Source organism: Ranitomeya imitator, chromosome 1 (assembly GCF_032444005.1).
Source record: "Ranitomeya imitator isolate aRanImi1 chromosome 1, aRanImi1.pri, whole genome shotgun sequence".
Lineage (NCBI taxonomy): Eukaryota > Metazoa > Chordata > Amphibia > Anura > Dendrobatidae > Ranitomeya > Ranitomeya imitator.
Genome location: NC_091282.1, coordinates 457,716,663 through 457,860,841, shown reverse-complemented (window position 1 = coordinate 457,860,841; position 144,179 = coordinate 457,716,663).

Genomic DNA, 144,179 nt, shown 5'->3' with positions numbered 1-144,179 from the left:
ACCCCTACATTTGGCTACTTCAAAACTCTGCTTCCTGCAATGTCTCTTCCTTACCTCCTACTACATGACCTGGGTGAATGTGTTCTTTACTGCTATAGGCCACAGAATTTTGGGCAAGGGGGGCTGTTATGGCAACAGAACATTTTTAGAAAAGGTACCCACATTGGTAAAACTACATCCTTGTTGGCAAAGACTTCATACATTTGTGTACCTTAAAGAGCTCACTTGAAAAGCTTCTTTTTGTGTTGCCTGGTTGCTCAAATTGGACACAATACATTTCATATAAAATTGATAAAGCAATACTGTTAGTTTGGTCAGTAGTTCATTACAAATATTTCTTTGTCCACTATATCAGTTTCTGTCCTTGAGAGCCTTAACTTCAGACAATTACATAGCTGCATTTATTTTAAAACATTTACAGATGTGACAGACAATGCTCATAGTGACACAAGCTCGAGAAATGTTTGTTTGTTTATTCACTTCACAAACAGTTCTAAGCATCTCTGTGTTTGCTGTTTGTCATTGTAAAACATTATGGTTTACTGAAACACTGCCTGTGGTGGTTTGATCTAAATCCTTGTGTCTTTTATATTCTAGGGGTTTATGGCCCCTTGTATGATGACTCCATGATATCTCAGTTTCATACAACCTTGAAAGCTGCCCACCACTTGAAGGTCTGGGTGAATCTAGAGTTACTACATAGTGTAAATCACTATATAAGACCAGAGAAACATGACTAAGACAGATGCAAAAACTGGGGTACCTGTACATGTACAGAGTGCTGATACATGCATAATTGGAGATGCTCATGCAGTGTAGCTAATCTCCAAGGGGTTCTCTGTCTTAGTGTTGCTTCTCTGATATTCCAGATGAATGATGTTTAAAAGCCTCTTGGTGATGATGTAAGTATACTGTATGTAATTAATCTTTATACAGTATATGCTTAATCATTATATGTATTTAATCCATATATGTACTTAACCTTTGTATGTTAACATATACAAAAGTGTACGCACTCATACTATTCAATCATACATTCCTTGAATTATGAACTTTGCAATAAAATTGCGTTGTATTGCAAGTATTAGCCTTCTTTGAAGCCGTATCTGAACCTTAGTGTTACAAACCTGGCAAATAAAATTGCCAAATTCTCCTGTAAGTAATTCTGCAAAGAGGGAACCATCATACCATTATGTAAACAAACAAAGTTTTGTAAATAAAAGGAGTACGGGAGCACAAAATGCATATTGTTAAGTGGATTTTCATGGGCCCATACAGTATGTGGGTTCAAAGGCATAATGGGGTGCATATGATTATGCAGCAGGGCTGGCTTTGATGCCAATGGGTAAAACAAAGGAGTATGGGGTAGAAAATGCATATTGTGAAGTGGATTTTCATAGGCCCATCCAGTATTTGGGTTTCAAGGCATAATGGGGTGAATATTACTGACTTTGCAGCAGGGCTGGCCTTGCTTCCAATGTGTAAAACAAAGGAGTACGGAGTACAAAATGCATATTGTGAAGTAAATTTTCATGGGCCCAAGGATGTACCATAACATATTTCCCTGTAAAATCCGTTTTGGTTTCGTTTTAGTGTGTTTTTTGTTGCACTGGGAAAAATGGCATGAATTTCAGAAAAAAATGTTTACACCTGTGAACTAGGAGTCAGTAATGCATCCAGGGGTGATCCCCATGATGTCCCTGTGTCAGTTGGGCAGTGTTTCCATCATTTTCAGACGTTTTTAGACCTTAAAAGGACCCCTGGGGGGGATCGTGGTAAAAATACTCGGGTCTCCCATAGACTTACATGTCCAATCTGCTTGAGCGGAGCAACAAGCACCCAATCATTTTAGTGCAACTGGTAAATTTCATACTTCTACATTTTTAAAAAAAAGTTGATGTAAACAGTTATCTATCCTTTAACAGTGGCCTCCTCCCGACATGGATCACTAACATTCCATACGGCCAATGCTGGCGCATCAGAAAAAACTGCACAAATGAAACCGATTTTTTGAAGGAATCAAAGATTTTAAAAGACCATTTCCAAGAGAAGGGCTATCCAAAGAAACTTACTCATGATGCCTTTAATAAAGTTAAATCCCTCTCCCAGAAAAATTGCATCAATAAGTTTAAAGAATGACAACAGTAAAGAATTCATTAAGTGGAGTTTCATTACCCCTTACAACTATTCTCATAGTTAATTCATAAACTACTGAGAAAATACTGGTTTATTTTGAGGGGTGACCCCATACTCTCGAGACAGCTTGCTGCTAAACCAAGAATGATTTTCTGAAGGAATCACACCTTTCGCAATTTGATTGCCCATAGTTACACTTTATTGAATATTTGTTCCGCAATTTTCAACATGACGCTGAATCCAGGCTACTTCACTTGTAAGACCCCAAAATGTCTCTGTTGCATTTCCATTGTACATGGTATAAAACAATGCACATTGAATACCACGGGTTCCAATTTCAACATTAACTATCAAGTGAATCGTCAATCCACCTATGTGATTTATCTGATTCAATGTACCTGTGGTCTTCAGTATGTAGGACGTACCATTCAGACCATGCACACCCGTTTGAACCTGCACAGGCAAAATATCCGTAACAGATTTTTGTTGCACAGCTTATCCAAACACTTTTCTCTTATAGACCAGAAGGACCCAAAGAATTTGAATCTTTTCATCATTGATCATATACCGAACAATGTTTCTGGTCGATACAAGAGCCTAATTAATAGGGAGAGTTATTGGATTTTTAAATTGGGCACATTGTCCTCTGAGGGACTAAATCTTACTATAGAAAATTTGACGGTAGTTTTATCCATACATAATTTTAATTGTTATTCTCTTAATCCATATATTGTATCATTTTTTAATGTATATATTGTTATTGATTATGCACATTTTTAATTTTATGTTGTACTTTCACGTTCTCCCCTTTTATTATTTAGTTTTAATATTAATTGCTAATACAGTTTACTTGTTTTTAGATTTTGCCTAATTTTATGATCCCCATTTTTCATTTTGATTGATTTGTCATTTTCATTGGTCTCCTTTCATTTAACTACCCTCCCCCACCATTCTTTGTCAATTGCCAACTGAAGAAGACGGCTACCTGCCATCGAAATGCATTGTGAATAAAGCTTTCATCTTTTAACAGTGCTACCCCAGTGGCCTCTGTCTTCAGTGCTCCCATCAGACTTTGTGAATTCTCCAGTTACCAGTGCTTATCCCTCCGTTGATGGTATGCATCAGGAGCTGTAGCAGACAAGCCACTTTACTTCCTCCGCCCCAGGACCTTACACCACATGATCGGCAGGTCCTACAATCACATGGGGTCTCACCGCTTGGTGTCCCAGACACACTGAGACTGCCCTGGACACTACCAGCTCTCATCTGATCCTTGCTCCGGACAGGTTGTTTCCATGTCCCTGGATCACCTCCTACCACATCCACCAGATAATCCTTCCGGCTCACCTCCATGCTTTGCAACAAAGTTATGCTTGGTTAGCATAACCTCCATTGGTGAGTATGTCCTTGACTGCCTTAATTGTTCAATTCCCGTGGGAACCATTTATGTGCACTTCCCTCTCCTTTTGTTCTTCTGCTTACTTGACCTTTGGTAGAAAGGTGCTGGAAGCAGTAATCCCTCCCTACAGTGTTTTCATTTATTCAGAAATAACTCAGGTGCTCTGTCATGGGTGAAGGGAAAACACTAGTGATTAGTGAACATGCTCTCCACTAATCGCTACTCACCTGAGTATCACTGTGCTCGGTGTACTCGGCGAGCACCGAGCATTTCTGGGATTACTCGGCGGGAGCTCGTGTCTCCTCCTTTTAATTTTGGCACTTTTTAAAGCACCAATCAACATGCAGGGATTGTCTGCCATGCACTGTAACACTGCAGCTATTTTTGTTGTGGTATTACAGTGATTGGCTGGCCGCACAGTATCATCAGGTCTATAAGAGACCTAGCACTGCCCTGCTTGCTGCATTCTGCTCTGGACTCAGATAAGGAGAGCTGCTGCTGAGATAGTGTCAGATTCTTACTTTTATTAGTAAAGGCCCCTTCACATTAAGCGACGCTGCAGCGATACCGACAACGATCCGGATCGCTGCAGCGTCGCTGTTTGGTCGCTGGAGAGCTGTCACACAGACCGCTCTCCAGCGACCAACGATGCCGGTAACCAGGGTAAACATCGGGTAACTAAGCGCAGGGCCGCGCTTAGCAACCCGATGTTTACCCTGGTTACCATCCTAAAAGTAAAAAAAACAAACACTACATACTTACCTACCGCTGTCTGTCCCCGGCGCTCTGCTCTGCACTCCTCCTGTACTGTCTGTGTGAGCACAGCGGCCGGAAAGCAGAGCGGTGACATCACCGCTCTGCTTTCCGGCTGACCGACGCTCACAGCCAGAGCAGGAGGAGTGCAGAGCACAGCGCTGGAGGACAGACAGCGGTAGGTAAGTATGTAGTGTTTGTTTTTTTTACTTTTAGGATGGTAACCAGGGTAAACATCAGGTTACTAAGCGCGGCCCTTATAATATAATTATATTGGTAGCTACCTCCGGGCAGGCCATATAGCCACTTGAATCTATATATTGTCCCAGTAAACGTTACTGATGAAGGTCCAGTTGTGGGACCGAAACGTTTTCTGATTTGGGATAATAAATCTTTCGTTTCTTCACACCACAAAGTTGAGTGCCGGGTTTTGTATTATTTGCTGATTACGGTTTGGGAACCTACCCGTGCACCTCATACGGTTGTGCACACGTGTTTCTAACTACGTTATAACCCACTTACTGACATGATTTTGGTGGGCCAAAAAATCTAGGCCACATTTTGATTAGTCTGTTATCTCCGTCCGATGCCTGGTCTATCTCTGGAGTCGAAATACTTGCTTTTCAGGCATACATTCCAGTTTTTTGTCTGCTACCCTTGGACTAAACCGTTTTTTGTTGTTAAAAAAGTTTAAACAAATACAGGCCACATATTGAAACAGTCTGTGATCTCAGTCAGATGCCTGGTCTATCTGTGGTGTCCAAATCCTTGCTTTTCAGGCATACATTCCAGCTTTTGTCTGCTACCCTTGGTCTATGAAGTATTTCGGGGTTCAAAAAGTGTAAAAAATATCCAGGCCACATATTGAAACAGTCTGTTAGGTGTCAAGTTCCCACCACCGAACAAGGGGAATCTCGAACAATGTCTGCTGCGGTCTCCTATTCTCCTCCAGCTGCAGTGGAACCTGCTCAGCAGAGATGTCGGTCCCAGCGTCTAGCTCAGGCTGATACAGGACGACTGGTTACTACTGCCCTTCCAGGCTCTGTCATTGTAGCCAGCAATGTTCAGCAGTGAGCAGATCTTTCTGGAACTAAATCCCGCTTTTCCCATACTGAGCATGCCCACTGGACGACCTCCCATTGGAGGTCTGGGGTCACAGGCTCAGGTCCTGTAGCAGCTCCTATTGGACCACCATCAAGGTCCTTGTCTGTTAATCAGCGGCTCTCCCGCGCCCTGCTGCCGGGAGCGCCGCTGATTAACTTGATTTGCAAGACCCCACAACAGGGCAGCCTTTGCGTTTTCACATGCACAGCAACTTGGCAACCAAGTGTATGCCTTTACTTCCAAGGATATTTATCCTCTCCTCTGTGCACATTTAAGCGATTGTATGATTAAGGCTCTGGTAGGGCCGAAACGTCATAATAATTACCTCTGGTCGCTTTTCATGTCACATAGTTATTTTGTTGATAAATTCTTCACCAAAACACATACAGAGTGTGCGGTGTACTATATTCTCTTTGGATTCAGGTCTTGGCTGAAATAAACCCCTAGAATACAGGCACCTCTGGTGAGGAGGCCACATATTGAAACAGTCTGTTATCTCATTCAGAAGCCCAATGTATCTGTGGTGTCCAAATCTTTGCTTTTCAGGCATACATTCCAGTTTTTTTGTCTGCTACCCTTGGTCTATACAGTATTTTGTTGTTAAAAAATAAAAAAAATACAGCCACATATTGAAACAGTCTGTTATCTCAGTCAGATGCCCCATCTATTTGTGGTCCCCAAATACTTGTTCTTCAGGCATACATTCCACTTTGCTGGCTTTTGAACTGGTTTTGGTGTGTCTTATCCTAGTTATTAATAAAAGTTGTTATAAACACAATAAAAAATTACCAACATTCCATTGAATTAAAAGTGTGTTTTTTGGCACACTGATCACATATAAGTTTCTCAAAATTAATCCATGTGTATTGAACTTTTAAAGTATTTCAGTAGTCCACTTAAAATGGGCAAGTCAAGGGGCAAGGGACAGGGAAGTGGACGTGATGTTGATGGTGCATGCAGAAGATGAGGCTTTGCCCAAGCTGAAAGTGGATCACAACAAAAACCCACATCTTCTCACTCGACCAGCCTGTCCCAGTTTCTAGGAGTCCGCAGCACACCACTATTGCAGTCAAAGCAGTGTGAAACGGTTGCTGGTTGGATAGTGGATAATGCTTCCAGTCACTTAGTGATCACCCCCATCACATCTTCCACTCGGTCAAGTCTGAGTAGTCGTTAGTCTGGAGGCATATTACTCACCCTGATCCTCCTTCTTCCCACCATGCCGAGTGCCCTGAGACAACTGATCCCACACTTGGACACTCCAAAGAGCTGTTCACTTTTCCCTTTAAAGATTCCGGACTCTCAGCTGGTCAACTTGAAGTTGGGCAAGATGAGATCGCATGTAGCGATACACAAAGATTTGAGCAGCCATGATCACATGAGGGCGATGGTGGGAAAGTGTCACAAAAGGTGGACGATGATAAGACACAATTGCCAGAAAGTCAGGAGGAGGAGCAGGGTGCAGATGTGGAAGGCGAGGTGGTGGATGACATAGTAACTTACCCAACCTGGCAGGAGAACATGCAGAGCAAGGACAGCAGTCCACATGAGGAGGATGTATAGCACCCCAACATGCAGGAAGAAGCAGTGTCGTTGCCACAGACAGAAGTCGTGCATCCGTTCACTGTAACACCAACATGACGGAAGTTACCATTCCAACTGTCAGATCTTCCCGAGTCTTATTATTTTTTAAAGACTCTGGTGATAACCCCAAAAAAGCCATTTGCAGCACATGCCATGCCCGCATCAGCAGGGGTAGCAAAACTACCAGCCTGACCACCACCAGCATGATCAGGCACATGGCAACAAAGCACACAACTTTGTGGGCCAAACCCCAGGCTCCAGGAACACTTTCTGCAGGTGAAACCACTGCTTCTTCCACTGTTTTGCATAGAAGCCAATCCCCAGTCCACGGTGCATGTGAAGGTGCCTCGTTCCCTCCACCTATTGTTGCCCACAGTCAACTAGCACCATTATCAAGCCCATTCACTTACTTGTCCCAGCGCAGTCTTTGGAACGCAAGCAGAAATACGCAGCCAAAGCCCCACAGGCCACAGTCCTAAATTCTTACATTTCTCATCTGCTTACGCTTCCGCAACCTGAGGGCGGTATCCGTCCCAAGGTACTCGGTCCCCAGTCACCACTATTTCTCCCAGTGTGCAGCACCGGCATTACACCAGCATGTGTCCCACATTACCCTTGCCCTCAGCAATGCTGTTACTGGTAAAGTTCACGGACCCGTGAACAAGTGCTTGTGGGCAGGGATGGTACAGCTCACTGATGGCACACTGGGTTAACATAGTGGAAGTCAGGACCCAGTCAGATCTTGGGATGGAACACATCCCCCCTGACACCGAGGATTGTGGGCCCTATATCAATCAGGATTTCCCCACAGTCTACAGCTCATGCACCTCCTCCTGCTACTCCTCCTCTTCAGCCTCAATCTCTGAAATGAGCACATCAGTCAGAAGCTGGAAGCACTGCAGCACTGCCTCAGCCAAGCGGCAACAGGTTGTGTTGAAGCTAATCTGCATAGGTGACAAACTGCACAATTCTGAAGAGTTGTGGACAGAGTTGAAGAGCAGTCAGATTTTTGTCTGACACCGCTGAGCCTACAGCCAGGCATGGTCATGTATGACAATGGGTGGAACCTGTTGGCGACACTGAGGCAAGGTGAGCTCACACACGTACCTTGCCTGACCTATGTTCTTAAAGGGCCGCTGCCACCTTGTGAGAATGCAGCATTACTGCTGCACAAGGTGGCTCTTTTAGTTTATAACGGCTGGAGGGGGTGGCAGTGGCCCTTTAACCTCGTCGTTCAACATTTGCTCAAAATCTACCCAGAGCTGCCAGATCTATTAGTGAAAGTACGTCACCTGTCTGCCCATTTTAGAAAGTCAGCTACAGCTTCAGCCACCCTTGCGGTACTTCAGCAGCATTTGTATCTTCCAGCTCACCAACTGGTTTGTGATGTCACCACGCATTGGAACTCTACACTACATATGTTGGAAAGGATTTTTTGAGCAGAAGTGGGCAGTTGTTGACTACCAGCATCAATAACGCTGTCGATATTCAGTTCAGACTCCACACATAAGACCTAAGGAGTGGACATGGATGTCAGACATATGTAACATCATCAAGAACTTTGAGGACTGCACCAAGATGGTGAGCTGAGATGATGCCATAATTAGCATCATCCCACTTCTCTGCATTCTGAAAACCTCTCTGCTCACAATTAAAGAGCATGCATTGCAGGCGGAGCATGAGGACATGGAGCAAGGAACCATATAGGGCGATTAGACTCAGCCAAACCTCATGTTGTCCCAATGTGGATTGGTAGACAAAGAGGAAGAGGAGGAAGAACAGGAGCTATTTTCGTGTACTATAGACTGTACTACAAACACAGCTGTCATACTGCATGTTCAGCATGGATGGCCTGATGAAAGAGAGGAGGAGGACAGCATGGTCAGTCGTCCTGTTGGTGAGGACACGGAAGTCTTGCCTGTTTTCAGTCTGGCACACATGGCTGACTTTATGTTGTCACACTCATTACTGGTTGGTGACACTTCTAGATCCACGCTACAAGAAGAACTTTCAATCTCTTCCAGAGGCAGACAGGTGTACTAAAATGGTGCAGTATCAGAGGGCCCTTGTAGCAGAATTACTAAAAAAATCCCATCTGAGAACGCTGGCAGAAGACGTCAGAGTTTGTTGTACAACCAAGAAGTACAATCCAGCTCAGGCAGGGGAACATTGGCAAAATTCAGGGACAGTTTTCTCAGACTCTCCAATCTCGCCGGCACAGAGGCAAGGGGTGCTGTCACAAGAAGTGCAATATTTGGGAAGATGCTGAGGGAGTACCTTGCTGATCCTACAAAAGTCCTCCGGGATTCCTCTGTGCCTTTTAATTATTGGGTATCCAAGGTGGACATGTGGGCAAGACTTCTGTACACCACCGAATGAAAACAGCAAAACATAACCTCAAATACATTGTCTTTTTTGTGGCGGTGTATTCTCATGCATCTCTTCACAACCATACATGGGTATACGCTTCCTGATTTGGTCTATTTGGTGTTATCCTCCTCCTTATCCTCATCCTCATCATCCACAACCTCTAGAACACCATCATGAATGTATTCCATGATGCAAAAGTCACAAAATTTTTGTGCAAGCGTGTTTTTATGATGCCCGTTACAAATTTGAATAAAAATTAATTTTTACTCCCCTGGGGGAAATATTTGTCAGCCTATACTCTTAGTGTATGGGAATTATGAGTCTAGGAGACCCGCTCCTTTAAATTGTACATCACTGCTCTAGAGGAGATCTGCATGGAGGAATGGGCCAACATACCAACAACAGTGTGTGGCAACCTTGTGAAGACTTACAGAAAACGTTTGACCTCTGTCATTGCCAACAAAGGATATATTACAAAGTATTGAGATGAAATTTTGTTTCTGACCAAATACTTATTTTCCACCATAATATGCAAATAAATTGTTAAAAAAACAGACAATGTGATTTTCTGGATTTTTTTTCTCAGTTTGTCTCCCATAGTTGAGGTCTACCTATGATGTAAATTACAGACGCCTCTCATCTTTTTAAGTGGTGGAACTTGAACTATTGCTGACTGACTAAATACTTTTTTGCCCCACTGTACATAGCTCAGCTGCATGTACATTTAGATATTTACAGCTCTGTTACATGCCTGCATAGACATACACATTTAGACAGACACTTCTGATACATTCACATCGATATACAGAGATCTGCTACATACATACATATGCCCATATAGACATGCACAGCCCTTCTATATGCATATATGGACATACACACATTCACACACATACACACTATACATTAGCACATCCTGCAGTTGCTGATCAAGACCTGAACAGAGGCTGCAGCACAGGATCATTTGTAGGACCTTCCACCTGATTAAGTCAAGCATCTTTCAAGTCACATGACATGAAAACTCCTGGAATTACTGGTGCAGAAGAACCTGCCCCTGCTGAGCTCCTACAGCATCCATTCAGGTCCTGGTAACTTTCTCTTCTGTTCTGAACTGCCCACATTGATCAGTGTCAGACAGGAGGAGAGACAGCAGCTCTCTTTGATCAAGAAGAACCCAGTGTCCGTGTTCTCCTCCATTATAGGAAACTGCTCTGAACTATAATATGCTCACACTTTTTAACAAGAATTTTTCTTGTTAAAAAATGCATCTTATTCAGAAAAGTATGGTAATCGTAAACCATCTTAAAATAAATCCAGTAACAGCACATGAAAAGTACAAATTCTCTCAGACCAAGCTGAATCGTGGATTCTTTGTTGACTCATTCTGCAGTCCTCAAAAGTCAACACAATACAACACAGAGGCTAAAGGTACCTTCACATTAAGCGACGCTGCAGCGATACCGACAACGATCCGGATCGCTGCAGCGTCGCTGTTTGGTTGCTGGAGAGCTGTCACACAGACAGCTCTCCAGCGACCAACGATGCCGGTAACCAGGGTAAACATCGGGTAACTAAGCGCAGGGCCGCGCTTAGTAACCCGATGTTTACCCTGGTTACCATCCTAAAAGTAAAAAAAAACAAACGCTACATACTTACCTACAGCCGTCTGTCCCCGGCGCTGTGCTCTGCACTCCTCCTGCACTGACTGTGAGCACAGCGGCCGGAAAGCAGAGCGGTGACGTCACCGCTCTGCTTTCCGGCTGACCGACGCTCACAGCCAGTACAGGAGGAGTGCAGAGCACAGTGCTGGAGGACAGACGGCTGTAGGTAAGTATGTACTGTTTGTTTTTTTATACTTTTAGGATGGTAACCAGGGTAAACATCGGGTTACTAAGCGCGGCCCTGCGCTTAGTTACCCGATGTTTACCCTGGTTACCAATGAAGACATCGCTGGATCGGTGTCACACACGCCGATCCAGCGATGTCAGCAGGAGTCCAGCGACGAAATAAAGTTCTGGACTTTATTCAGCGACCAACGATCTCCCAGCAGGGGCCTGATCGTTGGTCGCTGTCACACATAACGATTTCATTAACGATATCGTTGCTACGTCACAAAAAGCAACGATATCGTTAACAATATCGTTATGTGTGAAGGTACCTTAAGAAGGCAAGTAACACAGAATGTTAAATGAAATCAAAATTGAAAAATCATCTTTAAGCCAAAATGCATTTAGATTAAGAAAAAAAATACATTCTCAGATTTCTCAATGCAACTGTGAGGGTTGTTGTACAGGACACACTCAATGTCCCGTGATGTTAAATGTAATTGAAAAAGATCTAAACTGCCCAACAATCACTATGGGAGCAATTGCTATTGAATTTCTTAAATGATTATATGAACAAACAATGAAAGAATATATTATACAGTTCACATAAGATATTCATTTCATAATTTACATTATCCTGACATTTTCAGCAATTTTTTAAAGTATAATAAAATGTTAGTTATTGATATTGTAATGATTATAATTAGAATTAGTTTTTTTCCTCAAAATTAGGCAAAAAAGTGTTCACATTTTCTACTTCATTTCAGAACCTCTCACATTAGCATGGGCTTTATCAGATATTGTATCTTGAGGTAGTTCTATTCCTTGATATACCTGAGATAGAAGTGCTTAGTCTGCTAATTCTTGTGTGATTTAATAGCCTGGCCAGTCGTCAACAGTAATGCAATCCAGATATTCAAAGTAATTTTATACTGCCTTCTATCATGCACAGTAAATTAAAATGTTCCATTAACTAAACAAATTCCACTTGCAATAAATCACGCTGTTCTAAGTAAATCACAGTTAGTGAAAACAAAATTATAATTCCATCACATTGATTAAGTGGAGGCAAAAAATTGTTAAATATATCATATTTAATGAAAACAGTGTGATTATTAAATACTGGTAACTTTTGTGCTAAAGTTACTATGATACTCTATTGCCATTTATTTTCACTGTAAAAAAGTTTTAAGAGGTCTAACTCTATTTGCATCTTAATTGAGTATCTGCATGAGTCTGCATGTCCTACATCTAATCAATTTCTTGGGTATGTGGTATATACTATAACACGGTGCCGTTGGTAAAACATTAAGAAAATCTGCTGATGTTCTTCACCACAATTTTCATACTTAGGGGAAAACTTTCACTTGCTGTATTTCAAAAGTAGAAATAGTAAATTAATAAAAAAAAATCATGTTTGACATATTACATTGTTCAAGCACAAGTTTTAATGCTATAAAGCTGGCTTATTTACCGTTGTGCTCAAAAATTTGCATACCCTGGCATAATTTTTGCTTTCTTGGTCTTTTTTCAGAGAATACGAATGATAACACCAAAACTTTTTCTCCACTCATGGTTAGTGTTTGGGTGGAGCCAATTACTAACTACTGTGTTTCTCTTTTTAAATCATAGTGACAACCCAAAACATCTAAATGACCCTGATCAACATTTCACATACCCTGGTAATTTTGGCCTGATAGCTAGAGATAAACGAATGTGTTTGGAAAATGATCACCAAGCATAAATTTGGTACTAGTGTTGAGCGTACACTCGTTACTCGGGTTTCCCCGAGCATGCTCGGATGATCTCTGAGTATTTTGGCATGCTTGGAGATTTAGTTTTTGACAGAATACATGTGGTAATTCCCTAACAAACAGGCTACCCCCACATGTATTCAGGCTGTCTTGCAGTCGCAAATCATGCAGCTGCAGTGATGAAAACTAAATCTCCGAGCATGCCAAAATAATCGGAGACCACCCGAGCTTGCTCGGGGAAACCCGAGTAACGAGTATACTCACTCATCACTATTCAGCACGAATATGGTTCAGATTCGTGATCAGTAACACAAGCATTTTTCTGAAAATCGGAAAAAGTTGGTAACATTAGGTAAAAGATAGAATAAAAGCTAGCAATTCATGTGCTGCGATCAGTAAAATCACAGAGTGACAGGTTAGAATAGAATAGAAAGAATATATATCTTTATATACACATAGAATACATATATATATAGAGAGAGAGAGAGCGAGAGAGATGTCAGTGACACACACACATACAGTGCCTTGCGAAAGTATTCGGCTCCCTGGAACATTTCAACCTTTTCACACATATCATTCTTCAAACATAAAGATCCTAAATGTAAATTTTTGGTGAAGAATCAACAACAAGTGGAACACAATTGTGAAGTTGAACAAAATTTATTGGTTATTTAAAATGTTTTTTGGAAATTCAAAAACTGAAAAGTTTAAGAGACCACTGTAAAATGTTCAGCTTCTCTGATTTTTCTCTTTATAGGAATATTTTTGAGTAAATTGTTCTTTTATTCTATAAACTTCTGACAACATGTCTCCAAATTTCTAAGCAATCAATGAAAAATGGTCAAAATTAACTAAAGCTTTCAAACCTCAAATAAGGCAAAGAAAAAAAGTTCATAAACATTTAGAAACAACAATACCAATTATTTAACTCAGGAATATTTCAGAAATCAATATTTTGTGGAATAACCATGATTTTTAATCACAGCTTTCATGCGTCTTGGCATGCTTTCCACCAGTCTTTCACACTGCTTCTGGCAAAAAAATGTAAGCATTTCTTCTTTGTTTGATGGCTTGTGATTATCCATCATCCTCTTGATTACATTCCAGAGGTTTTCAATGGGGTTCAGTTCTGGAGATTGGTCTGCCCATGACAGGGTTTTGATGTGGTAATCTCTTAATTTTTTCTAGAGCTGTACATGTGTATATCACTGACTGTCAGGATTCTGGATTACCTGCTTAATCTGTGGTGCTGTAATTACCTTTTCCTAGATCGTGTTTGTTGCCTCGCTTTTGCTCAAGTGATCTGCCTTCCCTGTCTTTATAAACCTGGTTTGCCTTCCAGTTCTCACCTGTGTATTCTGCTAGAATTCCTGGCTTTGTGTTGCAAGAGATTTTCCCTCTGCAGTGGAGCTTCTGTAACAAGCTGTGTTACTCTGCATCTGCTACAGCCTGCCTGCTAGGACACGTAAGCTCAACCGATACAGCTAATCTCGTTGGTATTCAGTGTCAGTATATTTGACTGTTTTGGACTCGTAGCTCTGCACTGTTTCCGGACTCTTAATTAGAGACTGCCAGCCCGGGTATTAACTGAGTCTTCTGATCTTCATTTCCCAGTGAGGGCTTTGCCTATGAGACTTTGCCTGCAGCAGAGCTGCAAATGAACAACTTCTAAGATCACCCTGTTTGCTGTGTTTACCTGAACTGTTGCTCACGTGCTGCAACCACGTTTATTCATAGAGATACGGACTCTGCCTGCAGCAGAGCTGCAAATGAACTACTCCTAATACAACCCTGTTTGCTGTGATTACCTTGAACTGTTGCTCACACGTTGCACCTATGTGTTAGGTGTTGAGTTCCCGCCGCTGCACAGGGGGAATCTGGAACCATGTCTACTGTGGTCTCCTATTCTCCTCCTATTCTCCTCCAGCCACATTGGAACCTCCTTAGCAGACACTTAGATCCCAGCGTCTGGCTCAAGCTGATACTGTGTGCTTGGTTACTGCTGCTTTTCCAGGTGTTGCCTTTGTGGCCAGCACTCAGCAGCAGCGAGCAGGCATTTCTGAGACTAAGTCCAGCTTTTCCCATACTGAGCATGCCCACGGGATGACCTCCCACTGGAGGTCAGGGGTCACATGCTCAGGTCCTGTTGCGGCTCCTATTGGACCATCTGGAAGGTCCTTGAGTGCTACTCCTATAAAAGGTTCGCATGGCCGCTCGGCCATGTGCTAGTATAAACCTGTTATTGTGTGTGGTTGTATGCCTGTTCTCGTGATTGCTCCTTAATCATTCCCATTCCTAGTGATGTTGAATGCTCGCGAATGTTGGAGTTAACTAGCGCCTGACAGGGCTAATCCTCACACAAGACAACCATCTGTACTGCATCTAAACAGCAGTGACCGCCAGTGCCAGTGCCAGTGCCAGTGACCGATTGTCAATTAATCCTGACAATCAGTCAGTGCAGGGTGGGAACTCCCACTTGATCCCAGCATCTGACTCAGGGTGTCCTCAGGCTTGGGCTCAAATGCCACCGAGGGTCAGAGTGGGATCAATCACCAGCATAGAGGGGGTGAATTGCAGGGATCCCACTAGTATTCATTTGCTGCACCCTGTGACTACTAACAGGGCACAGCATTTCCTTGATTCCCTGTGACTCTGTGAAGCAACAGAGTTTGCTCCTATACAGACCGGGTGACAGAACTCATGTATATTCTGGCTTTGTACCGCCATGTAGGGCTGCCATTAACTAGCAGCAGTTTCCATTCCTGCACGGTGGACCCCGGTTGCGAACGCACCTTTACTATCGCTATATTTACTCGGTGATTTCCGCCAGCCATAACACCTATGTTTGTTTGAACAATACAGACTTGACACCGTACTCTGGTATAGCTACCTTATTTGTCTCAAGCCAAGAGGTTCCTGAGTGTTCTACTATAATTCTTACACTGACATCTATATATCTATGCATTCTATATATACCGTATATACAGTATCTATTCTATCTATTCTTTTCTAATATGTCAGTGTGATTTTACTGAATGCGGCACATGAATTGCTGGCTTTTCAAAGGACACCGGTGCTTAAAAAATCGGACAGCACTCGAATGGTCCGAGTGCTGTGCTACTTTTTTCTCGCACCCACAGTCCTTCATTGGCTAGTTTCATCTGAGTCTCGGTGACAATTGCAACAAGCTGCGATTTTACAAGCATGTTGAATGAATGCGCCCGAGAAAATAAACGGTGATGTGAGCTGCCCCATAGATTAACACTGGTCTAAATGCTATGCTATGTTTTCTTGCATTGCAAAACAATGGGGAGACAAAGAGCGCAATAGGGTCTTATCCACGTTACACAGAGGAGAATATACACCAAATTTGCTCACCTGGTTAGGATGAGATTAGAGCATATAGATAGCGGCTGCTACAGATCCACAGGTCTTCACCGACCAGAGAAAATAATGTCTTCAAAGGGAGATTTGTAGTTAAAGTTCTGCGCTGCCGCTAAGATGAATTTCAGGAGAGTATAGTTGATTCACAGTGGTTTTATTCAACGCATTTCAGGGGTCTCATGCCCCCTTCATCAGGAAATACCACACCGTGTGGTATTTCCTGATGAAGGGGGCATGAGACCCCAGAAACCCGCTGAATAAAACCACTGTGAATCAACTATACTCTCCTGAAATTCATCTTAGCGGCAGCACAGAACTTTAAGTACAAATCTCCCTTTGAAGACAATGTTTTCTTGCATTAGCACTTACCTGTATTTTATGGTATTGTGATGCCGGCTTTACATCCATCATCTGACACCTACTGCCGCTAATAACAGTAACAGCCGTCGCAGCAGATGGGGGTACTCATCAGTCGCCGCCTGTGCTATAAATAAATAAATGGTTTGAGTTCCTCTGTATTTTTGATAACCAGCCAGGCAAAACTCACAGCTTGGGGCTGCAACCCTCAGCCATCAGCTTCAGCAAGGTTAGTTATCAAGAATAGAGGGGTCTTCACGCTGTTTTTTTAAATTATTTAAATAAATAATGAAAAAAACCTCATGAAGTCTCCCCTATTTTTGACAACCAGCCTTGCTAAAGCTCACAACTGGGGGCTGGTATTTTCAGGCAGGTAAGGGGCCACGGATATTGATGCCCAGCCTAAAAATAGCAGTCAGCAGCTGCCCAGAAAAGGCACATCTATTAGGTGCTCCATTTCTGGTGCTTTGTCCTACTCTTCCCAATTGCCCTGCAGCGGTGGCAAGTGGAGTTCAAATTTGTGGAGTTGATGTCACCTTTGAATTGTCAGGTGACATCAAGCCCACAGATTACTAATGGAGATGCCTCTATAAAACACTTATCCATTCCAAATCCAATAGTTGATTTGTAAATAAACACACAGCCAGAACAGTATTTTATTAGAAATAAGACTAAACACAGTTTTCCATTTTAATTAAAAATAGCAAGCACAGTTATACTCACTTAGCACCTAATTCCACCAAAGCCCTCCATCTTCTGTAATAAAACTAAAATACAATAACAGCAATATATCATACATGTCGATTGTTCTGTCCCATGCCTTAATCCATGTCTAAGAGATTTATAGTTTTAACCTGGACGATGCCAAGATGTGACCATCCAGGCTGAGAACCAATGGTGAATGAGCTGCTGCGAGCGGAAAGTCAGTGACTGGAGGTAATCTCGATGACGTCACCATGGTGTGTGACAGCATGAGAAACACCGGCTTTTGTTCTGTGTGTATTTGGCTATTTTCGGCGATTAAATCGGTGAATATTACAAATTTGACAATCGTGAGCTGAACCGAATATTGAAATATTCACTCATCTCTAATTATTATAGCGTCTTAATATTTGCATAATCAGAATCAATAACACTACTGGAATAACAAACCAGAACCATCATCAGAACATAGATACAATACCAGAACTATCATGAGTACATTATTACTGCACCAGAACATCATCAGTGCATGCATACAGCACCAGAACCATGATCAGTGCATGAATACAGCATTATGACAATCATCAGCACATGGATGCAGTAACAGAACCATTATCAGTGCCCAAAATAGGGCCTCAATTTTGTCCTTTTTATCTTACATTGCATTCACACTGTGCTCTCCAAAAAAATGTATTGTCTCTACTCTTTCTCTCTTTATGAACTAAAATCACCAGACCAACTACAGTCATGGCTAAAAGTATTGACACCCCTGCAATTCTGTTAGATAATACTCATTTTCTTCCTGAAAATGATTGCAAACACAAATTATTTGGTATTATTATCCTCATTTAATTTGTCTTAAATGAAAAAACACAAAAGAGAATGAAGCAAAAAGCAAAACATTGATCGTTTCACACAAAACTCCAAAAATGAGCCAGACAAAAATATTGGCACCCTCAGCCTAATAATTGGTTGCACAACCTTTAGCCAAAATAACTGCGACCAACCGCTTCCGGTAACCATCAATGAGTTTCTTACAATGCTCTGCTGGAATTTTAGACCATTCTTCTTTGGCAAACTGCTCCAGGTCCCTAATATTTGAAGGGTGCCTTCTCCAAACTGCCATTTGTAGATCTCTCCACAGGTGTTCTATGGGATTCAGGTCTGGACTCATTGCTGGCCACCTTAGAAGTCTCCAGTGCTTTCTCTCAAACCATTTTCTAGTGCTTTTTGAAGTGTGTTTTGGGTCATTGTCCTGATGGAAGACCCATGACCTCTGAGGGAGACCCAGCTTTCTCACACTGGGCCCTATATTACGCTGCAAAATTAGTTGGTAGTCTTCAGACTTCATAATGCCAAGCACATGGTCAAGCAGTCCAGTGCCAGAGGCAGCAAAGCAACCCCAAAACATTAGGGAACCTCCGCCATGTTTGACTGTAGGGACCATGTTCTTTTCTTTGAATGCCTGTTTTTTTCTCCTGTAAACTCTTTGTTGATGCCTTTGCCCAAAAAGCTTTACTTTTGTCTCATCTGACCAGAGAACATTCTTCCAAAACGTTTTAGGCTTTTTCAGGTAAGTTTTGGCAAACTCCAGCCTGGCTTTTTTATGTCTCGAGGTAAGAAGTGGGGTCTTCCTGGGTCTCCTACCATACAGTCCCTGTTGATTCAGACGCCGACGGATGATACGGGTTGACACTGCTGTACCCTTGGACTGCAGGGCAGCTTGAACTTGTTTGGATGTTAGTCGAGGTTCTTTATCCAACATCTGCACAATCTTGCGTTGAAATCTCTTGCCAATTTTTCTTTTCCGTCCACATCTACGGAGGTTAGCCACAGTGCCATGGGCTTTAAACTTCTTGATAACACTGCGCACGGTAGACACAGGAACATTCAGGTCTTTGGAGATGGACTTGTAGCCTTGAGATTGCTCATGCTTCCTCACAATTTGGTTTCTCAAGTCCTCAGACAGTTCTTTGGTCTTCTTTCTTTTCTCCATGCTCAATGTGGTAAACACAAGGACACAGGACAGAGGTTGAGTCAACTTTAATCCATGTTAACTGGCTGCAAGTGTGATTTAGTTATTGCCAACAGCTGTTAGGTGCCACAGGTAAGTTACAGGTGCTGTTCATTACACAAATTAGAGAAGCATCACATGATTTTTCGAACAGTGCCAATACTTTTGTCCACCCCCTTTTTTATGTTTGGTGTGGAATTATATCCATCTTGGCTTTAGGACAATTCTTTTTGTGTTTTTTCATTTAAGACAAATTAAATGAAGATAATAATACCAAATAATTTGTGATTGCAATCATTTTCAGGAAGAAAATGAGTATTATCTGGCAGAATTGCAGTGGTGTCAATACTTTTGGCCATGACTGTATAACTGCAACACTGTACTACTTTATAAACTATGACCTGCACACGTATTCACTTCATGCTCTCCCTACCCTACCTGCACACTGCCCCCTTACATAGACCCTTCTTCATAATGTACCCTAACAATGTTTTCCCCATGCCAATATATTTTCTTATTATCAACCCACACTGTATTCAACCCACATTGCCATTTGTCCATATTGTCTGTCTCCCCACACTGTCCCCCCCACAAAACTCCTTCTCCATACTGTGCCCCTACTTTATGTTGACCCCTCTACATACTGTGCTCTCTCTACATTCTGTCTTCCCTCATGTTGTTCCAATCTCAGCACTGTACACCCATGCTGCTCTATTTCTATACTGTATTTCCTTCTTAATCCATATTAAGGATCCTCTTCACATTGCCCCCTCTGTATACCGTCCTCTACCACATTGTTTCCTCTTAATACTGTAACTCACTTCTCCCCCCGTAACCTATAATAAAACACCCCATATCTTGGCTTCATTGAGTACTTACATTCTTCCTGTCTTTGCTTCCTCTTCGGCACAGTAATAATGTCAATCAAATGGTATTCCCACGATTGGACGGAATCATTAAAATGATTGTATCGTAATATAACCTCCAAGCCAATCCTACGTATACCCCCGTTCTACGCGAACTTAAACAAAATCATATAGAGACTGAAGCGTATTGCGAACCACATATAACAAACTTTATTAGAATAAAAACAAACATTGTTTAAAAATATTACCCACAGGTGAAATGAGCCAAAAAAATCTCTAAATGGCACCACTACTGAGCAACAGGTAACACCCAATGTATCACATTAGTATATAGCCATAGGAAATAGACGGGTTCCCAGCTAAAGTAAACAATACACCTCACAGGCTGTCTTACTGCTACAATGGCAATCAGATTTTATTATAACCCAGATCTAATCATCCGCAGGAAAAACACACACGTCAATCTTTAGGCATAGTATCAATAGGTAACAAGGACTTACCGAAGCTCAGGAGATGGTGCCACTGCCCCTACGCGCGTTTCGGCGCTGTGCCTTCGTCAGGGGGAGTGGCATCATACTCCAAACAAACTCCTTTTAAACTATGAGCGGCCAATGGAAACCTCTCCCTGCCAGATGGACAGGAAATGCACTCATCAACAAATGCATGCCGGTATGTGTAGTCCCGACATGAAACACATACACGCCTGTATCCTATCAGGTGGAAGGTACGCCAGTACGTCACCAGAAATGGGCGGTGCGCAAGGCACAGGTCGCCAGCCGTGCGGCCGTACACAGGAGGAGGCCCGGCCAAGCAGCCCGCCCACCTAGTGACGCGCGCAGCGACAAAACCACGCCCATCAATACTCTACACCAGCATATAGAGGGGACAGGTGCATGTCGGTATGTGTAGTCCCATCATGTAGTACACATCAGCCGGGATCCAAACGAGTGGAAAATACGTCCACACGTCATCATGGATGGGCGGTGCGCAAGGCATCAATCACCGACCTCACAAAGTACGGAAGGAGACCCAGCCAAGCAGCCCACCCACCCAATGACGCGCGCAACGATAAACCACACCTACCAGACCTAACGAGCGCAAACACATCGGCAGGGAAAGAGGAGAGAGGATCAGTACAGTTCCAAAACCTCGGCTGTAAGTCTACCAAGAGGCGCACAGCACAATACAACATCAATATAAATAAATAATAACAATCATTAAAAGAATGCATTGGAGCGCCAGAGGGGAATATTATAAATAGTGTATAACCTGGATTGCAAAAAGTGCATTAAATATGCAGAAATAGACCTGCAATATATGTGATCCATAACCAAAATAAAAAAATATAAAAAGATAATAAGTGATGATCAAATGATCAAAGCATCCATTAAAGAAAAACAACCCAACCTTAACACAAAAAAGCTATAATAAAGTGTACAATGTTACAGATATGGGCGATGTACAAGTCCAACGCCCAAAAAGGAATTAGACATTGAGCAAGGCCCTAAATCAATGCCCAATAGTGTAAACACTACACAGTGTGTGTTACGTGAAAAAAACTTCTTAGTTTTTTGATAAAGACCGTTCTCAATGGTATATATACAGAGCCTAAAAAATAAAAAAATATATAAAACTAAAAAATAAAAATCACAGTGAAAACGTGAAGTGAAGATTCCCTTATAGAGCCTCAATACATACCTCACAATGAAAACACATTAAAGATTAAGTCACATTGTACAACCAATGTAAGGAATGGTTAGATAAACTAACCCTATCATATCTCCATATAGAACCAACAAATAAAAAACACATAGTTAATACATGGACCAAAGTCTATACATCGTGGGTATAAATGTCATCCCATCAATAGAGTCCAAATCTCAGTCCTTTTAGCATCCTTTGGTATACACGGAGGAAATCTTTTTTTCTCTTTATTTCAGATGTCCTTGAATCTTCATGCTGTGGCCCACAAGTTGACCAGGATAGATGGCCCCAACTGGACCCAGATCAAGCCGCCAGATGTAAACCGAATATACCTCTTCTCCCCTGGTATCCCACTAAAGAGCATGAAAGGGTAACAGATGTTAGTATCAACACTTAAAAACAACCATAAAAACATGTGAATACCAAATATACTGATACCACAAAGAAACAAAAATAAAACTTTGCACGGAGTGGGAGTTTAAATAAAAGGAGCAAAACTTAAGGTTTCGTTTAGACCATCTGGCTGTACCGTTTTCAGAGTCCAAATCCACTTGGCCTCTTTTTGGGCCAAACTACGGCCCAAATTGCCACCCCTAGAGTTGGTCCTAATGTGATCGATCCCCCTTACTTTTAATCCTGATGGATCGCATGAGTGATATTCTTTAAAGTGCCTTGGGATCGTTTTCAACTGCTCCAAGTCACTTTCATTGGCAGCCGCCATGATCCCACGGACATGTTCTCTCACTCTTACTTTTAAGGCCCGTGTTGTAAGTCCCACATACACCAGTGGGCAGGGGCACTTTGCATAGTAAATTACTGTCTGGGTAGAACAGTTAATGGCATGGGTAATGATAAATTTCTTACCGTCAGATGAAAAAAATTCTTTCGCCTCCTCTATGTTTGGGCACGCAATACACTTCCCACATGGCTTGCACCCCCAGGTTTTAATTACTTTTTTACCTTTGAAAATCTATGGTTGGTTGGTGGGCGTGTAGAAACTTCTCACCAGATGATCTCGTAGATTGTCACATCGTCTTGCTGTAATAGCGGGTGCAGGGGGTATGTATTGCCTCAAAGTCTTGTCTGCCATTAGGATCGGCCAATGCTTTTTCATGACTTCATACATTCTTGACCACTGCGAGTGGTACTGAGTTACCATCCTTGTGGAGTCCATTTTGGGTTTGTCCGTTTTAGAGTATAGTAAGTTATGGCGGTTTGTGTTTCTGGCTCTATTGTATGCATGTTTGATGGAGCGTTTACTATACCCTCGCTCATAAAATCGTTTTTTCATTTCAATTGATTGCTTTTCGAAGTCATCATCTGTAGAACAGATGCGTCGAATCCTCAAGAATTGGCTGACGGGAATTGATCTCACTACATGTGTTGGATGAGAGGAGGTAGCATGGAGAATCGCATTTACGGCTGTATCCTTTCGGAAAATGTCCGTCTGCAAGAAACCAGAAATATCCTTCTTGATCATCACATCAAGGAACTCAATCTGACTAGTATGGTATTTATATGTCAGTCTTATATTCTGATCATTCTTATTGAGATCCTTGAAAAAGTTTTCCAACGTTTCTGGTGTTCCCCGCCAGATCAGAAAAACGTCGTCGATGTACCGGGTCCACAGGATGACCCGGTCCATCGACGAACATTGATCTGCGGAGAATAGGTCCCTCTCCCACAGCCCCAGGAACAGATTAGCATATGATGGTGCACATGCCGCTCCCATCGCTGTTCCCTGGAGCTGTAGGAAGAGGGACCCGTTGAAAGTAAAAAAATTGTGAGTGAGCAAAAATTCTAAAAGCTGTAACAAAAATTGAATTTCATTTGATGTCAAAGTGGTCACGGAAAGATAATGTCTAGTGGCCTGAAGTCCATCACAATGTCGGATACTCGTGTAGAGGGACTCCACATCACATGTGACAAGCAACATGTCCTCGTCAATGTGTATGGAGTCCACCCTACACAATAAATCCGAAGTATCCTTTAAAAAAGAAGGAATTGTCTCCACTAATGGTTTAAAAAATGAATCAATGTATTTACCTATTTTCTCTGTTAGGCCTCCAATCCCAGAGATGATTAGCCTTCCTGGTGGATTTTTGGTGTCTTTGTGCAGTTTAGGTAATATATACATTGTAGGAATTACTGGATCTTTGGTCCATAGGATATCACGTATCTCTTGAGTGATGATCTCCTTATCTAGTGCACTCTGTAGGATCTTTCCCAGGCTATCCCTATAAGATGACATAGGATTGAAGGTAAGTTTTTGGTAACATTCTGGTACCCTAAGTAGCCGATAGACTTCAGCTTCATACATCTTGTTTGGCCACACTACAATATTGCCCCCTTTATCGGCAGGTTTAAATGTTACGTTGTCCAATTTTTTGAGACGTTTAAGACCCATCCGTTCAGTTTTTGTCATGTTGTCCCTAGATATCCTCCCAGATATTCCTTCAAAATCTTTTGCTACAAGTTGCACAAAGATTTCAACATTGGGGCATAGAGACAACGGGGGAAATTTTTTAGATTTTTGCTTAATGGTTAGTGGTACAATACCTAGAGTTGGTGTGTTGTGTTCTCTACTTAATTCCTCTAGGATTTGTAGTGCTTCTTGTTCTTCTGGCATGGGGAAGGTCCGTCTCATCTCCTCATTGTGGAACCATTTCTTAACCCCTTTACCCCCAAGGGTGGTTTGCACGTTAATGACCAGGCCAATTTTTACAATTCTGACCACTGTCCCTTTATGAGGTTATAACTCCGAAACGCTTCAACGGATCCTGGTGATTCTGACATTGTTTTCTCGTGACATATTGTACTTCATGATAGTGGTAAAATTTCTTTGATAGTACCTGCGTTTATTTGTGAAAAAAACGGAAATTTGGCGAAAATTTTGAAAATTTCGCAATTTTCAAACTTTGAATTTTTATGCAATTAAATCACAGAGATATGTCACACAAAATACTTAATAAGTAACATTTCCCACATGTCTCCTTTACATCAGCATAATTTTGGAACCAATTTTTTTTTTTGTTAGGGAGTTATAAGGGTTAAAATTTGACCAGCAATTTCTCATTTTTACAACACCATTTTTTTTTAGGGACCACGTCTCATTTGAAGTCATTTTGAGGGGTCTATATGATAGAAAATGCCCAAGTGTGACACCATTCTAAAAACTGCACCCCTCAAGGTGCTCAAAACCACATTCAAGAAGTTTATTAACCCTTCAGGTGTTTAATAGGAATTTTTGGAATGTTTAAATAAAAATGAACATTTAACTTTTTTACACAAAAAATTTACTTCAGCTCCAATTTGTTTTATTTTACCAAGGGTAACAGGAGAAATTGGACCCAAAAAGTTGTTGTCCAATTTGTCCTGAGTACGCCGATACCCCATATGTGGCAGTAAACCACTGTTTGGGCGCATGGGAGAGCTCGGAAGGGAAGGAGCGCTATTTGACTTTTCAATGCAAAATTGACAGGAATTGAGATGGGACGCCATGTTGCGTTTGGAGAGCCACTGATGTGCCTAAACATTGAAACCCCCCACAAGTGACACCATTTTGGAAAGTAGACCCCCTAAGGAACTTATCTGGATGTGTGGTGAGCACTTTGACCCACCAAGTGCTTCACAGAAGTTTATAATGCAGAACCGTAAAAATAAAAAATCATATTTTTTCACAAAAATTATATTTTTGCCCCCAATTTTTTATTTTTCCAAGGGTAAGAGAAGAAATTGGACCTCAAAAGTTGTTGTCCAATTTGTCCCGAGTACGCTGATACCCCATATGTGGCAGTAAACCACTGTTTGGGCGCATGGGAGAGCTCGGAAGGGAAGGAGCGCAGTTTGACTTTTCAATGCAAAATTGACAGAAATTGAGATGGGACGCCATGTTGCGTTTGGAGAGCCACTGATGTGCCTAAACATTGAAACCCCCCACAAGTGACACCATTTTGGAAAGTAGACCCCCTAAGGAACTTATCTAGAGGTGTGGTGAGCACTTTGACCCACCAAGTGCTTCACAGAAGTTTATAATGCAGAACCGTAAAAATAAAAAATCATATTTTTTCACAAAAATTATATTTTTGCCCCCAATTTTTTATTTTTCCAAGGGTAAGAGAAGAAATTGGACCTCAAAAGTTGTTGTCCAATTTGTCCCGAGTACGCTGATACCCCATATGTGGCAGTAAACCACTGTTTGGGCGCATGGGAGAGCTCGGAAGGGAAGGAGCGCCGTTTGACTTTTCAATGCAAAATTGACAGGAATTGAGATGGGACGCCATGTTGCGTTTGGAGAGCCACTGATGTGCCTAAACATTGAAACCCCCCACAAGTGACACCATTTTGGAAAGTAGACCCCCTAAGGAACTTATCTGGATGTGTGGTGAGCACTTTGACCCACCAAGAGCTTCACAGAAGTTTATAATGCAGAGCCATAAAAATAAAACAAAATTTTTTTCCCACAAAAATTATTTTTTAGCCCCCAGTTTTGTATTTTCCCTAGGGTAACAGGAGAAATTGGACCACAAAAGTTGTTGTCCAATTTGTCCTGAGTACGCTGATACCCCATATGTGGGGGGGAACCACCGTTTGGGCGCATGGGAGGGTTCGGAAGGGAAGGAGCGCCATTTGGAATGCAGACTTAGATGGAATGGTCTGCAGGCGTCACATTGCGTTTGCAGAGCCCCTAATGTACCTAAACAGTAGAAACCCCCCACAAGTGACACCATTTTGGAAAGTAGACCCCCTAAGGAACTCATCTTGATGTGTTGTGAGAGCTTTGAACCCCCAAGTATTTCACTACAGTTTATAACGCAGAGCCATGCAAATAAAAAATATTTTTTTTTCCACAAAAATTATATTTTAGCCCCCAGTTTTGTATTTTTCCAAGGTTAGCAGGAGAAATTGGACCCTAAATGTTGTTGTCCAATTTGTCGTGAGTACGCTGATACCCGATATGTGGGGGGAACCACCGTTTGGGCGCATGGGAGGGCTCGGAAGGGAAGGAGCATCATTTGGAATGCAGACTTAGATGGATTGGTCTGCAGGCGTCACATTGCGTTTGCAGAGCCCCTAATGTACCTAAACAGTAGAAACCCCCCACAAGTGACCCCATATTGGAAACTAGACCCCTCAATGAACTTATCTAGATGTGTTGTGAGAACTTTGAACCCCCAAGTGTTTCACTACAGTTTATAACGCAGAGCCGTGAAAATAAAAAATCTTTTTGTTTTCCCACAAAAATTATTTTTTAGCCCCCAGTTTTGTATTTTCCCAAGGGTAACAGGAGAAATTGGTCCACAAAAGTTGTTGTCCAATTTGTCCTGAGTACGCTGATACCCCATATGTTGGGGTAAACCCCTGTTTGGGCACACAGGAGAGCTCGGAAGGGAAGGAGCACTGTTTTACTTTTTCAACGCAGAATTGGCTGGAATTGAGATCGGACGCCATGTCGTGTTTGGAGAGCCCCTGATGTGCCGAAACAGTGGAAACCCCCCAATTATAACTGAAACCCTAATCTAAACACACCCCTAACCCTAATTCCAACGGTAACCCTAACCACACCTCTAACCCTGACACACCCCTAACCCTAATCCCAACCCTATTCCCAACTGTAAATGTAATCTAAACCCTAACCCTAACTTTAGCCCCAACCCTAACTGTAGCCCCAACCCTAACCCTAGCCCTAACCCTAACCCTAACCCTAGCCCTAACCCTAGCCCTAACCCTAGCCCTAACCCTAGCCCTAACCCTAGCCCTAGCCCTAACCCTAGCCCTAACCCTAGCCCTAACCCTAGCCCTAACCCTAGCCCTAGCCCTAACCCTAGCCCTAACCCTAGCCCTAACCCTAACCATAACCCTAACCCTAGCCCTAACCCTAGCCCTAACCCTAGCCCTAACCCTAGCCCTAACCCTAGCCCTAACCCTAACCCTAGCCCTAACCCTAGCCCTAATGGGAAAATGGAAATAAATACATTTTTTTTTATTTTTCCCTAACTAAGGGGGTGATGAAGGGGGGTTTGATTTACTTTTATAGCGAGTTTTTTAGCGGATTTTTATGATTGGCAGCCGTCACACACTGAAAGACCCTTTTTATTGCAAAAAATATTTTTTGCAATACCACATTTTGAGAGCTATAATTTTTCCATATTTTGGTCCACAGAGTCATGTGAGGTCTTGTTTTTTGCGGGACGAGTTGACGTTTTTATTGAAAACATTTTTGGGCACGTGACTTTTTTTATCGCTTTTTATTCCGATTTTTGTGAGGAAGAATGACCAAAAGCCAGCTATTCATGAATTTCTATTGGGGGAGGCGTTTATACCGTTCCGCGTTTGGTAAAATTGATAAATCAGTTTTATTCTTCGGGTCAGTACGATTACAGCGATACCTCATTTATATCATTTTTTTATGGTTTGGTGCTTTTATACGATAAAAACTATTTTACAGAAAAAATAATTATTTTTGCATCGCTTTATTCTCAGGACTATAACTTTTTTATTTTTTGCTGATGATGCTGTATGGCGGCTCTTTTTTTGCGGGACAATATGCCGCTTTCAGCGGTACCATGGTTATTTATATCTGTCCTTTTGATCGCGTGTTATTCCACTTTTTGTTCGGCGGTATGATAATAAAGCGTTGTTTTTTGCCTCGTTTTTTTTTTTTTTTTCTTACGGTGTTTACTGAAGGGGTTAACTAGTGGGACAGTTTTATAGGTCGGGTCGTTACGGACGCGGCGATACTAAATATGTGTACTTTTATTGGTTTTTTTTTTTTATTTAGATGAAGAAATGTATTTATGGGAATAATATTTTTTTTTTTTTTCATTATTTTGAAATATTTTTTTTTTTTTTTTTTTACACATTTGGAAAATTTTTTTTTTACTTTTTTACTTTGTCCCAGGGGGGGACATCACAGATCAGTGATCTGACAGTTTGCACAGCACTCTGTCAGATCACTGATCTGATATGAGTGCAGGCTGCTTCACAGTGCCTGCTCTGAGCAGGCTCTGTGAAGCCACCTCCCTCCCTGCAGGACCCGGATCCGCGGCCATCTTGGATCCGGGGCTCGAGCAGGGAGGGAGGTGAGGAGACCCTCGCAGCAACGCGATCACATCGCGTTGCTGCGGGGGGCTCAGGGAAGCCCGCAGGGAGCCCCCTCCCTGCGCGGTGCTTCCCTGCACCGCCGGCACATCGCGATCATCTTTGATCGCGGTGTGCCAGGGGTTAATGTGCCGGGGGCGGTCCGTGACCGCTCCTGGCACATAGTGCCGGATGTCAGCTGCGATAAGCAGCTGACACCCGGCCGCGATCGGCCGCGCTCCCCCCGTGAGCGCGGCCGATCGGCTATGACGTACTATCCCGTCCAGGGTCAGATAAGCCCAGGGCACCTCGACGGGATAGTACGTCTAAGGTCACAGAGGGGTTAAAAACCAAAGACCGCGCAAAAACATGGAGGTCCTTGACAGCCGTAAATACATCAAACCTATTACTGGGAGAAAAGGTTAGGCCTTTAGATAACAAATCAAGTTCAACATCAGAGAAGACATGTTCGGAAAGGTTGATCACCTTCGGTGTATTCCTAGTGGGTTCATGTACTCCTCTTTTTGTATTAGGAAGTGTATGGTTGCCCTTCCGTTTATTGCTATCAAAACGAGTTTTCATTGGTCTATAAGAGTATTGTGAGTTGTCCGAAGACTCACCCACAGAGGATATTGATGATATGGAGGAAGATCTATATTGTCGTGTCTTTCCACCTTGTCTCCGCCATCTATATACTTGGTTTTTTTGGAAGTCCATAGTATCTCTGGTCAACTTTCTCCCTTGTGCAAGTTTTATTTGCTCCTCCCACTCCTCCGATTTTTTCGTCATAGTCACGTTAAATGCAGTCATTATTTCTGGAGTGCCATCTCTCTTCAGTATGGTGTATAACTCATCTATTTCTTTTTCAATTGTAATTAAAGATTTTTTATTGAGTTCGATTAATAGTTCCATAAATTGATATGATCCTTTGCTGCATATCTCCTCCCATCTAGTGATAAAATTTTCATTTTCAACTGGAAAAGAAGGGAAGATCTGGATTCTAAGGCCACGGGGAATGAACTTCTTTTTAATATAATTCTCAAGGAACGCTCTGTTCCACCAGATTTTGGTCCTCTTGTGCATAAGTCGCTGGATCTTCAATTGTAATGTGCTCAAATCATTATTCTCTCCCAACCCCGTGCAATTTGACTCACCAAACACCTGGGCTACTTGTGCCAGCCAGACGCTATCCCTGGCTTTAAAATCCATGGGTACTAGGGATACTAGATTCTGTGAAAAATACACAGCAAATAATTGAAAATCAAATGGTATCCCCACGATTGGACGGAATCATTAAAATGATTGTATCGTAATATAACCTCCAAGCCAATCCTACGTATACCCCCGTTCTACGCGAACTTAAACAAAATCATATAGAGACTGAAGCGTATTGCGAACCACATATAACAAACTTTATTAGAATAAAAACAAACATTGTTTAAAAATATTACCCACAGGTGAAATGAGCCAAACAAATCTCTAAATGGCACCACTACTGAGCAACAGGTAACACCCAATGTATCACATTAGTATATAGCCATAGGAAATAGACGGGTTCCCAGCTAAAGTAAACAATACACCTCACAGGCTGTCTTATATGAAAAACACATTAAAGATTAAGTCACATTGTACAACCAATGTAAGGAATGGTTAGATAAACTAACCCTATCATATCTCCATATAGAACCAACAAATAAAAAACACATAGTTAATACATGGACCAAAGTCTATACATCGTGGGTATAAATATCATCCCATCAATAGAGTCCAAATCTCAGTCCTTTTAGCATCCTTTGGTATACACAGGGGAAATCTTTTTTTCTCTTTATTTCAGATGTCCTTGAATCTTCATGCTGTGGCCCACAAGTTGACCAGGATAGATGGCCCCATCTGGACCCAGATCAAGCCGCCAGATGTAAACCGAATATACTTCTTCTCCCCTGGTATCCCACTAAAGAGCATGAAAGGGACATGTCGGGACTACACATACCGGCATGCATTTGTTGATGAGTGCATTTCCTGTCCATCTGGCAGGGAGAGGTTTTTCCTTGGCCGCTCATAGTTTAAAAGGAGTTTGTTTGGAGTATGATGCCACTCCCCCTGACGAAGGCACAGCGCCGAAACGCGCGTAGGGGCAGTGGCACCATCTCCTGAGCTTCGGTAAGTCCTTGTTACCTATTGATACTATGCCTAAAGATTGACGTGTGTGTTTTTCCTGCGGATGATTAGATCTGGGTTATAATAAAATCTGATTGCCATTGTAGCGGTAAGACAGCCTGTGAGGTGTATTGTTTACTTTAGCTGCGAACCCGTCTATTTCCTATGGCTATATACTAATGTGATACATTGGGTGTTACCTGTCGCTCAGTAGTGGTGCCATTTAGAGATTTTTTTGGCTCATTTCACCTGTGGGTAATATTTTTAAACAATGTTTGTTTTCATTCTAATAAAGTTTGTTATATGTGGTTCGCAATACGCTTCAGTCTCTATATGATTTTGTTTAAGTTCGCGTAGAACGGGGGTATACGTAGGATTGGCTTGCAGGTTATATTACGATACAATCATTTTAATGATTCCGTCCAATCGTGGGAATACCATTTGATTTTCATTTATTTGCTGTGTATTTTTCACAGAATCTAGTATCCCTAGTACCCATGGATTTTAAAGCCAGGGATAGCGTCTGGCTGGCATAAGTAGCCCAGGTGTTTGGTGAGTCAAATTGCACGTGGATGGGAGAGAATAATGATTTGAGCACATTACAATTGAAGATCCAGCGACTTATGCACAAGAGGACCAAAATCTGGTGGAACAGAACGCTCCTTGAGAATTATATTAAAAAGAAGTTCATTCCCCGTGGCCTTAGAATCCAGATCTTCCCTTCTTTTCCAGTTGAAGATGAAAATTTTATCACTAGATGGGAGGAGATATGCAGCAAAGGATAATCGAACTCAATAAAAAATCTTTAATTACAATTGAAAAAGAAATAGATGAGTTATACACCATACTGAAGAGAGATGGCACTCCAGAAATAATGACTGCATTTAACGTGACTATGACGAAAAAATCGGAGGAGTGGGAGGAGCAAATAAAACTTGCACAAGGGAGAAAGTTGACCAGAGATACTATGGACTTCCAACAAAACCAAGTATATAGATGGCGGAGACAAGGTGGAAAGACACGACAATATAGATCTTCCTCCATATCATCAATATCCTCTGTGGGTGAGTCTTCAGACAACTCACAATACTCTTATAGACCAATGAAAACTCGTTTTGGTAGCAATAAACGGAAGGGCAACCATACACTTCCTAATACAAAAAGAGGAGTACATGAACCCACTAGGAATACACGGAAGGTGATCAACCTTTCCGAACATGTCTTCTCTGATGTTGGACTTGATTTGTTATCTAAAGGCCTAACCTTTTCTCCCAGTAATAGGTTTGATGTATTTACGGCTGTCAAGGACCTCCATGTTTTTGCGCGGCCTTTGGTTTTTAAGAAATGGTTCCACAATGAGGAGATGAGACGGACCTTCCCCATGCCAGAAGAACAAAAAAGCACTACAAATCCTAGAGGAATTAAGTAGAGAACACAACACACCAACTTTATGTAATGTACCACTAACCATTAAGCAAAAATCTAAAAAATTTCCCCCGTTGTCTCTATGCCCCAATGTTGAAATCTTTGTGCAACTTGTAGCAAAAGATTTCGAAGGAATATCTGGGAGGATATCTAGGGACAACATGACAAAAACTGAACGGATGGGTCTTAAACGTCTCAAAAAATTGGACAACGTAACATTTAAACCCACCGATAAAGGGGGCAATATTGTAGTGTGGCCAAACAAGATGTATGAGGCTGAAGTCTATCGGCTACTTAGGGTACCAGAATGTTACCAAAAACTTACCTTCAATCCTATGTCATCTTATAGGGATAGCCTGGGAAAGATCCTACAGAGTGCACTAGATAAGGAGATCATCACTCAAGAGATACGTGATATCCTATGGACCAAAGATCCAGTAATTCCTACAATGTATATATTACCTAAACTGCACAAAGACACCAAAAATCCACCAGGAAGGCCAATCATCTCTGGGATTGGAGGCCTAACAGAGAAAATAGGTAAATACATTGATTCATTTTTGAAACCGTTAGTGGAGACAATTCCTTCTTTTTTAAAGGATACTTCGGATTTCTTGTGTAGGGTGGACTCCATACACATTGACGAGGACATGTTGCTTGTCACATGTGATGTGGAGTCCCTCTACACGAGTATCTGACATTGTGATGGACTTCAGGCCACTAGACATTATCTTTCCGTGACCACTTTGACATCAAATGAAATTCAATTTTGTTACAGCTTTTAGAATTTTTGCTCACTCACAATTTTTTTACTTTCAACGGGTCCCTCTTCCTACAGCTCCAGGGAACAGCGATGGGAGCGGCATGTGCACCATCATATGCTAATCTGTTCCTGGGGCTGTGGGAGAGGGACCTATTCTCCGCAGATCAATGTTCGTCGATGGACCGGGTCATCCTGTGGACCCGGTACATCGCCGACGTTTTTCTGATCTGGCGGGGAACACCAGAAACGTTGGAAAACTTTTTCAAGGATCTCAATAATAATGATCAGAATATAAGACTGACATATAAATACCATACTAGTCAGATTGAGTTCCTTGATGTGATGATCAAGAAGGATATTTCTGGTTTCTTGCAGACGGATATTTTCCGAAAGGATACAGCCGTAAATGCGATTCTCCATGCTACCTCCTCTCATCCAACACATGTAGTGAGATCAATTCGTGTCAGCCAATTCTTGAGGATTCGACGCATCTGTTCTACAGATGATGACTTCGAAAAGCAATCAATTGAAATGAAAAAACGATTTTATGAGCGAGGGTATAGTAAACGCTCCATCAAACATGCATACAATAGAGCCAGAAACACAAACCGCCATAACTTACTGTACTCTAAAACGGACAAACCCAAAATGGACTCCACAAGGATGGTAACTCAGTACCACTCGCAGTGGTCAAGAATGTATGAAGTCATGAAAAAGCACTGGCCGATCCTAATGGCAGACAAGACTTTGAGGCAATACATACCCCCTGCACCCACTATTACAGCAAGACGATGTGACAATCTACGAGATCATCTGGTGAGAAGTTTCTACACGCCCACCAACCAACCACAGATTTTCAAAGGTAAAAAAGTAATTAAAACCTGGGGGTGCAAGCCATGTGGGAAGTGTATTGCGTGCCCAAACATAGAGGAGGCGAAAGAATTTTTTTCATCTGACGGTAAGAAATTTATCATTACCCATGCCATTAACTGTTCTACCCAGACAGTAATTTACTATGCAAAGTGCCCCTGCCCACTGGTGTATGTGGGACTTACAACACGGGCCTTAAAAGTAAGAGTGAGAGAACATGTCCGTGGGATCATGGCGGCTGCCAATGAAAGTGACTTGGAGCAGTTGAAAACGATCCCAAGGCACTTTAAAGAATATCACTCATGCGATCCATCAGGATTAAAAGTAAGGGGGATCGATCACATTAGGACCAACTCTAGGGGTGGCAATTTGGGCCGTAGTTTGGCCCAAAAAGAGGCCAAGTGGATTTGGACTCTGAAAACGGTACAGCCAGATGGTCTAAACGAAACCTTAAGTTTTGCTCCTTTTATTTAAACTCCCACTCCGTGCAAAGTTTTATTTTTGTTTCTTTGTGGTATCAGTATATTTGGTATTCACATGTTTTTATGGTTGTTTTTAAGTGTTGATACTAACACGTGTTACCCTTTCATGCTCTTTAGTGGGATACCAGGGGAGAAGAGGTATATTCGGTTTACATCTGGCGGCTTGATCTGGGTCCAGTTGGGGCCATCTATCCTGGTCAACTTGTGGGCCACAGCATGAAGATTCAAGGACATCTGAAATAAAGAGAAAAAAAGATTTCCTCCGTGTATACCAAAGGATGCTAAAAGGACTGAGATTTGGACTCTATTGATGGGATGATATTTATACCCACGATGTATAGACTTTGGTCCATGTATTAACTATGTGTTTTTTATTTATTGGTTCTATATGGAGATATGATAGGGTTAGTTTATCTAACCATTCCTTACATTGGTTGTACAATGTGACTTAATCTTTAATGTGTTTTTCATTGTGAGGTATGTATTGAGGCTCTATGAGGGAATCTTCACTTCACGTTTTCACTGTGATTTTTATTTTTTAGTTTTATATATTTTTTTATTTTTTAGGCTCTGTATATATACCATTGAGTACGGTCTTTATCAAAAAACTAAGAAGTTTTTTTCACGTAACACACACTGTGTAGTGTTTACACTATTGGGCATTGATTTAGGGCCTTGCTCAATGTCTAATTCCTTTTTGGGCGTTGGACTTGTACATCGCCCATATCTGTAACATTGTACACTTTATTATAGCTTTTTTGTGTTAAGGTTGGGTTGTTTTTCTTTAATGGATGCTTTGATCATTTGATCATCACTTATTATCTTTTTATATTTTTTTATTTTGGTTATGGATCACATATATTGCAGGTCTATTTCTGCATATTTAATGCACTTTTTGCAATCCAGGTTATACACTATTTATAATATTCCCCTCTGGTGCTCCAATGCATTCTTTTAATGATTGTTATTATTTATTTATATTGATGTTGTATTGTGCTGTGCGCCTCTTGGTAGACTTACAGCCGAGGTTTTGGAACTGTACTGATCCTCTCTCCTCTTTCCCTGCCGATGTGTTTGCGCTCGTTAGGTCTGGTAGGTGTGGTTTGTCGTTGCGTGCGTCATTGGGTGGGTGGGCTGCTTGGCTGGGTCTCCTTCTGTACTTTGTGCGGTCGGTGATTGATGCCTTGCGCACCGCCCATCCATGATGACGTGTGGACGTATTTTCCACTCGTTTGGATCCCGGCTGATGTGTACTACATGATGGGACTACACATACCGACATGCACCTGTCCCCTCTATATGCTGGTGTAGAGTATTGATGGGCATGGTTTTGTCACTGCGCGCGTCACTAGGTGGGCTGCTTGGCCGGGCCTCCTCTTGTGTACGGCCGCACGGCTGGCGACCTGTGCCTTGCGCACCGCCCATTTCTGGTGACGTACTGGCGTACCTTTCACCTGATAGGATACAGGCGTGTATGTGTTTCATGTCGGGACTACACATACCGGCATGCATTTGTTGATGAGTGCATTTCCTGTCCATCTGGCAGGGAGAGGTTTCCATTGGCCGCTCATAGTTTAAAAGGAGTTTGTTTGGAGTATGATGCCACTCCCCCTGACGAAGGCACAGCGCCGAAACGCGCGTAGGGGCAGTGGCACCATCTCCTGAGCTTCGGTAAGTCCTTGTTACCTATTGATACTATGCCTAAAGATTGACGTGTGTGTTTTTCCTGCGGATGATTAGATCTGGGTTATAATAAAATCTGATTGCCATTGTAGCGGTAAGACAGCCTGTGAGGTGTATTGTTTACTTTAGCTGGGAACCCGTCTATTTCCTATGGCTATATACTAATGTGATACATTGGGTGTTACCTGTTGCTCAGTAGTGGTGCCATTTAGAGATTTTTTTGGCTCATTTCACCTGTGGGTAATATTTTTAAACAATGTTTGTTTTTACAGTAATAATGTCAGTTGACCTCATCAAAATGCTTCACGTTGTGGTAGGCAGGTGAGCACTACTCTGCGGCTGAGCACTGAGATGAAAAAGACCTCATATGGCTATGTGGACAGTAAACTTAATCAGCTATTGCTTTGCAGCAATTAAATAAAAAAATTAATGTGTCCTCTAGACCTCAAAACATCTGAGAGAAGGGGTTATTTATTCAAAAAATAATGCTAATGTTTAAATATCACTTTGATGTCATATCCGTTTCTTTTTCACATGCAAAAAAAAAGGAAAATAAAGCATCTAAGGCCTCTTGCTACTGCTTCTCTGACACTAGAAAAAAACATTCAATCAGGAATATATTATAGCTAAGAAAGCAAACTGTAAAGAATATAAACATGAATGTAAGAACATTGATTAAAGACTACAGTAAAGAGGTTACAGTAGGAAATGGCTTAGTACAGTGAAAAATGTTGCTAACTCTAGAACAATATTTGATTACTTGTTCTCCAAACCGAACAAACTTGATGACACTCTTGGGGATAATACCAAAAGCAATATGACTCTCACTTCAGAATTCAGTATACAATAGGAATTTTAAGTATGTTGCAAAAATACAGCTACGCATAAATATTTGACAACCAAAGCTCAGGATTAAAATGTAACTCATTTTATTTTTTTCTTTTATAAATCAATAGTACACATGAAAATGAGCAACTTTTCTAATATAAACCTGCTTCTTTCTCCACCTGGACTGATCGATCACTATCAAAATTCTCAATTGTGGGGCAAAATCTGCATTCAGTGAAGACAGACTTTCCCATTACTGAAATAGGAGATGACAGCTGATACTAGTTCTTTCTTCCCCTCACTTCCTCCACTCCGCATACAATCTTATCAGCACCAACAGCTATTTCATATCTTAGTAATGTTAAAATTTGTCTTCACTGAAAACATATTTTACTTGACAATTGAGAATATTGAAAATGGATGTTCAGTCCTGGTGGAGAAAAAAAGCAGATTTCTCGGTTAAGACATATTACAAAGTTGGTTATTTTCATGTGTAATATTTGTTTCTGAAATAAATTTTTTTTAAAAAGCTACACTTTAAACCTGAGCCAGCATTGTCAAATATTTATGCATTACTGTATTTTTGCAACATATTTAAAGAGTTAATTTTTAGTCAGAAAGCTGACTCTGGATAAATTAGCATTTAGAAGAAATTGCACAAAAAAATGGCCTAAATAAGTACAATCTACTGTATATCAATACTTGTTTTATTTTTTTGTACACTTAACTAGAACATATAGTATGCAAAAATGTCAACTTAACTAGAACATATAGTATGCAAAAATGTCATGAAAAGATATGACTGAATCTGCAGAATTTAAATTTGGTAGATTCACTTGAATTTGGTCAGGAAATTCTAAACATAATAAATGGAAGAAGGGGTAAGAAAACAATAAAACCTCATACTCAGCTCTCACCTGTCCCTACCACTACAGCTCACTTCTGGTCCTATTCTGGCTTCTTAATGCACTCACTCCTGCATCAGACACCTCTTCTATCAAACATGTTATGACATCATGAGATGCACAGCCTCAGGTGACTGCTTGAGGCAATGCACATTATGATGCCATAGTGGCAGAATGTACAATGAAGCCTAGCTGGTACCAAAGTGTTGATAAAGAGTGAAGAAGAGAACAGCATCGGAGCTGCTGGGACTGTGACAGGTGAAAGGCAAGGTGACTATAATATTTTATTGCCTTTTCTATATGCCTATATGAATACAGCAAGTTGACAGATGGATGGCTGCTATTTTGTTAGATTCATTAGGATAAAATTTCCAATAAATTGAAATCACTAGAATCCTCGAATTTGGCAAATTAAAAAAGCAATTCATTTGTTTATATTTGTTTTCACATTCTTATTCATTAGTGATGGGCGAGCAGTAAAATGCTCGGGTGCTCGTTGCTCGGGTCGAGCACATTGGAATACTCGGTTACTCGGCCAGAACAACGAGCCCATAAGTCTATGGGAGACCCAAGTATTTTTACCGTGATCCCCCGGGGTCCTTTTAAGGTCTAAAAACGTCTGAAAATGATGGAAACACTGCTCAAATGACTCAAGGACCTCATGGGGATCGCCCCTGGAAGTATTCCTGACTCCTAGTTCACAGCCTTAATCAGTTTTTTTCCGAGATTCATGCCATTTTTCCCAGTGCCACAAAAAACACATGAAACCAAAACGGGTTTTGCTTGGAAATATGTCAAGGTACATCCTTTGCAGGTTAATGACTTGCCTGTAAGGCCAAATATTTCACCCCAGACTGAGAATTTCCTCTCCCACTTAGGCTTAGTTCAGACGCTGCGTTTTTGAAGTGTTTTTCAACTTTTTACATTGCTTTCAACCACTACAAATGTATTCAATGTGAAATGTCATTGTAACATTTAACATCCCCTAGCTGGCCATGGGGTGCGTGACACATAAAGAGACACATCTTGTTTCATTTATGAAGGAGGGACTCTTAAAGTCACAGAGCCTATTTTTACTGGTGTGGCATTAATCTTCTTAAAGGGCCATTATTAAACAGTGGGTCTACTAAGCTGTTGTAGCCTATGCTGTGAGTGAATGGGCTGCCAACAATTACTACGCACCGCAATACCCCTGTCATAAGATGTCCAGGGGGACTCCTGAAAAAGTGTTGCATTGAATTCAAGACCTGCCCTGCTACCAATTCATATGCACCCCAATTAGCATTTGAACCCACATATGCATACAATATGCATTTTGTGCTCCATACTCCTTTGGTTTATACATTGGCAGCAAGGCCAGCCCTGCTGCATAGTCAGTCATATGCACACCATTAGGTCTTGGAACCGACAAAGTGGATGTGCCCAGGAAAATTCACTCATATTTTGTAATAATATGATGGTTCCCTCTTTGCACAATTATTCACAGGAGAATTTTGCTATTTTATTTGACATGTTTTTAACACAAAGGTTCAGATACGGCTTTAAAAAAGGCAAATACTTGCAATACAAAGGTTAATAACAGTACATATAAGGATTAAATAAATATAGTGATTATACATAGTAACATAGTAACATAGTTAGTAAGGCCGAAAAAAGACATTTGTCCATCCAGTTCAGCCTATATTCCATCATAATAAATACCCAGATCTACGTCCTTCTACAGAACCTAATAATTGTATGATACAATATTGTTCTGCTCCAGGAAGACATCCAGGCCTCTCTTGAACCCCTCGACTGAGTTCGCCATCACCACCTCCTCAGGCAAGCAATTCCAGATTCTCACTGCCCTAACAGTAAAGAATCCTCTTCTATGTTGGTGGAAAAACCTTCTCTCCTCCAGACGCAAAGAATGCCCCCTTGTGCCCGTCACCTTCCTTGGTATAAACAGATCCTCAGCGAGATATTTGTATTGTCCCCTTATATACTTATACATGGTTATTAGATCGCCCCTCAGTCGTCTTTTTTCTAGACTAAATAATCCTAATTTCGCTAATCTATCTGGGTATTGTAGTTCTCCCATCCCCTTTATTAATTTTGTTGCCCTCCTTTGTACTCTCTCTAGTTCCATTATATCCATCCTGAGCACCGGTGCCCAAAACTGGACACAGTACTCCATGTGCGGTCTAACTAGGGATTTGTACAGAGGCAGTATAATGCTCTCATCATGTGTATCCAGACCTCTTTTAATGCACCCCATGATCCTGTTTGCCTTGGCAGCTGCTGCCTGGCACTGGCTGCTCCAGGTAAGTTTATTATTAACTAGGATCCCCAAGTCCTTCTCCCTGTCAGATTTACCCAGTGGTTTCCCGTTCAGTGTGTAATGGTGATATTGATTCCCTCTTCCCATGTGTATAACCTTACATTTATCATTGTTAAACCTCATCTGCCACCTTTCAGCCCAAGTTTCCAACTTATCCAGATCCATCTGTAGCAGAATACTATCTTCTCTTGTATTAACTGCTTTACATAGTTTTGTATCATCTGCAAATATCGATATTTTACTGTGTAAACCTTCTACCAGATCATTAATGAATATGTTGAAGAGAACAGGTCCCAATACTGACCCCTGCGGTACCCCACTGGTCACAGCGACCCAGTTAGAGACTATACCATTTATAACCACCCTCTGCTTTCTATTACTAAGCCAGTTACTAACCCATTTACACACATTTTCCCCCAGACCAAGCATTCTCATTTTGTGTACCAACCTCTTGTGCGGCACGGTATCAAACGCTTTGGAAAAATCGAGATATACCACGTCCAATGACTCACCGTGGTCCAGTCTATAGCTTACCTCTTCATAAAAACTGATTAGATTGGTTTGACAGGAGCGATTTCTCATAAACCCATGCTGATATGGAGTTAAACAGTTATTCTCATTGAGATAATCCAGAATAACATCCCTCAGAAACCCTTCAAATATTTTACCAACAATAGAGGTTAGACTTACTGGCCTATAATTTCCAGGTTCACTTTTAGAGCCCTTTTTGAATATTGGCACCACATTTGCTATGCGCCAGTCCTGCGGAACAGACCCTGTCGCTATAGAGTCCCTAAAAATAAGAAATAATGGTTTATCTATTACATTACTTAGTTCTCTTAGTACTCGTGGGTGTATGCCATCCGGACCCGGAGATTTATCTATTTTAATCTTATTTAGCCGGTTTCGCACCTCTTCTTGGGTTAGATTGGTGACCCTTAATATAGGGTTTTCATTGTTTCTTGGGATTTCACCTAGCATTTCATTTTCCACCGTGAATACCGTGGAGAAGAAGGTGTTTAATATGTTAGCTTTTTCCTCGTCATCTACAACCATTCTTTCCTCACTATTTTTTAAGGGGCCTACATTTTCAGTTTTTATTCTTTTACTATTGATATAGTTGAAGAACAGTTTGGGATTAGTTTTACTCTCCTTAGCAATGTGCTTCTCTGTTTCCTTTTTGGCAGCTTTAATTAGTTTTTTAGATAAAGTATTTTTCTCCCTATAGTTTTTTAGAGCTTCAATGGTGCCATCCTGCTTTAGTAGTGCAAATGCTTTCGTTTTACTGTTAATTGCCTGTCTTACTTCTTTGTTTAGCCACATTGGGTTTTTCCTATTTCTAGTCCTTTTATTCCCACAAGGTATAAACCGCTTACAGTGCCTATTTAGGATGTTCGTAAACATTTTCCATTTATTATCTGTATTCTTATTTCTGAGGATATTGTCCCAGTCTACCAGATTAAGGGCATCTCTAAGCTGTTCAAACTTTGCCTTCCTAAAGTTCAGTGTTTTTGTGACTCCCTGACAAGTCCCCCTAGTGAAAGACAGGTGAAACTGTACAATATTGTGGTCGCTATTTCCTAAATGCCCAACCACCTGCAGATTTGTTATTCTGTCAGGTCTATTAGATAGTATTAGGTCTAAAAGTGCTGCTCCTCTGGTTGGATTCTGCACCAATTGTGAAAGATAATTTTTCTTGGTTATTAGCAGAAACCTGTTGCCTTTATGGGTTTCACAGGTTTCTGTTTCCCAGTTAATATCCGGGTAGTTAAAGTCCCCCATAACCAGGACCTCATTATGGGTTGCAGCTTCATCTATCTGCTTTAGAAGTAGACTTTCCATGCTTTCTGTTATATTTGGGGGTTTGTAACAGACCCCAATGAGAATTTTGTTACCATTTTTCCCTCCATGAATTTCAACCCATATGGACTCGACATCCTCATTTCCTTCGCTAATATCCTCCCTTAAAGTGGACTTTAGACAAGACTTTACATAGAGACAAACCCCTCCTCCTCTCCGATTTTTACGATCCTTTCTAAACAGACTGTAACCCTGTAAGTTAACTGCCCAGTCATAGCTTTCATCTAACCATGTCTCGGTTATTCCCACTATGTCAAAGTTACCTGTAGATATTTCTGCTTCTAGTTCTTCCATCTTGTTTGTCAGGCTTCTGGCGTTTGCGAGCATGCAGTTTAGAGGATTTTGTTTTGTTCCAATCTCCTCACTGTGGATTGTTTTAGAAATGTTCTTACCTCCCTTCTGAGTATGTTTTCCTGGGTTGTCTTTGTTCGAGTCTAATGTTTTTCTTCCCGTCCCCTCTTCTTCTAGTTTAACGCCCTCCTGATGAGTGTAGCGAGTCTTCTGGCGAATGTGTGTTTCCCAGGTTTGTTGAGGTGTAGTCCGTCTCTGGCGAGGAGTCCATCATACCAGTAATTCACACCGTGGTCCAGGAATCCGAATCCTTGTTGTCTGCACCATCGTCTTAGCCAGTTGTTTGCATCAAGGATCCTGTTCCATCTCCTGGTGCCATGCCCGTCTACTGGAAGGATAGAAGAAAAAACTACCTGTGCATCCAGTTCCTTTACTTTCTTCCCCAACTCTTCAAAGTCCTTGCAGATTGTCGGTAGGTCCTTCCTTGCCGTGTCATTGGTGCCAACATGTATCAGAAGAAATGGGTGGACGTCCTTGGAGCTGAAGAGCTTTGGTATCCTATCGGTCACATCCTTGATCATCGCACCTGGAAGGCAGCATACTTCTCTTGCAGTTATGTCCGGTCTACAGATGGCTGCTTCGGTGCCTCTCAGTAGTGAGTCTCCCACCACCACCACTCTTCGTTGCTTCTTGGCTGTACTTTTTGCTGTCACTTGTTGCTGTGTGCCCTTTTCTTTTTTGCTTGCTGGTATTGCTTCATTCTTAGGTGTGCCATCTTCATCCTCTACAAAGATTTGATATCGGTTCTTCAGTTGTGTGGTTGGTGATTTCTCCATGGTCTTCTTGCTTCTTTTGGTCACATGCTTCCACTCATCTGCTTTTGGAGGTTCTCTGACACTTTTTGCACCTTCTGTGACCAGTAGAGATGCTTCTGTTCTGTCTAGAAAGTCTTCATTCTCTTTGATGAGTTTCAAAGTTGCTATTCTTTCTTCCAGACCCCGCACCTTTTCTTCTAAAAGGGCCACTAGTCTACACTTCTGACAGGTGAAATTGGATTCTTCTTCTGGTCGATCTGTGAACATGTAGCACATGCTGCAGCTCACCATGTAGGTTGTCACATCTGCCATGTTGCTCCTAGATCCTGCTGACTTGCTGTGTGTTTTCCTTCTTGTGTAATCTACTCAGCCAAGCTCTCTTGCAATAATGTCCTTACGGCGCGCGGTTTGATGATGCTTTCGAAGCAGCTGGTCCCGGCTGTACCCAACGATCTTCTAGCTTAGGGAGACTTCGCTTCTCCCAGAAGGCACCTGGAATATGCAAATTAGCCTCCTGAAGCTTGAATCCCTGGTTTGGTGATGCTTTCGAAGCAGCTGGTCCCGGCTGTACCCAACGATCTTCTAGCTTAGGGAGACTTCGCTTCTCCCAGAAGGCACCTGGAATATGCAAATTAGCCTCCTGAAGCTTGAATCCCTGGTTAGGATCCCTGAATCCCTGAATATTCACTACATACAGTATACTCGGATTATCATCACAAAGAGGCTTTTAAACATCATCCGTCCGGAATATCCAAGAAACAACACCATGACAGAGAACCCCTGGGAGACTACCTACACTGCATGGGTGTCCCCAATTATGCAGGTATCAGCACACTGTAATGTACAGGTACCCCAGTTTTGGCATCTGTCTTAGTCATATTTCTCTGGTTACATATAGTGAATAAAGATATGTATTAACTTTAGTTTTACCCACACCTTCAAGTGGCCACTTTTCAAAGTTGGATGAAACTGAGATATTATGGAGTCATCAGACGAGGGGCCATAAACCCCTTGAAAATAAAAGCCACAAGGAGTTATATTAAACCTCCACTAGCATAGTTTCAGTCACATCTCTAAATGTTTTACAAGAAATGCAGCTATGTGATTGTCTGAATGCATTCGGTATACAGTATTTCAATCTTGTTTCCAAATCGCCATTTGTATATTCTCCATTTGTACATTTGAGGCAGACAAAGTTAAGGTTCGCAAGGAGAGAAACAGATATGGTGGACAAAATTATATTTTTAATGAACTACTGAGGGAAAGTAACAGCATTGCTTTATCAAATTTATATGAAGTGTATTGTGTCCAATGTGAGCAACCAGGCAACACAAAAAGGAGCGTTTCAAGTGAGCTCTTTAACCCCTTAGTGACCGCCGATACGCCTTTTAACGCTGGCCGCTAAGGGTACTTAAACCACAGCGCCGTTAATTAACGGCGCTGTGGAAAAAGTAAATAGCGCCCCACAGAGTCGGATTTTCTCCGGGGTCTCGGCTGCCGAGGGTAGCCGAGACCCCAGAGAACATGATTCGGGGGGTTTTTAACCCACCCCGCATTTGCGATCGCCGGTAATTAACCGTTTACCGGCGATCGCAAAAAAAAAAAAAAAACGCGATCTCTTTTTAATTTCTCTGTCCTCCGATGTGATAGCACATCGGAGGACAGAGAAAAGGGGTCCCAGGTGGCCCCCCAATACTTACCTATCTCCCCCGATGCTCCTCGTGTCTCCCGGTGGGCGCCGCCATCTTCAAAATGGTGGGCGCATGCGCAGTGCGCCCGCCGGCCGGCCCCGCCAGAATCTTTGGGGTCTCGGCTGCCGGGGGTAGCCGAGACCCCAAAGATCATGATCGGGGTCGGTTTTACCGACCCCTGTTTTGCGATCGCCGGTAATTAACTGTTTACCGGCGACCGCAAAAAAAAAAAAAAGTAAAGTGTAATTCTCTGTCGTCTGATGTGATCGCACATCAGAGGACAGAAAAAATAGGGGGATTCGGGGACCCTAGCATACTCACCTGTGTCCCTGGATCCTCTTGCTGCTCCTCCTGGCCGCCGGCAGAAGAGAATGGTGGGCGCATGCGCAGTGCACCCGCCATCTGTCTCCATCTGCCGGCCGGCAGGAGAACAGCAGTTGGGGCTAAAATTAGGGTTAGGGTTAGGGGTAGGGTTAGGGTTAGGGTTAGGGGTAGGGTTAGGGGTAGGGGTAGGGTTACGGGTAGGGTTAGGGGTAGGGTTAGGGTTAGTGGTAGGGTTAGGGGTAGGGTTAGGGGTAGGGGTAGGGTTACGGGTAGGGTTAGGGGTAGGGTTAGGGTTAGTGGTAGGGTTAGGGGTAGGGTTAGGGTTAGGGGTAGGGTTAGGGGTAGGGTTAGGGGTAGGGCTAGGGTTAGGGGTAGAGTTAGGGTTAGGGGTAGGGATAGGGTTAGGGTTAGGGGTAGGGTTAGGGGTAGGGCTAGGGTTAGGGGTAGGGTTAGGGGTAAGGATAGGGTTAGGGCTAGGGTTAGGGTTAGGGCTAGGGTTAGGGCTAGGGTTGGGGCTAAATTTACGGTTAGGGTTGGGGCTAAATTTAGGGTTAGGGTTGGGGCTAAATTAAGGGTTAGGCTTTTTTCACACTTACGTCGGTACGGGGCCGTCGCAATGCGTCGGCCCGACATACCGACACACGTTGTGAAAATTGTGCACAACGTGGGCAGCAGCTGTAGTTTTTCAACGCATCCGCTGCCCAATCTATGTCCTGGGGAGGAGGGGGCGGAGTTACGGCCACGCATGCGCGGTCAGAAATGGCGGATGCGACGTACAAAAAAACGTTTCATTGAACGTTTTTTTGTGCCGACGGTCCGCCAAAACACAACTGATCCAGTGCACGACAAACGCGACGTGTGGCCATCCGTCACGATCCGTCGGCAATTCAAGTCTATGGGCAAAAAACGCATCCTGCGGGCACATTTGCAGGATCCGTTTCTTGTCCAAAACGACGGATTGCGACGGAATGCCAAACGACGCAAGTGTGAAAGTAGCCTTAGGGCTAGGGTTAGGGTTGGGGCTAAAGTTAGGGCTAGGGTTGGGGCTAAAGTTAGGGTTAGAGTTGGTATTAGGGTTAGGGTTGGCATTAGGGTTATGCTTGGGATTAGGGTTATTTTTGGGATTAGGGTTAAGGTTAGGGTTGTGATTAGGGGTGTATTGGGATTAGGGTTAGGTTTGAGGTTAGGGTTGAGATTAGGATTAGGGGTGTGTTGGATTTAGGGTTTTGATTAGGGTTATGGTTAGGGTTGACATTAGGGTTGTTTTGGAGTAAGGGTTGTGATTATGGTTAGGGTTAGTGATTAGTATCATGGATCAGGTTGGGATTAGGGTTAGGGGTGTGTTGGGGTTAGGGTTGGAGCTAGAATTGGGGGGTTTCCACTGTTTAGGTACATCAGGGGGTCTCCAAACACGACAGCCAATTTTGCGCTCAAAAAGTCAAATGGTGCTCCCTCCCTTCTGAGCTCTGCCGTGCGCCCAAACAGTGGGTTACCCCCACATATGGGGCATCAGCGTACTCGGGATAAATTGGACAACAACGTCTGGGGTCCAATTTCTCTTGTTACCCTTGTGAAAATAAAAACTTGGGGGCTACAAAATCTTTTTTGTGGAAAAAAAAAAAAAATATATATATATATATTTTTTATGACTCTGCATTATAAACTTCTGTGAAGCACTTGGGCATTCAAAGTTCTCACCACACATCTATATAAGTTCCTTGGGGGGTCTAGTTTCCAAAACGGGGTCACTTGTGGGGGGTTACTACTGTTTAGGTACATCTGGGGCTCTGCAAACGCAACATAACGCCCACAGACCATTCTATCTAAGTCTGCATTCCAAAATGGCGCTCCTTCCCTTCCGAGCTCTGCCGTGTGCCCAAACAGTGGTTTACCCCCACATATGGCGCATCAGCGTACTCGGGATAAATTGGACAACAACTATTGCAGTCAAATTTCTCCTGTTACCCTTGTGAAAATAAAAACTTGGGGGCTACAATATCTTTTTTGTGGAAAAAAAAATATTTTTTATTTTCACGACTCTGCATTCTAAACTTCTGTGAAGCACTTGGGCATTCAAAGTTCTCACCACACATCTACATAAGTTCCTTGGGGGGTCTAGTTTCCAAAATGCGGTCACTTTTGGAGGGTTTCTACTGGTTAGGTACATCAGGGGCTCTGCAAACGCAACATAATACCCGCAGACCATTCTATCAAAGTCTGCATTCCAAAACGGCGCTCCTTCATTCCGAGCTCTGCCGTGCACCCAAACACTGGTTTACCCCCACATATGGGGCATCAGCATACTCAGGACAAATTGGACAACAACTTTTGGGGTCCAATTTCTCTTGTTACCCTTGTGAAAATAAAAACTTGGGGGCTAAAAATCTTTTTTGTGGAAAAAAAAAATATTTTTTATTTTCACGACTCTGCATTATAAACTTCTGTGAAGCACTTGGGCATTCAAGGCTCTCACCACACATCTAGATAAGTTCCATGGGGGGTCTAGTTTCCAAAATGGGGTCACTTGTGGGGGATTTCTACTGTTTAGGCACATCAGGGGCTCTCCAAACGCGACATGGCGTCCGATCTCAATTCCAGCCAATTCTACATTGAAAAAGTAAAAAGGCACTCTTTCTCTTCCAAGCTCTGCGGTGTGCCCAAACAGTGGTTTACCCCCACATATTGGGTATCGACGTACTCAGGAGAAATTGCACAACAACTTTAGTGGTCTAATTTCTCCTATTACCCTTGTGAAAATAAGAATTTGTGGGCGAAAACATCATTTTTGTGTAAACAAAAGCAATTTTTTATTTTCACGGCTCTACGCTATAAACTTCTGTGAAGCACATGGGGGTTCAAAGTGCTCGCCACACATCTAGATAAGTTCCTTAAGGTGTCTAGTTTCCAAAATGGTGTCAATTGTGGGGGATTTCCACTGTTTAGGCACATCAGGGGCTCTCCAAACGCGACATGGCGTCCAATCTCAATTCCAGCCAATTCTACATTGAAAAAGTAAAACGGCGCTCCTTCACTTCCAAGCTCTGCCATGCTCCCAAACAGTGGTTTACCCTCACATATGGGGTATCAACGTATTCAGGAGAAATCGCACAACAACGTTTGTGGTCTAATTTCTCCTGTTACCCTTGTGAAAATAAGAATTTGTGGGCGAAAAGATCATTTTTGTGTAAACAAAAGCGATTTTTTATTTTCACGGCTCTACGTTATAAACTTCTGTGAAGCACTTGGGGGTTCAAAGTGCTCACCAAACATCTAGATAAGTTCCTTAAGGGGTCTAGTTTCCAAAATGGTGTCACTTGTGGGGAGTTTCCACTGTTTAGGCACATCAAGGGCTCTCTAAACGTGACATGGCGTCCGATCTCAATTCCAGCCAATTCTGCATTGAAAAAGTCAAACGGCGCTCCTTCACTTCTAAGTTCTGCGGTGCGCCCAAAAAGTGGTTTACCCCCACATATGGGGTATTGGCGTATTCAGGAGAAATTGCATAACAAAATTTATGGTTACATTTCTGTTTTTACACTTGTGAAAATAAAAAAAATGGTTCTGAATTAAGATGTTTGCAAAAAAAAGTTAAATGTTCATTTTTTCCTTCCACATTGTTTCAGTTCCTGTGAAGCACGTAAAGGGTTAATAAACTTCTTGAATGTGGTTTTGAGAACCTTGTGGGGTGTAGTTTTTAGAATGGTGTCACACTTCATTATTTTCTATCATATAGACCCCTCAAAATGACTTCAAATGTGATGTGGTCCCTAAAAAAAAATGGTGTTGTAAAAATGAGAAATTGCTGGTCAACTTTTAACCCTTATAACTCCCTAACAAAAAAAAATGTTGTTTCCAAAATTGTGCTGATGTAAAGTAGACATGTGGGAAATGTTATTTATTAACTATTTTTTGTGACATATCTCTCTGATTTAAGGGCATAAAAATACAAAGTTTGAAAATTGCAAAATTTTAAAAATTTTCGCCATATTTCCATTTTTTTCATAAATAATCGCAGGTAATATCGAAGAAACGTTACCACTAACATGAAGTACAATATGTCACGAAAAAACAATCTCAGAATCAGCGGGATCCGTTGAAGCGTTCCAGAGTTATAACCTCATAAAGTGACAGTGGTCAGAATTGCAAAAATTGGCCTGGTCATTAAGTACCAAATTGGCTCTGTCACTAAGGGGTTAAGGTACACAAATGTTATGATTTTGAAGTGTTTTCCAACTAGGATGTGGTTTCACCTTTTGTAAAACTAGACTAGTGCCATCACTGTTGTGAATTCTGCTCATGGGTTCCCTCCAGTGGTTGTAGGTGGGAATGCAGTTGTCTCTGAGTCGCAGTCCTGGCCAGGTGTATCTGCTGATTGCAGTTCTGACTGGGATATTTAGGTGTGCAGGATTCATTAGTCCTTCCCAGTTGTCAATGTTTCTTGTGAAGTGTTGGATCACTTTCTGGCTTCTCCTGCTTCGCTGCCAATTCAGCAAAGATAAGTGTCTGTTTCTTTTTCTGTGGCACACATGCAGTGTGCTTATATTCTGTGCTATTCATTTGTTTTTCTCTTGTCCAGCTTAGACTGTGTCAGTGTTTTCTCAGTCTTGTTGGATTCTCTGGAGTTGCAGAAATATGCTCCACATCTTTAGTTAGATGGTGGAGTTTTTGTATTTTCTGCTGTGGATGTTTTTGGAAGGATTTTTAATACTGACCGCTTAGTATCCTGTCCTATCCTTTCCTATTTAGCTAGTGTGTGCCTCATTTGCTAAATCCTGTTTCCTGCCTGCGTGTCTTTTCCTCTACTATTCACAGTCAATATTTGTGGGGGGCTGCATATCCTTTGGGGTTCTGCTCTGAGGCAAGGTAGATATTCCTATTTCCATCTGTAGGGGTATTTAGTCCTCCGGCTGTGTCGAGGTGTCTAGGTTTTGTTAGGCACACCCCACGGCTACTTCTAGTTGCAGTGTTAAGATCAGGGTTTGCGGTCAGTATAGTTATCACCTACTCCAGTGAAAGTTTTCATGCTGCTCCAAGGTCACCTGATCATAACACATCACAGCCCCCCATGACCAAACTTCACCAGCCTATAACAGTACAAAGCACGTTCACCCTGGTGATCTAGTGGCAGTTAAACAAGAGACATTGCAGGAGACAGAGTTAAGAAGTAGGCCCAATGGAATGCCATGCCCAATTCCCCAATTTTGGTCCTTTTTGGACTTATTAAAATAGTGCCATCACAGCCCCTAGACCTAAATGCCCCGTACAGACGATGTTCACCCTGGTCATCTAGTGGCAGTTAAAGAACACATTGCAGGAGACAGACTTAAGAAGTAGGCCCAATGTAATGTAGAAGTAGGCCCAATGTAATGTAATGCCCAATTCCCAATGTGGAGTCCTGTTTTTAACAAAATGAAATAGTGCCTTCACAGCCCCCGTGCCCAAAAATCACCACCCTATGACAGTACTGAGTGTTAGGTGTCGAGTTCCCGCCTCTGCACAAGGGGAATCTCGAACCATATCTGCTGCGGTCTCCCATTCTTTTCCAGCCATGGTGGAGTCTGCTCAGCGCAGACGTCGGTCCTAGCATCTTGCTCAGTCTCACTCTGTGCATAGGGTTACTGCTGCTTTTCCAGCTTCTGCCATTGAAGCCAGTGCTGGGCAGCGGCGAGCAGATGCTTCTGGGGCTAAGTCCTACTTTGCACACACTGAGCATGCCCAGGGCAAGATCTCTCAGTGGAGATCTAGGGTCACATGCTCAGGTACTGCAGCGACTTCCATTGGTCCTTCTCACGGAAGGTCCTGCAGGTATTAGGACTAAGTTCTGCTTTGCACACTGAGCATGCCCAGGGCAAGATTTCTCAGTGGAGATCTAGGGTCACATGCTCTGGTACTGCAGCAATTCCATTGGTCCTTCTTTGAAGGGTCCTGTACGTGCTGCAGCTATTTAAGGCTCGCATGGCTGCACGGTCATGCGCTAGTGTACATTTGTAAACGTGTGTGTGTTGTGAGTGAAATTCACTCTTTAAATAACCCTCCCTATTGGATGACCGTTCGCGGAAGGTGTATGTTTGCTATCTAGCGCCCAACTTATCCAACAGCACGCTACACACTAATACAGCATCTAGTTACTGTGTCCGCCAGTGCGGCGCCGTGCGCTTTCACAATGCTTTCCTTACCCAAGCCTGGGTGGTTAGTGGCGTCCGCCAGTGCGGCACCGCACGCACTCTCGTGCATTCCTTTGTTATTGTTTTGGTTATGCTGACACCCCAGTTGCGGTGTCGACCGCAAGTAGTCTTCACAGACTCAGATCCCAAGTCTTTGGACTGAGCTCGGAGACTCCTTGCTTGTGCTCTTGTGTGCGGTACCGCGGCCCTGTGACTTAACAGGGTTTGCTTCCTTCACACAGGGTGAAGTTAACCCGTGTGTATTCACATTGTACCACCATATAGTCCGTCATTACTTGGCAGCAGGTTCCATCTCTGCACGGTGGACCCCGGGCTACGAACGCACCTTATTCTACCTATCTTATTATTTGGTGCGTTCCGCTAGCCCTAACACTGAGTATGTGCACTCAGGTCATCTAGTGGCAGTTAAAGGACAGATTGCAGGAGATAGATTTTAGAAGTAGGCCCAATGTAATGTAATGCCCAATTCCCCAATGTGGGGTCCTGTTTTTACAAAATAACATAGTGCCTTCACAGCCCCCGTGCCCAAAAATCACTGGTCTATAACAGTACTGAGCACGTGCACCCTGGTCATGTCGTCGGAGAAAAGGAAGAGACACTGCAGGAGACAGAGTTAAGAATTAGGGCCAATGTAGTGGTGTGGGTCTCTGAGACTTTTAATGCAGTGCATGATCTGCCAAAAAATTCCCCAATGGGGGTACCTTTTTTAAAAATACTCTACTGCCATCGCATGCCCCTACCCCAAACTTCAACGGCCTATAACATTACTGACCATGTTCACCCTGGTGATCTAGTGGCAGGTACAGGACAGATTGCAGGAGACAGAGTTAACAAGTCAGCCCAATGTAATGTCATGCCCAATTCCCCAATGTGGGGTCCTGTTTTTAACAAAATGAAATAGTGCCTTCACATCCCCCATGCCCAAAAATCACGGGTCTATGACAGTACTGAGCACGTGCACTCAGGTCATCTAGTGGCAGTTAAAGGACACATTGGAGGATATAGATTTAAGAAGTAGGCCCAATGTAATGTAATGCCCAATTCCCCAATGGGGGTCCCTTTTTTAAAAATACACTAGTACCATCGCATGCCCCTCCCCCAAACTTCAGCGGCCTATAACAGTACTGAGCACGTGCACTCAGGTCATCTAGTGGCAGTTAAAGGACACATTGCAGGAGATGGATTTAAGAAGTAGGCCCAATGTAATGTAATGCCCAATTCCCCAATGGGGGTACCTTTTTTAAAAATACACTAGTGCTATCGCATGCCCCTACCCCAAACTTTAACGGCCTATAACAGTACTGACCATCTTCACCCTGGTGATCTAGTGGCAGGAACAGGACAGATTGCAGGAGACAGAGTTAAGAAGTCGGCCCAATGTAATGTCATGCCCAATTCCCCAATGTGGGGTCCTGTTTTTACAAAATAAAATAGTGCCTTCACAGCCCCCGTGCCCAAAAATCACCGGTCTATAACAGTACTGAGCATGTGCACCCTGGTCATGTCGTTGGAGATAAGGAAGAGACATTGCAGGAGACAGAGTTAAGAATTAGGGCCAATGTAGTGGTGTGGGTCTCTGAGACTTTTAATGCAGTGCATGATCTGCCAAACAATTCCCCAATGGGGGTACCTTTTTAAAAAATACACTAGTGCCATCGCATGCCCCTAGCCCAAACTTCAACGGCCTATAACAGTACTGACCATGTTCACCCTGGTGATCTAGTGGCAGGTACAGGACAGATTGCAGGAGACAGGGTTAAGAAGTCAGCCCAATGTAATGTCATGCCCAATTCCCCAATGTGTTGTCCTTTTTAAAAAAGAGTGCCATCACAGGCCCCTTGGCCAACTTGCACCGTACACAGCACGATCACCCTGGTGATCTACTGGCAGGCACAGGACAGATTGCAGGAGACCGACTTAAGAAGTAGGCCCAAATAAATGTCATGCCTAATTCCCCAATGTGTTGTCCTTTTTTAAAAAATAAAAGGGGGCCATCACAGCATTCTTGGCCAAAATGCACCGTACAGACCACGTTCACCCTGATGATATAGTGGTTTTGGATGAGAAGGATGAGGATAAGTAGGAGAATAAAAACCAACAGACCAAATCTGGAAACGTACACCCATGTGTGGTTGTGAAGAGGTGCATGACAATACACCTCCCCAAAAGAGTGAATGTATTTGAGGTTATGTTTCGCTGTTTTCACTTGGTGGTGTACAGAAGTCTTTCCCAATCCAGGCCTTGTTCATTTTGATAAGAGTCAGCCTGTCAGCATTTTCAATTGACAGGAGGATGCGCTTTTCTGTTATAATTCCACCAGCGGCACTAAAAACCCTCTTTGACAGAACGCTAGCAGCAGGGCAGGCCAGGACCTCCAAGGCGTAGAGAGCCAGTTAATGCCACATGCCCAGCTTGGATACCCAATAATTAAAAGGCACAGAGGAATCACGGAGGACGTTTGTACGATCTGCAAGGTACTCCGTCACCATCTTCCCAAACATTGCACTTCTTGTGACAGCACCACTTGCCTCTGTGCCGCCACGATGGGACGGTCTTAGAAAACTGTCACAGAACTTGGCCATTGTTCCCCTGCCTGAGCTGGATTGTACTTCTGGCTCTCTCACTTGGAGTCCTTGGTTGTGCAACAAACTCTGACGTCTGCTGCCAGCATTCTCACATGGGAATTTTTTAACTAATTTCGCTACAAGGGCCCTGTGCTACTGCAACATTTTAGTACACCTCTCTGCCTCAGGCAGAAGAGATTGAAAGTTCTCCTTGTAGCATGGGTTCAGAAGTGTCACCAACCAGTAATTATTGTAACCCAAAATTTTGATAATCCGAGGGTCACGTTAAATGCAGCGCAACATAAAGTCAGCCATGTGTTCCAGACTGCTAACAGGCAAGACTTCTGTGTCCTCACAAACAGGATGACTGACCATGCTGTCCTCCTTTTCCTCATCCTCCTCCTCCCTGGCCTCAGGCCATCTCCACTGAACAGAAGCTAATACTGATGTGTTTGTAGTACCATCTATAGCGCATGAAAGCAGCTCCTGTTCTTACTCCTCCTCCATCTCCTCATTGCCTAACAATCAACGTTGAGAAGACATGAGGCAGGGCTGAGTGCAATCCCCCTGTATGTTTCCTTGCTCCATGTCCTCGTGCTCTGCCTGCAATGCGAGAAGCGGGATGGTGATGCTAATTATGGTGTCATTGCCGCTCACCATCTTGGTTCAGTCCTCAAAGTTTTGGAGGATGTTACATATGTCTGACATCCATGCCCACTCCTGAGGTCTTATGTGTGGAGTATGACCTGAAATTTGATAGCCTTGTTGATGTTGGTAGTCAACAATGGCCCTCTTCTGCTCACAAATCCTTTCCAACATATGCAGCGTAGAGTTCCAGCGTGTGGGGACATCACACAACAGTTGATGAGCTGGAGGCTGAATCCGCTGCTGTAGCACGGCAAGGGCAGCTGAAGCTATAGCTGACTTTCTAAAATGGGCAGACAGATGGCGTACTTTCACTAGAAGATCCGGCAGCTCTGGGTAGCTTTTAAGAAAACGTTGAACCACGAGGTTAAGCACATGGGCCAAGCAAGGTACTTGTGTGAGCTCACCTTGCCTCAGAGCCGCCACCAGGTTACAGCCATTGTCACACACGACCATGCCTGGCTGTAGGTTCAGCGGTGTCATCCAAACATCTGACTGCTCTTTCAGCGCTGTCCACAACTCTTCTGCATTGTGCGGTTTGTCACCTATGCAGATTAGCTTCAGCACAGCCTGTTGCCGCTTGGATGAGGCAGTGCTGCAGTGCTTCCAGCTTCTGACTGATGTGCTCATTTCAGTCATGGAGGATGAAGAGGAGGAGGAGAAGGAGGTGCAGGAGCTGTTGACTGTGGGGGTAACCCTGATTGATGTAGGGCCATCCCAAGGTCTGACTGGGTCCCAGCTTCCACTATGTTAACCCAGTGTGTCGTCATTGAGATGTACCATCCTTGCCCACAAGCACTTATCCACGTGTCCGTGGTTAGGTCGACTTTCCCGGTAACAGCATTGTTGAGTAATGTTGTGGGACACATGCTGGTGTAATGCCAGTACGGCACACCAGGAAAAATAGTGGCGACTGGGGACCAAGTACCTTGGGACGGCCGCCGCCATCAGGTTGCGGAAAGCTTCGGTCTCAACAAGCCTAAAAGGCAGCATTTCTAGCGCAAGCAGAAGAGAAATATTAGAATTGAGGACTGTGGCCTGTGGGGAATTGGCTGGGTATTTCCGCTTGCGTTCCAAAGACTAAATTATTATTGACAACTTAACGCTGTGCTGTGACAAGGATATGAATGCGCTTGCTGATGGTGCTGCTTGACTGTTGACCACAACAGGTGCAGGGCTAGAGGCATCTTCACTTGCACGCAAAACAGTAGAAGAAGCAGTGGTGTGATCAGCAGGCAGTGGTCCAAGAGCCTGGGGTTCGGCATACAAAGTCGGGTGCTTTGCTTGCATGTGCCTGATCATGCTGGAGGTTGTCATGCTAGTTGTTTTGCAACCCCTGCTGATTCGGGCATGGCAGGTGCTGTAAATGGCCTGTTTGGGGTTATCAGCAGAGTATTTAAAAAATAGCCAAACTTGGGAACATCTCACAGGTGGAAAGGCAACTTCACTCATGTTGGTGTGACTGGGAACAGACGCACGCCTTCTGTCTGTGGCCACCACATGGCTTCTTCCTGCCTGTTTTGGGATATGCCTCCTTCCCCATTTGTGCGGCTTTCCTCGCTATGCATGTCCTCCTGCCAGGTTGGGTTAGTTACTATGTCATCCACCACTTCGTCTTCCACATCTGCACCCTGCTCCTCCTACTGACTTTCTGGCAATTGTGACTCATCATCATCCACCTCTTGTGACACTTTCCCACCATTGCCTTTGTGTGACCGGGGCTGGTCAAAGCTTTGGGCAGCTCTACATGCGATCTCATCTTCCCCACTTCAAGTTGACCTGCAGAGATTTCTGAATCTTGAAATGAAAAACTGAGCAGCTCTTCAGAGTGTCCAAGTGTGGGATCAGTGGTCTCAGGCACTCGGCATGGTGGGAGGAAGGAGGATCAGGGTGAGGAATATCTTGGCCACACTCATGGCTACTCAGACTTGACAATGTGGAAGACAAGGTGGTGGTGGTGGCTAAATGACTGGAAGCATTATCCGCTATCCAACCAACAACTGTTTCACACTGCTCTGGCCTGACCCAACAGACTGTATAAAAAATTTTTTTAAAGTTAATTTATGTGAAATAGCGCTGTATAGGATTTGAGTATCTTACAGCCAAAAAATAAGTACACAACGGCCTCCACTGCCAAAACTTGGAGCAGAGATATATGACGGCTGTAACAGAAATACCACACTGGCAAATCTGTGGCATTTCAATTTTTTTTTAGGCTGAATAGCGCTGTATAGAATTTGAGTATCACACAGCCAAAAAATTAGTGCAATGGCCTCCAATGCCAAAACTTGGATAAGAGATATATGACGGCTGTAACAGAAATACCACACTGGCAAATCTGTGGCCTTTCAAATTTTTTTTAGGCTTATTAGCGCTGTATAGAATTTGAGTTTCACGCAGCCCAAAAATAAGTACACCGGCCTCCAATGCCAAAACTTGGAGCAGAGATATATGACGCCTGTAACAGAAATACAACACTGGCAAATCTGTGGCCTTTCAAATTTTTTTTAAGCTGAATAGCACTGTATAGAATGTGAGTATCACCCAGCCAAAAAATGAGTACACCGGCCTCCAATGCCAAAACTTGGAGCAGAGATATATGACGGCTGGAAAAAAAATACCACACTGGCAAATCTGTGGCCTTTCAATTATTTTTTAGTCTAAATAGTGATGTATAGAATGTCAGTATTAGACAACCAAAAAATAAGTACACCTGCCTCCAATGCCAAAATTTGGAGAAGAGATATACAGTATGATAGCTGTAACAGAAATACTACACTGGCAAATCTGTGGCCTTTCAATTTTTTTTAGGCTGTATAGCGCTGCATAGAATGTGGGTATCACACAGCCAAAAAATAAGTACACCGACCTCCAATGCCAAAACTTGGAGCAGAGATATATGACTGCTGTAACAGAAATACCACACTGGCAAATCTGTGGCCTTTCAATTTTTTTTGTCGAAATAGTGCTGTAGCGAATTTCAAAATCAGACAGCCAAAAAACAAATACACCGGCCTCCAAAGACCAAACTTGGAGTACGCAGATATATGAGGCCTTTTTCGGTGAATTTAAAACACCAAAAAAAGAAGGGGGGCACAAGGCTAGCATACACAACTATGCTACGTATGCTGACAAACTATAATTTTTCAACAGGCCTCAATCTGACAGAGCAGACTGTATATTTTTTTTTTTGGGGGGGGATTTTTTGGAAAGAAAAAAGCTATATAGACAGTAAATAAGCAGCAGCAGGGCGTTATGGAGCTTTCGGAAGGATGCAGTGGGACCAGTGGATGCACATACAGTGCCTGCAGGCCTTGCACTGATGTGGATATGCTGTGCCCTGCCTGCCTAGCGCTGCAATATCGGGACCCACAAATTAGCCCTAAAAAGGACTGTTGGTGTCTCAGGAGTTGTGGATGTAAGAGTTGCAAACCTACACTACCTCTACAAACCACGATTCTGACCCTATCTCAGCAGTATCTCTCCCTACTCTCACTGAAACAGGAACAGAATGTGGCGAGCAGGGCAGCGCCTGGTCTCTTATACTCAGGATGATGCTGTGCGCCCCAGCCAATCACTGCACAACCACAACAAAGATGGCTGTAGCGTTTCATGGCCTGGCAGACAATCCCTGCACCGTGATTGGGTCTCTAAAGTCTGCCAATACTGCTGGGTTGAGACTGCAGTTACCACCGAATAATCCCGGAAATGCTCGATGCTCGCTGAGTGCGCCGAGCATAGTGATACTCAGGCGAGTAACGAGTAGTGGCGAGCACGTTCACTCATCACTATTATTCATAGATCAATTGCAATAGCATGTGGGTGGTTTATTTGACAAAGAGTCATACTTAACTTTGGCCAAACATTGGGTGCACTTCAAGAAAACTTATGAGCACATATCTCAATACTGCACCGTTTGTTAAAATCTGGTATTTATTCACCTGGGGAATACAAATTCATCAAAGGTGTATAAGTAGGAGTTCCTCAGCCACATAATTATTGTTTAACTTTTTGGCTTTTTACTAGTGATAAGCGAGTATACTCGTTGCTATGATTTTCCCGAGCATGCTCGAGTGGTCTCTGATTATTTTGGTGTGCTCAGAGGTTTAGTTTTCATTGCCTCAGCTGCATGATTTACGACTGCTGGACAGGCTGAATATATGTGGGAATTCCCTAACAAACAGGCAAACCCTCACATGTATTCATGTTTATAAAATGTTCTTTTATTTTGTTTGCATTTTAGGAGGTTTAAAAATGTAGCAGCAATTTTTAATTTTTTAAAGGAAATTTTCAAAATTTATTTTTTTAGGGACCTATCCAGGTTTGAAGTGACTTTGGGGGTCCTATATATTGGAAAACCCTCAAAAGTGATACCATTTTAAATATAGCACCTCTGACATATTGAAAACTGCTGTCAGGTAGTTTATTAACCCTTCAGGTGATTTTCTGGAATTAATTTAAAGTGGTGTGGCCGAAATGAAAAAAGTGTATTTTTACCACCTAAATGTGGCTAACTTATGAACAGGTCAGTGTAGCCGGCAGACTCTAAGGCCACTAGTTTGTCATGAATTGCCATGGCAAACATCATGACCACACAATCATGATCTCAGGGTGCCGATTGGGAAAAAGAGGAAGCTCCCACACTCTGTTAACCATTTATAAGATGTACTCACTATTGACAGCAGCATCTAAGCGATTAAACAGATATGGTCAGTGCCAACACTGATCATGGCTGATGCAGCAAATTGTCAGCTATATTGATCATTGCCGACAGCTGCTGGATTGTCGGCTGTATGGGGATGCTAGTCTCTTATATTGAAGGTCAGTAAAAAGACATTAAGGGGAAATGTGTAAATGTTTTTGAGTGGCCTAGTCCAAGCCCAAATATTAATTCAATTGAGAATCTGTGGTCAGACTTGATGATTGCTGTTGACCAGAGGAAACCATCTAACACCTATCCTCAAAAAGCCCTCTCTTGACCCATCCTCTGTATCTAGATATCGCCCTATATCACTTCTCCCTTATGCCTCCAACCTACTGGAACAACACGTCTAACTTGAACTGTCCTCCCATCTCTCTTCTTGCTCCCTCTTTGACCGCTTACAATCTGGCTTCCGGTCACACCATTCCACTGAAACTGCCCTAACTAAGGTCACCAATGACCTGTTAACCGCCAAGAGCAAGCGACACTACTCTGTCCTCCTCCTCCTTGACCTGTCAGCTGCCTTTGACACAGTGGACCATTCCCTATTATTACAGACCTTAGCATCCCTTAGCATCACAGACTTGGCCCTATCCTGGATCTCATCATACCTAACAGACCGGACATTCAGCGTCTCCCACTCACATACCACCTTCTCACCTCACCCCCTATCTGTCGGAGTTAAACAAGGTTCAGTCCTTGGGCCCCTGCTCTTCTCCATTTACACCTTTGGCCTGGGAGAGCTCATAGAATCTCATGGCTTTCAGTATCACCTCTATGCTGATGACACACAGATCTACATCTCTGGACCAGACATCACCTCCCTACTAACCATAATCCCTCAATGTCTAGCACATAGTACAATGAAGTGTCTCTGGCGGTGGTGGCACGCACCCAACGTCAGGCACACCATTGTAACATGAGGGGCCCTGGGCCTGTACCGCCGGCCGCAAGAGAGTGTCCCCCCAGCTCAAACAGTGCTCTACCACTTGCGAAATTATCTCTCACAGCTCCACCAATGTTTAGTCTATGCGCTGAAATCCTTCAATGCCTGGCACTGACAATACTAATTTGTTGACATGTATGATGCTAGTTAAAATAGACCGGGGCCGTGTCCTATATGTACACCAGTAAATACTTTGCGCCAAATTACTATGTCTGAAAGTCAGCAGAGGAACCCACCCCTGTACCTAAGTATGCCACCCTTTTTTTTGTTGTTGTTTTGCGAGACATTAACATCTATTTATTTTTTTGGGAGTACTAACTGTGTCAGACACTCCTTCCAATTGTCCTCCGCTGACCACCTCAATGCTGCCTGTGTACCCCTACCACATAATAGAAGCTGCATTGAGCCTAATTTCTTTATTTTAGGCCTACTAAGTCTGTCTGCGGTCCCTCCTTCAAATTGCCCTCCGCTGACCACACCAATGCTGCCTGTGTACCCCTGCCACATAATAGAAGCTGCATAGAGCCTATTTTGTTATTTTAGGCCTACTAAGTCTTTCTGCAGTCCTTCCTTCAAATTGCCCTCCGATGACCACACCAATGCTGCCTGTGTACTCCTGCCACATAATTGAAGCTGCATAGAGCCTATTTTGTTATTTTAGGCCTACTAAGTCTGTCTGCGGTCCCTCCTTCAAATTGCCCTCCACTGACCACACCAATGCTGCCTGTGTACCCCTGCCACATAATCGAAGCTGCATAGAGCATATTTTGTTATTTTAGGCCTACTAAGTCTGTCTGCGGTCCCTCCTTCAAATTGCCCTCCGCTGACCACACCAATGCTGCCTGTGTACCCCTGCCACATAATAGAAGCTGCATAGAGCCTATTTTGTTATTTTAGGCCTACTAAGTCTTTCTGCAGTCCTTCCTTCAAATTGCCCTCCGATGACCACACCAATGCTGCCTGTGTACTCCTGCCACATAATTGAAGCTGCATAGAGCCTATTTTGTTATTTTAGGCCTACTAAGTCTGTCTGCGGTCCCTCCTTCAAATTGCCCTCCACTGACCACACCAATGCTGCCTGTGTACCCCTGCCACATAATCGAAGCTGCATAGAGCATATTTTGTTATTTTAGGCCTACTAAGTCTGTCTGCAGTCCCTCCTTCAAATTGCCCTCCGCTGACCACCCCAATGCTGCCTGTTTACCCCTGCCACATAATAGAAGCTGCATAGAGCCTATTTTGTTATTTTAGGCCTACTAAGTCTGTCTGCGGTCCCTCCTTCAAATTGTCCTCCACTGACCACACCAATGCTGCCTGTGTACCCCTGCCACATAATAGAAGCTGCATAGAGCCTATTTTGTTATTTTAGGCCTACTAAGTCTGTCTGTGGTCCCTCCTTCCAATTGTCCTCCGCTGACCACACCAATGCTGCCCATGTACCCATGTAACCTTTTTTAAACCTGCAGCCAGCCAACTTTGTAGTGTAAGGCCTACTAGCAGTGTCTGTCTGCGCCACTCAATGCAGCTGTCCTCCTCTAAAAGAAAAAAAAAAGCTGTCTGGTTTTCAGCCTGTCGGAATTTTAAAACTGCATTGGGGCCACGAGTTTCGTTGGGGTCTACAAACTGAGTCTTCCGCTCCAAAGTGCTCTCCATGTTGCCTATCCCTAGCTTCTATCTTCAAGCTCTCAATAAGTAGTTGTTGAAACAACACTGCATTTGGCCAACAAGTTGGGTCTGGGTTCTACAAACGGTGTCTTACGCTCCAAGATGTTTTCCAGGTTGCCTCTCCCTAGCTTCTATCTTGAAGCTCTTGTTAAGTAGTTGTTGAAACAACACTGCATTAGGCCTACAAGTTGGGTCTGGGTTGTAGAGACGGTGTCTGCCGCTCCAAGGTGTTCTCCGGGTTGCCTTTCCCTAGCTTCTATCTTCAAGCTCTTGTTAAGTAGTTGTTGGAACAACACTGCATTAGGCCTACAAGTTGGGTCTGGGTTCTAGAGACGGTGTCTGCCGCTCCAAGGTGTACGCAAGGTTGCCTCTCCCTAGCTTCTATCTTGAAGCTCTTGTTAAGTAGTTGTTGAAACAACACTGCATTAGGCCTACAAGTTGGGTCTGGGTTGTAGAGACGTTGTCTGCCGTTCCAAGGTGTTCTCCAGGTTACCTCTCCCTAGCTACTATCTTGAAGCTCTCGTTAAGTAGTTGTTGAAACAACACTGCATTAGGCCTACAAGTTGGGTCTGGGTTCTAGAGACGGTGTCTGCCGCTCCAAGGTGTTCTCAAGGTTGCCTCTCACTAGCTTCTATCTTGAAGCTCTTGTTAAGTAGTTGTTGAAACAACACTGCATTAGGCCTACAAGTTGAGTCTGGGTTGTAGAGATGGTGTCTGCCACTCCAAGGTGTTCTCCAGGTTGCCTCTCCCTAGCTTCTATCTTCAAGCTCTTGTTAAGTAGTTGTTGAAACAACACTGCATTAGGCCTACAAGTTGGGTGTGGGTTGTAGAGACGGTGTCTGCCGCTCCAAGGTGTTCTCCAGTTTGCCTCTCCCTAGCTTCTATCTTCAAGCTCTCGTTAAGTAGTTGTTGAAACACCACTGCATTAGGCCTACAAGTTGGGTCTGCGTTCTACAAACGGTGTCTTCCGCTCCAAGGTGTTCTCCAGGTTGCCTTACCCTAGCTTCTATCTTCAGGCTCTCGTTAAATTGTTTTTAATATAACACTGCATTTGGTCTACTTGTTTTGTTGGCCCTACTAACGGTGTCTGCCGCTCCTTGCTGTTCTCCTCCACTGAACAAACCAGTGTCGCCTGTTTACTTCTGTTACCAATTTTGAACTGCATTTAGCCTACTTACTGATTTGGGCCTACTCACTGTGTCAGCCTCTCATTACAGTTGTACTCCACTGAACAAAGCAATGCCCACTGGTTAGTCCTGTTACCAATTTTGAACTGCATTTAGCCCACTTTATTATTTTCGTCTATATCTGTGTTTCCTCCTCATCCTGCCCATTGCCCAGCCAGTGATAGATGAGTCTGCTGGTATATTGACCAAGAACGCTACATTCCCCGTGCACGCTACACAGCCAGAATGTGACCCTGCTGAAAGTCAGGTTCCCCTTCCCGCATACCATACCACCTTACACGGGGACAAAGATGAAGGTGCAGATGAAAGTGCAGGTTCCTTCATCAGGTGGGGGGGGGAATACTCGTTGGCGACGTCACTGGCACAGGGCCCCTCATAGTACGCAAAAGTGTCGCTGCCGGTGGGAGGCGCTCCCGCCATGCAAACACACCGCCGTACTTTGAGGGGCCCTGTGGCAGTGCCAATGCCAACGAGTGGGCCCCCGCTGCTTGCTCAGGATCACAGCACTTGCAAAGTTGAAATACTTACCTCTCCCTGCTCCACTGCCGTGACATGGTCCACATTTCCTGGGCCCACTAAATACTTGAACCAGCCCTACCCCCCCACAACTTTAGCCAAATGACCCCCAATTTCCAATGCCTAACTATTATTATAAGGTAAATTAAGATTGGCAAGTAACAAGAATGGATGTTTTTGCCATTAAAATGGGCACTGTAGGTGTTTTCCTGGCCCCCACTCACTGCTGACAATGCTTCCCCATTGACTTGCATTGGGTTTCGTGTTTTGGTCGATCCCCGACTTTTCGAGAAAATCAGCCGATTTCACTCGACTCGACTTTTGAGATAGTCGAGTTTTGCAAAACCCAACTCGACCCCCAAAAAAGAAAAGTCGCTCAACCCTAATGTTCACATTTAAACAAAGGCCATGAAAATGGGGGAGGGGTTACACTGACCACTCAGATATGCCTGCTAACACCAGAGCAGTAAAATACATAGTGGATACAGAGTGATGGGAAAGCACAGCATGCCATAGAAAATCAATGCAATTTACAGAGACATTCAGGAACCAGGGAGAGTTGGGGAAAGTCAGTGCATACCATAGAAAATTAATGCAATATACTGTACAGAGACATTCAGAAACCAGGGAGAGTTGGGGAAAGTCAGTGCATACCTGTGGGAAGAGGAGAACAGCTTGATTAGATGGTACAGATGATGATTATGCTAATATTGTAGCAGTGATGAGTGGCCAAATGCATTCTAGAATTCAAGTCTAATTCAAAGCATTGTAATTAGAAATTTGTAATTTGAAAGATGTAATTTGAAAGATACATGGATCAGACTAAAGTCTGGATCAGACTCCTGGGTCTGAATATATCTGGGATTAACACTGCTCAGCTGTGAGAGCATGTAGGTGTGTGTGGCCTGAACATATGTTCACATTTAAACAAAGGCCATAAAAATGGGGGAGGGGTTACACTGACCTCTCAGATATGCCTGCTAACACCGGAGCAGTAAAATACATAGTGGATACAGAGTGATGGGAAAGCACAGCATGCCATAGAAAATCAATGCAATATACTGTACAGAGACATTCAGGAACCAGGGAGAATTGGGAAAAGTCAGTGCATACCTGTGGGAAGAGGAGAACAGCTTGATTAGATGGTACAGATGATGATTATGCTAATATTGTAGCAGTGATGAGTGGCAAAATGCATTCTAGAATTCAAGTCTAATTCAAAGTATTGTAATTAGAAATTTGTAATTTGAAAGATGCATGGATCAGACTAAAGTCTGGATCAGACGCCTGGGTCAATCAACTGTCAATCGACATAGATGTGGAGCACCATGAAAAATCTCACATTGTGGAGTATCCTTGATCATAAAGAAGGTGAGAGATTAGGCTGAACCTACACAGGGGAAACTTGTTAATGATCTCAAGGCAGCTGGGACCACAGTCACAAAGAAAAGCATTGGTAACACATTACACCGTAAAGGTTTAAAATCCTGCAGTAACCGCAAGGTCCCCCTGCTCAAGAAGGCACATGTGCAGGCCCATCTGAAGTTTGCCAATGAACACCTGGATTATTCTGTGAGTGATTGGTAGAAGGTGCTGTGGTCAGATGAGACAAAAATTGAGGTCTTTGGCATTAACTCAACTCGCCGTGTTTGGAGGAAGAGAAATGTTGCATATGACCGAAAGAACACATTTTCCACTGTCAAGCATAGAGGTGGAGAAATTATGTTTTCAGTGTTATTTTCTTTGCTAAGGGCACATGACTACTTAATCACATGAATGGAACAATGGATAGCACCATGTACTGTAAAATCTTGAGTGAAAATCCCTCCGCAAGGACAATGGCTGGGTCTTCCAGCAAGACAATGACCCAAAACATACAGCCAAGGCAACACAGGGGTGGCTTAAGAAGAAGCCAGTCTCCAGACCTTAATCCCATAGAAAACTTATAGAAGGAGTTGAAACTCTGAGTAGCCAAGCGACAGTCTCAAAATCTTAATGATTTAGAGATGATCTTCAAAGAGGAGTGGACCAAAATTCCTCCTGACATGTGTGCAAACCTCTTCATCGACTACAAAATATGCCTGACTGCTGTGCTTGCCATCAAGGGTTTTGCCACCAAGTATTAAGTCTTGTTTGCCAGAGGGATCAAATACTTTTTTCTCACTGCAAAATGCAAATACATTTATAGAATTTATACAATGTCAATTTCTGGATCTAAATTTTGAAATTCTATATCTCAGTGTTAAAATGAACCCACCCTTAACCCCTTAATGACCAGGGTTTTGCTTTTTGTTTTTTGCTCCCTTCCTTGCCAGAGCCATAACTGTTATTTTTCCATCAATATGGCCATGTGAGGGCTTATTTTTGTGGGACGAGTTGTACTTTTGGACAAAACCATTATTTTTACCATGTCATGTACTAGAAATTGGTGGGAAAAAAATTCCAAGTGTGGTGAAATTGCAAAAAAAGTCCAATCCCACACTTGATTTTGTTTGACTTTTTTGCTAGGCTCATTAAATGCTAAAACTGACCTGCCATTATGATTCTCAAGGTCATTACGAGTTCATAGACACCAAACATGTCTAAGCTACTTTTTATCTAAGTAGTAAAAAAATGTCCAAACTTTGCTAAAAAAAAAAAAAATAGTGCTATTTTCTGAGACCCGTAGTGTCTCCATTTTTCGTGATCTCTGTTTGGGTGAGGGCTTATTTTTTTGTGTTGAGCTGATGTTTTAATGATACCATTTTGGTGCAGATATATTCTTTTGATTGCCCATTATTGCATTTTAAGGCAATGTTGCGATGACCACAAAAACGTAGTTCTGGCGTTTTTAAGTTTTTTCTTGCCATGTATAAACTCCTTCCAATTCTGTGTCTTACAGTTCTTAACTGGGAATGCTTGTCTCTGACTGGCCACCAAGCTATAATAATCCACTAGATATCACTGTCTAAAGGCATTATGGAGAAACTATCACGGTCACACAGAAATACATTATCCCACTCACTGTTTCTTCCCCAGTAAGGGAAATTATGTCATGCAATTTTTTTTTGTGAAACATGGATAGAATCTCGATCTCAATTTCATTGATCAATCCACTTATCTCTAGGTTACGACTTAGTTGTACACGCTAGCAAGTAGGCATTCTTTTGGACAAAATTATTTACTTATGAAGCAGTTCTATTTGCAAGCTGGCATAATATTAACCCCTTAAGCACCAAGGGTGGTTTGCACGTTAATTACCGGGCCAATTTTTACAATACTGACCACTTTCCATTTATGAGGTGTTAACTCTGGAACACTTCAACGGATCCTGACGATTATGACAGTGTTTTCTCATGACATATTGTACTTCATGATAGTGGTAAAAAACAATTGATATTACATGCATTTATTTGTGAAAAATAAATTTGCAATTTTTCAACTTTGAATTTTTATGCCCTTAAATCACAGAGATATGTCGCACAAAATACTTAATAAGTAATATTTCCCACATATCTACTTTACATCAGCATAATTTTGGAAACAATCTTTTTTTTGTTAGGGAGTTATAAGGATTAAAAGTTGACCAGCAATTTCTTATTTTTACAACACCATTTTTTTTAGGGACCACATTACATTTGAAGTCATTTTGATGGGTCTATATGATAGAAAATAATCAAGTATGACACCATTCTAAAAACTGCACCCCTCAAGGTGCTCAAAACCACATTCAAGAAGTTTATTAACCCTTCTGGTGCATCACATGAATTTTTGGAATGAATAAAAAAAAATTTACATTTAATTTTTTTCACAAAAAATTTACTTCAGCTCCCATTTGTTTTATTTAACCAAGGGTAACAGGAGAAAATGGATGCCTACAGTTGTTGTACAATTTGTCCTGAGTACCCCGATACCCCATATGTAGGGGTAAACCACTGTTTGGGTGCACGGCAGAGCTCGCAAGGAAAGGACCAGTGTTTGACTTTTCAATGCAAAATTGGCTGGAATTGAGGTGGGACGCCATGTTGCGTTGGGGAGCCCCTGATGTGCCTAAACATTGAAATTCCCCACAAGTGACACCATTTTGTAAAGTAGGCCCCCTAAGGATCTTATCTAGATGTGTTGTGAGAGCTTTGAAACCCCAAGTGTTTCACTACAGTTTATGACGCAGAGCCGTGAAAATAAAAATTCTTTTTTTTTTTTTCACAAAAATTATTTTTCACCCCCAGTTTTGTATTTTCCCAAGGGTAACAGGAGAAATTGGACCCCAAAAGCTGTTGTGCAATTTGTCCTGATTCCACTGATACCCCATATGTGTGAGGGGAACCACCGTTTGGGCGCATGGCAGAGCTCAGAAGGGAAGGAGTGCCATTTGGAATCTAGACTTAGATGGAATGGTCTGCAGGCATCACATTGCCTTTGCAGAGCCCCTAATGTACCTAAACAGTAGAAACCCCCCACAAGTGACCCCATATTGGAAACTAGACTGCCCAAGGACCTTATCTAGATGTGTTGTGAGAACTTTGAACCCCCAAGTGTTTAACTACAGTTAATAACGCAGAGCCGTGAAAATAAAAAAACATTTTTTTCCACAAAAATTATCTTTAACACCCAGTTTTGTATTTTCCCAAGGGTAACAGGAGAAATTGGTCCCTAAAAGTTGTTGTCTAATTTGTCCTGAGTATGCTGATAACCCATATGTAGGGAGATCCATCGTTTTGCCGCATGGCAGAGCTCGGAAGGGAAGGAGCACCATTTGGAATGCAGACTTAGATGGATTGGTCTGCCGGTGTCACGTTGCATTTGCAGAGCCCCTAATGTAGAAACCTCCCACAAGTGACCCCATATTGGAAACTAAACCCCCCCAGGGAACTTAACTAGATGTGTTGTGAGAACTTTGAACCCCCAAGTATTTCACTATAGTTTATAACGCAGAGCTGTAAAAATAAAAAATAATTTTTTCCTACAAAAATGTTTTTTAGCCCCGAAATTTTTATTTTTCCAAGGGTACCAAGAGAAATTGGACCCCAGAATTTGTTGTCCAATTAGTCATGAGTATGCTGATACCCCATATGTTGAGGTAAACCCCTGTTTGGGCGCATGGGAGAGCTCAGAAGGGAAGGAGCACTGTTTTACTGTTTCAACGCAGAATTTGCTGGAATTGAGATCGGACGCCATGGTGCATTTGGAGAACCATGATGTGCCTAAACATTGGAAACCCCCAATTTTAACTGAAATCCTAACCCAAACACACCGCTAACCCTAATCTCAACCACAATCCTAACCCCAACTCCAACACACCCTAACCCTAATCCCGACCATAACCCTAACCACACCCCTAACCCTGACACACCCCTAACCCTAATCCCAACCAAAAATGTAATCCAAATCCTAACCCTAGCCCCAACCCTACCCCTGACCCTAGCCCTAAACCTAAACCTAAACCTAACCCTGGCACTAACCCTAGCCCTAACCCTACCCTAGCCCTAACCGTAATGGGAAAATGGGAATAAATACATTTTTAAAATTTTTTATTTTTCCCTAACTAAGGGGGTGATGAAGGGGGGTTTAATTTACTTTTATAGCAGATTTTTTAGAGGATTTTTTTGATTGACAGCCGTCACACGCTAAAAGACGCTTTTTATTGCAAAAAATATTTTTTTGCGTTACCACATTTTGAGAGCTATAATTTTTCCATATTTTGGTCCATAGAGTCATGTGAGGTCTTGTTTCTGGCGGGACGAGTTGATGTTTTTAATGGCAACATTTTCGGGCACATGACATTTTTTGATCGCTTTTTATTCCGATTTTTGTGAGGCAGTATGACCAAAAAACAGCTATTCATGAATTTCTTTTTTTTTTTGGGGGGGGGGCGTTTATACCGTTCCGCTTTTGGTAAAATGGATAAAGCAGTTTTATTCTTCGGGTCAGTACGATTACAGCGATACCTCATTTATATAATTTTTTTATGTTTTGGCGCTTTTATACGATAAAAACTATTTTATAGAAAAAATAATTATTTTTGCATCGCTTTATTCTGAGGACTGTAACTTTTTTATTTTTTTGTTGATGATGCTGTATGGTGGCTCGTTTTTTGCGGGACAAGATGACGTTTTCAGCGGTACTGGGATGTTTTATATCCGTCTTTTTTATCGCGTGCAATTCCACTTTTTGTTCGGCGGTATGATAATAAAGCTTTGTTTTTTGCCTCGCTTTTTTTTATGGTGTTCACTGAAGGGGTTAAATAGTGGGACAGTTTTATAGGTCAGGTCGTTACGGACGCTGCGATACTAAATAAGTGTACTTTTTTTTTTTTAATTTAGATAAAGAAATGTATTTAAGGAAAACATTTTCTTTTCTTTATTCAGGAGCTTTTTTTATTTTTTTTAAACATCTAAATATATATATTTTTTTACTTTATAACATTTCCCCGGGGGGATCATGGTATAAGGTCAGATCACTGATCTGACACTTTGCAGAGTACAGTGTCAGATCAGCGATCTGACAAGCAGGGCTGCAGGCTTACCAGCGCTTGCTCTGAGCAGGCGCTTGGTAAGCCACCTCCCTGCAGGACCCGGATGCAGCCCCGCGGCCATTTTGGATCCGAGGCCTGCAGGGAGGAGACACTTGGTACAAGGTGAGCACATCGCCTTGTACCGATCGTCTCAGGAAAGCACGCAGGGAGCCCCCTTCCTGCCTGATGCTTCCCTGTACCGCCGGAACGCTGCGATCATGTTTGATCACAATGTGCAGGGGGTAAATGTGCCAGGGTCGGTCCGTGACCACTACTGGTGCATAGTGCCGGATGTCAGCTGCGATAGTCAGCTGACACCCGGCAACGATCGGCCGCGCTCCCCTCATGGTTAGAGGAGGCTAGGTTTTATAAAGCTGGGAAATTTGCATCTCCTGACATTTCCTAATGATGATAGTGAACAAAATGTAGCCCTAACAGTCTAATTAAGGTCTGAAACCTTGGTCAAAGTTATCTGAGCGCACAAATCTTCAAGGGTGCCCAAACTTTTCCATCCGCCCAATTTCCTTTCTTGTCATTTTTAAAATGTAGAAGATGAAAATACATATATAGTTTTTGCTTGAAATACAAAAGAAATGTGTTATCTTTAATTGTAAACCATTTAAAGATGATTTTATTTTCAACTTGCTGAGATGTTCACAATAACAGTAATTTTAACCCCTTCCCGACCCATGACGCCACGTAGGCGTCATGAAAGTCGGTGCCAATCCGACCCATGACGCCTATGTGGCATCATGGAAAGATCGCGTCCCTGCAGGCCAAGTGAAAGGGTTAACTCCCATTTCACCCGATCTGCAGGGACAGGGGGAGTGGTAGTTTAGCCCAGGGGGGGTGGCTTCACCCCCCCCGTGGCTACGATCGCTCTGATTGGCTGTTGAAAGTGAAACTGCCAATCAGAGCGATTTGTAATATTTCACCCATTATAACGGGTGAAATATTACAATCCAGCCATGGCCGATGCTGCAATATCATCGGCCATGGCTGGAAATACTAATGTGCTCCACCCCCCATGCTCCGTTCCACCCCCCCAGTGCTCCGTTCCACACCTCCCGCATTCCGATCCCCCCCGTGCTCACCCCCCACCCTATCATACTTACCGATCCTGCCGGGGTCCGTCCGTCTTCTCCCTGGGCGCCGCCATCTTCCAAATTGGCGGGCGCATGCGCAGTGCGCCCGCCGAATCTGCCGGCCGGCAGATTCGTTCAAAGTGCATTTTGATCACTGAGATAGATTATATCTCAGTGATCAAAATAAAAAAATAATAAATGACCCCCCCCCCCCCCCTTTGTCACCCCCATAGGTAGGGACAATAAAAAAATAAAGAATTTTTTTTTTCCACTAATGTTAGAATAGGGTTAGGGGTAGGGTTAGGGGTAGGGTTAGGGGTAGGGTTAGGAGTAGGGTTAGGGTTAGGGGTAGGGTTAGGGGTAGGGGTAGGGTTAAGGGTAGGGTTAGGGGTAGGAGTAGGGTTAGGGGTAGGGTTAGGGGTAGGGTTAGGGTTAGGGGTAGGGTTAGGGGTAGGGGTAGGGTTAGGGGTAGGGTTAGGGTTAGGGGTAGGGGTAGGGTTAGGGGTAGGGTTAGGGGTAGGGGTAGGGTTAGGGGTAGGGTTAGGGCTAGGGGTAGGGTTTCGGTATGTGCACACGTATTCTGGTCCTCTGCGGATTTTTCCGCTGCGGATTTGATAAATGCGCAGTGCTAAACCGCTGCGGATTTATCGCGGATTTACCGCGTTTTTTCTGCGCCTTTCACTGCGGTTTTACAACTGCAATTTTCTATTGGAGCAGTTGTAAAACCGCTGCGGAATCCGCAGAAAGAAGTGACATGCTGCGGAATGTAAACCGCTGCGTTTCCGTGCAGTTTTTCTGCAGCATGTGTACAGCAATTTTTGTTTCCCATAGGTTTACATTGAACTGTAAACTCATTGGAAACTGCTGCAGATCCGCAGCGTTTTCCGCAGCGTGTGCACATACCTTTAGAATTGGGCTATGTGCACACGGTGCGGATTGGCCGCTGCGGATTCGCAGCAGTGTTCCATCAGGTTTACAGTACCATGTAAACCTATGGAAAACCAAATCCGCTGTGCCCATGGTGCGGAAAATACCGCGCGGAAACGCTGCGTTGTATTTTCCGCAGCATGTCAATTCTTTGTGCGGATTCCACAGCGTTTTACACCTGTTCCTCAATAGGAATCCGCAGGTGAAATCCGCACAAAAAACACTGGAAATCCGCGGAAAATCCGCAGGTAAAACGCAGTGCCTTTTACCCGCGGATTTTTCAAAAATGATGCTGAAAAATCTCACACGAATCCGCAATGTGGGCACATAGCCTTAGGGTTAGGGTTGTGATTAGGGTTACGGCTACAGTTGGGATTAGGGTTAGGGGTGTGTTGGGGTTAGTGTTGGAGGTAGAATTGAGTGGTTTCCACTGTTTAGGCGCATCAGGGGTCTCCAAACGCAACATGGCGCCACCATTGATTCCAGCCAATCTTGTATTCAAAAAGTCAAATGGTGCTCCCTCACTTCCGAGCCCCGACGTGTGCCCAAACAGCAGTTTACCCCCACATATGGGGTACCAGCATACTAAGGATAAACTGCGCAACAATTACTGGGGTCCAATTTCTCCTGTTACCCTTGGGAAAATAAAAAAATGCTTGCTAAAACATCATTTTTGAGGAAAGAAAAATTATTTTTTATTTTCACGGCTCTGCGTTGTAAACGTCTGTGAAGCACTTGGGGGTTCAAAGTGCTCACCACATATCTAGATAAGTTCCTTGGGGGGTCTAGTTTCTAAAATGGGGTCACTTTAGGGGGGTTTCTACTGTTTAGGCACACCAGGGGATCTGCAAACGCAACGTGACGCCCGCAGACCATTCCATCAAAGTCTGCATTTCAAAAGTCACTACTTCCCTTCTGAGCCCCGACGTGTGCCCAAACAGTGATTTACCCCCACACATGGGGTATCAGCTTACTCAGGAGAAACTGGACAACAACTTTTGTGGTCCAATTTATCCTGTAACCCTTGGGAAAATAAAAAATTCTGGGCTAAAAAATTATTTTTGAGGAAAGAAAACGTATTTATTATTTTCACGGCTCTGCGTTATAAACTTCTGTGAAGCACTTGGTGGTTGAAAGTGCTCACCACACATCTAGATAAGTTCCATTCAGGGTCTTGTTTCCAAAATGGGGTCACTTGTGGGGGGTTTCTACTGTTTAGCCACATCAGGGGCTCTGCAAACGCAATGTGACGCCCACAGAGCATTCCATCAAAGTCTGCATTTCAAAACATCACTACTTCACTTCCGAGCCCCGGCATGTGCCCAAACAGTGGTTTACCCCCACATATGGGGTATCAGCGTACTCAGGAGAAACTGGCAACAACTTTTGGGGTCAAATTTCTCCTGTTACCCTTGGGAAAATAAAAAATTGCAGGCTAAAATATAATTTTTGAGAAAATAATTTTTTTTTTTTCATGGCTCTGCGTTATAAACTTCTGTGAAGCACTTGGGGGTTCAAAGTCCTCACCACACATCTAGATTAGTTCCTTTGGGGGTCTAGTTTCCAAAATTGGGTCATTTGTGGGGGATCTCCAATGTTTAGGCATACAGGGGCTCTCCAAACGTGACATGGTGTCCGCTAATGATTGGAGCTAATTTTACATTTAAAAAGCCAAATGGCGTGCCTTCCCTTCCGAGCCCTGCCGTGCGCCCAAACAGTGGTTTACCCCCACACATGGGGTATCAGCGTACTCAGGACAAACTGGAAAAGAACATTTGGGGTCCAATTTCTCCTATTACCCTTGGCAAAATAGGAAATTCCAGGCTAATCATTTTGAGGAAAGAAAAATTATTTTTTTATTTTCATGGCTCTGCGTTATAAACTTCTGTGAAGCACCTGGGGGTTTAAAGTGCTCAATATGCATCTAGATAAGTTCCTTTGGGGGTCTAGTTTCCAAAATGGGGTCACTTGTGGGGGAGCTCCAATGTTTATGCACACAGGGGCTATCCAAACGCGACATGGTGTCCGCTAACAATTGGAGCTAATTTTCCATTCAAAAAGTCAAATGGTGCGCCTTCCCTTCCGAGCCCTGCCGTGTGCCCAAACAGTGGTTTACCCCCACATATGAGGTATCGGCGTACTCGGGAGAAATTGCCCAACAAATTTTATGATCCATTTTATCCTATTGCCCATGTGAAAATGAAAAAATTGAGGCGAAAAGAATTTTTTTGTGAAAAAAAAGTACTTTTTCATTTTTACAGATCAATTTGTGAAGCACCTGAGGGTTTAAAGTGCTCACTAGGCATCTAGATAAGTTCCTTGGGGGGTCTAGTTTCCAAAATGGGGTCACTTGTGGGGGAGCTCCAATGTTTAGGCACACAGGGGCTCTGCAAACGCGACATGGTGTCCGCTAACGATGGAGATAATTTTTCATTCAAAAAGTCAAATGGCGCTCCTTCCCTTCCAAGCCTTACCATGTGCCCAAACAGTAATTTACCCCCACATGTGAGGTATCGGTGTACTCAGGAGAAATTGCCCAACAAATTTTAGGATCCATTTTATCCTGTTGCCCATGTGAAAATGAAAAAATTGAGGCTAAAAGAATTTTTTTGTGAAAAAAAAGTACTTTTTTATTTTTACGGATCAATTTGTGAAGCACCTGGGGTTTCAAAGTGCTCACTATGCATCTAGATAAGTTCCTTGGGGCGTCTAGTTTCCAAAATGGGGTCACTTGTGGGGGAGCTCCAATTTTTAGGCACACGGGGGCTCTCCAAACGTGACATGGTGTCCGCTAAAGAGTGGAGCCAATTTTTCATTCAAAAAGTCAAATGGCGCTCCTTCCCTTCCAAGCCCTGCCGTGCGCCCAAACAGTGGTTTACCCCCACATATGAGGTATCAGCGTACTCAGAACAAATTGGACAACTACTTTCGTGGTTCAGTTTCTCCTTTTACCATTGGGAAAATAAAAAAATTGTTGCTAAAAATAATTTTTGTGACTAAAAAGTTAAATGTTCATTTTTTCCTTCCATGTTGCTTCTGCTGCTGTGAAGTACCTGAAGGGTTAATAAACTTCTAGAATGTGGTTTTGAGTACATTGAGGGGTGCATTTTTTAGAATGGTGTCACTTTTGGGTATTTTCAGCCATATAGACCCCTCAAACTGACTTCAAATGTGAGGTGGTCCCTAAAAAAAATGGTTTTGTAAATTTCGTTGTAAAAATGAGAAATCGCTGGTCAAATTTTAACCCTTATAACTTCCTAGCAAAAATAAATTTTGTTTCCAAAATTGTGCTGATGTAAAGTATACATGTGGGAAATGTTATTTATTAACTATTTTGTGTCACATAACTCTCTGGTTTAACAGAATAAAAATTCAAAATGTGAAAATTGCGAAATTTTCAAAATTTTGCCAAATTTCCATTTTTATCACAAATAAACGCAGAATTTATTGACCTAAATTTACCACTAACATGAAGCCCAATATGTCACGAAAAAACAGTCTCAGAACCGCTAGGATCCGTTGAAGCGTTCCTGAGTTATTACCTCATAAAGGGACACTGGTCAGAATTGCAAAAAACTGCAAGGTCTTTAAGGTCAAAATAGGCTGGGTCATGAAGGGGTTAACCAGGGGTGCCCAAACTTTTTCATGCCACTCTATATAACTAAGGGCAGGGAACTTATGTTAGTGACACCACTCTAGTGCTGAAATAAAAAAAGCTGGAGTGGAGCTTTAATTAAACTTTAACCCCTTTCTGCCATTAGACGTACTATTCCGTCCATGTGGGGTGGGCTTTACTTCCCACGGACGGAATAGTACGTCATGGGCGATCGGCCGCGCTCACGGGGGGAGCGCGGCCGATCGTGGCTGGGTGTCAGCTGCTTATCGCAGCTAACATCCGGCACTATGTGCCAGGAGCGGTCACGGACCGCCCCCGGCACATTAACCCCCGGCACACCACGATCAAACATGATCGCGATGTGCCGGTAGTGCAGGGAAGCATCGCGCAGGGAGGGGGCTCACTGCGGGCTTCCCTGAGACCCCCGCAGCAACGCGATGTGATCGCGTTGCTCCGGGGGTCTCCTACCTCCCTCCCTGCAGAAAGTCCCGGATCCAAGATGGCCGCGGATCCGGGTCCTGCAGGGAGGGAGGTGGCTTACCAAGTGCCTGCTCAGAGCAGGCACTTGGTAACGCTGCACTGCTCTCAGACAGATCGGTGATCTGTCAGAGTGCTGTGCAAACTGGCAGATCACCGATCTGTATTGTCCCCCCCTGGGACAAAGTAAAAAAGTTAAAAAAAATTTTTACAAGTGTGTAAAAAAAAAAAAAAAATCCTAAATAATGAAAAAAATATATATATATTATTCCCATAAATACATTTCTTTATCTAAATAAAAACAAACAAACAATAAAAGTACACATATTTAGTATCGCCGCGTCCGTAACGACCTGACCTATAAAACTGTCCCACTATTTAACCCCTTCAGTAAACACCGTAAGAAAAAAAAAAAAAAAAAACGAGACAAAAAAACAATGCTTTATTATCATACCGCCAAACAAAAAGTGGAATAACACGCGATCAAAAAGACAGATATAAATAACCATGGTACCGCTGAAAGCGACATCTTGTCCTGCAAAAAACGAGCCGCCATACAGCAACATCAGTAAAAAAATAAAAAAGTTATAGTCCTCAGAATAAAGCGATGCAAAAATAATTATTTTTTCTATAAAATAGTTTTTATCGTATAAAAGCGCCAAAACATTAAAAAAATGATATAAATGAGGTGTCGCTGTAATCGTACTGACCCGAAGAATAAAACTGCTTTATCAATTTTACCAAACGCGGAACGGTATAAACGCCTCCCCCAAAAGAAATTCATGAATAGCTGGTTTTTGGTAATTCTGCCTCACAAAAATCGGAATAAAAAGCGATCAAAAAATGTCACGTGCCCGAAAATGTTACCAATAAAAACGTCAACTCGTCCCGCAAAAAACAAGACCTCACGTGATTCTGTGGACCAAAATATGGAAAAATTATAGCTCTCAAAATGTGGTAACGCAAAAAATATTTTTTGCAATAAAAAGCGTCTTTCAGTGTGTGACGGCTGCCAATCATAAAAATCCACTAAAAAACCCGCTATAAAAGTAAATCAAACCCCCCTTCATCACCCTCTTAGTTAGGGAAAAATAAAAAAAAATTAAAAAAATGTATTTATTTCCATTTTCCCATTAGGGTTAGGGCTAGGGTTAGGTCTAGGGCTAGGGTTAGGGCTAGGGTTAGGGCTAGGGGTAGGGCTGGGGCTAGGGTTAGGGCTAGGGTTAGGGCTAGGGTTAGGGCTAGGGCTAGGGCTAGGGCTAGGGTTAGGGCTAGGGTTAGGGCTAGGGCTAGGGTTAGGGCTAGGGCTAGGGTTAGGGTTAGGTTTAGGGATAGGATTAGGGTTAGGGTTAGGGCTAGGGCTAGGGTTAGGGCTAGGGTTAGGGCTAGGGTTAAGGCTAGGGTTAGGGCTAGGGTTAAGGCTACAGTTAGGGTTAAGGCTACAGTTAGGGCTGGGGCTAAAGTTAGGGTTAGGGTTTGGATTACATTTGTGGTTGGGAATAGGGTTGGGATTAGGGTTAGGGGTGTGTCTGGGTTAGAGGTGTGGTTAGGGTTACCGTTGGAATTAGGGTTAGGGGTGTGTTTAGATTAGGGTTTCAGTTATAATTTGGGGGTTTCCACTGTTTAGACACATCAGGGGCTCTCCAAACGCGACATGGCGTCCGATCTCAATTCCAGCCAATTCTGCGTTGAAAAAGTAAAACAGTGCTCCTTCCCTTCCGAGCTCTCCCGTGTGTCCAAACAGGAGTTTACCCCAACATATGGGGTATCAGCGTACTCAGGACAAATTGGACAACAACTTTTGGGGTCCAATTTCTCCTGTTACCCTTGGGAAAATACAAAACTGGGGGCTAAAAAAAAATTTTTGTGGGAAAAAAAAGATTTTTTATTTTCACGGCTCGGCATTATAAACTGTAGTGAAACACTTGGGGGCTCAAAGTTCTCACAACACATCTAGATAAGTTCGTGGGGGGGTCTAATTTCCAATATGGGGTCACTTGTGGGGGGTTTCTACTGTTTAGGTACATTAGGGGCTCTGCAAATGCAATGTGACGCCTGCAGACCATTCCATCTAAGTCTGCATTCCAAATGGCGCTCCTTCCCTTCCGAGCCCTCCCATGCGCCCAAACGGTGGATCCCCCCCACATATGGGGCATCAGCGCACTCAGGACAAATTGGACAACAACTTTTTGGGTCCAATTTCTCCTGTTACCCTCGAGAAAATACAAAACTGGGGGCTAAAAAATAATTTGGGGGGGAATTTTTTTTTTTTCACGGCTCTGCGTTAGAAACTGTAGTGAAACACTTGGGGGCTCAAAGTTCTCACAACACATCTAGATAAGTTCCTTGGGGGGTCTAGTTTCCAATATGGGGTCACTTGTGGGGGGTTTCTACTGTTTAGGTACATTAGGGGCTCTGCAAACGCAATGTGACGCCTGCAGACCATTCCATCTAAGTCTGTATTCCAAATGGCGCTCCTTCCCTTCTGAGCCCTCCCATGCACCCAAACGGTGGTTCCCCCCCACATATGGGGTATCAGCGCAGTCAGGACAAATTGCACAACAACTTTTGGGGTCCAATTTCTCCTGTTACCCTTGGGAAAATACAAAACTGGGGACTAAAAAATAATTTTTGTGGGAAAAAATTTTTGTTTTATTTTTACGGCTCTGCATTATAAACTTCTGTGAAGCTCTTGGTGGGTCAAAGTGCTCACCACACATCTAGATAAGTTCCTTAGGGGGTCTGCTTTCCAAAATGGTGTCACTTGTGGGGGGTTTCAATATTTAGGCACATCAGTGGCTCTCCAAACGCAACATGGCGTCTCATCTCAATTCCTGTGAATTTTGCATTGAAAAGTCAAACGGCGCTCCTTCCCTTCCGAGCTCTCCCATGCGCCCAAACAGTGGTTTAACCCCACATATGGGGTATCAGCGTATTCAGGACAAATTGTACAACAACTTTTTGGTTCCAATTTCTTCTCTTACCATTGGGAAAATAAAAAATTGGGGGCGAAAAGATAATTTTTGTGAAACAAAAATGATTTTTTATTTTTACAGTTCTGCATTATAAACTTCTGTGAAGCACTTGGTGGGTCAAAGTGCTCACCACACCTCTAGATAAGTTCCTTAGGGGGTCTACTTTCCAAAATGGTGTCACTTGTGGGGGGTTTCAATGTTTAGGCACATCAGTGGCTCTTCAAACGCAACATGGCGTCCCATCTCAATTCCTGTCAATTTTGCATTGAAAGGTCAAACGGCGCTCCTTCCCTTCCGAGCTCTCCCATGCGCCCAAACAGTGGTTTACCCCCACATATGGGGTATCAGCGTACTCAGGACAAATTGTGCAACAACTTTTTGGTTCCAATTTCTTCTCTTACCATTGGGAAAATAAAAAATTGGGGGCGAAAAGATAATTTTTGTGAAAAAAAAATGATTTTTTATTTTTACGGTTCTGCATTATAAACTTCTGTGAAGCACTTGGTGGGTCAAAGTGCTCACCACATCTCTAGATAAGTTCCTTAGGGGGTCTACTTTCCAAAATGGTGTCACTTGTGGGGGGTTTCAATGTTTAGGCACATCAGGGGCTCTTCAAACGCAACATGGCGTCCCATTTCAATTCTAGTCAATTTTGCATTAAAAAGTCAAATGGCGCTCCTTCGCTTCCAAGATCTGTCATGCGCCCAAACAGTGGTTTACCTCCACTTATGGGGTATTGGCGTACTCAGGACAAATTGTACAACAAGGATTGGGGTCCATTTTCTCCTGTAAACCTTGGTAAAATAAAACAAATTGGAGCTGAAGTAAATTTTTTGCGAAAAAAAGTTAAATGTTCATTTTTATTTAAACATTCCAAAAATTCCTGTGAAACACCTGAAGGGTTAATAAACTTCCTGAATGTGGTTTTGAGAACCTTGAGGGGTGCAGTTTTTAGAATGGTGTCACACTTGGGTATTTTCTATCATATAGACCCCTCAAAATGACTTCAAATGAGATGTGGTCCCTAAAATAAAATGGTGTTGTAAAAATGAGAAATTGCTGGTCAACTTTTAACCCTTATAACTCCCTAACAAAAAAAAAATTGGTTCCAAAATTGTGCTGATGTAAAGTAGACATGTGGGAAATGTTACTTATTAAGTATTTTGTGTGACATATCTCTGTGATTTAATTGCATAAAAATTCAAAGTTGGAAAATTGCGAAATTTTCAAAATTTTCGCCATGTTTCTGTTTTTTTCACAAATAAACGCAGGTAATATCAAAGAAATTTTACCACTATCATGAAGTACAATATGTCATGAGAAAACAATGTCAGAATCACCGGGATCCGTTGAAGCGTTCCAGAGTTATAACCTCATAAAGGGACAGTGGTCAGAATTGTAAAAATTGGCCCGGTCCATAACATGCAAACCACCCTTGGGGATAAAGGGGTTAAGGATGTAACATAACATTTTGCATAGGATGCTTCGGATGCATGGTATGAGACCTTATTAACTCAATGCTAGGAGGCTCAATATCTTGTCATGCTAACCAGACTTTTTCTTATCCTAACAACATTCAGCAATGTTTTGTAAATGAAGCATTATAAAATATATTATCTAAATTTTTATTGAATTTTTGTCTCAAATTGTTTAATTTGGGAAGGCATTTCTTTATAATTCATTTTCAGTAGTGCGAGCACTTTACATACAATAGTGTTTTCAAATAGTTACATATAGTTGTAGTTTAAGATGTTCTCCTTGGTGACATCTAGTGGAGACTATTAATATTTCCTCTTGATTACACAGTGAATTCATGTCGAGGACACAGTATTTTCTGCATATTTCTTAGGAAGATTTATTGTACACTGACTGCAGTATTTAACAGTGTTGTCTGAGAATGTTTGCTAAAATACATCCAAAAATTAGGATTGAATGTCATAAAACTTGTATAATAGGTTTCATTGCATGTCATCTACACTGGTGAAACAGACCATGTCATGTAACAAATAAGGAAATCCATTTCTCCTTTGCACATTTTTCTTGCTGGTGAAGTACATATACACGATAGGGTGCTGTGCATGTTTTATTTTAAATGTAGGTTATTATTATTATTATTATTAAAGTTATTTCATGACTGTGTATAAAATATAAAGTACACCCTCTTTGAATTCTAAGGTTTTACAGATTGGGAAAGAAAAAAAGAAGTATGATCCCTAAAACCATAGTTTAGGGGTTAGATTTTTGGTCTTAAAATTAGGTAAATATAATGTCAGTTGATCAACAACACATGACAAATTATCATTATTAAATTAATAAATGAATCATTATTTAACAAAACGTTGTCAAGATGCAGAAGCAGTATGTGAAAAATTAAGTGTACTGCATGAATCAAAACCATCTTTAAAAAATAATTTGAAGTATTTGTCTTCTCATATCCTTCTAGGGGAATGTTAACCAACTCTTCTTCACAACATTGCTTAAAATTCATTAAGATTTGCTAGAATTTGCTTATGCACATATTTCTTAAGGTTGCACCACTGCATTTTAATTGGGTTGAGGTTTGGAGTTTGACTGTACCACTGTAAATACCTTCATTACATTCTTTTTCAGTCATTCTGAAGTGTTATGCTAGCGTGAGCATGGATCGTGGCCCCGCTGTGCCATGGACCAAACTTACCCCGGAGGAGCATGACTAAGAAACTACCTTGGTCTTAGCTGGAGCCTCTAGTGGTGAGGTCTGACTTGTGCAGCAGGTAACAGCCAGGTATCACTCCTGGGCGGCGTCCGGCAGTAGCTGACCCTCAAGTAGACAGGACACTAGAACAAAAAGTGCAAGCAAGTACTGTAGATAAACAGTTATAGAAAAGTAATACCAAATGTACTAATAAGTGAGAAAATAGGATATTATTAACCCCTTACCGGCATCGGACATACTATACCGTCCGATGCCGGCTCCCCTGCTTTGATGCAGGGTTCCGCGGTGAGCCCGCACCAAAGCCGGGACATGTCAGCTGTTTTGAACAGAATCGCGATCTGCCCGCACCTATTAACTAGTTAAATGCCGCTGTCAAACGCAGACAGCGGCATTTAACTACCGCTTCCGGCTGGGCGGCCGGAAATGACGTCATCGCCGACCCCCGTCACATGATCGGGGGTCGGCGATGCTTGTGAATGGTAACCATAGAGGTCCTTGAGACCTCTATCGTTACTGATTGCCCGTCGCTGTGAGCGCCACCCTGTGGTCGGCGCTCACAGCACACGTGCAATTCTGCTACATAGCAGCGATCAGCAGATCGCTGCTATGTAGCAGAGCCGATCGTGCTATGCCTGCTTCTAGCCTCTCATGGAGGCTATTGAAGCATGGCAAAAGTTAAAAAAAAAGTTTAAAAAAATGTGAAAAAAATAAAAAAAACATAAAAGTTTAAATCACCCCCCTTTCGGCCCAATCAAAATAAATCAATAAAAAAAATATCAAATCTACGCATATTTGGTACCGCCGCGCTCAGAATCGCCCGATCTATCAATTAAAAAAAAGTATTAACCTGATCGCTAAACAGAGTAGCGGGAAAAAAATTTGAAACGCCAGAATTACGTTTTTTTGGTCGCCGCGACATTGCATTAAAATGCAATAACGGGCGATCAAAAGAACATATCTGCACCAAAATGCTATCATTAAAAACGTCATCTCGGCACGCAAAAAATAAGCCCTCAACCGACCCCAGATGATGAAAAATGGAGACCCTTTATGGCATCTCTCTCTCAGCACCTGTTCACACTTAGTCTGTTTGGATGTGCCGATCAGGTTTTTGAAATGTATTCTTTAGCCTTCTGATCGTGCACTCCGCCTCCTAGCCACAGGTGTTTTAATTACAGCAGGTCCAATACCCCTCTACAGAAAGAGAGAATTTTAGTCTAGGAAGAGGTTTCACATGTACCCATTCAGATGGAGACGTTTATTCTCAGCGAGGTAAGGCAAGTTTAGGACCTGGTATAAGAGAGATGCCGTAAAGGGGCTACCAGGTACACATAAAATTGGCCATTTTTATGCGCTAAACGCTCTCATTTTTCATATTTCTAGTGCAGTAATGCAGTTCAAATTTCGTGTTTCAAGTTTGCATGTTCTAGCGCTGCAGTGTGCTGCCTTATTTACTTAAATATATATAAGTTGGTGACTCTAGGTTCATCACCTGTTCACACTTAGTCTGTTTGGATGTGCCGGTCAGGTTTTTAAAATGTGAAGAAGTACTGAGTCACAGGCAGGTATGCCTGTAATACAGGGATGGGTAGGACCCACTTCAGACTGGACGGACTGGAATTTCAGGAAGGACTGGGTCACTGGCAGGTACAACTTGAATACAGGATACAGTATAAGACCGCGTTCAGATTGGACAGACAAAGAACCGCAGGTGTGGCAGGTGCAGAGCTGAAGACGTGGTCATGCAGGAAGCCGCAGACGTGATCATGCAGGAAGCCGCAGACGTGATCATGCAGGAAGCCGCATATTTGGTCACACATGAAGCCGCACACGTGGTCATGCAGTGAGCCGCAGATGTGGTCATGCATGAAGCCGCAGATGCAATCAGGCAGGAAACCAAGAGGAAAGCATAGGATAATTACAAGGACAAGTACACGTGGGAAACACAGGATCAAGTTCACACAAGAACAATACAAGGACAGCTACGGACAAGACAGACAGGAACAAGTTCACACTGTGGATTAACAAAGAAGGAGCAAGTGTACTCACTAAACACTAATGTTGCACAGAGACAACAGAAAAAAGATAGTCTCTCGTTCAGACACTGCAGGTTACAGAGATCGGAACAGGTTCAGACACTGCCGTTTTTAGATATAGGTACAGGTCAAGTATTGCAGGTTTTAGGTATAGGAACAGGTCAAGTATTGCAGGTTTTAGGTATAGAAACAGGTCAAAACACTGCAGGTTTTAGGAATAGGAGCAGGTTCAGACACTGCAGATTTTAGGGATTGGAATAAGTTGAGACACTGCAGGTTTTAGGAATAGGACTAGGTTCAGACACTGCAAATTTTAGGGATAGAAGCAGGTTCAGACAGTGCACGTTTTAGGGATAGGATCAGGAACCGACACTGTAAGTTATAGGGATCTGAACAAACACAGACACAGCAGGTTTAGGGAAAGATCCAAACTTGGATACAGCCGGTTCAGAGAGGTTGTCTTTTAGACAAGGACAGATACAGGAACAGATTACAGATTGCAGACCTGAATATTCAACCCTCAGGGTGGTAAGAATAGGAAATAACCTGGCAACTCAGTAGTTGCACACACACTGAAAGAGAATGTTGCTCCGGCACCTTCCAGGTGGAGGTGCCTTAAGTATCAAGTGCCTCTTAGCAATAGGCTGGGGCACATTAGAAGTGCATGCACTATCCCTTTAAGAATCAGGAAGTGCAGGTGTCCCTACCCTACGCATGTAGCCAGGAAGTATGCACAGCAAGCAGAGGACATGGAACTCACTGCATGGTCTGGGGTGGTGTGTAAGTCATTATCCCTGAATAGTGAGGGGTGGGAAGCCATGCAGTGATGCTGGCCGGAATGCTACATGATGTAGGTTTGCTTTGCATAACTGTTCTGTTGAATGATCCAACTTTTGCCAAGCTGTGGCATTTTAAATGGAAGACATTGCATATGATACTAGAATACTATGGTATACAGAGAAGCTTATGCTCAATTCTATGACTGCAAGGTGCCAGGATTCATTGCCTAAAGAACAAGCCCATATCATCAACCCTCCACCACCATACTTGACAATGGCTATGAGATATTTGGGTCGACATTTTGTTTTTGACAAACATGGCACCGGGCATTAAAGCAAATATTATCAGTTTGGTCTCATCTGTCCAAATGACTTTATTCCAGAAGTCTTGTAGTTTGTTCAGGTGCTGCTATACAGACTTAACAATGATGTTGTGATCCTTCTTTTAAAGAAGAGGGTTTCTCATTGAAAGGTTTCCACACAAGCCATTCTGTAGAAGTACCTGAATTTACGATCAAACGATAGTCCAAAAAGGTTGTGGTTATATTAAAATATTAATGAAATCAAACAGTATGACTGAGACAAACAATGTTGTTAGGGATAGACAATAGTAACCACTTGCAAAAATGTGTTTGTTTAAAATTATATTATTTTATTAGACATTCGTTAAAACACATTTAGCTATATTAAAAATGTTGACAAGATGCCTCTTGTGCGAGGGAAGCCTATCTGAATAACCTGCATTTGTGTTGTTTTAACAAAAAAATAAATACATGTAAATTATGCTGGACTATACCCTACTTTTTCCATCACCTTTGCCAAAATAGTAATGCTAATAATGGTATGGCAAGTACTCAATTAATTGCCATCAAAATATTAGTATAACATGCCAAAGGGTACAAGTGCCCAAGTAATACTAACAACATCAGATCAAAAATGCTATCATGAATAGTATTACCTATGGAGGTGAAAGTCCAGATGGATAGTCCAGGGTGTAACTGCGGAGTCAGGAAGTGCTACCTCCACGTCAATCCATGTTTCATATTATTTTCTTAAGGGGGCGTGTATGGCGAAGGGGAACTGCAAGTTCATTTATGTTGCTGTCAACCAATAGGACAGCAGGAACGCCAGTTGTGTATGGGTTCTGCAAGATGTCGAAATGATTCCTATTTGGCTAGGTGAGTATCCGCGCACCGCCCACTGGTCACATGACTACCATGCGACCCCCGACTTACGGAAGTTGGAACGAAGGCCTGCAGCGTCATCAGATTAATGATGGTGGTGCGTTCCAGCACGCCACTGGAACTGGAAGCCAGCGCAATGTATGTAATGAGATGTTGGTGATTTTTTTTTTTATGTGAATAAGATTTCTTTGACCTATCACATTTATTATATAATTTTTCAGGTGTTAATTATCTGTCACTATCACCATAAGTCTGACCAGCTTAATCTCCAAATCAGAGCGTTATACTTGGAGAAGATCACCTTTCATGTGCTGTCTGGGTTCTTCCATTGGTCCTCCAGAGCTGAGAACTCAGGTGCCCGTTATAATCTGAAGAACCCAGGTGGTGCTTTGTTGGGGATAGCCAAGTGACAACAGGTGTCTAGTTCCCATATGTCCAGGTCAGCCAGCTGTGTTACCATCTTCTCCTCCAACTCTGCTAGTTACTGTGTGATGGTGTCTCTGAAGAATTTGAAGAGGTGATCTCCCCACACAGTCCCAATGATGGTACCAATGATCTGCCCCCAGGAAACTCACTGCCTTGTGTATGCGTTGTCTTGGAGACCAGGCTGAAGACGGTCCCGGAGCAGGTATCTTCATTCTCTAGTAGATCAGGTGAAGAAAACGTCAAGGAGGTTGAATCTTCATAGTCTCTACAATCCACCAACCATGCCGTGGAACTCCAGCCAGTCCTTCAATCCTTCATTGGTAGCTGATCTCGATGTACAGAGAAAGACTTTCCAATGCCCATCTCTTGGTACTATGTCCGCTTTGTCCTATGTTGAGGATGGTTTGATGGAGAGTGGTGTCCTAGTCATGAAGATGGTGAGAGGTGTCACTTTTCTTATAGTGGACAGAAGTCATGGTCCTGATTAAAAGTTGTGGAAGTCCATGAAGGGGTGTCTGCCTCCCTAATTCTCAAAGGGCAAGCTAGCACATATGCTAAATGCCCTCAGCTTGTTGCTGAGAGGCATGTAGTATAATGTATGTCACCTGTAAGATGACTCCCAGTCAATAGCTGGGAGCATGTAGAATAAAAGACTGCCACTTCCATTGGGAGTCATCAAGCAATGAGTCATTAGTGAGTAAGGTGTACTACTAGTGAGTTGTGAGGTACCCTGGTCCAGGTGTGGCCAGTGCCCTGAACCTGTACCCCTGGTCTTGTAGTAGTCATTCCTGTATCCGTAGTCCTATGGTTCTAGAGCAGCCAGTGCCTGAACCTTGTCCCATGGTTCCGGAGTGACGAGTGCTTGAACCTCATCCCATGATCCCGGAGCAGCAAGTAGCATATCCCCATCCCCTGGTCCCAGAGCGGCCAGTTCCTGAACTTTGACCCCCGTTTCATATGACAAAACCTGATCCAGTATCCTATATCCGCGTGTCTGAACCGAGCCCAAATCCATGTCAGTAACCATTCTGTAGAGGTGCCAGAACTTACTAGTCTGAATGGAGACCTAGCCCTAATCATTGTCAGCATATCTGACCACTGGGGTCAGCACCTGCAGTACCGGGTTCTGCCCAGGAGTGGTACTTGGCAGCTACCTACAGCTCAGTCTGACTCTACCAGCAGCACCTCCAGTGAGCACTAGTTAGCTGCTTTATCTATGACTCTTCCTGGAAAGGCCAGACCTTGTGGCATAGTTGGTCCACAAATCCATATGTGCCACAGTAGGGGGTAACAAAGTGCATTTAATTGAGCATCTGGATTCTACTTATCTAATACTTATGGAAGCAGTAATTTTTCATGTGCTGCTGTAGCATTTTGACCTAGATTTTGTTACATAAATAATGACGGTAGAATTTGATTCATGTGATTTTGTTCCGCTAAGGTTTTAGTTACCTAATTTAAAGACCTTCTGAGTAGAGATGAGTGAACCCGAACCTAGTGTCTGGTATTGAAACACAAACACAAGCTTTTTACTGTTTGTCCGGTTTCCTGTTTGGGTTCACCAGTCTAATAAAGCTTATTGTAAGACTGCAGCTCAGCTAATCAACAAGCTTTTAGACTGCGGGCACTTTCTGAGCCATCACAGCCAAGACAAGTATTGGCATGGCTGTGATGGGCCGGCTTAGCATGTGACCAAGTCTGAAAAACTGCCGGATTACGAATGCTGCCACAATTATGCTTTCGTTAATGTAAGGTTAGGACACAGCTGGAGTGAAGGAAAAATAGTGACTATGCACTCTGAGAAAAAAATATCTGTGTATACTTTGCAGACCATATCTTTAGTAGCACTGTGCTAGTACTGTGCTAAAAGCCACTGGGTGTATTCTGCACCCCCCTGATAGTGGTATTACTGTGTCTCAAGCAGCTGTGAGTACTCTGAACTAGGGTTGAGCGAAACGGATCGGACAAATTCAAAAGTCGCCGACTTTCAGCAAAGTCGGGTTTCGTGAAACCTGACCCGACACTAGTGTGGGATCGGCCATGAGGTCGGCGATATTCGCACCAAATTCGCGTTTCGTATGACGCTTTCAGTGCCATTTCTCATTCAATTAAGGAGAACGCAGAGTGTGGGCAGCGTGATGACATGGGTCTCGGTCCCCAACATCTTAGAGAAGGGCAGTGATTGGCTTGCTTTCTGCGGCATCACAGGGGCTGTAAAGGGGTGTGCACTATTATGATCAGGCGGCCTTGGAACAACATGAAAAAACCTTCGCTGGAGTAGTGGTAACTATACAGACCGCTAACCCTGAACTTATCACAGACACTAGAAGTAGCCGTGGGGTGTGCCTATCCAGACCTAGATACCTCGACACAGCCGGAGGAATAATTATCCCTAAAGATAGAAAATAGGAAAACTGACTTGCCTCAGAGTAGACCCCCAAAGTATAGGCAGTCCCCCACAAATAATGACGGTGAGTAGGAGAGGAAAAGACACACGCAGGCGGAAAACAGATTTAGCAAAGGAGGCAACTTCTACCTAGATAGGGAAGTATAGTACAGGATCCTGAGCGGTCAGCACAAAATCTACAAAATATCCACAGCAGAAAAATACAAAAACTCCACCACCTAACTAAAGGTGTGGAGAGTATATCTGCAACTCCAGCGAATCCAACCAGACTGAGAAAACAACAGGACAGTCGAAACTGGAACAAAATAGAAACTATGACCCGCACGAAAAAATAGACACACAGCCTGTGAGCCTAAGAAAAAGAATAAGACACTTATCTTTAGCTGAAATGGCAGCAGGCAGGAGAGGCCAGGCAGAGAACCATTACTGGCAATAGAACATTGACAACTGGCAGGGACTAATGAGTCCTGCAAAGCTAAATACCCCAGTCAGCTTTGCAATTAGCAGACACACCTGTCCAATCCTGCAGTCCAGGCACAACTGCATTACCATCTACAACCACCGGAGGGAGCCCAAAAGCAGAATTCACAACAGTGCACGCCGACTGCCATTTTACGATCTTAGCATAGGGATAGGTTGCTGCAGCTTCATCAGAAGAAGGGATATAGTTAGGGAGGGAAGATTAACCCCGAAACTGCTTGTGCTGAATCGATTTCCACTGTCCAACACCACCTTTTCTTTGCAGGGACACAGTGGAGTTTATTTTTTTGTGCATCAGCTCTGTAGCTTATTAGGCTGCCCTAGAAGGCTCCCTGATAGCTGCATTGCTGTTTGTACGCCGCTGTGCAAACAACTGCTTTTTCAAAAGCAAAAATCCTGTTGCTCCTTTTTGCACAGTTCTCTTGTTTCTTTGTCCACACTTTTGTGTGCAGCAGTCCTTTTTATTGCTGCCATACTTGTCCTGAGATCATTGTAGGGAGATTGAAATTGTACTACAGCCCTTTTTTTTTTATTATATGTCTTCCAGCCACGTTCTGCCACTTACATTGTGTAGTGTAATACACTGGGACTGATTTTTGTTGCAGTCTCCCCCAAATAAAAGGGAATTTTAAATTGACACTAAGTGGATCTACGTCACAGTTCTGTTAGTTTGTCGTACATCTTCCAGCCATGTTCTGCCACTTACATTGTGAAGTGTAATACACTGGGCTTGAATTTTGTTGCAGTCTCCCCCAAATAAAAGGGAGATTTAAATTTTCACTAAGTGGATCTACGTCACGGTTCTGTTTGTTTATCGTACATCTTCCAGCCACATTCTGCCACTTACATTGTGTAGTGTAATAGACTGGGAATGAGTTATGTTGCAGTTTCCCCAAATAAAAGGGAGATTTAAATTGGCACTTAGGGGATCTACGTCACAGTTCTGTTAGTTTGTCGTACATCTTCCAGCCACGTTCTGCCACTTACATTGTGTAGTGTAATACACTGGGACTGATTTTTGTTGCAGTCTCCCCCAAATAAAAGGAAATTTTAAATTGATACTAAGTGGATCTACGTCACAGTTCTGTTAGTTTGTCGTACATCTTCCAGCCATGTTCTGCCACTTACATTGTGAAGTGTAATACACTGGGCTTGAATTTTGTTGCAGTCTCCCCCAAATAAAAGGGAGATTTAAATTTTCACTAAGTGGATCTACGTCACGGTTCTGTTTGTTTATCGTACATCTTCCAGCCACATTCTGCCACTTACATTGTGTAGTGTAATAGACTGGGAATGAGTTATGTTGCAGTTTCCCCAAATAAAAGGGAGATTTAAATTGGCACTTAGGGGATCTACGTCACAGTTCTGTTAGTTTGTCGTACATCTTCCAGCCACGTTCTGCCACTTACATTGTGTAGTGTAATACACTACGCCTGAGTTTTGTTGCAGTCTCCCCCCCTAAAAAAGGGAGATTAAAATTCTCCACAAGTTTATATACACCTTCTACCTTATTTCACTGTACCATATAATGGTTGTTATTTTGGTTAGATTTTTCCAAAAATGAGGAAGTCTGGTGGAAGAGGCCGTGGGTGGGCGTTGCCAGCTGGTACTGATGGTGGTGTTGGTGGTGGTGGAGCATCTGGTGGTTGTGGGAAAAGCAAAATAGCACCAAAGGCTGGAGGTGTTGAGCCAACGTCATTGTCTGGCTACACAAGGCCTCAAAGGCTCCCTTATCTGGGAGTAGGAAAACAGGTTTTAAAGCCGGAGCAGCAGGAAAAAGTTTTGGCTTTCCTTGCTGACTCAGCCCATAGCTCTTTTGCCTCCACTTCAGAAGGTTCGAAATCTAAAAGCAGCGAGTCGTCAGTGGATGCTCCTGGTCAGGAACAAGTCACTTCCTTGTGTCCTTCACCCAAACCAAAAGTGAAGGATGCGGCAGGCAAAGCTACCGTTTACTCCATGGAGCTCTTTACACTTACCGTGCCTGGGTTAGAGAGGGAAATTGTTAAAAGCCCATTACAAGATGAATCGGACATGGAGTGCACAGATGCAGACCCACAACTAGATTGTTATGCTGTTCCATTGACTCAGATCACTACATTGCCCTCGCAGTGTACTGAGCCAGAATCTGACCCTGATGAGACTATGGTTCCCTATCACGAACGCTATAGCACCTTACACGGTGACATAGAGGAAAGTGCACATGAAATTGAAGAGGATGTGATAGATGACCCAGTTGTTGACCCAGATTTTGATGCATCGGCTGATGAGCCTAGGCAGGCGAAACGCGTTGAGGCGCTAATTGTAGATGGCGAGTGGTGAACTACAGCTGATGCATCAATAGATGAGTATCGATGGTTTCCATATATTATTGTATCTCAGCTATTTATGCTGTTTTGATTGGGTATCAGGACCGGAGTCTTTTGCAGGAGATACCTATTGTTGGTTCATGTGCCTGATTAAAGGAATGGGGGATACCCGTCTCTGTAAATGTATATGGAAAACATAGGTGGACTAGCCCATACTGCAGATTTAAGGTGTGGGCTATCTATGACATATTTATTGTAATCACATCTATTGGAATCATATTGTACACCGTTAAGTAGTTATCACCTATATTCTATGTTGCATATTGACATATGTGTTCATACATTGTTTTTATACTGATTGGGGACCTAGTTCTTCCTTAGCAAAGTTGTTCATTGTCTAGTGATAGAGGTTCCTCTAGTCCGTGGGTAAAGGCTCTCACTAGTGGCTGCAGGGTGTATCAGGGCCTGTAGGGTTAGCCATCGTGGAGCGGGGGCGCCATAACGTTCCCCCCTAGGGCGTCTTCCTCCGCAGCCAGCTAGGGTTGTCTAGTACTCCCCATTAGATTTTGGGTATGTTTTGAGCACTGTTGTTTGGTTTTTTGTGTGTTTGTCACTATAGGTGGGTGAGTTTGCCTTGTTTTTAACAATAAAAAGTGTTTTTATATTGAGGGTAGATATATGATTTTGACTTTTGTACTCCGAGGTATTAGTATTCTCTTGAGTTTATTGTAATTACATTTCCAAGTTTGGTATGGCCAGTTTCCTGGTTGGACCCGTAAACTCAGACTTATGGTTGGAAGATGCTAATCAGGCATTTAGTGTAGGTGGTACACAGGATGCTGGTACGGGTCCTTTAACCCTGAAGAATTTGTTTAATGAGGTGTATAGTGGTTACAAAGATTATCTCAAATCCTGGTGGAAAATTAGGGCACTTGAGAATTATTTAAAGAATTGCATTGTCCCTAGGGGTTTGAGGATTAACATTACCCCCTCACAAAGAATTGCATCACCTGAGTTTATGAACTTATGGCTAAAGGAGACTGTGGAGTCATCTATTAGGTTCATGCAGATCCTCCTGATAGAGGAAAAAAAAGTTTTTGAGAAATCTACTAACCAGATTGGCAGCCATTGGGGGAAGAGGGTGCCGCTGCCAGTAGCTCAGAAGCGGAGGAGGATGATCCGCAGCAGCCATCTACATCGCAACAGCTTTCATCTGGCAGGCCCGTATCTGTCCAAAAATGTTTGTCAAATTCAAAAACAGTTTTAAGACACCGTGGCCATCCGGTGAAAGTAGCACAGTGTGCAATGCCTGAAAACGTAATCCATAGTAGGAAGAGTGCAGTGTGGGCACTTTTTAACCAAGATCCGAATGATCAGTGCAAAGTTATCTGTAAGAAGTGCTCAAAGACCTTTAGCAGAGGGAAGAATCTCCAAAGTTTAAATACAACGTGCATGCGTAGACATTTAACCAGCATGCACTTGCAAGCCTGGACTAACTACCAAACGTCCAGTACCGTTGGTGCACCTGCTCAGAATTAAGGTAGTCAGCAATGCTACATTGCTTCCCTCACAGTAAGCCCACCGATTAGGACACCACCAGCAGAAAATGTGGAGGTATCGTTGCAAGGCCAAAGCAGTCAGGGAATCACAAGGTTCTTGGTAGGAAACACTGTAGGTAGACCAACATCAAGAATACCATCACCAACCCTCTCTCAATCTGCCATATCCACCACCACCCCCACTAGTTCCACCATATGCAGCTCTCCAGTCCAGCTCACCCTACAAGTGACTGTCGTTAGGAAAAGAAAGTACTCATCCTGTCATCCACATACACAGGGTTTGAACGCCCACATTGCTAGACTAATCACGTTAGGGATGATGCCCTACCGTTTGGTTGAAAGCGAAGCTTTCAAAGCCTTGATGGCCTACACAGTACCACGCTATGACCTACCCAGTTGACACTTCTTTGCGAGAAAAGCCATCCCAGTTCTCCACCAGCATGTCAAAGACCGCATTGTCCATGCACTGAGGCAATCAGTCAGTAGAAAGGTGCACCTCACAACAGATGCATGGATCAGTAGGCATGGCTAGGGACGTTACGTGTCCATCACGGCGCACTGGGTTAATGTGGTGGATGCAGGGTCCACAGGGGACAGCCATAGTAGGACAGTTCTGCCTAGCCCATGGTCTATGAAACAGTTGGCTGTAGGCGTTCGCCACCCCTCCTCCTCCTCCTCCTCCAGAAGTGAAAGCAAGTCCACAGAGCGCAGTCGCACAACCACTCCATCCGCAGCTGCCAGTGTTGCACACAAGGTGTCCCATTTTGGAACAGCTGATGGTAAGCGTCAGCAGGCTGTGCTATAAATGAAGTGTTTGGGTGACAACAGACACACCGCGGAAGTACTGGCCGAGTACTTGTAGCAACAAACTCAGTCATGGCTGGGCAGTGTACATCTTGAGGCAGGCAAGGTAGTCAGTGATAACGGAAGGAATTTTATGGCTGCCATAGCCCTTTCAGAACTGAAACACATTTCTTGCCTGGCTCACACCTTGAACCTGGTGGTGCAGTGCTTCCTGAAAAATTATCCGGAGTTACCAGCCCTGCTCCTGAAGGTGCGAAGACTTTGCTTGCACATCCGCCGTTCGCCCGTACACTCCAGCCGTATGGTGAACCATGAGCGATCGCTGAATCTTCCCCAGCACCGCCTAATAATCGATGTTGCAACAAGGTGGAACTCCACACTGCACATGCTTCAGAGGCAGTGAGAACAGAGGCATGCTGTCATTTATTTATGGGAGGATACACATTTACGGGCAGGCAGTTGGATGGCAGACATGGAGTTATCTGGTGTGCAGTGGTCGAAGCTACAAGACCTCTGTCAAGTCCTTCAGTGTTTTGAGGAATGCACACGGCTGGTAAGTGCATACAACGCCATAATAAGCATGAGCATCCCACTAATGCGTCTGCTGATGCAAAGTTTGACGCACATCAGGGAGCAGGCGTCTGCAGCCGAGGAGGAGGGAAGCCTTGATGACAGTCAGCCATTGTCTGGTCTGGGATCTCTCCTGGACGAGGTGGTGGATGAAAAGGAGGAAGAGGAGGATGATGGGGATGAATATTTATGGGAGGAGGATGCTTCACAGGGGGCAATAGAAACTGGTGGCGTTGCAAGGTCAGGTACAGGGTTTTTGCGGGCCACAAGTGATGTTGATTTGCAAGAAAGTGCTCCTCAACCCAGCACAAGCAGTGAATTGACACCTGGAACATTGGCCCACATGGCAGAGTATGCCTTGCGTATCCTAAAAAGGGACCCCCGCATTATCAAAATGATGACCGATGACGATTGCTGGTTGGCCTGCCTCCTGGATCCATGGTGCAAAGGAAAAATTACAAAATATCATGCCACATGAGAACCTGGAGCAAATATTGGCTACCAAACAAGCAACTCTTGTAGACTGTTTGGCATTCCCAGCACACAGAGGCGGTGATGGTTCTCACACGAGCTGTAGGGGGCAACATGGCAGAGGTGTTAGAGGTGCACAAATCCAAAGTGGTGTTGGACAGAGGGGTTTTATGACCAGGTTGTGGAGTGATTTCGCAATGACCGCAGACACGACAGGTACTGCTGCATCAGTTCAAAGTGACAGGAGACAGCATTTCTCCAGTATGGTTACCAACTATTTTTCCTCCCTTATCGATGTTCTCTCTCACAGGTCATTCCCCTTTGATTACTGGGCTTCTAAAATAGACACCAGGCCTGAATTAGCAGAATATGCATTACAGGAGCTTGCTTACCCAGCTGCTAGTGTGCTATCAGAAAGAGTCTTCAGTGCTGCTGGTTCAATACTGACCGAAAAAAGGACATGTCTGGCTACCCGAAATGTTGATGATCTAACCTTTATTAAAATGAACCAATTATGGATTTCAAATAATTTTGCCCCACCTTCCTCTGCTGACACGTAGCTTGCCTTCAAAAATATCTTGCTTTTGGCCTCCTCTTACTGACTGCTCCAATTCCTCCATTTGCAGCTGCTGAATGTCCACCATAGGCCATTTTTATACCTCCCTAAATGGGCTGACTCCCCCCACAGGGCCGTGGTCACCACTTGGCGCAAGCACTTGTGCGAGTGCCGTTTGCCTGGACAGGTGGGTGTGCCCACTCTTGGGCAACGGCACTGGCACAGGGTCCCTCATAGACACACCGTCGTAATATGAGGGGCCCTGTGCCAGTACCGCCGCCCACGAGAGAGTGTTTCCCCCAGCTCGAAGAGTGCTCTACCTCTTGCAAAACTTACCTCTCCCTGCTCCAGCACTGTGTAGTCTGTGCTGTTAAATCCTTCAGTGGCACTGCCAATACAAATGTGTTGAAATGATAGATGATAGTAAAAATATACAGGCGCCCTGGCCTCCATTTAGACCAGTTAATACTTGGCGCCAACTACCACTGTCACCTACTCAGCAGAGGCGCCCACCTCTGTACCTAGCTATGCCTCCAGTTTATTTATGAACATTTTTGGGGCTGACATTTATGTTGGCCTACTAACTGTGTCAGCCACTTATTACAGTTGTCCTCCACTGAAAAAAGCAATGCCGCCTGTGTACTCCTCTTACCAATTTTGTACTGCATTTAGCCTACTTTTTTAATTTAGGCCTACTAAGTCTGTGTGAGCCTCTCATAACAGTTGTCCTCCTCCGCTGAACAAAGCTATGCCGCCTGTGTACTCCTGTTATCAATTTTGAACTGCATTTAGTCTACGTTTTTATTTTGGGCCTACTAAGTTTGTCTGCGCCACTCAATACAGTTGTCCTCCACTGAACAAAGCAATGCCGCCTGTGTACTCCTCTTACCAATTTTGAACTACATTTAGCCAACTTGTTTATTTTAGGCCTACTAAGTCTGTGTGAGCCTCTCATAACAGTTGTCCTCCTCCGCTGAACAAAACTATGCCGCCTGTGTACTCCTGTTACCAATTTTGAACTGCATTTAGCCTACTTTTTTATTTTAGGCCTACTAAGTCTGTGTGATCCTCTCATAACAGTTGTCCTCCTCCGCTGAACAAAGTTATGCCGCCTGTGTACTCCTGTTACCAATTTTGAACTGCTTTTAGCCTACTTTTTATTTTAGGCCTACTAAGTCTGTGTGAGCCTCTCATAACTGTTGTTCTCCTCTGCTGAACAAAGCTATGCCGCCTGTGTACTCCTCTTACCAATTTTGAACTGCATTTAGCCTACTTACTTACTTGGGCCTAATAACTGTGTGAGCCTCTCGTAACAGTTGTCCTCTTCCGCTGAAAAAAGCTATGCAGCCTGTGTACTCCTGTTACCAATTTTGAACTGCATTTAGCCTAATTACTTACTTGGGCCTAGTAACTGTGTAAGCCTCTCATAACAGTTGTCCTCCTCCGCTGAAAAAAGCTATACCGCCTGTGTACTCCTGTTACCAATTTTGAACTGCATTTAGCCTACTTTTTTATTTTGGGCCTAGTAACTGTGTCAGCCACTCCTTACAGTTGTCCTCCGCTGAACTAAGCAGTGCCGCCAGTTAAGTCCTGTTACCAATTTTGAGCTGCATTTAGCCTACTTTCTTATTTGGGCCTACTAACTGTGTCTGTCCCTCATTACAGTTGTCCTCCACAGAACCAAGCAATGCCGCCAGTTTATTCCTGTTACCAATTTTGAGCTGCATTTAGCCTACTTTCTTTTTTGGGCCTACTAACTGTGTCTGCCCCTCATTACAGTTGTCCTCCGCTGAACAAAGCAATGTGGCCAGTTTAGTCCTGTTAGCAATTGTGAACTGCATTTAGCCTACTTACTTTTTGGGGCCTACTAACTGTGTCAGCCTCTTATTACAGTTGTCCTCCGCTGAACAAAGCAATGCCGCTTGTTTAGTCCTGATACCAATTTTGAACTGGATTTAGCCTACTTTCTTATTTGGGCCTATATCTGTGTTTCCTCCTCATCCTACCCATTGGCCAGCCACTGCTAGATGAGTCTTCTGATACATTGACCCAGACCACTACATTCCCCTTGCACTCTACACAGCCAGAATCTGACCCTGCTGAAAGTCAGGTTTCCCCTTCCCGCATACTATGCCACCTTAGACAGGAACAAAGAAGAAGGTGTAGATGAAAGTGCAGGTTCCTTCATCAGGTGGGGGGGCATACTCGTTGGCACTGACACAGGGCTCCTCATAGTACGCAATAGTGTCTCTGGCAGTGGGAGGCGCCGCCCGCCGTCAAACACACCGCCGTACTATGAGGAGCCCTGTGACAGAACCAAATAGTGCCCCCCCCCCCGCTTGCTCGGGATCACAGCACTTGCAAAGTTGAAATACTTACCTTTCCCTGCTCCACCGCCATAATGTATTCCGCGTTTCCTGAGCTCACGAAAATCTTGAGCCAGCCCCTACCCCACCACGACTTTAGCCAAATGACCCCCTGTTTTCAATGCCTAACTATTATTATGAAGTAAATTAAGATTGACAAGCTTCAGTAATACGAATTGATGTTTTTGTCATTAAAATGGGCACTGTAGGTGTTTTCCTGTCCTCCACTCACTGCCGACTTTGATTCCCCATTGACTTGCTTTGGGTTTCGTGATTCGGTCGGCCCCTGACTTTTCTAAATAATCGGCCGATTTCACCCGACCCGACTTTTGACAAAGTTGATTTTCGCGTAACCCGACTCGATCATAAAACAGTAAAAGTCGCTCAACTCTACCTAACGCCACAGCCAAGTAGCTAGAAATGTACACAGGAACATCAGCACAACATATGTGCTAAGTCCCCCTAAGTCCACGTCGAAGACCCCAAAGAAAGTGGTGGAGAATGAAATGGCTAAAATCCTGTGGGTCTTCAAGATCCAGATGGATAAGCAGGTGTTGGCTAACCAAAAAGACATTATGATAATAGACAAGGAGCACAAGACAGCAATGGTAATAGAGGTGGCAGTGCCAAGGGACAGCAACATCAGAAAGAAGGAATAAGAGAACCTGGAGAAATAACAGGGCCTCAAATAGAGAACTAGAGAAGATGTGGAAGGTGAAGGCAACAGTGATTCCAGTGGTAATAGGAGCACGCGAGGCAGTGACCCCCTAAGTTAGCAGACTCGTTACAACAGATCCCAAAGGCAGAATTTTAACTCTGTACAGAAAACGCAATGCTGGGTACAACTAAAATTCTGCACAGAACCCTCAAACTCCCAGGCCTCCTGTAGAGGATGCGAGAATGAGAAAAGAAAAAAAAGACCACCCCAAATGATCAATGTAAATCAAAATGAATATCCCATGGAGGTCGGGATTTGGAATGATACTCAAAATCAAAGTGGAAAATCAAATTACAGGCTGATCCAACTTCAGTGGAAACGCCTCAAGACAAGGAAATAATGTTCAGTTGTGTGTGTGTTGCATCCACGTGAATGTATGATCCCCCTACAATGCCTGGGCATGCTCCTGATGAGGCGGCGGATGGTCTCCTGAGGGATCTCCACCCAGACCTGGACTAAAGAATACGACAACTCCTGGACAGTCTGTGGTGCAATGTGACATTGGTGGATGATGCAAGACATGATGTTCCAGATGTGTTCAATCGGATTCAGGTCTGAGGAACGGGCAGGACAGTCCATAACTTCAATGCCTTCATCTTGTAGGAACTGCTGACACACTCCAGCCACATGAGGTCTGTCATTGTCCTGCATTAGGAGAAACCCAGGGCCAACTGCACCAGCATATGGTCTCACAAGGGGTCTGAGGATCTCATCTCTGTGCCTAATGGTAGTGAGGCTACCTCTGGCGAGCACATGGAGGGCTGTGCAGCCCTCCAAAGAAATGCCACCCCACACCATTACTGACCCACTGCCAAACTGGTCATGCTGAAGGATGTTGCAGGCAGCAGATCGCTCTCCATGGCATCTCCAGACGTCTGTCACATGAGCTCAGTGTGAACCTGCTTTCATCTGAGAAGAGCACAGGGTGCCAGTGGCAAATATGCCAATCCTGGTGTTCTGTGGCAAATGACAATCATCCTGCACGGTGTTGGGCTGTGAGCACAACCCCCATCTGTGGACGTCAAGAACTCAGACCATCCTCTGGGAGATGGTTTCTAACCGTTTGTGCAGACACATGCACATTTGTGGCCTGCTGGAGGTCATTTTGCAGGGCTCTGGCAGTGCTCATCCTGTTTCTCCTTGCACAAAGACTGAGGTAGTGGTCCTACTGCTGGGTTGTTGCCCTCCTACTGCCTCCTCCACATCTCCTGGTGTACTGGCCTTTCGCCTTTTCTGTCTCTGGACACTACGCTGACAGACACAGTAAACCTACTTGCCACAGCTTACATTGAGGTGCCATCCTGGATGAGCTGCACTACCTGAGCCACTTTTGTGGGTTATAGCATCCATCTCATGCTACCACGAGTGTGAAAGCACAACGAACATTCAAAAGAAAAAAAAAACATCTTCCAGAAAGCATTGTTACTGAGATGTGGTATGTGGTCCCCATCTGCAGATCTGCTCCTTTATTGAGTGTGTCTTGATAATTGCCAATAATTTCCATCTGTTGTCTATTCCATTTGCACAACAGCACGTGGAATTGATTGTCAAACAGTGTTGCTTCCTAAGTGGACAGTTTGATTTCACAGAAATTTGATTAACTTGGAGTTATATTCTGTTGCTTAAATGTTCCCTTTATTTTTTTGAGCAGTGTGTGTGTGTATATATATATATATATATATAGAGAGAGAGAGAGAGAGAGAGCGCCCCCAGACACAGGGCCACGAGTTCTCGGTACCGGGCCTCTTTCTGGTTCAGTTCTGAGGCTGTCACGGTGGCTAGACCCGGTCCGCGACCCTGCTAAGGGGCGTCCAATAAAGGTGGTACAGTCTGTCAGGGATTCGTAACGCCACCTGTGGTATTCGGTCAGGGTGACCGACGCTGCTGTGGGGTCCGCTGGGGTGATGGAATAGCAGCTGGATGGTATACCTTCCCACAGGTGAAGTAAGTCCCCAGGGTTTCCCAATAAGGTAGATGGTGATGGTGTAAGGTGCAGTCAATAGCGAGGACACAAGGTTGCAGTCTCTTTACCTCTTTACTGAAGACTTAAGGATCCTCAATCCAGAGCACGCTTAACAGGGCTATCTGAGACCGGCCGGTCCGATGGGCACATCCAGAGTTACCTTTGCAGGTGGAAATCGTTGCCTACCACTAGCGCCTGTGTGTTGTAGTCCTACCCTGCTGAGCATTCGGAATAGTCCTCACAATTGCTGTTCTCGTTCGTTTGTTCTCTACAGCTCTCTCTCTCTTTGGTTCCAGATGTTACTAGTTTCTCGTCCCCCAGGAGTGTTATGGCTAGGACGCACCTGTATGACGGGAAGGCTCAGAGCTCTTCCGGGACCCTAGAGACGCCCCTCTCCACGCGTTGCCCCCTATGACTTCGTAGGTGATGTAAGGTAGGCAGCCAACCTATAATTAACTGTCCTGCGGAGTTCAAAGTAAGGCCTAGAGTCAGTTACTCCCGCGGTGTTCCGGCCACCGGCTACGCGCCTCAGTAGGATGTTGCCTCGGTTTCACGGCACGACTCCTACTGGTTCTCCTTTGTGCTTGATCTCGTTTACACTGTTCCACAATATCCTTCCCTTCGTGTCTCCCTCTTGGATACCGCCGCGGGGTGTGCAGGCGTGGTTCCGTTACGTTCTGCTCTGTTCGCTAGGCACCTGCCAGGTTCCCATGCCTGACAGGGACCCCCCCTGTGTCTTCTCCCTGCAACACCCCCTGCCACGGGATGTTGCCTGAATCCAACCCAGTCAGCTTCTAACTAACTTCCTATCCAACCCCTAGTTTTACCAGTGTGAGGCGTGGCCCAATAAATAAAGCCTTTTTCTCCCCCTAGTGGCCGGAGTGTGAAGTGTAATGTGTGCTGGTGATACCTGGTCAGAAGAACTCCTTTAGTGCCATCAGACGTACCATCACTCCCCTTAGTGGCAGAGCGTCATACTGCAACGACCAGGTCTCTGGGGCGCTGCATATATAAACAGCACTCTGATTAGTTGTGAAACCCAAGTTGCCATGTTTCAGATCAGTAAACAGAAGATTTCTCTGATAAGGAACTGAAATGTTACCACATGGGAAAAACATGAGTCTACTGCTTAACCCCTTTACCCCCAAGTGTGGTTTGCACGTTAATGACCAGGTCAATTATTACAATTCTTTACAAGAGAATTCCTCAATCTATCTAAGCATCCCCTCAAATTGTAGACAACAAACTATTGAAGAATAAAGAAGGAGCACTGATCCAATATATAATAAAAAATTTTAACAACACATTTTATTAAATAAAGTACATATCATCATATAAATACATAGAATATGGATATCTTACATATAGGACATAGTACATAGACCAATGATTGCACAAAAAGACATAACTGGCACCACATCAAAACAAGCATAGAAATATATAGTAAAGGTACCGTCACACTAAGCGACGCTGCAGCGATCCAGACAACGATCCGGATCGCTGCAGCGTCGCTGTTTGGTCGCTGGAGAGCTGTCACACAGACAGCTCTACAGCGACCAACGATGCCGGTAACCAGGGTAAACATCGGGTTACTAAGCACAGGGCCACGCTTAGTAACCCGATGTTTACCCTGGTTACCAGCGTTAAAGTAAAAAAAACAAACACTTCATACTTACCTTCCGCTGTCTGTCCCTCGGCGCTCTGCTTCTCTCCCCTGTGTAAGCACAGCGGCCGGAAAGCAGAGAGGTGACGTCTCCGCTCTGCTTTCCAGCCGCTGTGCTTACACAGGGCAGAGAAGCAGAGCGCCGAGGGACAGACAGCGGAAGGTAAGTATGAAGTGTTTTTTTTTTTTTTTACTTTAACGCTGGTAACCAGGGTAATCATCGGGTTACTAAGCGCGGCCCTGAGCTTAGTAAACCGATGTTTACCCTGGTTACCAGTGAAGACATCGCTGAATCGGCGTCACACACACAGATTCAGTGATGTCAGCAGGAAGTCCAGCGACGAAATAAAGTGCTGGACTTTCTGCAGCAACAAACGACATCACAGCAGGATTCTGATCGCTGCTGTGTGTCAAACTGAATGATATCGCTAGCCAGGACGCTGCAACGTCACGGATCGCTAGCGATATCGTTCAGTGTGACGGTACCTTAACTCCCTTCGAAACATGGGTGACATAACTTTATCAAGATATAATATCAATGGATGTCCACCCATTGTTTCAACAGATATTTATACACCTTCTATCCACCAATGTAATGGTAATTTAGGTATAGTGGGCTAAGTGTGTAGCTACCGCCATATAACACTAGTTTTCCAATCCATAGGTAGCTAACCAATCACAGACATAGAGTATGTTTATTTATGTCTGTGATTGGTTAGCTACTTATGGATTGGAAAACTAGCGTTATATGGCGGTTACTATATATTTCTATCCTTGTTTTGACGTGGTGCCAGAGATGTCTTTTTGTGCAATCATTGGTCTATGTACTATGTCCTATATGTAAGTTATCCATATTCTATGTATTTATATGATGATATGTACTTTATTTAATAAAATGTGTTGTTAAATTTTTTTATTATATATGATATGTCACACGAAATACTTAATAAGTACCATTTCCCACTTGTCTACTTTGCATCAGCACAATTTTGGAACCCAAATTTTTTTGCGTTATGGAGTTATATGGGTTAAAACTTGACCAGCAATTTCTCCTTTTAACAAAACCGTTCTTTTTTAGGGATCACATCACATTTGAAGTCTCTTTGAGGGATCTATATGATAGAAAATACCAAAGTGTGACACCATTCTAAAAACTGCACACCTCAAGGTGCTCAAAACCACATTCAAGATGTTTATTCACCCTTCAGGTGTTTCACAGGAATTTTTTGAATGTTTAAAAAAAAATGAAAATTTTCCTTTTTTTCACAAATTTTTTTAATTCATATCCAATTTGTTTTATTTTACCAAGGGTAAATGGAGAAATTGGACCCAAAAGTTGTTGTACAATTTATCCTGAGTGTGACGATACTCCATATGGGGGGGTTAACCACTGTTTGGGTGCATGGCAGAGCTCGGAAGAGAAGGAGTGCCACTTGACTTTTCAATGCAAAATTGGCTGAAATAGGACGCCGTATCGCGTTTGGAGAGCCCCTGATGTGCCTAAACAGTGGAAACACCCTAAAAGTGACACCATTTTGGAAATAGACCCCCTAAGTAATTTATCTAGATTTGTGGTGAGCACTTTGAACCCCTAACTGCTTCACAGATGTTTATAATGTAGAGCCGTAAAAATAAAAAATCTTATTTTTTTCACAAAATTAAATTTTCGCCCCCAATTTTTTCCCCAAGGGTAATAGGAGAAATTGGACCCCAATCGTTGTTGTACAATTTCTCCTAAGTATGCTGATACCCCATATGTGGGGGAAAATGTTGTGAATTCTGCTTTTGGGCTCCCTCCAGTGGTTGTAGGTGGTAATGCAGTTGTCCCTGGGCTGCAGTCTTGGACAGGTGTATCTGCTGATTGCAATTCTGACTGGGGTATTTAGGTTTGCAGGACTCATTAGTCCTTGCCAGTTGTCAATGTTTCTTGGGAAGTGTTGGATCTCTGCCTGGCCTCTCCTGCTTAGCTGCCAATTCAGAAAAGATAAGTGTCTGTTTCTTTTTCTGTGGCACACATGCTGTGTGCCTATATTCAGTGCTATTCATTTGTTTTCTATTTGTCCAGCTTAGACTGTGTCAGTGTTTTCTCAGTCTGGTTGGATTCTCTGGAGTTGCAGATATACGCTCCACATCTTTAGTTAGGTGGTGGAGTTTTTGTATTTTCTGCTGTGGAAATTTTTGGAAGGATTTTAATACTGACCGCTTAGTATCCTGTCCTATCCTTTCCTATTTAGCTAGAAGTGGCCTTTTTTGCTAAATCCTGTTTTCTGCCTGCGTGTGTCTTTTCCTCTACTACTCACAGTAATTATTTGTGGGGGCTGCCTATCCTTTGGGGTTCTGCTCTGAGGCAAGATAGTATTCCTATTTCCTTCTATACTTCCAAAAGTAATGATAATCAATACTAAACACAATGAATATAGTCAAATTTTTTACAAATTTTTTTACATAGTCTCCTAACAAGTCTATACATTTAGTCCATCTCTTTTCTAAACTTAGAATTCCCTTAGAAAAAATTCTTGATCTTGACCCTCAAAAAAATCCCCAACAGCGGTTATCACGTCGCTATTGTCATCAAATTTCTTGCCCCGGAGGTGTTCCTTGAGCCGAGGAAAGAGAAAGAAGTCACTGGGGGCTAGATCTGGCCAATAGGGGGGTGTTCCACCCGTTCAAAGCCCGCTTCTTGAATGGTAGCCATGGCAACTGCAGCTTTGTGAGCCGGCGCGTTATCTTGGTGAAACAGCACTCCAGCCCGCAGTTTGCCGCGCCTTTTCTCCTTGATAGTCTCCCACAATCTTCTTATTTGTTCTGCGTAGTAGGAGCCCGTAATAGTGGCTCCCTTCTCCAAATAGTCCACCATAATAATTCCTTCAGCGTCCCAAAAAATGGACGCCATAACCTTCCCTGCTGAGCTTGACACTTTGAATTTCTTCGGCGTCGGTTCATCGGCTCGTTTCCACGTCATCGATTGTTATTCAGTTTCGGGATCAAAGTGGTGGATCCAGGTCTTGTCCATGGTCAAAAAACGTGACAAAAATTTTTCCTTGTCTGCTTGGAACTTTTCGAGATTTGCTATTGAAATGTCAACTCGTTTCTTCTTTTGCTTGTCGGTTAACATTTTTGGCACCCAACGTGCGGAGACCTTTCTCATATGCAATTCTTTTGCAAGGATTTGTTGAATACTGCCATATGAGATCCCTGTGACCTCAGCTACATGCCTGATAGTCACTCTTCGATCTGCCAATACAACTTCTTCAACTTTTTTCACGTTTTCTTCATTGAGGGACGTGGATGGGCGTCCTTCACGATGTTCATCTTCCGTTGATGTTCTTCCCAGCTTAAATTCCTTGGCCCAGCATGCAACTGTGGAATATGGAGGAGAAGAGTCCCCCAATGTTTCCACCAAGTCGCTGTGTATGTCTTTGGTAGTCATTTTTTTCAAGCAGAGGTATTTGATGACAGCTCTGAGCTCGTTTTTTTCCATTTTGATGTTCACTCCTCGGCAGTTCAAATTCAAATGAATGTAGCTCCCGGGAATCGTGGTCTATTTAAGTGATTTTTTTTCCTGGACTAGTGGGTACCTAAGAGAGAAGAAAACATTTTATTTTAATTTCTGTGTGCAATAGAAATAACCGATTATCATTACTTTTGGATCGCCCCTCGTATTTAGTCCTCCGGCTGTGTCGAGGTGTCTAGGTTTTGTTAGGCACACCCCACGGCTACTTCTAGTTGCGGTGATAAGATCAGGGTTTGCGGTCAGTATAGTTACCACCTACTCCAGTGAAAGTTTTCATGCTGCTCCTCCAAGGTCACCTGATCATAACAGTACAACTGGCCTATAATGAGTTAAATGCATCTCAGAAGAAGGGAAGAAAGGTCTTGAGTCATTTTTTTTCTTCAGTCTGCTTTGTCTTCTCCTCCCTCTTTATTTCTGGGTGGCTGAGGAGCCTTGTGCTAGCATGAAGGTTCAGGAATTAGCTTCTCGTGTAGACCAGCTTGCTGCTAGGGTACAGGGTATTTCTGATTATATTGTTCAGACTCCTGTTTTAGAACCGAAGATTCCTACTCCTGATTTGTTTTTTGGTGACAGGTCCAAATTTTTGAGTTTTAAAAACAACTGTAAACTGTTTTTTGCTTTGAGACCTCGATCCTCCGGTGATTCCATTCAGCAGGTCAAAATCGTCATCTCCCTGCTGCGTGGCGATCCACAGGATTGGGCATTTTCCCTGGAATCTGGGAATCCGGCTTTGCTTAATGTAGACTCCTTTTTTCAGGCGTTATGATTATTATATGATGAACCTAATTCTGTGGATCAAGCGGAGAAGACCTTGTTGGCCCAGTGTCAGGGTCATGAGGCGGCTAAATTGTATTGTCAGAAATTCAGAAAATGGTCTGTGTTGACTAAATGGAATAATGATGCTTTGGCGGCAATTTTCAGAAAGGGTCTTTCTGAATCCATTAAAGATGTTATGGTGGGGTTTCCCACGCCCTTCGATCTGAGTGATTCTATGTCTCTGGCCATTCAGATTGACTGGCGCTTGCGGGAGTGCAGGACTGTGCGCGCTGTGGCTTTATCCTCAGAGCAAATTCCTGAGCCTATGCAGTGTGATAGGATTCTGTCTAGAACGGAACGACAAGGTTTCAGACGTCAGAATAGGTTGTGTTATTATTGTGGCGACGCTTCTCATGTCATTTCTGTCTGCCCTAAGCGGACAAAGAGGATCGCCAGTTCATTTACCATCAGTACTGTACAAACTAAATTTCTGTTATCTGTGTCCTTGATCTGCTCATTGTCATCATTTTCTGTCATGGCGTTTGTGGATTCAGGCACCGCCTTGAACTTAATGGACTTTGAGTTTGCTAGGCGTTGTGGTTTTCCCTTGCAGCCTTTGCAGAACGCTATTCCTTTAAGGGGCATTGATGCTACACCCTTGGGTAAAAATAAGCCCCAGTTTTGGACACAGGTGACCATGCGCATGGCGCCAGCCGATCAGGAAGATTGTTGATTTCTGGTGTTGCATAATTTGCATGATGCTATCGTGCTGGGTTTTCCGTGGTTGCAGGTACATAATCCTGTTTTGGATTGGAAGTCCATGTCTGTGACTAGTTGGGGTTGTCAGGGGGTTCATAATGATGTTCCTTTGATGTCAATCGCCTCTTCTTCCTCTTCTGAAATTCCAGAGTTTTTGTCTGATTTTCAGGATGTATTCGATGAGCCCAAGTCCAGTTTCCTTCCACCACACAGGGACTGCGATTGTGCTATTGACTTGATTCCAGGCTGTAAGTTTCCTCAGGGTCGACTTTTCAACCTGTCTGTACCTGAACATACCGCCATGCGGAGCTATATTAAGGAGTCTTTGGACCATATTCGACCATCTTCTTCACCGTTGGGAGCGGGGTTCTTTTTTGTTGCTAAAAAAGATGGTTCCTTAAGACCCTGTATTGATTATCGCCTCTTGAATAAGATCACGGTCAAGTTTCAATACCCTTTACCTTTGCTTTCTGATTTGTTTGCTAGGATTAAGGGAGCTAGTTGGTTTACGAAGATTGACCTTCGGGGGGCATATAATCTTGTTCGTATTAAGCAGGGTGATGAATGGAAAACTGCGTTTAACACGCCCGAAGGCCATTTTGAATACCTTGTGATGCCATTCGGACTCTCTAATGCTCCATCTGTTTTTCAGTCCTTCATGCATGATATCTTCCGGACTTATCTTGATAAATTCTTGAATGTATATTTGGACGATATTTTGATTTTTTCCGATGATTGGGAGTCTCATGTGCAACAGGTCAGGATGGTATTTCAGATCCTTTGTGACAATGCCTTGTTTGTGAAAGGGTCTAAGTGTCTTTTTGGGGTGCAGAAGGTTTCTTTTTTGGGCTTTATTTTTTCTCCCTCGTCTATAGAGATGGATCCGGTTAAGGTTCAGGCCATTCATGATTGGATTCAGCCCACATCCATGAAGAGCCTTCAGAAATTTTTGGGTTTTGCTAATTTTTATCGCTGTTTCATTGCTAATTTTTCCAGCGTGGTTAAACTCTTGACCGATTTGACGAAGAAAGGCGCTGATGTGGCGAATTGGTCCTCTGCGGCTGTCTCTGCCTTTCAGGAACTTAAACATCGATTTACTTCTGCTCCGGTGTTGCGACAACTGGATGTTTCTTTTCCGTTTCATGTTGAGGTTGACGCTTCTGAGATTGGGGCAGGGGCCATTTTGTCTCAGAGGGATCCTGTTGGTTCCTTAATGAAACCGTGTGCCTTCTTTTCCCGTAAGTTTTCGCCTGCTGAACGCAATTATGATGTCGGCAATCAGGAGTTGTTGGCTATGAAGTGGGCGTTTGAGGAGTGGCGACATTGGCTTGAGGGAGCTAAGCTCCGTATCGTGGTCTTGACCGATCATAAGAATTTGATTTATCTCGAGTCTGCCAAATGGCTGAATCCTAGACAGGCTCAATGGTCCTTGTTTTTTCCCATTTTGATTTTGTGGTCTCGTACCTTCCGGGTTCTAAGAATATGAAGGCTGATGCCCTACTAGGAGTTTTTTGCCTGATTCTCCTGAGGTCTTGGAGCCGGTCGGTATTCTGAAAGAAGGGGTGGTCCTTTCTGCCATTTCCCCTGATTTACGACAGGTTCTTCAGGAATTTCAGGCTGACAAACCTGACCGCTGTCCTGTGGGGAAACTGTTTGTTCCTGACAGATGGACTAGTAGAGTGATTTCTGAGGTTCACTGTTCCGTGTTGGCTGGTTATCCTGGCATTTTTGGTACCAGAGACTTGGTTGGTAGGTCCTTTTGGTGGCCTTCTTTGTCGCGTGATGTGCGTTCTTTTGTGCAGTCCTGTGGGACTTGTGCGCGAGCCAAGCCTTGTTGCTCCCGTGCTAGTGGGTTGCTTTTGCCATTGCCGGTCCCTGAGAGGCCCTGGACACATATTTCTATGGATTTTATTTCCGATCTTCCTGTTTCCCAGAGGATGTCAGTTATTTGGGTTGTTTGTGACCGATTCTCTAAGATGGTTCATTTGGTGCCTTTGCCTAAATTCCCTTCTTCTTCGGATTTGGTTTCGTTGTTTTTTCAGCATGTGGTCTGTTTGCATGGTATTCCGGAGAATATTGTGTCCGACAGAGGTTCCCAGTTTGTTTCTAGGTTTTGGCGGGCCTTTTGTGCTAAGCTGGGCATTGATTTGTCTTTTTCTTCTGCATTTCATCCTCAGACAAATGGCCAGACCGAGCAAACTAATCAGACTTTGGAGACTTATTTGAGATGCTTTGTGTCTGCTGATCAGGATGATTGGGTGGCTTTTTTGCCATTGGCCGAGTTTGCCCTTAATAATCGGGCTAGTTCGGCTACTTTGGTTTCGCCTTTCTTTTGTAATTTTGGTTTTCATCCTCGTTTTTCTTCTGGGCAGGTTGAGCCTTCTGACTGTCCTGGTGTGGATTCTGTGGTTGACAGGTTGCAGCAGATTTGGGCTCATGTGGTGGACAATTTGGTGTTGTCTCAGGAGGAGGCTCAGCGTTTTGCTAACCGTCGTCGGTGTGTTGGTTCCCGGCTTCGGGTTGGGGATCTGGTCTGGTTGTCTTCCCGTCATGTTCCCATGAAGGTTTCTTCTCCTAAGTTTAAGCCTCGGTTTATTGGTCCTTATAGGATTTCTGAGATTATTAATCCGGTGTCTTTTCGACTGGCGCTTCCGGCCTCTTTTGCTATCCATAATGTCTTCCATGGATCTTTATTGCGGAAATATTTGGAGCCTGTTGTTCCCTCTGTTGATCCTCCTTCCCCTGTGTTGGTTGATGGGGAGTTGGAATATGTTGTTGAGAAGATTTTGGATTCTCGTTTTTCGAGGCGGAAGCTTCAGTACCTTGTCAAATGGAAGGGTTATGGCCAGGAGGATAATTCTTGGGTTTTTGCCTCTGATGTCCATGCCGCTGATTTGGTTCGTACCTTTCATCTGGCTCATCCTGATTGGCCTGGGGGCTCTGGTGAGGGTTCGGTGACCCCTCCTCAAGGGGGGGGGTATTGTTGTGAATTCTGCTTTTGGGCTCCCTCCGGTGGTTGTAGGTGGTAATGCAGTTGTCCCTGGGCTGCAGTCTTGGACAGGTGTATCTGCTGATTGCAATTCTGACTGGGGTATTTAGGTTTGCAGGACTCATTAGTCCTTGCCAGTTGTCAATGTTTCTTATGAAGTGTTGGATCTCTGCCTGGCCTCTCCTGCTTAGCTGCCAATTCAGCAAAGATAAGTGTCTGTTTCTTTTTCTGTGGCACACATGCTGTGTGCTTATATTCAGTGCTATTCATTTGTTTTCTATTTGTCCAGCTTAGACTGTGTCAGTGTTTTCTCAGTCTGGTTGGATTCTCTGGAGTTGCAGATATACGCTCCACATCTTTAGTTAGGTGGTGAAGTTTTTGTATTTTCTGCTGTGGATATTTTTGGAAGGATTTTAATACTGATGGCTTAGTATCCTGTCCTATCCTTTCCTATTTAGCTAGAAGTGGCCTCTTTTGCTAAATCCTGTTTTCTGCCTGCGTGTGTCTTTTCCTCTACTACTCACAGTCAATATTTGTGGGGGGCTGCCTATCCTTTGGGGTTCTTGCTCTGAGGCAAGGTAGAATTCCTACTTCCATCTATAGGGGTATTTAGTCCTCCGGCTGTGTCGAGGTGTCTTGGTTTTGTTAGGCACACCCCACGGCTACTTCTTGTTGCTGTGATGAGATCAGGGTTTGCGGTCAGTATAGTTACCACCTACTCCAGTGAAAGTTTTCATGCTGCTCCAAGGTCACCTGATCATAACAGGTAAACCACTATTTGGGTGCATATCAGAGCTCAGAAAGGCAGGAGCACTATTTGACTTTTCAATGGAAAATTGGATGGAAATGAGATAGGTCGCCATGTCTCGTTTGAAGAGCCCCTGATGTGCCCAAACAGTGGAGAGCCCCCCCAAAGTGACACCATTTTGTAAAGTAGACCCCCTAAGGAACTTATCTAGATGTGTGGTGAACACTTTGAACCCAAAAGTGCTTCACAGAAGTTTATAATGTAGAGCCGTAAAAATAAAAAATCTTTTTTTTCCACAAAAATGATTTTTAGCCCCTATTTTTTTATTTTCCCAAGGGTAACAGGAGAAATAAGACCACAAAAGTTGTTGTTCAACTTGTCCTGAGTACGCTCATACTCCATATGTGGGAGAATACTACTGTTTGGGAGCATGGCAGAGCTTGGAAGGGAAGAAGTGACATTTTGGAATGCAGACTTTCCATTTGATGGAATGGTCTGCGGGCGTCACGGTGCGTTTCCAGAGCCCCTGATGTGCCTAAAGAGTAGAAACCCCCCAAAGTGACCCCATAATGGAAATTAGACCCCCCAAGGAACTTATCTAGATGTGTTGTGAGAACTTTGAACCCCCAAGTGTTTCAATAAAGTTTATAACGCAGAGCCGTGAAAATAAAAAATCTTTTTTTTTTCACAAAAATGATATTTTAGCCCCCAGTTTGTATTTTCCCAAGGGTAACAGGAGAAATTGGACCCCAAAAGTTGTTGTCCAATTTGTCTTGAGTACGCTGATACCCCATATGTGGGGGTAAACCACTGTTTGTGCGCACGGCAGAGCTCTGAAGGGAAGGAGCACCATTTTACTTTTTCAACACAGAATTGTGTGGATTGAGATTGGACTTCATGTTGCATTTGCAGAGTCCCGAGTGTGGCTAAACAGTGGAATCCTCCCAATTCTGACTCCAACCCTAACCCCAACACATCCTTAACCCTAATCCCAACCCTAACCCCACCCCTAACCCCAACACACCCCTAACCCCAAAACACCCCTAACCCTTATCCCAACCCTAACCACACCCCTAACCCAAACACACCCTTAAACCTAATTCCAACCCCATCACACCCCTAACCCCAACACACCCCTAACCTTACCGTAAATATAATCCAAACCCTAACCCCAACTCTAGCCCCAACCCTAACTTTAGCCCCAACCCATCTTTAGCCCCAACCCTAACCCTAACCCTAATGGGAAAATGGAAATAAATGCATTTTTTTATTTTATTATTTTTCCTTAACTAAGGCGGTGATAAAAGGGGTTTGATTTACTATTTATAGCAGGTTTTTATAGTGGGTTTTTATGTTTGGCAGCTGTCACACTAAAAGATGCTTTTTATTGCAAAAATATTTTTTGCGTTACCACATTCTGAGAGCTATAATTTTTCCATATTTTGGTCCACAGAGTCATGAGAGGTCTTGTTTTTTATGGGACAAGTTGACATTTTTATTGGTACAATTTTTGGGCACATGATCACTTTTCATTCCGATTTTTGTTAGGCAGAATGAACAAAAAACAGCAATTCGTGAATTTATTTTGGGGGGGCGTTTATACCGTTCCGCATTTGGTAAAATTGATAAAGCAGTTTTATTATTCGGGTCAGTACAATTACAGCAGTATCTCATTAATATATATATATATATTTTTGCTCTTTTATACAATGAAAACTATTTTATAGAAAAAATAATTATTTTTGCCTCTCTTTATTCTGAGGGCTAGGGTTGAGCGACGTTTCATTTTTTCAGGTCGAGTCGGGTTTCACGAAACCCGGCTTTCTCAAAAGTCGGATCGAGTGAAATCGGCCAATCCAATTGAAAAGTCGGGGTCGGGGATCGGCCGAAACTCGAAACCCAATGCAAGTCAATGAGATTTTTTTTTTTTTTTTTTATATTTACTTCAGGGCGATATAGCAGAAAAGCCGGTAATTCAATTACCGGCTTTTCATTTCTCCTGCCAAACCCCGACATGATATGAGACATGGTTTACATACAGTAAACCATGTCATATCCCCCTTTTTTTGCATATTCCAAACTTCTAATGTTAGTAGAGTGCATGTGCAAAATTTCGTCGCTCTAGCTCTTAAATTTAAGGGTTAAATCGCGGAAAAAATTGGCGTGGGCTCCCGCACAATTTTCTCCGCCAGGAATGGGAAGAGAGTGGCCAAGTGCCAGAATAGGCGCATCTTACAGATGTGCCTCTACTGGGGTGGCTGGGGGCAGATGTTTTTAGCCAGGGAGGGGCCAATAACCGTGGACCGTCTCCAGGCTATTAATATCTGCCCTCAGTCACTGGCTTTACTACTCTGGCGGAGAAAATTGCGCGGGAGCCCACGCCAATTTCTTCAGTGATTTAACCCTTAAATTTAGGAGCTAGTGCGCCGAAATTTTGCATATACACACTACTAACATTAGTAGTGTGTAATATGCAAAAAAAAGGGGGATATGACATGGTTTACTGTATATAAACCATGTCTCATATCATGTCGGGTTTTGGCAGGAGAAATGAAAAGCCGGTAATTGAATTACAGGCTTTTCTGCTATATCACCCTGAAGTAAATATAAATATATATATATATATATATCTATATATAGATGTGTCTGTATGACATATATACTGTATATATATATAAAAAACGAAACCCGACTTTGCAGTAAAGATTGCCGACCGCCGACCCGATCCCAGAGTGGGATCTGGTCGGGTTTCACGAAACCCGACTTTGCCAAAAGTCGGCGACTTTTGAAAAGTGCCGATCTGTTTCGCTCAACCCTACTGAGGGCTATAACTTTTTTATTTTTTTGCTGATGATGCTGTGTGGCAGCTAGTTTTTGCAGGACAAGATGACGTTTTCGGCAGTGCCATGTTTATTTATATCCGTCTTTTTGATCGCATGTTATTCCACTTTTTGTCAGGCAGTATGATGATAAAGCATTGTTTTTTGCCTCAGTTTTTTTTTACTGTGTTCACTGAAGGGGTTAACTAGTGGGACAGTTTCATAGGTCGGTTCATTTAAGACACAGCGATACTAAATATGAGTAAAAAAAATTTTATTTACATAAAGAAATGTATTTTTTGAAACAATATTTTTTTTTAAATTTATTTAGGATTTTTCATTTTTTCCAAACATGTAAATATTTTTTTTTTACTTTTTTACTTTGTCCCAGGGTGGGACATCATGCTATAGTGTCTGATCGCTGATCTGACACTTTGCACAGCACTGTGTCAGATCAGCGTTCTGGCAGGCAGTTCTGCAGGCTGCTCTTAGCAGGCGTTTGCAAGTCACCTCCCTGCAGGACCTGGAAGGTCCCCCACTGCCATCTTTGATCCGGGGCCTGCATGGAGGAAGAGATGCTCAGAACAAGCGATCACATTGCGTTGTTCCATGGGTCTCAGGGAAGCATGCAGGGAACCCCCTCATGTTTAATCGCAGTGTTCCGGGGGTTAATGTTCCAAATGTCAGCTGTGATAATCAGCTGATACCAGGCCCCAATCAGCCGCGCACCCCCCGTGAGCATGGCTGATCGGTGATGACGTACTCTCCCATCAGTGGTCATAGGGGCCCAGACCACCTCGACCGGATAGTACGTCTAATGTCAGGGGTTAAAAGGATTGTCTCCCACTAGGACAACCCCATCTTAAACTAAATGCACAGTCCCCATAAAATAATATAGCCTATACCCACCTTCCAAGCCGATACCATTTTCACAGTGGCTATGATGACTTCCTTGGGCTGTGATGTGATATTGTGACATGTGATGCCCAGAGCCAATCACCGCTGGTTTCACTGCCTCTGCCTTCAGACTATCTAAACATGAAGAGGAAGTCCAGGATGAGCTGCTTGATCTGGGACTTCGTCATGTTCAGATTGTCCGAAGATGGAGACAGTGGCAGTGCTGCTCAGTTATTATACATATATAGTATATATTGCCTGTGTTGTGTAAATCTACAGTGGAGGAAATAAGTATTTGACCCCTAGCTGGTTTTGAAAGTTTGCCCATTGACAAAGACATGAACAGTGGAGGTGTAAAGTCTGACCTCCTCTTGTTTGTTAGGATCCCTTTTTCTTCAGTTCGAGTGCCCAGGAGAGAAAGGCCAAACGATCTTTGAAAATCAACAAAGAAAGCATCATTAAACCTGCTGACAAAAGTGGTGCAATAGTCATGAAGAACACCTCAGACTATATGAAGGAAGCAAACAGACAACTTATGGACACATGCTACTACAAAAAATTGGAGTCGGATCCTACACAGGACTACTACAGGGAACTAAACAAGTTAGTATCTTGTCTGCCTGACAAACGCATAAGAGCCGATGACCTGATACAAGAGAGTTCAAAAATAGGGACATTCTACTTGCTTCACAAAATCAACAAATCTAGAAATCCGGGGAGACCAGTTATTTCATGCATGAGCAACCTTACTGAGCAGGTGTCTGAATGGGTAGAGGGTATTCGTAAACCACTGGTAAAGAATACACCCAGCTACATTCAGGACACAACTGACCTATTGAATAAACTAGCAGCAATAGGTTTTCTACAGAAGGAACCATCCTGGCCACCATGGATGTGGAATCATTGTACTCTACTCTACTCTACTCTACTCTACTCTAATATCCCACACCAGGATGGATTTAATGCCTGCAAAGTCTTCATGGAAAGTACCAGGAATGATGCTGATTCTGTGGTGAAACATACAAAATTCATCCTCACCCACAATTACTTGGAATTTGATGACAAGATCTATCTACAGGAGACTGGTACAGCAATGGGAAGTAAAATGGCTCCACAGTATGAAAATCTTTCCATGGCCAAGCTTGAAAGCAAATTTTTATCCTCATGTCCCATCAGGCCTCTGGCCTACTACTGTTACATTAATGATATTTTAATCATCTGGACGGAGTCTAAGACACATCTAAAGACGTTTCATGAACAGTTTAATCAACTTCATCCCACTATCAACTTAACGCTCCACTACTCCTGTTCTGAAATTAACTTTTTGGACAACATCATTAAGCTACAGAACAATGAAATACAGACATCCCTGTATCAGAAGCCAATCGACCGTTGATCAAACCTTAAATGGGACAGTTTCTATCCAAAACACATAAAAAAACACATAAAAAATTCTATTGTTTACGGCCAAGCCATCAGATACAATCATATATGTTCCAACCCCATGGATAGAGACAAACACCTTGGTGACCTCAGAAAGACCTTTTTGAATCAGGGCTACCATCGAAGAACAATTGAAAACCCTAAGAGCCACCAGTATAGCAAGGAATCATCTTCTACATTAGAAAGCTAAAGAAGAAAATAACAAGGTACCTCTAGTAGTCACCTACTGTACAATCCAAATCTGGAGATGATAAGGGGAGCTGCATGGAAATTACAACCTTTACTACAAAAAGATGCCCAATTACAGTACATATTTCCAGACCTCTCACTACTGTATTTTAGGCAGCCCCCAAATTTAAGAAGCATCATTGTCAGAAGCTCCATGTCCTCTCCAACAGCTACAGGAACGTTTCCTTGCAACCAGAAAAAATGTAAAACTGTCCATTTATAATGACCACTGACAAGATAAAGATCCCCAACTCACATCAGGACTACAAGATCCCAGGTTCTTTCAGCTGCATCACATCTAATGCGGTATACTTAATTTGTACTAAATATTCAACTGGGGGTCTGTATGTGGGGGAGACAGGGCAAAAGCTTTGAACAAGGATGAATTCTCATTGCCATACAATAAGAGAAAAAAGAATGGATCTACCTGTGGCCAAACATTTTTGTATCCCTGATCACAGCACAATGGACATGAAATTACTTGCATTAAAAACTTATGAAATTTTACACTCTCATTGCAGGAATGAATATGTCACATGGATTTATGTCTGTTTACATCAGTTAAGGAATTTGCTCCTCAGACCTTGTGGGGCATCACAACACAGAACCAGCCCCCAATCATAGGACAATAAAACTTTCACACTCCTTATCTATAAATTGTTCCAATATTTATGTTTATTACTCTCCTATAATGATAGTTCTGCTTCACATCACTTGTGTTATCTATTGCATTATTTCTCTGATGTGTTGTGTATACATACGTGATTCTTCAGATTTTGTATTAGTCTATGCCTGATGAAGAGACATGACTTGTCTCGAAAGCTTGCAATTTGTTACCATCTTTTCAGCTAGCCATTTGAAGGTATCAACCACTGAGGACTTTCAATTTTAAATATTTTTCCACACATTATCAGCACTGTCCCTGATAAGGCTCTCAATCTAAATTCCCTATCAGTATGTCTTTGGAATGTGGGAGGAAACCGGAGTACCTGGAGGAAACCCACATAAACACATTTTGGAGTAGGTATATAGTCTGGATTTTTCCAAAGAAGCTGGAACACTGACATCTTTTTTTGCATGACCTATTACGTCTGATCAGGGCGAAGTTCCATTCACTTACTGTGGCTGTCGGTGAGCTGGCTTTTTGCTTCTCTATTTTCAAACCAACAATGCTACCACCACCAATTGGGAGAAGAAATATATTGTCTGATATTCGATCTGATGTTAATAGTTTGTGTAGCAGTTATGCTCACAACTCTGCCATTAATGCTTAGGTTTTGGTACTATAATAGTGTAAACAATAATTTCCCAAGCAGCAGACACAGATTCAATTCCCAGCCAATACATTTCATATCTCGTGATGATGCATTTCATAACTATTTGACACATATTCAGTAACTGAAAGGTCAAGTCTTGCTGTTTATATTAGATGAATTACCCTATTCTAAGAGAATAGCTCAATATTTATTAGAATGTGGTTTGTTCAGAGGAATGATTCTTGCTGAAATGCATGATTATATTATCTGTAAGTCTTTGAGGTGGGCCCCAGCAGGACTAAATTGTCTTCTGCTAGTTGGCCTTTGATGTCTTTGCTTCTTGTCCCTCTCCGATTGCTCTTCTGGAATTGAAGCAACATTGCTAAGTATTTTGTTATTTTGATATCATTTTTACACTTTTGTTGTAAGCTTTTATCTTATTGCTAATCACTTTATGCCACAATAAATCTTTTGTTTATCTTTTATTAATGACTTGGCTTGAAGCATTGATTTGTCTATTAAGATCATTAAAGGGATGGTCCACAGGGAAAGTATTTTTCATTCTATATCTCTATCTAATAGCAGTTAAATAGTGTAGTTAGGAAGGATGGAGACTTTTTATGTAATTATTTAAGAAAATAGTTTAGATTATGGTACTTTATAGTGATTTAGAATGAAAATTACTTTGCCTCCGGGCCATCCCTGAACCCCTTCAAGATGCGGCCCTTTTTCGTTTTTGCGTTTTTATTTTTCGCTCCCTTCCTTCCCAGAGCCATAACTTTTTTATTTTTCATCAATATGGCCATGTGAGGGCTTATGTTTCGTAAGATGAGCTGTACTTTTGAACGACATCATTGGTTTTACCATGTCTTGCACTAGAAAACGGGAAAAAAATTCCAAGTGCGGTAAAATTGCAAAAAAGTGCAATCCCACACTTGTTTTTTGTTTGGCTTTCTTGCTAGGTTCACTAAATGCTAAAATTGACCTACAATTGTGATTCTTCAGATCATTACGAGTTCACAGACACCAAACATGTTTAGGTTATTTTTTATCAAAGTGGTGAAAAAAAAATTCAGAACTTTGCTTGAAAAAAAAGCACCATTTTACGATACCTGTAGTGTCTCCATTTTTTGGGATCTCGGGTCAGCTGAGGGCTTAGTTTTTGCATGCCGAGCTGACATTTTTAGTGACACCACTTTTGTGCAGATATGTTCTTTTCATCTTCCATTATTGCATTTTAATGCAATGTCGAGGCGACCAAAAAATGTAATTCTGGCGTTTTCACATTTTTTTCTCACTAGACTGTTTAGCGATCAGGTTAATGCCTTTTTTATTGATAGATCGGGCGATTCTGAGTGCGGCGATACCAAATATGTGTATGTTTGATTAATTTTTATTGTTTTATTTTGAATGGGACGAAAGGGGGGTGTTAGGGCTAGCGGAACGCACCAAATAATAAGACAGATAGAGTATGGTGCGTTCGCAGCCCGGGGTCCACCGTGCAGAGATGGAACCTGCTGCCAAATAATGACGGACTATATGGCGATACTCATAAGTATACACACGTGGGTTAAACTTCACCCAGCGTGAAGGAAGCGATCCTGTTGCGTCACAGGACCGCGGTACCGCACATAGAGCGCGAGCAAGTAGTCAGCGAACTCAACCCCAACTAGGATTGAAGTCCGATTAGACCCTTGCTGGCACAACACCGCAACTGGGTGTGTAAGGAAACTATATAACAATATTAAGGCACAAGAGTGCATGTGGTGCCGCACTGACGAATGCCACTAACCACCCAGGCTTGGGTAAGGAAAGCACAGAGGAAGTGCATGGCGCCGTACTGGCGGTCACAGCAACTGGACGCTGTAATGTGTGATTCGTGCAGTAGGATAAGTCGGGCGCGAGATAGCAACTATACACCTTCCGCGAACAGACATTCAATAGGGTAGGGGTATCCAAGGACGACTTGCACTCACAACATACACACATTAACAATTGTACACTAGCGCATGGCCATGCGGTCATGCGCAGTTTATATAGCTGCAGCACAGGAAGTGGCCACAGAAACTTTGCCCTTCCAAGACCTGCCAAGAGGACCAATGGAATGTGCTGCAGAGCCTGAGCACATGACCCTCGATCTCCAACGGGAGATCTTGCCCTGGGCATGCTCAGTGTGTGCAGACAAGGACTTAGTCCCAGAGAAGTCCGCTCGCTGCTGACCAGCACTGGCTTTAATGGCAGAAGCTGAAGAAGCAGCAGTAACTCTCTGTACAGAGTGAGACTGAGCAAGACGCTGGGACCGACGTCCCTGCTGAGCAGGCTCCACTGCGGCTGGATAAGAATGGGAGACCGCAGCGGAGATGGCTTGAGATTCCACCTGTGCAGAAGCGGGAACTCGAGACCTAACATTACCCCCCCTCCTAGGGCCCCCCCTCCTTGGGCCTCGCTACGCTCGAAGGCAGCAATGAGCTGCGGGGACCGAATGTTTTCAGCAGGCTCCTATGACCTGTCCTCTGGGCCATAACCCTTCCAATCCACCAGATAGAACTTTTTGCCGCGTACCACCTTGCACCCCAAAATAGCGTTCACCTCGTAATCATCCGTAGACGAACCCGATGTCCCGGCAGATGACTCGGAAAACCGGGACATGTACACGGGTTTCAAGAGGGACACATGAAAGGTGTCGGTGATACCCAAGCGTGGAGGAAGAGCCAAACGGTAGACCACAGGATTAACCCGTTCGAGAACCTTGAAGGGACCCAAGTAGCGAGGAGCAAACTTAGTGGACTCAACTCGCAGCCTGATGTTACGGGCGGAGAGCCACACCAAGTCGCCAGGAGCAAAAGTCGGAGCGGGGCGCCGATGAACATCGGCGGAGGACCTCATTCTCTCCTTGGAGGCCCGAATGGCATCCTGCGTGCGGTCCCAAATGTCCCGTGCCTCCACAGCCCAGTCTGCCACCCTGGAGTCAGCAGGAGACACAGGCATGGGCACAGGAACACGCCGATGCTGGCCGTAATTTAGGAGGAATGGAGTCTGACCGGTGGAGTTGGCTACGGCATTGTTAAGTGCAAACTCTGCCCACGGTAGCAAGGATGCCCAGTCATCCTGCCTGGCAGAAACAAAATGTCGTAAATATGTGACCAAGGTCTGGTTGGCCCTCTCTACCAACCCATTCGTCTCGGGATGATATGCCGAAGAGAGATTCAACTCAATACTGAGTAGACGACAAAGCTCGCTCCAGAATCGAGATGCAAACTGGGGACCCCGGTCACTAACAATTTTGTCTGGCATACCGTGTAGGCGAAAGATATGCTTGACGAACAAGACAGCCAACGCCCGTGCAGAAGGTAGCCGTGGAAGAGGCACCAAGTGCACCATTTTGGAAAAATAATCGGTGATCACCCAGATAATGGTGCAGTTACGAGACTTGGGTAAGCCCACCACAAAGTCCATCCCGACCATCCCCAGGGCCTGTCCGCCACCGGCAGAGGATAAAGCAAACCAGCTGGCCGTTGCCGAGGAGTCTTGTTCTTGGCGCAAGAGACACACGCCCGAACATACTCTGCGACATCACGAGCCATATGCGGCCACCAGTATGTCCTCGCCAGTAACTCAGATGTCCTTTTGGTACCAAAATGTCCACCCACCCTGGACGAGTGTGCCCAAGAGAGAACCTCCGGTCGCAAACTGGATGGAACAAAAGTCTTGCCCGGGGGCACAGACTCTAGCGAAACCGGGGCCACAGTTCTCAAGCTCTCGGTGGGGACAATAAGCCGAGGCTCCTCCTCCTCCTCCGCAGATGACACAACGGAGCAAGAGAGAGCGTCGGCCCGAATGTTCTTCTCCCCAGAAAGAAAATGGAGGGTGAAATGAAACCGGGAGAAGAATAAGGACCATCTGGCCTGGCGAGAATTCAACCGCTGGGCTGTCTGCAGGTACACCAAATTTTTATGGTCTGTGAAGACTTGGAAGGGAAAACGTGCTCCCTCCAAGAGATGTCTCCACTCCGAGAAAGCCAACTTCATGGCTAGCAACTCCCTGTCCCCGATGGAATAATTCCTCTCTGCTGGTGAGAAGGTCTTGGAGAAAAAGAAGCAGGGATGCTTCCGACCTTGAGCATCCTTTTGGAAGAGGACTGCTCCAGCACCAACAGAAGAGGCATCCACCTCCATGATAAATGGCTTATCAACATCGGGGCGATGTAGGATGGGAGCGCTAGCGAAGTGTGACTTTATAGAGTTAAAGGCCTTGGAGACCTCCTTAGACCACAATTTGGGATTCGCCCCCTTCTTGGTGAGGGCAACCAAGGGAGCTACCAAAGTTGAGAAGTGCGGAATGAACTGGCGATAATAATTAATGAACCCCATAAAGCGCTGCACCGCTTTAAGAGAATGGGGTTCCTGCCAGTCCATCACAGCCTGTAGTTTGGCAGGATCCATAGCCAATCCCTGGGCAGAGATGATGTAGCCCAGGAAAGGTAAGGACTCCTGCTCAAACATACACTTCTCCAACTTGGCATAGAGGGAGTTTGCCTGTAGGAGGTCGAAGACTTTGCAAACATCTCTCCGGTGGGAGTCAATATCTGGAGAGTAAATGAGAATATCATCCAGATAGACTGCGACCGAGGTGGAAAGCATATCCCGGAAGATATCGTTCACAAAGTCTTGGAAAACGGCTGGGGCATTACAGAGCCCAAGGGGCATCACCAGATATTCATAGTGCCCATCCCTGGTGTTAAAAGCCGTCTTCCATTCGTCCCCCTCACGGATGCGAATCAGGTTGTAAGCACCCCGCAGATCTAGTTTAGTAAATACCCTTGCTCCCCGAAGCCTATCGAAGAGCTCAGATATCAAGGGCAAAGGATACTTATTTTTAACGGTGATGGCATTAAAACCCCTGTAGTCTATGCATGGACGCAATTCCCCATTCTTCTTCTGCATGAAGAAGAACCCTGCCCCAGCAGGTGACACTGACTTCCTAATGAATCCTCTTGCCAGATTTTCCTGGATGTACTGTGACATTGCCTCCGTCTCCGGGAGAGATAGCGGATAGACTCGACCCCGGGGAGGCTCAGCACCAGGCAAGAGATCAATAGGACAGTCATAGGGGCGATGGGGCGGAAGGATCTCCGCCGCCTTTTTGGAGAACACGTCTGCATAAGACCAATACTGCTTGGGGAGAGAGGAAAGATCTGCGGGTACCTCAGTAGTAGCAACCTGAACGCACTCCCTCTGACACCTACCCCCACAAGATTCGCCCCATCCCAGGATTCTGCCAGAGGACCACTCGATATGAGGAGAGTGGTACCGTAGCCAAGGTATTCCCAACAGGACCTCATCAATTCCCTCAGGAATGACGAGCAGAGATATAATCTCCTGATGAGATGGCGACATGGACAGAGTAAAAGGGATGGTCTGGTGTGTTATCTGTGAGGGCAGTGTCGACCCATTCACCACTCGTACCGTTACTGGTTGAGCTAGCATAACCAGGGGTATTGCGTGACGTTGGGCGAAGGCAGAAGACATAAAATTGCCCTCCGCCCCAGAATCCACGCAGAGCTCTACCGAGTGGGAGAATGAGCCTATAGTAATTGTCCCCTTAAAGGACAATTTAGAGGCAAACGTCGCCGTGTCTAGTGTACCTCCACCTACTACCACTAGACGCTGACGTTTCCTCGACCGCTGAGAACATCTGGTGGCTAGATGTCCTGACTGCTGGCAAACATGACAGACCTTGAGTGCACAAGTGGTCCGGGACTTAGATCCCGCTTGTGACACTTCCCGGGCCTCATGTGACTCAGGAACCAGGACCGGAGATTCCAGAGGTTTGGCGAAGGTAGGAGCCAGCCGAAACCTCTGCCTACACTGGGCTCGCTCTAACCTCCGCTCGTTAAAACGGAGGTCAATTCGAGTGGAGATAGTTATTAACTCCTCCAGTGTGGCAGGAACCTCCCTAGTGGCCAGAGCGTCCTTAACGTGGTCAGCCAGGCCCCTCCAAAATATGGGGATAAGAGCTTTATCCGACCAATCCAGCTCAGAAGCTAAAGTGCGGAATTGGACGGCAAAATGACTGACCAAGGACTCACCCTGAGTTAATGCCAGCAGTTGGAGCGCAGTATCATGGGTGACTTGAGGTCCTAAAAAGACCTGTTTCAGAGTGCTCAGAAACAGCGGAGCACTCTGCACCACATGATCGCCACGCTCCCACAGCGGCGTAGCCCATTCCAACGCCCTGTCCGACAAGAGAGACACTATACATCCCACCTTAGCCCGCTCTGTGGGAAAACGTGCAGCCAGGAGCTCGAGGTGAATAGAGCACTGACTCACAAATCCCCTACAAAATTTGCTATCACCAGAAAATTTTTCTGGCAGCGGGAGGCGAGAAAATGTCGGAGCAGGGGTGGCAATGGACAGGGTTGCTGCAGCCACGCTAGCAGCCTGTACAGCAACTGCGGTAACATCCACAGCTGAGGTTGCGCTCTCAAGAGCCGCCAACCTACCCTCCAGCTGCTGGATATACCGCAAGGATTGCTGTTTGTCCGTCATTACTAGCCAGACCCTGGCGCTAGTGTAGTGTTAGGGCTAGCGGAACGCACCAAATAATAAGACAGATAGAGTATGGTGCGTTCGCAGCCCGGGGTCCACCGTGCAGAGATGGAACCTGCTGCCAAGTAATGACGGACTATATGGCGGTACTCATAAGTATACACACGTGGGTTAAACTTCACCCAGCGTGAAGGAAGTGATCCTGTTGCGTCACAGGACCGCGGTACCGCACATAGAGCGCGATCAATTAGTCAGCGAACTCAACCCCAACTAGGATTGAAGTCCGATTAGACCCTTGCTGGCACAACACCGCAACTGGGTGTGTAAGGAAACTATATAACAATATTAAGGCACAAGAGTGCATGCGGTGCCGCACTGACGAACGCCACTAACCACCCAGGCTTGGGTAAGGAAAGCACAGAGGAAGTGCATGGCGCCGTACTGGCGGTCACAGCAACTGGACGCTGTAATGTGTGATTCGTGCAGTAGGATAAGTCGGGCGCTAGATAGCAACCATACACCTTCCGCGAACAGACATTCAATAGGGTAGGGGTATCCAAGGACGACTTGCACTCACAACATACACACATTAACAATTGTACACTAGCGCATGGCCGTGCGGTCATGCGCAGTTTATATAGCTGCAGCACAGGAAGTGGCCACAGAAACTTTGCCCTTCCAAGACCTGCCAAGAGGACCAATGGAATGTGCTGCAGAGCCTGAGCACATGACCCTCGATCTCCAACGGGAGATCTTGCCCTGGGCATGCTCAGTGTGTGCAGACAAGGACTTAGTCTCAGAGAAGTCCGCTCGCTGCTGACCAGCACTGGCTTTAATGGCAGAAGCTGAAGAAGCAGCAGTAACTCTCTGTACAGAGTGAGACTGAGCAAGATGCTGGGACCGATGTCCCTGCTGAGCAGGCTCCACTGCGGCTGGATAAGAATGGGAGACCACAGCGGAGATGGCTCGAGATTCCCCCTGTGCAGAAGCGGGAACTCGAGACCTAACAGGGGGTGATTTAAACTTTTATTTTTTTTATTTTTTTCAGATTTTTTTAAAACATTTTTTTTACTTTTGCCATGCTTCAATAGCCTTTATGGGGGCTAGAAGCTGGCATAGCCTGATCGGCTCTGCTACATAGCAACGATCATCAGATCGCTCCAATTTAGCTGAATTGCAGGCTTGCTATGAGCGCCAACCACAGGGTGGCGCTCACAGTAAGCCGGCATCAGTAACCATAGAGGTCTCAAGGTGACCTCTGGTTACTATGCCGACGCATCGCTGACCCCCCGATCATGTGATGGGGTCAGCGATTCGTGCATTTCCCGCCGCGGGCCGGAAGTGGTAGTTAAATGCCGCATTTATCTTGTTAATAGTGGCAGGTGGATCGCAATTCTACCTGCCGCTATTGCGCGCACATGTCAGCTGTATATGTCGCGACTTTGATGTGGGCTCTCCGCCGGAGCCCACATCAAAGGGCAAGACACGACATGCGCCGTACTAGTACGGGGCATGTCATGAAGGGGTTAAATTATCTTGCAAACACACATAGCCATATAAATGATGTGAGAGAAACATGAATCGTCAGATGAGGTTTCCTTTTAGCATAGTTCATAGCCATTGGGAGTGTATAGTGTTCTGCAAGTGCACTCCTAATAGTCTGCAGCTATGCAGCCACATACTCAGCAGGATCTGGGTGATCTACAAGTTTCCATCATCAGTAAGCTTTGGATGGCAATGACACTGGTTGTCTTTTCTTAGACCATTGTTTTCATGTACCAACCACTGATCACACCAGGACCTTTTATTTTATAGATGCTTCTAACCAGTTGTATAGAAATTACAATTTGACCCTTAACAAAATAGCTAAGATACTTATATTTGCTCGTTTGTCCCTGACCATCGCTCTTCAACATCAAGAACTCACTGATCATTTGCTACCTAAGAAATAGCACCCCTTGTCAAGCGCCATTATCACACGATAATGTTATTCACTTCATGTCTCAGTGATTTTAATGTTATGCCTGATCAGTAAGAGGCTTTTTACAATATAAGATGTGATGGAGATGCAGTAACACGTTGATATTATGACATAATGTGTTCAATGGAATAAGTGATAAATGGACAAATATTTTATAATGCTTTACTGCACAATTCATTGGTGAATTATTGAATATCAAGTTTTAATGCTCATTTACCTTTTGGAAAAATAAATGCAATATGAGGAATTGGTATAGTTAGCACAAATAAAACATTTAACAAACAACCAGATTAGATATAACTCTACTGCGGCAAAGCAATACATCATAAAGGCATAAGAAAAAAACAAACTGCTCATAAATTAGAAATTAATGGTGATATTTTAGCAACTTAAACTATTTCCAAACTATATACATTTTCTATTATTTTTGAAGCAGTAATATCACGTTCTTCCTACTGACCTTTATGGCAGTAAGAGCCATCAGAATTGTTCGTAGTCAGCTATCAGTAGACTATATGAAAGAGACTGACATCAACTTGCTCAATTAATTTCCAATAGAAGGCAGACTATCAATAAGGTTATTTTTTGTTATATTAATATCTATCCTTTTATTATATAACAGCGTTACGTCACATTATTTAGGACTTTAATACTGATCAATAGAAAATAGTCTTTAACCACCTTAAGGACCTCTTAAGTTAGCATTCTAGTAAATTATGATTTTCAGGTATTCAAAAAAAGGTTAGTGGTATGTATTTTGAGATTATTATGATTATTTATTTATATAGCACCATTGATTCCATGGTGCTGTACATGAGAAGGGGTTACATATAAGTTACAGATATCACTTACAGTAAACACACTAACAATGACAGACTGATACAGAGGGGCGAGGACCCTGCCCTTGCGGGCTTACATTCTACAGGATTATGGGGAAGGAGACAATAGGTTGAGGGTTGCTGCCGCTCCGGCATTGGTGAGGCGGTAGCTTCAGTAGTGATGAGGAGGCAGCGGTGTCAGTGCAGGCTGCAGGCTTTCCTGAAGAGATGGGTTTTCAGGTTCCGTCTGAACGATCCGAATGTGGTTGATAGTCGGACGTGTTGGGGCAAAGAATTCCAGAGGATGGAGGATATTTGTGAGAAGTCTTGGAGGTGATTGGATGAGGAGCAAATAAGTGTGGAGGAGAGAAGGAGGTCTTGGGAGGACCGGAGATTACGTGAGGGAAGATATCGGGAGATTAGTTCAGAGATATATGAAGGAGACAGGTTATGGATGGCTTTGTAGGTAAGTATTAGTAATTTGAACTGGATATGCTGAGGGAATGGGAGCCAGTGAAGAGATTTGCAGAGGGGGAAGCAGAGGAGTAGCGAGGAGAGAGATGAATTAGTCGGGCAGCAGAGTTAAAGATGGACTGGAGAGGTGCAAGGGTGTTAGGAGGGAGGCCGCAGAAAAGGATGTTGCAGTAGTCAAGGTGGGAGATGATGAGGGCATGCACAAGCATTTTAGTAGATTGACGGTTGAGGAAAGGACGGATTCTGCAGATGTTTTTGAGCTTGAGGCGACAGGAGGTGGAAAGAGCTTGGATGTGCGGTTTGAAGGACAGGGCAGAGTCGAAGGTTACTCCTAGGCAGTGGACTTCCGGTACGGGGGAAAGCATGATGCCATTGATTGCGATAGACAGGTCAGGTAAGGAAAATCTATGGGATGGAGGAAAGATGATGAGTTCAGATTTGTCCACATTGAGTTTGAGGAAGCGAGAGGAGAAGGACGAGGATATGGCTGATAGGCACTCTGGGATGATTTTGGACAGCAGAACGGTGACATCTGGGGCAGAGAGGTAGATCTGAGTGTCATCAGCATAGAGGCGGTACTGGAATCCATGGGACTTTATGAGTTGTCCCAAGCCTAGTGTATAGATTGAGAAGAGTAGGGGTCCTAGAACAGAGCCTTGGGGGACACCAACAGAGAAAGGATTGGATAAGGAGGTAGTGTGGGAGTGGGAGACGCTGAATGTGCGGTTAGAAAGGTACGAGGAAATCCAGGATAATGCCAAGGAGGAGAGGATCTGTAGTAGGAGGCAGTGGTCAACTGTGTCGAAAGCAGAGGACAGGTCTAGAAGGAGGAGTACAGAGTATTGTCCATTAGCTTTGGCGGTAAGTAGGTCGTTAGTGATTTTGGTCAGGGCTGTCTCAGTTGAGTGATGGGGGCGGAAACCAGATTGTAGATTGTCAAAGAGCAAGTTAGATGAAAGGTGGGAGGAAAGTTGAGAGTGGACGTGCTGCTCCAGGAGTTTGGAAGTGAATGGGAGCAGTGATAATGGGCGATAGCTGGACATAGCAGTTGGATCGAGAGTTGGCTTTTTAAGGATAGGCGTGATTGTGGCATGTTTGAAAGCAGAAGGGAAGGTGCCAGAAGATAGTGATGGGTTGAAGAGGTGGGTTTGGTATAGGATAAGTGTGGTGGTGAGGTTGGGGAGAATGTGGGATGGGATGAGGTTGAGCACACAGGTGGTGAGGTGCGATTTGGAGAGGAGACAATTAAGCCCCCCTTCGGTGATGTTGGATAGGGAGGTTATGGAGTTTGGGTATTGATCTGGTATACAAAGGGGTTGTGGTGGTTGAACAATGAAGACTTGCCTTGTTTGGTTGATCTTATTTTTAAAGTGTGTGCCAAAGTCCTCAGCAGAGATGAGGGAGGTTGGAGGGGGCAGTGGGGGGGCGGAGGAGGGAGTTGAAGGTTTTGAATAACTGTTTGGGGTTGTAGGATAGGGAAGATATGAGGGTTGTGAAGTAGGCCTGTTTAGCTGAGGTGAGAGCAGATTTAAAAGCGAGTGTTGCCTGTTTGAATGCAGTGAAGTCGTCTTGCAGGTGTGTTTTTTCCAACGCCGCTCTGCAACCCTGGACACATGCCGGAGCTTTTAGTGGTGTTAGTGTGCCAAGGTTGTCTATTGATACGTCGCACTCTGCTATGGACGAGAGGGACAACTGTGTCAATAGCTGATGCAAGAGTGGCATTGTAGCAAGCAGTGGCAGTGGCAGTGTCGTGGAGTGAGGATATGGATGCCAGTGGTAGGATAGAGTCAGAGAGTGTGTGGGCGTCTAGGTGTGCAAGGTTTCTGCGGGAGTGCGCATTTTGCAGGACATATATGACCGGTGAGGAGGACAGGGATGAGAAGGTGAGCAGGTGGTGGTCGGATAGAGGGAGAGGGGAGGTGGTGAAGTTAGATAGAGAGCAGAGACGGGTGAATACCAGGTCTAATGTATGTCCGTCTGTGTGGGTGGCTGCAGAGGACCACTGAGTAAGTCCAAAGAATGAGGTAAGGGACAGAAGTTTGGAGGCTGTTGACTGAAAAGTATCAATGGGGATGTTGAAGTCACCCATGATGATGGTGGGAATGTCAGCAGAGAGAAAGTGAAGAAGCCAGGTGGAGAATTGGTCAATAAAGGCAGTGGCTGGGCCTGGAGGTCGGTATATGACGGCCACTTGGAGGTTGGAGGGAGAGTAGATGTGGACAAAGTGGACTTCAAAAGAGGGGAGGATAAGGGAGGGTAGAGTTGGGCGTGGGTTATAGGTGCAGTTAGAAGAAAGGAGAAAACCCACTCCTCCACCATGTTTGTTGCCGGGTCGAGGAGTGTGGGTGAAGTGGAGGCCTCCGTAACACAGCGCAGCAGGGGAGGCGGTGTCAGAGTGTGTTAGCCATGTTTCTGTGAGGCCAAAGAAGGCAAGATTGCGAGAAGGAAAAAGGTTGTGAATCACGTGAAGCTTATTGCAGATTGAGTGGGCATTCCAGAGTGCTCCAGAAAGAGGGAGCAGGGGGTGGGCGTCAGGGGCACGGGTTTTATGTTGGAAAGATTGCGGTAGTTCATATTATATAGGGAGCGATAGAAGGGGTAGGAGTGGGAGGTATGAGCTGTGGGGGTCCCGGGTTGGTAGATATGTCTCCATCAGTGAGTAAAAGCAGAGAAAGGGAAAGCAGGTGGGAGAAGGAGAGTGGCTGACTTGTTTTATGTTTTCTTAGGACAGATTTGAGGTTGAGGAGCAGGTCAGCAGAGGAGGACAGGTGGGGAAGTAAAGGTACTTTCCCACTGAACAATTTAACAACGATATCGCTAGCGATCCGTGATGTTGCAGCGTCCTGGATAGCGATATCGTTGTGTTTGACACGCTGTGACATCGTTGAGATAATAAAGAGGCCAGAACTTTATTTCGTCGCTGGATCACCCGCTGACATCGCTGAATCGGCGTGTGTGACGCCGATTCAGCGATGTCTTCACTGGTAACCAGGGTAAACATCGGGTTACTAAGCGCAGAGCGCCGGGGGACAGACACCGGAATGTAAGTATGTAGTGTTTTTTTTTTTTTTTACATTTACACTGGTAACCAGGGTAAACATCGGGTTACTAAGCGCGGCCCTGCGCTTAGTAACCCGATGTTTATCCTGGTTACCAGGGGACTTCGCATAGTTGGTCACTGGAGAGCTGTCTGTGTGACAGCTCTCCAGCGACGCCGCAGCGATCGGCATCGTTGTCTAGATCGCTGCAGCGTCGCTAAATGTGACGGTACCTTAAGAGGGAACGGGAGATGAATATTAGGTTAGAGAGTGCTGGGGTTTGTGATAGGGAAGGAAAGAGAGGATTAGTGGAGCAAACACTGTAAGGGCATAGGTAAATATGGTGAAGGAGTAAGATGGGTTAATAGAAAAGCTAGATTCAAGTAATAAGAAGTGCTTATTCAGCAGACATACCCAAAATAGACAGATCATAGAGTGGGGTCCTGACTCCTGCTGTGTCTAACTTCCGTTGAAATAACTGCAGCGTTTATATGCTTAGCTGCGCAATGCTTTGCTGCAGAAATGACATTTGAGTTATTCATCAATAATTTTGAGTAAAGAAGGGAAAATTAAAACTTTTTAACCCCTATCTGACCTCGGACGGGATAGTACGTCCGAGGTCAGATCCCCTGCTTTGATGCAGGGCTCCGCGGTGAGCCCGCATCAAAGCCGGGACATGTCAGTTGTTTTGAACAGCTGACATGTGCCCGTAATAGGCGCGGGCAGAATCGCGATCTGCCCGCACCTATTAACTAGTTAAATGCCGCTGTCAAACGCAGACAGCGGCATTTAACTACCGCTTCCGGCCGGGCGGCCGGAAATGACGTCATCGCCGACCCCCGTCACATGATCGGGGGTCGGCGATGCGTCTGAATGGTAACCATAGAGGTCCTACAGACCTCTATGGTTACTGATGACCGGTGGCTGTGAGCGCCACCCTGTGGTCGGCGCTCACAGCACACCTCCATTTCTGCTACATAGCAGCGATCAGCAGATCGCTGCTATGTAGCAGAGCCGATCGCGTTGTGCCTGCTTCTAGCCTCCCATGGAGGCTATTGAAGCATGGCAAAAGTAAAAAAAAAAAGTTAAAAAAAATGTGAAAAAAATAAAAAAAATATAAAAGTTTTAATCACACCCCTTTCACCCCAATTAAAATAAATCAATAAAAAAAAATCAAATCTACACATATTTGGTATCGCCGCGCTCAGAATCGCCCGATCTATCAATTAAAAAAAAGCATTAACCTGATCGCTAAACGGCATAGCGAGAAAAAAATTCAAAACGCCAGAATTACGTTTTTTAGGTCGCCGCGACATTGCATTAAAATGCAATAACGGACGATCAAAAGAACGTATCTGCACCAAACTGCTATCATTAAAAACGCCAGCTTGGCACGCAAAAAATAAGCCCTCAACCGACCCCAGATCACGAAAAATGGAGACGCTACGAGTATCAGAAAATGGCGCAATTTTTTTTTTTTTTTTAGCAAAGTTTGGAATTTTTTTTCACCACTTAAAAAATAACCGAGTCATGTTAGGTGTCTATGAACTCGTACTGACCTGGAGAATCATAGTGTCAGGTCAGTTTTAGCATTTAGTGAACCTAGCAAAAAAGCCAAACAAAAAACAAGTGTGGGATTGCACTTTTTTTGCAATTTCCCCCGCACTTGGAATTTTTTTCCCGTTTTCTAGTACACGACATGCTAAAACCAATGATGTCATTCAAAAGTACAACTCGTCCCGCAAAAAATAAGCCCTCACATGGCCAAATTGATGGAAAAATAAAAAAGTTATGGCTCTGGGAAGGAGGGGAGTGAAAAACGAACACGGAAAAACGAAAAATCCCAAGGTCATGAAGGGGTTAATGTTAACCTAAATTAAGTATATGTACTCCTATATACCAGCACATTGCAAGTGAGCATCGTAATAAGCAAAGGCATCAGTAACTGCTATCAGTAATTGAACATTAGAAAACACTCGGGGACCTTTGAAAGACAATTGACAATGCTGCACTGATATTGAATCATTTTCGTTATTGCATACAGTTCATAACCTTTTCCATAACACTATGCATCATTTTTTTCAAAACTTGGTCTACTAAAAGTCAAAATAATTCTTTAAATTGAGCAACAGAGTCTTGCATTTAAGGAGCTTAAGCAGAATCATTGCATTATCCCAAGAGCTTGTCTTTCGGAAGCTTTGTAAAGGTTCTATGACAGGCCATGTTGGGGGAATATGAGCGTGATCTGTCACTGAAAGCATAGCACTTCTCTGGTAACTAAATAAAGTACGTCAGATTCAAATACTCCTGGCACTCCATGTGTCACAATCATTTCATTTACATGATCCAGTTTAATAGAAATAATGCTTAAATAAAATACATTTGAAACATGATCTAATACATTGCTAATGATTAATGGTATTAATTTGAAAGAAAATATATGGGAATTTTGATGTGCTGTTTTTATGTATTTTTTTCTTCACACAGACAATATTGTAGAAGTATTCTGTACATGGACTAAAATTAGTTGATCTTGCCATAATTTAGCGTTTCAAAGTCAATCCAACTCACTCTTCAAGACAACCACATGTAAAGTGACCAGTGAAATTGCATGCAGTTAAATTCAACTATACTCTATTTAACTGCCTGCAATTTCACTGGTCACCTTACATGTTGTGTCCTGAATAGTGTTGAGCATTCCGATACCGCAAGTATCGGGTATCGGACGATACTTGCGGTATCGGAATTCCGATACCGAGATCCGATACTTTTGTGGTATCGGGTATCGGTATCGGATGTGTAAAATAAAGAATTAAAATAAAAAATATTGATATGTTCACCTCTCCGGCGGCCCCTGGACATCACGCTGGTAACCGGCAGGCTTCTTTGTTTAAAATGAGCGCCTTTAGGACCTGCGAATGACGTCGCGGGTTCTGATTGGTCGCGTGCCGCTCATGTGACCGCCACGCGACCAATCAGAAGCCGCGACGTCATTCTCAGTCACTAAACTCCTAATTCTAGGAATTAAGGACCTGCGAATGACGTCGCGGCTTCTGATTGGTCGCGTGGCGGTCACATGGGCGGCACGCGACCAATCAGAACCTGCGACGTCATTCGCAGGTCCTAAAGGCGCTCATTTTAAACAAAGAAGCCTGCCGCTTACCAGCGTGAAGTCCAGGGGCCGCCGGAGAGGTGAATATATCAATATTTTTTATTTTAATTCTTTATTTTACACCTTAATATGGATCCCAGGGCCTGAAGGAGAGTTTCCTCTCCTTCAGACCCTGGGAACCATCAGAATACCTTCCGATACTTGGTGTCCCATTGACTTGTATTGGTATCGGATATCGGTATCGGCGATATCCGATATTTTTTGGGTATTGGCCGATACTATCCGATACCGATACTTTCAAGTATCGGACGGTATCGCTCAACACTAGTCCTGAAGAAGGAGCCGGATTGACTTTGAAACACGTTGACAGTAATCCATTTTTATCCATCTTTGGTCTTCATATCCTGTCTGACATTCCAGCAGCACAGAACAAATTTATTTCTCCTGGTATATTATACCTTAACAAATAATACATTTACCAGTCATCTCTGTTGTGGTGATAGTAAAAATCAAAGTATTGGCACCTAATGAGTTATCTATTATTACATCCAAGTTGGTGTTATCAGATAGCAACTTAATCAGGAAGAAGGTGTTTCTAATAACACCCACTTGGACTTAACTAACATTAACATATTATAATTAATAAATTGTACTTTGATTGCTAATATCTCTACACAATAGATACATAATAAAAAAGTTTTATTCCGCTCTGCAGTCACTATTACATCATGCTTCCACATCAGCATGAAAAATTTAATGAAAGGTCCTTTTTAATAAACCATGTAAACAGCATTTTACAAAAATTTTCCTCATTCATAAAAATGCCAATTTTGTTTTGTAATATGATTATACATGGATTCCATTTTTCTAAGCCATAAAAGGCCATCAAAATGTTAAAAGATAAAAATAAAATCCTTACAATCATCGCTTACTTCTCTGGCCCCTGCGCTCCTCACCATCACCCTCCCCATCCTCACCATCACCTTTCACACACATTCTGATTGTTTTCAGCAGCAATACTGTATAGCTACAGTATAACACACAATGAACAGACAGGAGATGTATGGCTGGCATGGCTTTCTAATATGCAGTTGTATTAGCAACTAGTGTTGAGCGATACCGTCCGATACTTGAAAGTATCGGTATCGGATAGTATCGGCCGATACCCGAAAAATATCGGATATCGCCGATACCGATATCCGATACCAATACAAGTCAATGGGACATCAAGTATCGGAAGGTATTCTCATGGTTCCCAGGGTCTGAAGGAGAGGAAACTCTCCTTCAGGCCCTGGGATCCATAGGGATGTGTAAAATAAAGAATTAAAATGAAAAATATTGATATGCTCACCTCTCCGGCGGCCCCTGGACATCACGCTGCTAACCGGGAGGCTTCTTTGTTTAAAATGCGCGCCTTTAGGACCTGCGAATGACGTCCCGGCTTCTGATTGGTCGCGTGCCGGTCACATGGGCGGCACGCGACCAATCAGAAGCCGCGACGTCATTCTCATTCACTAAACTCCTAATTCTAGGAATTGAGGACCTGCGAATGACGTCACGGCTTCTGATTGGTCGCGTGCCGGTCACATGGGCGGCACGCGACCAATCAGAAGCCGGGACATCATTCGCAGGTCCTAAAGGCGCGCATTTTAAACAAAGAAGCCTCCCGGTTAGCAGCGTGATGTCCAGGGGCCGCCGGAGAGGTGAGCATATCAATATTTTTTATTTTAATTGTTTATTTTACACATCCCTATTGATCCGATACCGATACCCGATATCACAAAAGTATCGGATCTCGGTATCGGAATTCCGATACCGCAAGTATCGGCCGATACCCGATACTTGCGGTATCGAAATGCTCAACACTAGTAGCAACAGAAAAAACTTATGGAAAAGGAGGGTACAGGTAACAAGATTTTCTTGCCAGCATTGGCATCAGTGACTGCAGCAGAACCCAAAACACAGGCAAACAGATGCTACGGCCATTCTAATCATGAGAGTCAACTAAAGAAGAATAAAAATCAGCACTGATCCATGTTTGATTCATTTTGACAAAGCCTAAGGTTTTTCACACTTGCAGTGAACAATGTAGTCCGCTTCGGCATGACAAAGCCACCTGCCATTGTGAATGCTCTCTCTGACAATTCAAAAGCAAAAGAAAAAAAGTGGTTAGCACTCACCATACCCGATGCTGTAAAAAGTCTTTATTTTGACATGGACATGGACGGAGAGAACATGATGTCTGGAGGATGACAGCTGTTTCGCGCTACATGCGCTTCCACAGATCCCGGATGGCACAAGTTAAAAAAAATGTTTTTAAAAATATGAAAAAAATATAAAAAATATAAAAGTTTAAATCACCCCCCTTTCGCCCCATCCTAAACAGTAAAAAAAAAACCAAACCTACACGTATTTGGTATCGCCGTGTTCAGAATCGCCCGATCTATCAATTAATCTGACCAATCATAAGATCTAAAAGATGGCCGCGTCATGAGATCGCCGCCTTGTTGTGGCGCATGCGCTATTCACCCCAGAGAGGCCCGAGTCATCCCCGGCATCATCGGGCAACGCCGCCCACGGGAACACCCATAAGGACGGTCACGTGAGCGCCAACCCGACTGAGACGCCGGCAACAACGCGTAGCCCCACAGAAGCGAACGCGCACGCGCACAGGAGGAGACCGCAGACGGAGCCAAGTCACCATAATCATTGTAAGTATAGATGATGGTAATCTACTTATCCCACCCTTCAATACATCTTCGATCACAACAGATACAGATGAATACAAAACTCATTTGAATCATATAAACATTATAATGTAATACAAAACGTGATATACTATATTATTAACATCATGTAAACTTCTCAATAGTAAAATACACAAGCAATATATTATACATCTAGTGACCAAGTGAGCAACAATGTGCCCCTGTGCCTGGTGCATATAGTGCCAATATATATAAATATAATCCTTATTTATTACAATCATAGAAAACAAATTATGTGCTAACAAACATAACTCAAAACACAATTTAGATATATCAAATAGACAATTACAAATAAAGTGCAAAGTGCTGTAACATGCATGAAGATGAGAAAAATCTTCCTGTACTCGTCAACATCCATCCCAAAATTCATAGAGATACATACTGGTGTCTGCAAATATAGCAATATAAAATTAAAATCAGCATAAAAATAACACAATAAAAAAGACCAATGAAACCAACATAAAATTAAAAAACGTCCACTTAAAGGAAGGGCGCAAAACTCAAGGTCTCATTTAACCCATTTGGTTTAAGGGTCCGTAATTCCCAAATCCACCGGGATTCTTTTTGGGCCAAAACCCGACTCACATTGCCCCCCCCTGTGGACAATCAATACCCTTAACACGGAGATGGGAGGGGTCACATGCATGATACTGTTTAAAGTGCCTAGGAATACATTTGAATGACTCCAAATTATCTTCATCCTTTGCAGCAAGAACATCTCTAACGTGTTCCCTGATGCGCACTTTCAAAGCTCTCGTTGTCAAGCCAACATAAATTTTTATGCAAGTACAATAGGCATAGTAGACAACTGCACTTGTAGTGCAAGTTATTATGTACATGATTTTAAAATGACGTCCATCTGAAGACACAAAATCCGTTGCTGTATCCATATTAGGACACGCCACACAACTCCCACAAGGTTTACTACCCCATGGAGGCCATGGTTGTTGTTTTTGCAATGGAAATAATTGGGGGCGCTCTTTTGGTGTGTAGTAGCTCCTAACTATTAAATCCCTCAAGTTCTTTGATCTTCGTGCAGTGAGTGAAGGTTTCTGAGACAAATATTGCTTCAGCACTGCTTCCGCCAGTAAAACTGGCCAGTGCTTTTCCACACTTTCCAAAAGCTTCCCCCATTGAGAATTGTACATTGTTACAAGCCTTACCTGATTACTTGCTGCTTTTTTATTAGAGGAGTATAAAAGTTGGTGACGATCCATATTCCTGGCTCGATTGTATGCTTTTTTGATACTTCTCTTGCTGTAACCACTCTCCAAGAACCTTGCTTTCATTTCTGTTGCACGACACTCAAAATCCTCCATGGTAAAACATATTCTTCTAATTCGAAGAACCTGACCCACTGGCACTGCAATGATAACATGAGGTGGATGAAAGGACCTGGCATGGAGGACAGCATTCACTGCTGTGTCCTTACGGAAGGTATCCGAGGGCAAGAGACCACTAGGATCTCTTCTGACCAGGACATCTAGGAATTCGATCTGTTGAGAACTGTAATTATAAGTCAAATGGATATTGTAATCGTTTTTATTTAAGGACTGAAAAAATAATTCAAGTTCAGATGATGTACTACGCCAGATCATGAATATGTCGTCGATGTAGCGGGTCCAAAATATGACCCGCTCCATCGACAGACCATGATCAGACATGAATAGATCCCTCTCCCACAGCCCCAGGAACACATTAGCATATGAGGGCGCACAAGCCGCCTCCATCGCAGTTCCCTGGAGCTGTGGGTAGAGGGATCCAATGGAAATAAAAAAATTATGAGTAAGTAAAAATTGTAAAAGAATCAACAGGAATTCCACTTCATCATTAGAAAAGTTGGTCATAGTCAAGAAATTGGACACTGCCCTCAAGCCATCATGGTGACGAATATTCGTATATAGCGACTCAACGTCGCAAGTCACCAATAGCATATCCTCATCAATATGCACAGAATCAATTTTTCTCAAAAAGTCAGAAGTGTCTTGAGTAAATGATGGGATTGCTTCCACTAATGGCTTGAGGAACATGTCCAAATACCTCCCGATGCCCTCCGTAAGGCTACCTACCCCAGAGATAATTGGTCTCCCCGGGTTTTTTTTTTAATTTCTATGCACCTTGGGCAGAAGGTATAGTGTTGGAATTCGTGGTTCTTTTACTAACAGATTATCCCTTACTTCCATGGTAATTACTCCCCTCTCTTCCGCCCTCCATAAAATTTTATGTAATTCCTCCTTGTATGAGGAAAGAGGGTTAAATGTCAGCTTCTTGTAACAGGCAGTGTTCCTCAACATCTTATATGCCTCTGCCTCATACAACCTGGTAGGCCAGATCACTACATTCCCCCCTTTTGTCTACAGGTTTTATTAGAATGTCCCCAAGGTTGCCAATATGTTTTATACATTGGTGCTCCCTTTTAGTTAGGTTATCTCTCCAAATAATTGGTGGGATTTCCTCCAGCTCTTTAGTTACCAACTGGATAAATATCTCTACATTGGGGCATAAGGACATTGGGGGGAGTTTTTTGGACTTGGGGTGCAGAGAAGGTGGCATCTTACCCAAAGATGGATTGACATGTTCCTCCGCCAGCTCCTCCAAAGTTCTCAATGCAGCTTGTTCCTCAGGTAAAGGGAAAAGTTTTTGAATTTCTTCACTGTGGTGCCACTTTTTAAATAATAAAGATCTTCCAAAGACATGTAGATCCTTGATCACCGTAAGGGTGTCAAGCCGCATGCTGGGTGAGAAAGTCAAACCCTTAAGGTACCTTCACACTGACCAACTTAACAACGATATCGCTAGCGATCCGTGACGTTGCAGCGTCCTGGATAGCGATATCGTTGTGTTTGACACGCAGCAGCGATCTGGATCCTGCTGTGACATCGTTGGTCGGAGCAGAAAGTCCAGAACTTTATTTCGTCGCTGGATCTCCGCAGACATCGCTGAATCGGCGTGTGTGATGCCGATTCAGCGATGTCTTCACTGATAACCAGGGTAAACCTCAGGTTACTAAGCGCAGGGCCGCTCTTAGTGACCCGATGTTTACCCTGGTTACCAGTGTAAATGTAAAAAAAAAAAACACTACATACTTACATTCCGGTGTCTGTGGCGTCCCTCGGCATTCTGCTGTCCTGCACTGTGTCAGCGCCGGCTGGCCGTAAAGCAAAGCACAGCAGTGACGTCACCGCTCTGCTTTACGGCCGGCGCTTACAGTGCAGGGAAGCAGAACGCTGGGGGACGCCACAGACACCGGAATGTAAGTATGTAGTGTTTGTTTATTTTTACATTTACCACTGGTAACCAGGGTAAACATCGGGTTACTAAGCGCGGCCCTGCGCTTAGTAACCCGATGTTTACCCTGATTACCCGGGGACCGGCATTGTTGGTCGCTGGAGAGCTGTCTGTGTGACAGCTCTCCAGCGACCACACAGCGACGCTGCAGCGTTGTCTTGATCGCTGCAGCGTCGCTAAATATGATGGTACCATTAGACAACACAGATAATTCCTCATCACTCAATTCATGCTCAGACAAATTTATTACCTTCAAATTATCACTCCTGGATGTGGAGACCTGAGGGCGTTTATTTGTGTCTCCCTTTTGTTCTTTTTTCCTTTTATTATTATTCCCAAACCTAGTTTGGATTAAATATTGGGATACATCAGATCCTCCACCAGAAGATGATACAGATGACAGGGAAGATTCTCTTCTATTACGATTCATGGAGCTTTTTCATCTCCATCTATACACTGTGCCCTGTTGAAAGTCCATATTGTCCCGAGACACTTTTTTGGCATGTAACATTTTAATTTGTGTTCCCACTCATCCGAGTTTTTATCCATAGTTGTATTAAAATTAGACTGGGACTCAGATGATATCAATTTTTTTAGGTTACCATAGGATTCATCAATCTCCACCTCCAAAGTAGTGATGGGTTTTTTATTGAGATCTATCAACAGCTCCATGAATTGAAAAGATGACTTCGTACAAATCTCCTCCCATTTTATAATGAAGGTTTCATCCTGAACCAGAAATGATGGGAATACCTGGATTCTCAATCCACGTGGGATCAGTTTCTTTTATAAATCGTTCTCAAGGAACGCCCTGTTCCACCATAGCTTTGTGCGTTTATGTACCAAACGTTTTAATCGAGCTTGCAAATTTTTAACCTCTTCATTACTATTGGTCGCTGAATTGGCACCTTCACCATCAAAGACCGAAGCAGCCTGTATCTGCCAGGTCGAATCTCTATTCCTATAATCCATTGTACGTCAACAAATCTGTGAAAATACACAGCAAAAGCGCAAATTCCAATTAGACAAACAATGCACAGGCTTAGCCTAGCTACACCCTATGCCCATCAGGACATATATAACTTCACGGTCCCGTACAATATACGTTATTATAACCTATAAAAAATTGCACAAGAAAACCTCAACGTACAAAAAACTTCCAATTTTTATTTGAGAAAATATTCAAAACTATAAAAACAACAATGATGGAGATGGTACCAATGTAAAGCACCCCAGGCCAGAGGTAAGCTTGTCACAACATTAAATCCCGCCGCCATATATATGCAGTAGTTATTAGGGTAAAGGAGTCTCTCTTGCCAAAGAGCATAATACAATGTATCGCCCCAAATACATCACAACAATTGCGGCGCGATGAAAAAGTAAGTATGCATAGTATAAACCTTAACTATACCTCTGGTCTTATGGTGCCACGACCCCTACGTGCTTTCAGCTGCGTGTGCCTTCTTCCGGGAGAGTGGCATCATCAGATCCAGAATACATTAAATACCCCTGCTGACCAATCATAAGATCTAAAAGATGGCCACATCATGTGATCACCGCCTTGTTGCGGCGCATGCGCTATTCACCACAGAGAGGCCGAAGTCATCCCCGGCGTCATCGGGCAACGCCGCCCACGGGAACGCCCATAAGGACGGTCACGTGAGCGCCAATGTAATACTATTGTAGGAACTCAAGGATTCTGATAGCATAGGGCAATGAACAGACAGAGATGGGTTTCCTTAGTGCAAATAGTGTATTTGTACAATAGCAATAACACCCAAAACAATATACTGATAACCCACAGTGTCCTAGAAAGAAACGAGTCCTTGAAATATATACAGCAAAACCGGCGGAGTTCTTAAGGCAGAGTCCTCAGCAAGTTGAGTGTGATGGGTAACGTGGTGCAGATCCAAACACTGTCGGCACAGAAGGAGTCAAATCCAGGTATGAAAAACACAGGGAAGTCCAGAACAAGTCCACAAGTTCATACCAGGTGTGGCATGAACACGGGTAAGTTCAAAAACAGGTTCACATTAAAGTATGATGTGGGTGCAGTTTCCAACAGCTCCCACCGGGGGGAGTAAATGAAGGATAAAGCAGCAACACACAGTCCCGAAACAAGTCCTGAAGCAAAGTTCCAAAAACACAGTTCTTACCAGAAGGAGTGAACCGAGGGTTAAGTTCCAAGTCAGCAGACTAATGATAACCTAGAGAGTGTAGCTTACAAATGCAGGAAATGTCCAGAGCCAGAAGTAGAGACACACTCAGAACCAGCAGCTGAGCTGAAGGAGGACAGAATCAGAATACTCCAGCAAAGAGGCTGACACCTGACCCGGGTTTTAAACAAACGAACAGGAAGTAGGGCAGACAAAAACAGCAAACTCCATCTTAACAAAGGGCAAAATCATTCACAAGGTGACTTAGAAAACCCGGAATACTGACAGCCAACCCGACTGGGACGCCGGCAACAATGCGCAGCCCCACAGAAGCGAACGCACATGCACACAGGAGGAGACCGCAGACGGAGCCAAGCCACCATAATCATTGTAAGTATAGATAATGGTAATCTACTTATCCCACCCTTCAATACCTCTTCGATCACAACAGATACAGACAAATACAAAACTCATTCGAATCATATAAACATTATAATGTAATACAAAATGTGATATATATTATTAACATCATGTAAACTTCTCAATAGTAAAATACACAAGCAATATATTATACATCTAGTGACCAAGTGAGCAACAATGTACCCCTGTGCCTGGTGCATTTAGTGCCAACATATATAAATATAATCCTTATTTATTACAATCATAAAAAACAAATTATGTACTTAGCAAACATAACTCAAAACACAATTTAGATATATTAAATAGACAATTACAAATAAAGTGCAAAGTGCTGTAACGTGCATGAAGATGAGAAAAATCTTCCTGTACTCGTCAACATCCATCCCAAAATTCATAGAGATACATACTGGTGTCTGCAAATATAGCAATATAAAATTAAAATCAGCATAAAAATAACACAATAAAAAAAACCAATGAAACCAACATAAAATTAAAAAACGACCACTTAAAGGAAGGGCGCAAAACTCAAGGCCTCATTTAACCCATTTTGTTTGAGGGTCCGTAATTCCCAAATCCACTGGGATTCTTTTTGGGCCAAAACCCGACTCACATTACCCCCAGTGGACTTACAGGAATACAATCAATACCCTTAACGTGGAGATGGGAGGGGTTACATGAATGATACTGTTTAAAGTGCCTAGGAATACTTTTTAATGACTCCAAATTATCTTCATCCTTTGCAGCAAGAACATCTCTAACGTGTTCCCTGACGCGCACTTTCAAAGCTCTCGTTGTCAAGCCAACATAAATTTTTATGCAAGTACAATAGGCATAGTAGACAACTGCACTTGTAGTGCAAGTTATTGTGTGCGTGATTTTAAAATTACGTCCATCTGAAGACACAAAATCCATTGCTGTATCCATATTAGGACACGCCACACACCTCCCACAAGGTTCACTACCCCATGGAGGCCTTGGTTGTTGTTTTTGCAATGGAAATAATTGGGGACGCTCTTTTGGTGTGTAGTAGCTCCTAACTATTAAATCCCTCAAGTTCTTTGATCTTCGTGCAGTGAGTGAGGGTTTCTGAGACAAATATTGTTTCAGCACTGGATCCGCCAGTAAAACTGGCCAGTGCTTTTCCACATTTTCCAAAAGCTTCCCCCATTGAAAATTGTAAGTTGTTACAAGTCTTACCTCATTGCTTGCTGTTTTTTTTATCAGAGGAGTACAGGTCCTTCTCAAAAAATTAGCATATAGTGTAAAATTTCATTATTTACCATAATGTAATGATTACAATTAAACTTTCATATATTATAGATTCATTATCCACCAACTGAAATTTGTCAGGTCTTTTATTGTTTTAATACTGATGATTTTGGCATACAACTCCTGATAACCCAAAAAACCTGTGTCAATAAATTAGCATATTAAGAAAAGGTTCTCTAAACGACCTATTACCCTAATCTTCAGAATCAACTAATTAACTCTAAACACATGCAAAAGATACCTGAGGCTTTTATAAACTCCCTGCCTGGTTCATTACTCAAAACCCCCATCATGGGTAAGACTAGCGACCTGACAGATGTCAAGAAGGCCATCATTGACACCCTCAAGCAAGAGGGTAAGACCCAGAAAGAAATTTCTCAACAAATAGGCTGTTCCCAGAGTGCTGTATCAAGGCACCTCAATGGTAAGTCTGTTGGAAGGAAACAATGTGGCAGAAAACGCTGTACAACGAGAAGAGGAGACCG